This window comes from Notolepis coatsorum, assembly GCF_963971535.1.
Source record: "Notolepis coatsorum genome assembly, chromosome: 11".
Lineage (NCBI taxonomy): Eukaryota > Metazoa > Chordata > Actinopteri > Aulopiformes > Paralepididae > Notolepis > Notolepis coatsorum.
This window is the reverse complement of record NC_140175.1, coordinates 110,765,190-110,889,336: the sequence shown is the minus strand read 5'-3', so window position 1 is coordinate 110,889,336 and position 124,147 is coordinate 110,765,190. Positions and strand designations below refer to the sequence as shown.

The following is a 124,147-nucleotide window of genomic DNA, read 5'->3' as shown; positions in this document are numbered from 1 at the left end:
CTCAGTCCTGTATACCAGCCCCCTCTCAGTCATGTACCAGCCCCCTCTCAGTCATGTACCACAGCCCCCTCTCAGTCGTGTACCACAGCCGGGCAAATGCCTGGTATGCCAGATGGCCAGTCCAGGCCTGGGTACCCATGTACATGTCAAAATACTTCCCAAAGGTCAGTGAATACCACGACCACAACACCAGAGGGAGTTCCACAAATCATGTTAAACCCAGATTCGGCTCAAACAAGGGACTAAACACGTTTCGCAATTATGCCACATCAATGTGGAACGCCCTACCTAAAGCTGTAAAGGAATGTGAATCACTACCCACCTTCAAAACAGCTAGAGCACCTACGGGAGGCTGCAATTCGAAACTGGCCCCTGTAACTGTCCAAACCCAACCCCCTCCAATGTACAGTTTTCCCCACCCCACCTACCCAACCCCCTCCAATGTACAGTTTCCCCACCTACCCAACCGCCTCCAATGTACAGTTTCTTCCCCCTCAAATGTATATACTCTCTTCTTAGAAACTCTGTCTATTAATCAGAGTTTCCAACGCCAGGGTCTATATGACAGGCGTTGTACTCTTAAACAGTACTGTATATTTGTAGATCTGGTATGTCATAAATGTCTGGATGTAACAGTACTGTCTATCTGTATGTCATGTATGTTATGATGAATTGAAAATGGGGGACCCTGATGTAAACAAGACGAAAGTCTTTCTCTGGTCTGCATCCCCTTAACAATTGTGTTTATTGAGCCGTACTGTATTGTACCCATTCTGCAATCTGTTAATAAAATCTTCAATCAATCATGTATGCACAAGCGAACACTCTGCACGCAGGTTTAGTATGTGTACAGATGGAGTGAAAGTGTCTCTGTTCAGAGCATATTGTACACCACTTTATACTGCACACTTGTGGTCAAGCTACAAAAAAGCAAGTTTGCGGAGACTTCAGGTAGCTTATAATGATGTCATGAGAATATTACTCAAAAGACCTAGATGGTGTAGTGCAAGTGAAATGTCCGTGGCTGCACGTGTCAATACCTTTCAAGCTGTCTTAAGAAATCTTATGTAAGAATTCATCTGTCGGCTAAATGACTCTGGAAATGAGATCATTCTGGTTTTAACGGACATTAGGTGTGGAGACATTGGCACAGCGGTCTATTTGTGGGACGTTGATGTGTATAAGTGATGTTATTTTTGCCTGTTTTATATAATATATATATATAATTTTATATAGGTTGTGTATGTTTTATTTGTTTTATCTGGACCATGAGTCTGTTATAATAGTTGTATAATGCTGTATTGTATGTATCTGTGTGTATGAGAGAGGGATATGCGCATGTGTTTGTGCATAATGTGTTTTTTTTTTTTTTTTTTTTTAACTTTGGCCATTCCGCTGGCTCTTTTTTGCATTTATCGCATTTTCTCTGGTCAAGAATGACCGACAGAAACAGGTTTGAATGGGTACAGATGGGGGGAAGACACTCTGAGAAAGATACGGCTGCAGTCCGGGAATCGAACTCGCTAACCCCAGATCCGTGACGAGCACGGTTGTCCCCGGCGCCGAAATAGCGCTCGAGGTACGCGGTGAGCTACTGGAGCTCACCGGGGGGGATTTTCTTTTGTGTGGTTATCCTATATAGGTTTGAGAGGGGAGGTCGCTTATATAAGCCCTGCACATTTTAACTGTTCTTCTTTTGCTTATTTTACTCCAGAATGTATGTTTGTAAGTGCGAATAACAATAAACAAACAAATGAGTCTGTATTAAAGTTTGATTGATTGAATGTCCACATTATAAGAACACAGAGTAGCCTACATTTTGAATCCATTAAGCTAAAGGATGTGATTAAGCCTATATTTATCTCATAATTGATTAAAAATAAAGTTGTTAAAAATGGAAAATCTAGTCTACAAGAAAGTAAAATGTGTTTTTATAGATTGTTTTTGGTAGATTTGTATTTTTTATTTTTTTTACTACCGGGCAATCCGGTAGAGAGAGAGAGAGAGAGAGAGAGAGGAAGAGTGGGAGATAGACGGGGGGAAGACATTCGGCAAAGGTTGCGGGTCCGGGAGTCGGATGGCCGTGTTGCGACGCAGCGCATTACGTGGTTCGCCACTCGGGCGCCCCAAATGTGTTTAAAATTATCTGAAAATGGAAAAACTTGACAATGATTTATAATAAAGTACAGCAGTTTGAGAGTATACGTGGGCTATTTAAAACACTGACTGCTGAATAACTGTTCATGTAGAAAGCTCCTTTAGTATGTCCTTTTTTCACTTTACTAATGAAAAATGTTCCATCCTATTTAGATAGTATCCAGTAGGCCTGTCCCCGACTAAGGATTTGTATAGTCGACTTTGATTGGCAGACATTTTCCGATAGTCGACTACCCCCCAGAATGCAAAAAGATAAATAGAAATAAATTTTTTTATCTTTATTTTTGGGGGGGGGGGGGGGGGGGTCATTCCATTTTGGGCTGTGGGGGGTGCTTAATGTCTGAAGAAGTCGACATGAGTCTTACTGCCACGATGGAAAGCAAGGAAGATATTTGACAAATTTCTCTGACAAACTTATTTATTCAAATAATGCATACGTAGACACATGGAGTAGCAGTCGAATCTGGAACTGAGATGAGTTGATGGAAATGACTGAATCTCATGTGACCAAATTTATAACCAATAAAATATATTTATCTGATGACAGTACAGAGCAGCCATATTGTGTTGACTATCACTGAAACAAAAACATCCCCCCCCCCGCCACTTCAGCCGTTCTGTACTCAGAACATTTGTATTTCTACTGTATTAACACTGGAAATAACATATAAAAAAATGACCCGACTACGTTCACGTTTTCTAACTCATCTATGAGGCACTTTCATCAACACTTAACCCTTTCACTACCACACTACCAAAGGGTTAACCCTTTCACTGCGACAATACAGAAGGTTAACCCTTTCACTGCCACACGACAAAGGGTTAACCCTTTCGCAACCACACTACATAAGGTTAACCCTTTCACTGCCACACTACATACGGTTAACCGTCTGTAGTGTGGTAGTGAAAGGGTTAACAGCAATGTGAGAGTTTGCAGACTGAATGGGTGACAGTAAACTGTGGTACTTCTTTTTTTTATCCACTTTTTCTCCTCCTGTTTTTCTGTATTTTCCTCCCATCCCAATTTAGTCGTTATGCCAATTCCCCCCTCCCCTTCCTGGCCGTTGCTCGCATGTGCCCCCCACTGGTTGGTCTAGGGAGCCCTGAAGTATATCACATGCTTCCTCCGAGACATAGGAGACAGCCAGCAGCCTCTTTTCACCTGCCAGCGTGGACTCTCATTGGTGAGGTGTAACGTGTGGGAGGCTCACACTACCCTCACCATCTCCCTCCCTCGCTGTGCAGGCGCCCTGACCGACCTGTAGGAGTCGCTGTTTACAACGACCAGAATACCACCCCACCGGCTTCCCTCCCGCTGACTCTGCCAATTGAGCCAGTATGACGGCCGGCCAAGCCGGAGGCGCTTAGTCCGCTGCGCCACCCAGCCACCAAACTGTGGTACTTCTATATTTATTTAACTTTAAAAAAAAAAAGATTTAACAAAGGCATTTTTGCACCTATAATCCCAATTATGAGGGCATTTAATGAAACCTTTTAGCCCCAACCCGCTTATTACCCTATTTCACCATTGTCACAGTGACAGTGACGTAACAGTGAAATTTAACAATTCCGTACCCTGGTCGGTACCGACTTGACCCAGACCAAACGCACGGCTCGAACTCAAAACAATATGCAGTGGTAGAGCTGGTTGTTATTGAGGTCAGATTAGAGAGTAGGGAAGAGTCACGAGACAAACCCTCCTCCCCACCGACAGGAAGAGGAGGAGTCTACTTCTTCTTCTTCTTGTTTTTCTTTCCGCCTTCGCTCTGCTGAGCGCCGCCCTCTGCGCCGCTGCCCTTCTGGGTGCGAGTCTTCAGCTTGGGAATCATCTCGGCCGCGTAGAGCATCAGGTCTTTTCCTGACGGGGTGATGAGAGAAGAGGAGTGGGTTTAATCACTTGAATGTTTTTACTTTAACCTTTTCACTACCACACTACAGACGGTTAACCCTTTCACTACCACACTACAGACGGTTAACCTTTCACTACCACACTACAGACGGTTAACCTTTCACTACCACACTACAGAAGGTTAACCTTTCACTACAGAAGGTTAACCTTTCACTACCACACTACAGACGGTTAACCTTTCACTACCACACTACAGACGGTTAACCTTTAACTACCACACTACAGAAGGTTAACCTTTCACTACAGACGGTTAACCCTTTCACTACCACTACAGAAGGTTAACTTTTCACTACCACACTACAGACGGTTAACCCTTTCACTACCACACTACAGAAGGTTAACCTTTCACTACAGACGGTTAACCTTTCACTACCACACTACAGAAGGTTAACCTTTCACTACAGAAGGTTAACGCTTTCACTACAGATGGTTAACCAATACACAGTACTAGAACCTGAATACACAGTACTAGAACCTGAATACACAGTGCTAGGGCCCCATCAATACTGGATTTATAGAATTCCGATATCGTTACATCGGCTGATGTATTGAGACGCGTGGTCAAGAGGTGGCCTTGACCCCCCATCAAAGTTTAGCTTGACTTTGGATCAATATCTAACCCCCTTTTACCGGTGAGCCATCATGACATGACTGGCCTCTATGGATTCTTCAAGGTCTCCGTTTTTAGAGATTCGGTGTAAACGTAACAGAATTAGTAGCAGTTTCGACTCCCGGAGTCAGCATTGCCTTGGCTTGGGCTGATCGTCATACTAACTCGTTTGGCTGGGTTAGGGGGAGGGAAGCCGTGGGTGGGGATCTGGCGTTGTGGACAGCGACGCCTACAGGTCAGGTCTGGGCGCTTGCTCAGCGGAGGCAGGACTTGATGAAGGCAGCGTGACCTCCCATGCGTTACACTTCACCAATGAGAGTCCTCGCAGCCAGTGAAAAAATAGTCACTGGCTGTCGCCGCACGTGTCGGAGGAAGCGTGCGGATACTTTAGGGTTCCCTTGTACCGACCAGTAGGAGAACATGCGCACAACAAAGGGGAGGGGGGAATTGGCACAACGACTAAATTGGGACGGGGAGAAAACAGAGAAAAATCGGAGAAAAGGAGAATAAGAAAAATTTGGAAAAAAGATTTGTAGCAGTACATAGTAACGAAATGGTGGAATGGGGCACCACTGCCAACGAGCTCCGTCTGGACAGTAATATCACAACAACAACCGAGTGTGGGTTCTTACTGGAGGTGAACTTGTCCGAGCAGAGCGTCCCGTCCTCCTGTTTCAGTTGGATTCGCACCCTGCCTCTGAACGCCACGTCTCTGTTCCATTCCCTGGGGTGCTGCTTGTTCTGAAGAAAACACACACGTTAAGTTACCACATCTCAACTGCAGGGTTCCCAGACATTGCAAAATGAAATTCGAAGACTTTCAAGTACTTTTCCAAGCACTATTTTTCATTTAAAACAGGGATACAATTCACTTTTAAATGCCGTTTTTTTTTTATATAAAAAGAATTATCTGATCCAATATTTATGGCTTAAAACCAATTTCTGACAATTAGTTACTTAAAAAAAATAAAAATAAAATAGATTTCTTGATTCAGAAAAATTTGATTTGAATTTCAAGGACTTTTTAACACTTTGAATGCCCATCACGAGATATTTTTTTTATTAGCGATCTGAATTCATATTTCATCAACAGAGTCTACCGTTGGTAAACCAGCCCCACCAGGCGCTCAGATGTGAAAAAAGCGCCCCCTATCGTCTCCCAGATGGTAATGCACCCTTTTGGATTGGACTCAATGAAAATGTATGAGAAAAAAAAACTCCGGAATCCACATTTTACTTCTCACGCATGTAACCGGAGCCGATCAGATTCATTGTGGACCCTCAGCACAGCGTGTAATATGTTGTGACAGAGTGGGTCTGTCACTGACGCCGGGGCAGCACGCACGCACACAACATTCACTCATCATATACATTCATACATAATCAAACATGCATACATATCCATTAATCTAAGCATACATGCATTTATACATACATTCATATATCCATTCATACATATATTTATTTATTGTGTTGTGTTGTGTACATATATTTAATTATTGGGTTGTGTGTATTTATTTATTGGGTTGTGAGGTTATTGGTGTTGGAGGTTGTTTTTATATAATGTGTGTAGGAAACGGCAATTCATTTGATGTGTAGCACCTGTTTAGTCTTGTTAATTAATTATGTGTGGCACCTGTGGAGGGGGAGGAGTCCAGGTGTCATGAGGGCTGCGTGCCCAAGGTTTTGGGTTCTTGCCCTGCTCTGTTACAATGAAGGTAACTTAGGGAAGTGCCGTAAGAGTTTTGTTTGTCTGTTTATCAAATGAAGTTATTGTGGAACTCATTTGATATTCCAGGTAGTATAGTGTAATTTTTGTTATTTCGATTGTCAATTTTTGTAAACTAATGTCACCTCTGCACCGTGGATGGCCGGCAAATAAAACAACACCAAGATCATTTTTCCGACTACGCCATAATTTGTGTGAGTTTGGAGGGGAGAGGAGAAGGACCCCGTCACATATGTGTTTTACAGTATACGCGTTGGATCAATAAAAGGATAGATTTTTGGAATGGCGATCAGGAATTGGAATAATCCATTTGGATACCATCTGATCTCAGGTAAGGAATCTATTTTACCAGTCTTAGGATAATCAGACCTGTTTTCACGGAGATATAAGCTTTTCCCCTATATGTGATATGGCTGTTTGACTGTGCGAGCGATCAGGAAATAAGAGAATCGATTTTCAGCTCGCGGCACCAGCGTGCATACATACATATATACTATCGATAATCTAGCGTTTATTTGAAAACTATTAATAAATAGGCCGAAAAATGACAACGTTCTAGAATATTACAGTACAGGGCGTTTATCACGGATTCTTTTTCCCCCCCTTGAAAACGAGGGCTTTTCAAAATGCTATAAAACGGAAATGAACCGATAAAAAAACAATCCGCTTCGACAATGTTGACTGGAAAATGAGTCATTGATAAGCGACGGGCAGATTAGACACATAGCCATAATTTAAAACATAGATTAGGCGATATTAATGCTAACATTGAAGTAGATGGTGGGCATTCAAGCACTAAATGTGCGCCCCCTGCTGGGCACTGAAAGTGTTAAGCACCTTGTTAAAAAATTGGCTGTTTAAGGAATTCCAGGCCTTGACCTTTTTTGGTAAAATCAAGCACTTTAAGCACTTCAATGACCTTTTGCGAACCGTTTAATGTAAAAAAAGAAAAAGTCAGAGATGTTCGCTAACTCCCTGGTTACTCATAACAACTATCTCATTTTAATTTCAATACATTTTTTTTTATCCACTTTTTCTCTTATTTTCTATTTTTCTCCCATCCCAATTTCGTATTTCCAATTCTTCCCTCCCCTGTCTTGAACGTTGCTAGACTATGCCTCCCACAGGTCTGCTGTAGTGAGGACAGAAGCCTTGAATCACGTGTCCCCTCCGGTACACAAGGAGGCAGCCGTCGCATCTTTTCACCAATCCCCACCCACCGGCTTTCCCACCCTCTAACAGCCAATTGTGTTAATATGACGGCCGGCCAAGCCGGTAGCAATGCAGAGAGCTGGGCTCGATAGCAGTATCCTCCTGCGTTAGTGGCGAGCGCCTTGCCCACTGCGCCACTCAGACGCCCATTTCAAACCTTTATTTAAACTCAAAAGGCAACTGAGGTTTCCCTAATTTACAATCACGTCAAGTGTACATACAGAAATAAGCACACAAAAAAGGCTTATAAAATCATAACAACAAGGCGAGGCAAACGTAAGCATAACAAATCAATTAAAACATGTGCAACTTGATTGACAATGGTTGGAGATCAAGGTTTTAAAGAGGGGAGGACCTCAGACTTGAACACATTGACGACCGGCCCTAGCCATCTAATATGTGGCTGGAGGACCACGCTTTGTAAACAAACCGATGTACTTTTGGATAGCTATATATATACTTTATAGTATTGCTATCTGTCCATTCTCATTGTCACTTGAGTGCATAAACCGTGCCTTCATAATGGCTTAAAGAAAATAAAGATCCATCGGTTGGTTGTCATTTTATAGCGTCGTGAATATAAGCTTTATCGCAGTTTGTCTCGTATTTTTTCTGGAAAGCTATTTATAGGGCTAAAGGCTAGTCACGTTATATCGAACGGCATTTCTGTTGTATATATACGAATGAAATAAAACAAACTGCTTAGCATCCGGACTATTACAGAGCATCTATGGATGAAATGGGGGCGGCGGGGGCCGCCGATTAGTATTATTGATTAGCAATACAGTGTGCGTTCAAGTAGCCACATTCACTGATCGATCGCTTGCGTTTTACAACTGTCTGATCCGGCTGTAATTTGGGTTAATAATGTCTTACCGTCAGCCCATGTGATAGCCGGCAGCATTTCCCCATTATTCATCGGCATCTGGTAGATCGATATGTCCATTGGCTGATCATAAATCCCATTATTCCAGGCTGAAATCTGCGCTTCGAAACGTGATCAACGGTGGAGGATGTTCGCTTGGGATCCAGGCTCATATGAAACGCCCATAGACAGTAAAAAAAATGATCCACTCGCCCACAATGATACTGCAGTGGAGCGATGGCGCCCCTAAGAGGATCTGGCCGGTATTGCATGTCGCCGATTTAAAGGAGGCGGGTAAATCTGCAGAGTCGATCGGGGATCTTGATCCGTTTATTAATATGGAATAAAACAATAATAACTTGCCACGAGTTAACTCGTGGCTCTGGTCCTCAACGCATGGCACCGAAACCCGAGTTAACTCGTGGCTCTGGTCCTCAACGCATGGCACCGAAACCAGAGTTAACTCGTGGCTCTGGTCCTCAACGCATGGCACTGAAACCCGAGTTAACTCGTGGTTGGGCGGCAAAGTGTTAAGGACTGTTGGGAGTTAATTCCATGAGCTAGAGGGGCATCATAGCAAAATGCAGATTTACCCTGTTACAAGAAAACTCGGGGGACCTTAACCATTTGGTTGCCGAAAACGTAGAACTAATTTTCTGTCGCCCGATCGTTGAGTGCCGGAAACGTAGATCTACGTTTTTCTCATGGTATTTATTTTATTCGCTATTGCCATTCATAATTCAGCGGGGCACCTTGTGCATACTGTTCCGAGTGTGTCTGAGCTGGCAGACGGTCTTATACTGCCCTCTTAACACATTCGGCCATTATTGCACCCCGTTAGTTTCTTTTCTCTAACGAGCTGCGGCGTGGGGGCGGGTCCTAAACACTCCGGCAAAAGACACGCTTGTAGAGATGGTTTGGACTACTGACTCCGCCCGCCCGTTGAAAAGCAATGCCCAACAACGTCGGAGACAGGATCGCTGTGGATAACTGGAATGGCGATGAGATAATTGGATTATTTTTGCATTACTTCAGAGACCAAGTAAGGACACTATATATGAAAGCTTGCGTTGATCTAATATTTATTTCTACCGCGATAGAAATTTCTCATCGAGCCACACACCAAGATATTTATATTCAGTGACTTCACTTCACTTATGGTTAGATATATGTAAACCATCATATTCAATGTTTCTGGCTCTAGAAAACAGCATCAATTTATATGCTATCAAAGAAGGTTTTAAAGTAAAAAAGACTTGACTTAAAAGTACAATCTGTAAAGCCTGTAATGCAATATGTAATGTAAAACAAAAGAGCCCCTCTTGGTATTGGGACCCCGCCAAACACGGTCATTGTGTGATGACAGTCGTGGTAGGCTAGTCCACTACATTCATTACTATTAGTTACAGTCACCATCATTACCTCCACTAACACGTTGGCTCCAGCTGCTGTCAACACATCCTTGATCTCAACACAGGTTGGGTTCTCTACAGCCTGGAGAGAGAAGAGGGAGGGAGAGAACAAAGAAGAGAGGAAGGGATAGAGAGAGGGAAAGATGAGAAATACAAATTAGAGAGAGAGAGAGAGAGAGATTGATTGATTGATTGATTGATTGATTGATTGAAAAGTTTATTAACAGATTGCAGAATGGGTACAGTACAGTACATCTCAATACATACAATTGTTAAGGGGATGCAGACCAGAGAAAGACTTTCGTCTTGTTTCCACCAGGGTCCCCCATTTTCAATTCATCATAACATATATGACATACATGACATACAGATAGACAGTACTGCTACATCTATACATTTATGACATATCAGATTTGCAAATACAGTACTGTTTGTGATACAAAAGTGTTCAGAGAGAGAGAGAGAGAGAGAGAGAGAGGAGGCACACACAATGTTGGACTGGGCGATGTGGGAAAAAATAAAACAAACAGCACAGTAATATTCATAAAGGACTGTTGAAGGAATTGTGTGTCATGACTCACAACCTTTCCATCCAACCGATGCGTGCACTCACTCATACACACACACACACTTGTGTAGTTTGGCATGTACCTTTTCAGAAGGTATCCTTCTACCCTCTGCCAGAGTCCTCTTGCTGTTGACATAAACTGGGTAGATACAGATGAATCTGCAACAGAGAATGGTAAAGACAACATTGTTCTTAGTACAGTACCTGATGTTGAACAGGGCTAGAGCAGCAGCAGGCCATCTGTGGGATGAGAAGCCCTTCTTCTAATCCCAAAAACCATTCTTGTATATATACTGTATATTTTAGAATGTATATCCATGACTGTGTATTCTTATTTTTGACTACCTAAATGTTTATCGTGAGCGATCTCTGTGGTGCTGAATTAATAAAGTACTTATTCTATTCTCATTTGAGCTAACGTTATTACATCAAGTTAGCCACTTGAGCTAACTCGGAGAATGGACCAGAACTTGTTCCATTATAATACTTAAGACAAATGTTTCACGGGACATCACTTTTAACTCAATGTTACCTTTCCTTATCAGCCGGGTTGTCACTTAGTTTTGCCATCGCAGTGTTGTTTTATAAATGTTTAGAGAATGTGGCTAGTTAGCAGCTAGTTAGCAGGTTAGCAGCTAGCAACACACGTCACACAGCGAGGAGCACTGCTGAGATGGACTCTGCTGATTGGTCAGCCATAGCGGAAGTTCACAAATCCTTGTATCAAATTGGACCAGAATAAACCAATAACACTACTCGCACTTTTTTCTATTTGCCTTCAAAATAAAAGAACAAAACACACTCCCCAGTTACATAATAATAATAATAATAATAATAATATAATAATAATAATAATAATAATAATAATAATAATAATAATAATAATAATAATAATAATAATAATAATAATAATAATAATAATAATAATAATAATAATAATAATAGTTTCAAGTTTCAAGTTTCTTTATTAGTTGATTGATTGATTGATTGATTGAAAAGTTTATTAACAGATTGCAGAATGGGTACAGTACAGTACATCTCAATACATACAATTGTTAAGGGGATGCAGACCAGAGAAAGACTTTCGTCTTGTTTACACCAGGGTCCCCCATTTTCAATTCATCATAACATATATGACATACATGACATACAGATAGACAGTACTGCTACATCTATACATTTATGACATATCAGATTTGCAAATACAGTACTGTTTGTGATACAAAAGTGTCCAGAAAAGGAGTGTATATACATTTGGCGTAGAAACTGTACATTGGAGGAGGTTGGTGGGGTGGGGTTGGGTGGGTTGGGTGAGGGCTGTACATTGGAGGTGGGGGGGGGGGGGGGGGGGGGGGGGGGTTGGGGACACACACACATTTTACACTGTACATTGGAATGTTGACAAAGCCTTACTTGGTCATTTACTGTACAACTAGGTTAGGACATTTGTAGGGGCCAGTTTCGAATTGCAGTCTCACGTAGGTGTTTTTTGAGAGTGTTTTTGAAGGTGGGTAGTGATTCACATTCCTTTACAGCTTTAGGCAGGGCGTTCCACATTGATGTGGCATAATTGCGAAACGTGTTTAGTCCCTTGTTTGAGCCGAATCTGGGTTTTACATGATTTGTGGAGCTCCCTCTGGTGTTGTGATCGTGGTATTCACTGACCTTTGGGAAGTATTTTGACATGTACATGGGTACCTTGGTCGCGTAGTGTATCTTGTAGACCAGGCCCATTGCAAGTTGCTGTACTCTGTCGTCTACTCTAAGCCATCCTAGGTTGTCAAAGTGGGCAGGGGTGAGGTGGGTTCTAGGAGTCAGGTCAAGTAGTAGTCTGACTAGCTTGTTTTGAGATGTTTGTAATTTGTTTTTTAGTGCCTTTGAGGTGCTTTGGTACCATGAGGTGCAAGCATAGTCGTAGTACCCTTGAATGAGTGCTCCTGCTAGAGTCTTCAGGGTATTCTTGTTTACCAGAGAGGAGATCCGGTACAAGAATCGCGTTCGTTGGTTGACTTTTTTTATTACATTGGATGCCATTTTGTCACAGGAAAGATTAGCCTCTAGGATGGAACCCAGGTAGGTAATTTCATCTTTCCTTGTGATAATATTGTCACCCACTGTAACCGAGAAGCCGTCGGTCTTGCTGAGTTTGTTATTTGAACCGAAGAGAATGGACTCTGTTTTGCCCATGTGTAATGATAGTTTGTTGTCGGCGAGCCATATGCAGATTTTGCCTAGTTCCGAGCTGAGGGCTTTTTCAACCTGTAACTTGTTCTTGTCAGAGACCAGCAGGGCTGAGTCGTCCGCAAACAGGAACAAGTTGCAGTCACAAGCTGACGACATGTCATTTGCATAAATTAGGAATAGTAGCGGTCCTAGTATGCTTCCTTGTGGAACACCACAGCTCACTGTGAGGGGGGGGGATAGGGTACCGTTTACTTCCACCATCTGTTCCCTCCCCTCCAGGTAGGATTGTATCCAGCTCACTGATAAACTATCAAAACCAATTGCTTTTAGCTTGTCAATCAGAATGGTGTGATTGACAGTGTCGAAGGCCTTTTGTAGGTCCAGCATGACCATGCCGCAGTATTTGCCCGCGTCCACCTCTTGTTTGATGTGGTCGTTCAAGTAGAGAAGGCATGTGTCAGTGGAGTGGGATGTTCTGAAGCCAGATTGGAATTCGTAGATTAGATTTTTTTCCGCGAGGTACTTTTCGATCTGTTCGTATACTATTTTTTTCCATGACTTTTGAGATGGATGTAAGGATAGAAACAGGGCGGTAGTTACCCGGGTCTAATTTGCTGCCCTTTTTGTGCAGGGGTGTTACTCTCGCAATTTTGAAGTCCTTGGGGACGTGTCCCTGTTTTATGGAGAGGTTTATTATGTGTGTGATGACTGGGGTGATGGCTGCTGCTGAGTCTCTGAGGAATTTGGAGGGGATGTTGTCATGGCCAGTGGCCTTGTTTGGTTGGAGGGCGCTCAGTTTTTTGAGTACCTCATCTGTAGTTACTATTTCCAGTTTGAAGTCGTCTTTGTGGACGCCTAGGTTCATGTAGTATGCTACTATGTGTTCTACCCCATACTGCCCTGAGTGGGAGGGTAGTTTGTTTACCAGTGTTGTGGCTATGTTTGTGAAGAAAGTGTTTAAGTAATTGGCTACATCCAGCTTGTCTGTGATGAGCGTGTTGTCCGTCTTTATGTTTATGTTTGAGAACCTGGTTTTGAGTTTTTTACTGCAGCCTAGTTGATTGTTGAGTAATTTCCAAAGTTCACGTGGTTTATTTTTGTTTTCCTCGGTTTTGTCATTGATGAAATCTTTTTTTGCAGTTTTGATCATGGAGTTTACGTCATTTCTTAGTCTGTTTCTTTCTAGTTTGAGTTCAGTCACGTGGTCTTGGAGTTCACTGCTCGTGCTTTTGGTAAGCTTTGACTGACTTTTACGAAACTCAGAGCATTTTTTGTCTCTGGCTTTCATAGCGGTCAGTATTTCAGTGTGCATCCATGGCTCAGCGCGATTTTTTACCCTGGTGGTTCTTAGGGGGGCCATTTTGTTTAGTATTGATGAAAATTTGGTTTTGAAGCCAAGCCAAGTTTCTTCAACCAGTGTACCATTGAGTTCATCTGACCAGTCCAGACTCTCCAGTTCAAGGTTAAAGGCCTCACTAGAGTAGGTTTTGAGGTCTCTAGATGTGACTGTTTTGTGACAGCCAGCCTTTAGTTTTAGCTTTTTGCGGGTACAGAATATCATGTAATGATCACTTAACCCGCATGCTATAACCCCTTTACTGGAGATCTTGGACTTGTCAGAGGTCAGTATGAGGTCAATGGTAGTCTGAGTTGATTCACATATCCTTGTGGGTTGGGTGATTAGTTGGCTGAGGCCGTGCAGATCACAAAACCTATTGAAGGATTTGAAGACGGGTGCATTTTTTTGTTGCATATCCGTGTTCCAATCCCCAATAAGAATTTTTTCCGCATCCTCAGCTCCAGCTAAGCACACATCCAGAGTATCATAAAAGCCAGTTTGATCTGGCGGTCTGTATATTGTGCCGACTAGAACAGATTTTGCCCTTTCAAATAAAATTTCCACCCATACGGTTTCAATTGTCTCATGATGAAGGTCAGTACGGGTAATGAATTTGGTGTCCTTATGTATGTACATACAAACACCACCTCCATACTGGTTTCTGTCATTACGGACTATAGTATAGTTCTCTATTTCTATTTCAGGGTCTGTTACAGATGGATCAAGTTTAGTTTCAGTAAAGCATATTATGTCTACCTTACCGCTCATAAACAGGTTTCTTAATTCGTCCAGCTTATGCTTAATGCTGTTTACATTAAGGTGAAAGATGTGTAGTCCGTTTTTATTAGCTGTGTTATTGATGTCTTCGAGTTCCAGGTAATGGTCTTCTGGTGCTGCTGTGGGGGAGGGAGGGGGGGGGGGCTTTGTTGTTGTCTCCGTGAGGTCTGTGTGTTGGTGTGTGGGGAGGGGGAGTCCTTTGTCCTGTCTTTTCTGGCGGCAACCTTTTGTTCTCCTGGGCTGGTAAACATAGCCAGCCTGGCTAGGTTGGCTAGTTTATCAGGCGATTTGTCCGTGGGGTTGCCGGTTGAGGGGGCTTTGTTGACGTGGGTGGGAAGGGGGGAGGGGGGGGTCGGGACCCACGCCGTGCTGGTACAACAAAGGACTTTGTTCCTGGATGTTTTCGCCGTTAGCTCCGCTGGCTAGCCGGCTATCGGGCGTCGAGATGTTTAAATCCCGCGTCGGGATGGTCGTCATGGTTTCGACCCTCAGTTGTCATACAGAAGTACAGAATACTTTTATACAAAATGCTTCTTTCTGTTACGCTCCAGAGACTGTGCTAGACAAATAGATGGCTATAAAATAAAATAAGTATAGCAAGTAAAAAATAGAAGTCACGTACGTAGACACAAGTGTTCAGTATGTACATATTACAATGTTCAATGCAGAGTAGAGGTAACTGGGTTACCATACAATATACTATACAATATAGTGCAAAGCAGAAATGGGATGAGGTACATTTTAGGTACAATTTACAGTAAGGTGTAATGAGGTATGGGTTGTAGTGCAAATTCTTTACCAATAAATATAAAGTGTGTTTAGGTGTTCTAAAGTGTGTAAAGTGGGTGCTGCAGTGAGTTGTTTGTTTAAAGTGAGTGTGCGTGTGGATGTGTGTGCTGTGAGTGCATTTGATGGTTGTTACATAGTGTTATTGTTCGTTGAGCATCCTGATGGCCTGGGGATAGAAGCTTCTTCTGAGTCTTTCTGTGCTTGCCATGAGACTCCGGTATCGCTTGCCTGACCGCAGCAGTTCAAAGAGGCAGTTGTTTGGGTGGCTGGAGTCTTTGATAATTATCTTAGCCTTACCCATGCACCGCTTGTTGTAAATGTTCTGGAGAGTGGGAAGCCCCCCTCCAATTGTGCGTTCGGCTGGTAATAATAATAATAATAATAATAAACTTTATTTGTATAGCACCTTTCATACAGAAACTGCAGCTCAAACAGAAAAAAGACATAAGGCATAAAATGAGCACATAAAGTGCAGACATAAAATCACAGTGTTTCACATTCATCATCATTAGGTGGCTTCTTCGTTCCGAAGGTGGCCTATCACTCTCCAACCCATTCTGTCCCCACTTCTTCTCTCCAACTCCGTGACTCCGCCTCTCACTCCACTCCAATCACAGACATCGTCTACCCAGCCTCTTCTTGGTCTTCCACTTCCTCTCTTTCCATCCACCTTCCCCATCACCACCTTCTTGAACATCTCCCCGCTGGATCCTCTCAGAACATGCCCGCACAACTCCATCTTTCTCTTTTTCAACCTCTCCAGCAGCTGTCCTCCTTGCATATCCGCTCTTCTCAGTACCTCCTCATTCTTGATCTTATCCTTCCATGTTATCTTCAGCATCTTCCTCAGTGTCCACATTTCAAAAGAGTCTATCATCCTCTTTGCCTCTTCATTCAGCGTCCATGCTTCTGCTCCGTATGAAAAAACTGACATAACATACGTTTCCAAAATCCTGGTCTTCGTTTTCCAACTTATGTTTCTTCTCAATAATTCTTTATGGTTCCAGAATGCGCCCTTTGCAATTCCGGTTATTCTCTTAATGTCCATGTTAGCTCTTCCACCTTCACTGATCCAGCTTCCAAGGTACATGTACTCCTTCACTTGTTCAAGTTTTTACATTAGGATCTAACATCCCAACAGGCCACCTTGTTTATGGTTTGATTCAGTTTTAAATAGACAATAATAAAAGGAGCAAGATAAAATAGACAGAGTAAAATAGTGCAATAGTGCAGTGCAATAAAATTGTAGAATAGATTAAAAAATATATATATTTTACAGCGCAATAAAATTGTTCTGGATTACTGTTCAACAGTAGTAGTAGTAGTTTATTCAGTCATCATCTCACACAATATACAATATATAATACACCATCATTTAACAATATTTGATTTTACAGTGACTGAAAAGGTACAGACTGAAGCATAATGCTTATATATGCCTGTCCTATAAAAATTAAGACTCCAAAACAGTATTCTTAAAAAAAAGGTGCTTTTATTTTGACAACAATAACCGGGACTTCTTATTTGGGCTCGTCACGACACACGGGGCTCTCGTTTGTTTTGATTCTGCGCTTTACGGCATTGTTGGCGTTATTATCGACAGGCAGGAGAAATGCAACGGGGCTCGAACCGTCGCTGTTTGTTTCTACGCGGTGTTTCCGTTCTTCTACACGGTGAGTTGACCGCCACCTGACAGCCGTGTCTTCTGCTGCTGCTGACCAGTGAAGACAAACGAGCCCGATGCAAACGGACGGATGCCTCGCCTCAATAAAACAGCGGTGCTGGCCCTCCTCATCCTGACGAGCTCCGTGTTCCTGCTGTTCCAACTCTACTACTACAGGCAGTATGTGTCGAAGGTGAGTGTCACCATCTCCACCGCATCTCTACCTCATCTCTACCTCATCTCCACCGCATCTCTACCGCATCTCTACCTCATCTCTACTGCATCTCTACCTCATCTCTACTGTCTGCATCTCTACTGCATCTCTACTGTCTGCATCTCTACTGCATCTCTACCTCATCTCTACTGCATCTCTACTGTCTGCATCTCTACCGCATCTCTACCTCATCTCTACTGCATCTCTACCTCATCGCTACTGCATCTCTACTGTCTGCATCTCTACCGCATCTCTACCTCATCACTACCGCATCTCTACCTCATCTCTACTGCATCTCTACCTCATCTCTACTGCATCTCTACTGTCTGCATCTCTACTGCATCTCTACTGTCTGCATCTCTACTGCATCTCTCTCTACCTCATCTCTACTGCATCTCTACCTCATCTCTACTGCATCTCTACTGTCTGCATCTCTACCTCATCTCTACTGCATCTCTACCTCATCTCTACCTCATCTCTACTGTCTGCATCTCTACTGTCTGCATCTCTACTGCATCTCTACTGTCACCATCTCTACTGCATCTCTACTGTCACCATCTCTACTGTCTGCATCTCTACTGTCTGCATCTCTACTGCATCTCTACTGTCACCATCTCTACTGCATCTCTACTGTCACCATCTCTACCTCATCTCTACCTCATCTCTACTGCATCTCTACCTCATCTCTACTCTACCTCATCTCTACCTCATCTCTACTGCATCTCTACCTCATCTCTACTCTACCTCATCTCTACCTCATCTCCACTGCATCTCTACTGTATCTACTGCATCTCTGTATCTCCACTGCATCATGGCAGGTGCTGTTGGGTTTTCCCCCACACGGGTAGATTAGATGCTCTTTGTGAGTAAAGGAGATTCTGCTTTGGTTTCTCTCACTTATCTGTCTTGTTTCCTTCTAGGCTGGGCCACATATTCTGGGTCGAACCGGCCACCTGACTGCCAGCGATGTCCAATGGGTAAGTTAACCAGTTCCACCTGCTCTTAGCAGGTCAAAGAATGCGCTGAATATTGAGGCTTTCATTTGAATGGCAATGTCCTCTCTATACCTTAGGGGTGTAACGTTCTCAATACGGAATGAAGAATTTTAGGGAAACATGTACATACACATGTACAGTGTATAGAAATGTAATATTATTCTCGTTCTTTTCCCCGTGTTGAATCTTTCGCGATTGTCGTCTACACGAGGTATCCGTTTTAGATATCCGTTTAGATCTAATAAATGATTAGTCAATTCTGGAGTATGAATTACATTTCAATGCGCAACGATTTAAAAAATCTAATTGAATCTTGACATCAAATTCCCAATTCATATCAAATCTGAAAATGTGTGTGTCGTTCCTGATCCATCGATGCTCCCTGGCGTTCCTGATCCGGCAGCAGACGGTGAAGAAGTTCCTGAGTGTGGTCCAGCACTACAACATGCCGGTGTTCCTGGCCGACACCGCCAGCCTGGCCCTGCTGTCCCAGGATGCCTTGCTGCAGAAGGACAGCCAGGTGCGCGAGCCCCACTGCACCTTCCTGTGTACCGGACGACCCGTCACCTCCTTCGCCCTGCTGGCCAACCTCTGGAAGTACGACGTAAGGACGATTGTCATGCCCCTGTTAGAGAACTAGTATTAGTTTGTTTGTTTATATATATTTATTTTTCTTAATTATGTTTTTGGTAGATTTTTATTTGTTTGTTCTACCGGGCAGTCCGGTAGAGAGAGAGAGAGAGAGGGAGGGAGGGAGGGAGGAAGGGAGGAAGAACGGGAGACAGAGCGGGGGGGAAGACATTCGGCAAAGGACGCCGGGTCCGGGAATCGAACCCGGGTTGGCTGCTTCGCGACGCATCGCGTTACATGGGTCGCCACTTGGGCGCCCAGTTTGTTTATATTTAAAGGTTCTATAGATAACATTTTTATGTAGAGTAATCTTTATTTTATTTTTTTACATACAGAGCTTTTGGAAAGGTGCAAAATAAAAGTATTTCTTCTCCCTCCCCCAAAACAATATTGATTCATTAATTTATCAGAAAAAAAAAAGAAATTGCAGACCGTCAAAATAAATATTGGGATGTCCCGATCACATTTTTTGCTCCCGATCCGATCCCGATCATGTGATTTTGAGTATCTGCCGATACCGATATATATATATTTTTTTGTATCCCAATTTCTCACATTACATTCACCCTGAATGTTGACGTTATCCAGGTGAAAAGTTAACTTCATTCAAGCGAGGCATTGCAATCCTTGACATAAATCATTTGATGTATAATTAAATCAAAGGAAATGCGTTTGTTTTGGCAAAATTCTTCTGCTCTGTGTGACAATAAATAAATGAATGATGATATGCAATTTAAAACCAAAGCTAAGGCCTCAGTATGAGTTTAAGACGTGAACATGGTCATGTTTGTTAAATAAAAAAACTTATAATAAAAAAAATAATCCAGATATTTTCGGCCCCGATCGGGCCCTGATATTTTCGTCCCCGATCACGTGATCGGATCGGGACATCCCTATTGTTTACATGTTGCAAGCATGTATCCCCTCCCTACTTCCCATTTCTCCACGTGGAATGCACCAGATTGGATAAATGACATGCTGGTGCTCTAGTGTGACATCTAGTGGCTGAATGTTATCTATTCTATAGCACCTTTTTTAATGATTTTGATCAGAATCAGAAAGGTCTTTATTGCCAAGTAGTTTACACATATGAGGAATTTGATTAGCTCGTTTGGTGCGACATTAATGGACAGACAATTACGGTAGAATGAAATAAAATGTAGAATAAAATGGAATATAAACTAAATTAAAATAGAAGTACTTGGTATGTGAGGGACTGGGGGAGGGGCATTATGTGACTGGGGGAGGGGCATTCTGTGTGTGGGGACTGGGGACTGGGGGAGGGGCATTCTATGTGTGTGCGTTTGAAAAGACCAGATGATGTCAGGAGTATATTATATTGATAGTATTTACTGAGGATGGACAGATAATGTTGATATTTAAACATGAATACATAGAGAGGGAGAGGGAGGGGTTTACTTAAAAGTTTAAAGCTCAATATATAAACATTTATTGTTTTTCATTTAAATGTCTGGAAGAGCTCAAAAATAAAAACGTCAATTGATATTTCCGTAGCCTTTTTTTAGTTGATCTAAATGTGACTGATTGTGTTAAATGGGCACATAATATCGTCTCATATCGATCGCAGGCACCTGAATCGTATCGTATCGTGGCAGACTTTGTGATATCGGCAAATAATATCGTATCGTTGTCCAAAGAATCGATATTGTATCGTATCGTGATGGAACTGGTGATTCCCACCCCTAGCGTTCAGCGAGTGTGTGTGTGAGAGAGGAGAGAAGCGCTGCCGTTCAGCGAGTGTGTGTGTGAGAGGAGAGAAGCGCTGCCGTTCAGCGAGTGTGTGTGTGAGAGGAGAGAAGCGCTGCCGTTCAGCGAGTGTGTGTGAGAGGAGAGAAGCGCTGCCGTTCAGCGAGTGTGTGTGTGAGAGGAGAGAAGCGCTGCCGTTCAGCGAGTGTGTGTGTGAGAGGAGAGAAGCGCTGCCGTTCAGCGAGTGTGTGTGTGAGAGGAGAGAAGCGCTGCCGTTCAGCGAGTGTGTGTGTGAGAGGAGAGAAGCGCTGCCGTTCAGCGAGTGTGTGTGTGTGTGAGGAGAGAAGCGCTGCCGCTCAGCGAGTGCAGGGAGCGAAATTAACTTTTTGACTCACCGGCCAGTGGCGGGTAGATGGGAAGAGTCTACCCGCCAAGCATATTTCTTACCTGCCAAAAAATTTTTGATTAAAAAAAATATATATATATATTTTATATAAATTTTTTTAAAAAAATAAAATATATATTATATAATCATACTTGTAGTTGTATTATCTGCGAGACATCGCCACCACGCAATAAGTCAAAATGCTTGCTATCTGCAAACAGCTCCACTGTCTGTGTGTATACTTGAGTAGCCTCCAGCTCCAGCAAGGATTCTCCGGCCCTGCAGCTAGACCCTATATTCAGCTAGACCCTACATTCAGCATGCAAGGATTCTCCGGCGATGCAGCTGGACCCTATTTATAACGTTACCGTTCCTTTGTCAAATCACATTCAACATGCCCTCAGCTAGAATACGCATTCAATCAATGTTATAAGACATTGATATCAGGAGCTATCTGTAGCTACTGCTAGCCCGGTAGATAACGTTAAGAAAATTTAGTTTACTGGGACAGATGGATCAACGTGAGCTAGCTAAGCTAGCTAACGAGGGACCGGAGGTATTATGCACTCGAGTAGACTATTGCTGGAGCATTTGTTGATATCAGCAGCTATCAGTAGCTAGCCAGCTAGATACCGTTAGACAATGCCTCGTCATGTATTAAACTAAAAGTGAATAGTTGACTGGGTCATTGTTTAAACAGTAACGTTAGACTCTTGGAGGTCCGATATAGACTAGAGCAGATGGAAGTAAACAAGCCAAATAGCTTCCGATTGGTCATTTGCTTTTTTTCTCGTGAAACCAGTCACGTCACTCTACTGTGATTGGACCTAGTGCGATGTGGGACTTGTAGTTTTTTAACGATCTCGTGGCGGAGAAAAAAAAGACGAGCGGCTATAATCGGTACTCGCACAAGAGTATCGTTATGAAGTTATGAACTACACGTCTACACGCCACACGGCGGGCAGCCCTCTAAGTGTCATGCGCCAAAGGTAAAAACAGCCCGCCCCTGGCGGGCGGCAGGCTTTAGTTTCGGTCCCTGAGCGAGTGTGTGTGTGAGAGGAGAGAAGCGCTGCCGTTCAGCGAGTGTGTGTGTGAGAGGAGAGAAGCGCTGCCGTTCAGCGAGTGTGTGTGTGAGAGGAGAGAAGCGCTGCCGCTCAGCGAGTGTGTGTGAGAGGAGAGAAGCGCTGCCGCTCAGCGAGTGTGTGTGAGAGGAGAGAAGCGCTGCCGCTCAGCGAGTGTGTGTGTGTGTGTGTGAGAGGAGAGAAGCGCTGCCGTTCAGCGAGTGTGTGTGTGTGAGAGGAGAGAAGCGCTGCCGCTCAGCGAGTGTGTGTGTGAGAGGAGAGAAGCGCTGCCGCTCAGCGAGTGTGTGTGAGAGGAGAGAAGCGCTGCCGCTCAGCGAGTGTGTGTGTGAGAGGAGAGAAGCGCTGCCGCTCAGCGAGTGTGTGTGTGAGAGGAGAGAAGCGCTGCCGCTCAGCGAGTGTGTGTGAGAGGAGAGAAGCGCTGCCGTTCAGCGAGTGTGTGTGAGAGGAGAGAAGCGCTGCCGTTCAGCGAGTGTGTGTGAGAGGAGAGAAGCGCTGCCGTTCAGCGAGTGTGTGTGAGAGGAGAGAAGCGCTGCCGTTCAGCGAGTGTGTGTGTGTGTGAGAGGAGAGAAGCGCTGCCGCTCAGCGTGTGTGTGTGTGTTTGTGTGTGTGTGTGAGAGGAGAGAAGCGCTGCCGTTCAGCGAGTGTGTGTGTGTGTGTGAGAGGAGAGAAGCGCTGCCGTTCAGCGAGTGTGTGTGTGTGAGAGGAGAGAAGCGCTGCCGTTCAGCGAGTGTGTGTGTGTGTGTGTGTGTGTGAGAGGAGAGAAGCGCTGCCGTTCAGCGAGTGTGTGTGTGAGAGGAGAGAAGCGCTGCCGTTCAGCGAGTGTGTGTGTGAGAGGAGAGAAGCGCTGCCGTTCAGCGAGTGTGTGTGTGTGTGTGTTGAGGAGAGAAGCGCTGCCGTTCAGCGAGTGTGTGAGAGGAGAGAAGCGCTGCCGCTCAGCGAGTGTGTGAGAGGAGAGAAGCGCTGCCGCTCAGCGAGCGTGTGTGTGTGAGAGAGGAGAGAAGCGCTGCCGTTCAGCGAGTGTGTGTGAGAGAGGAGAGAAGCGCTGCCGTTCAGCGAGTGTGTGTGAGAGGAGAGAAGCGCTGCCGTTCAGCGAGTGTGTGTGTGTGAGAGGAGAGAAGCGCTGCCGTTCAGCGAGTGTGTGTGAGAGGAGAGAAGCGCTGCCGTTCAGCGTGTGTGTGTGTGTGTGTGTGTGTGAGGAGAGAAGCGCTGCCGTTCAGCGAGTGTGTGTGTGTGTGAGAGGAGAGAAGCGCTGCCGTTCAGCGAGTGTGTGTGAGAGGAGAGAAGCGCTGCCATTCAGCGAGTGTGTGAGAGGAGAGAAGCGCTGCCGTTCAGCGAGTGTGTGTGTGTGAGAGGAGAGAAGCGCTGCCGTTCAGCGAGTGTGTGTGTGTGTGAGAGGAGAGAAGCGCTGCCGCTCAGCGAGTGTGTGTGTGTGTGTGTGTGTGTGAGAGGAGAGAAGCGCTGCCGCTCAGCGAGTGTGTGTGTGTGTGTGTGTGAGAGGAGAGAAGCGCTGCCGTTCAGCGAGTGTGTGTGTGAGAGGAGAGAAGCGCTGCCGTTCAGCGAGTGTGTGAGAGAGGAGAGAAGCGCTGCCGTTCAGCGAGTGTGTGTGTGAGAGGAGAGAGGAGAGAAGTGCTGCCGTTCAGCGAGTGTGTGTGTGTGAGAGGAGAGAAGCGCTGCCGTTCAGCGAGTGTGTGTGTGAGAGGAGAGAAGCGCTGCCGCTCAGCGAGTGTGTGTGTGTGTGAGGAGAGAAGCGCTGCCGCTCAGCGAGTGTGTGTGTGTGTGAGAGGAGAGAGGAGAGGAGAGAAGCGCTGCGGTAAAGCAAGTCTCATCTCATCTCATCTCAGCTTAGAAACTGACGTGAGGAAAGTGAAACATCACGATGTCCACGATACGTTTAAAAAGTGATGAACTGTACCCGATCGTTAATGAACTTATTATTATGAATTTATTTAATATCGTCATATCGCCCACCCCTAGTGTATATACAAATATATAGTCCAGTAAGGGTGTGTTAACACATCCTGCGCCAAAAACGAGTTTACTCGTTATTGCCTGCCAATCTAACAACGAGTTTACTCGTTTTTATGATCGCTATTTCCTTTATTCGCTATTGACATTCATAATTCATCCAGGAAGGCTCCGGGAGCCAGCTGGACTCTGTCTGATATTTCAACGCCTCAATACAGCCGCCTGGTGGATTTCCGTCGAGTTGCACTCTACTCTAAACCGGATGTGGCGCTCTGTGCATCGGGGAAAATCCTCCGGCAGAGCTATCTTGTTATGTTGATCAAGACAAACACTCGAGTGCATTTGATCGCTTTCGAGACGCAAGAATCAATATGCTTTCGGCGTTTATTGCGTCATACAAACTGAAAATGGATCTAGCAGATCGAAATCAAATAATTGGAATTTATTTCCTCCAGACTCATCGGCCACAGGTAAGAGGAATCTAACGTTAATTCCAGCTCGAGTGTCCATTTATTTCATTGCAATCCATCCGATCAACGTATGATGTCGTACTAAAGTAAGCCGTTCCTGACAATCAAGGAATCATAAACGACCCCCCCCCTCCCTTTCCTTCACGCATGATGGAGCATAATGTATACCGAGCATATGCATTTGAATTTTTTAATATAGCGTGTATAGGAACGAAACGGCAATCGATTATGTATAATATGCGTCTGGGCCTATAACTCGCGTTCTAGGAATTACTGCTCTACAGTCTAAAATCATACTTATATTCATGACGGTACTAACACCACAATGTATGAATGGAAAAATATTACGTTCCCACATTCGGAACGATAGATACCCGATGTTGAATGGGCCATAGTAATGTCGATATAGCTATAATATTTACAAAGTTATAGCCCTGTAAAGAAGGTGAGCGACTCCATAGGTTTACAGCGCTGGCAGAGAGTGGTATAAGATGGTAGTGTTGTCACGATACTGGAATTTCGACTTCGATACGATACCTTGAAAAGTATCGATATTCGATACTTTTTCGATACAAAAAAAAATATATATATATATATATATATATATATTTTTTTTTAAACATTTTGCTTTTGTTGCTGGTTGATTCTCCTCAGCTTCTCTCTGTTTATCTTTAGATCACACATTTAAAAATAACTGTTCATCTCACTTCAATCATTTTTATTGCAGAACATGGTATTTTCTCAAGCAGACAGATGTAAACACTGTAATCTGTGTTGCATGTACCTGACAAACTGAACTGTTTGTATTACAGTCATATTCCGACTTAACTGAATGCACATGTGTGTGTGTGTGGACTACTGTACTATTACAGGTATTGAAATGAACAATGCAACTTCCTTATAATTTTTTTTAATGAATAATTAAATATCGATATTTCGGGAAATGAGTATCGAAACCGGTTTAAATATTCAGAATCGACATGTATCGATTTTTCGATATTTCTGACAACACTATAAGATGGGCAAACTGCGTGGCACAGAATGTGTTAAGGGTGGTGTGATAAGTATGGCTTTGTCTTAGTTTTGTTAAAAGGCATCATCAGTTTATTGTGTGTGTGTCTCCGGCAGGCTGGTTTGGTGTCGGCAGCGGAGGAGAAGGGGTTTGAGCTGCTGGAGGTAAAGGGAAAAGACCCGCGATTGGCTAGCATGGATGATCTATCGGGGAACGAGATCCCCCACCACCTCCTGTTCCGCCTGCATGGTCACGTAGTCCAGGTTCTGTACAAACACTTTTTCTTAATTTTTTTAAGATATTTCCTATGTAACTTTTACTGTTGACGGCATTTCCTTGCAAATAAACATCACCATACAAATGTAAGTAAATATTGTTGCATTGCATCCTGGCATTGGGGAGTTCTGTGGCCCAATATATGAAGGTATATGCCATGTCCCGCCAATGTAATGTCCTCTTGCTGTTATTGCTTTTTTAAGGTGAAGCCTTTTTTTTTTAATTTTTTATTGTATCTTTTTTTGTGGAATATATTTTCTTATAAATTTAAAATACCACAAAATTACTGTTTACTATTGTAACTTAATATAATTATGGCTGTTCTTTTTAATGATCAAATGTTCAAACTTTACAGTGTGGCATTCCACAGGGAAGCTTCCTCGGACCTCTACTGTACTCCATATTTGTGAATGATGTGCCGCATGTATTAAAGAAGGCACATGCAACAATGTATGTGGACGACACAACAGTCTATACATTTGAAGAGAACATAGATAAACTGAATGAAATATTACAAGATGAGTTGAAGCTAATCTCTGAATGGGTATTAGGAAATAAGCTAAAATGTAATAACTCTAAAACAAAAAGTCTGATAATAGGTACAAAAAACACTCTAAGGATGGATCAGAAGCATGGAGTAGCTATTGAACAGGTCAAAGAGGCCAAGTTGCTGGGTGTGACAATAGATCAAACTAATATGGTCAACTCGTATTAATAAAATTATTGCCAAAATGAGTAGCAGTATTTTTAGCATAAGAAGAGCAGCTCCCTTTCTAACAAAAACAACAATTAAACAAGCTATACAATCTATTATATAGGAAGGCTAGCTCCGTGGTGGGAGTCGATCTGGTCAGACTAGAGGTGGTGGCAGAGAGGGGATGAGAAAGGAAGCTGGCTGCTATCCTGGAGAACCCCTCTCACCCCCTCGATGACGAGCTAGTCGTCAAGATGAGAAGCACGTTCAGCCACAGAGGGCAGTGGGCAGGGACTGCTGCCAGACATCCAACTACAACTACTAGGAACCCAAGGAGGACAATAACACTACCTTATGCATACTGCACCTTATGTGATACTGTGAATACTGTATATTTCAGTCAGTTAGTTAGTTAGTTAGTTAATTATATTGACTTGTTATATTGTTTACACTGCTTGTTTTTACTACCTGTACCTCCCCTCCCCATGCTGCTATGATGCCTGAATATCCCCAAGGGGATCAATAAAGGAATATCTTATCTTATCTTATTGGGCTATCCCGGATGGGGGGCTGCACGCTGCTCTGCACGGCTCGCTGAGGCGCTGTGAGGAGGGCTGCACGCTGCTCTGCACGGCTCACTGAGGCGCTGTGAGGAGGGCTGCACGCTGCTCGGTCCTGGATGATGATGATAATAATAATACACTTTATTTGTATAGCACCTTTCATACAAACTGTAGCTCAAAGTGCTTCACAACAGAAACAAGACGGGCATAAAATAAGCACATAAAGTGCAGACATATAAAATCACAGTTTAGATGATGGTGAAGGAGAGATTGGCCTGCAGCCTGCTTTTATTCTTTAGAAATATATATATATTTTTAAAGAAACCATCATGTTTATATGCACCTTATTAACTGTACACAAATGATAGGCACAGTCATTATACCAGATTTACACTACCTCTGCCAAAAATGAATGCATTAAAAAGAACGGTCATGTATAGAGCTATGACATAGTGGAACAGGCTTCCACAAAATCTCACAACTACAGATTTAGGAAGTACATGAAGGAAAATAATAAACCGATTCTATACTGATTTTAATACAGATTTTCTGTATACTGATTAGAATTTTGGGATATGTAATTTAGCACTTTGTAATGGTGTATTTTGCAATATGTAATATTGTATCTTATAATACTGTGGATAAAAAATTGGTATGGCTGAAAAGACACCCTGGGTCCATAGCCTGAAGTCTTGTGTAGTACATGTCCAAATATCATAAAAATCCGTTCAGAAATGACTGGGGTGTAACGGTACACAGAAGCCACGGTTCGGTACGTACCTCGCTATTGGGGTCACGGTTCGGTACAACAGAAGAAAACATATTTATAATAATTATTATTAATATAATTATATAATTTTTTTTAAATTTATATATTATATTTATGATAATTATTATTATTTAATAGAATAATTTTCTATAGGCTTGCCGTGGTAGTCAGTGATACTGGTGTCATTCTGTGTTAGTCAGTGATACTGGTGTCATTCTGTGTTCAGGCATCCACTGAGTAAAATAATTGCCTACTGCCCCTTTAACAACTTATCCTTGTGAAGTTTCAGTTTCACTTCTAGAGAGAATTTAACTTCACGAGACTGAATACTAGAGAACAGATGACATGTTACAACAATGGCAGAGGATTATTTGGATTTAAACACAGTAGCAGTTCAACTGGAGAGGAGCTCAGATGATCAGTCCGGAAAAGTATGTTTTTTTTTATCAGCTGTGCCTGTGAGTCCGGCGGGGGAGAATGTTTTTTTGTGTTTGTTGGTGTGTTTCTTTCCATTGGTTTCATTTGGTTAACATTTTTGGGCGAACAAGAAAACAAAAAAAAACTAAAATTGTAATGACCCTGCAGCTGTTCCAATGTAAATGTGCCTTCCTCCGTGCACTTACGCCCGCTCTGAAGTCGGACTCTGTGTGCCCGGCCACGTGCGTTGTTTTCGCACGGAACCCGCGAGTGCCTGTATGTGCGACTGGTGTGTTTGCGCTGTGAGGCGTATTCTTCGTGTGACGGCTGTACCGCGGGACGAATACACGTACCGTCACACCCCTAGAAATTAGTGATTAGAAGCGGTTTTGGTAAAAGGTGAGAGCTCAGAAAACGATTTTCTCATAGACTTCAATGCATTCGACGGAGAATTCTCTTCCTGTTTTGGCTTGTGACTTTTTACCTAGATCCCTGATTCTCTCATTCCCACGTGGAGTACCATTGGAAAGCCCTACTCATTGGTTACAACCCTGTCCAATAATTTTCGAGATTGCAAAATCCAAATAATTGACTGAGGTAGAGTGTCGGGAGTGGTATTTGAAAAAGTAAAAGGTCTGCCGTGTACTTCGGTGCACGCCTCGCATATCGGCATGTAACCCGAGAACCACTGAACATATTTTGTCATCTCAAACGGCTATATAATAAGGCTTTAATTCTATATATATTGTATTAATCTGCACACCCGAGACGCTAGAGGTCGCCAAAGTGCCGGTGGGCAAATCGTCCTCAAGAGGGCCCACATGTGGGCTGTTGCATGCTAAGAGGTAAAAATAAAAAAACGTATATAATACAATTATAACTAGTGGCAATACATCTAGTCACTCACCTTTCTTGATACGACACAATATGAAATCAAATACAGGAGAAATAACATAAATTCTTCTAATTCTTCTTTTATTTTTTTTTGTATTATCTTTTTCCCCCTTCTTTTTCCGTTTTTCTCCCATCCCAATGTTAGTCGTTATGCCAATTCCCAATCCCCTTCCTGGTCGTTGCGCACTCTACCCCCTACCGTCGGTCCGGGAGGGCGGAGACTATCACATGCTTCCTCCGACACATGTGTACCCAGCCCACCGCTTCTTTTCACCTGGCAGCGCGGACTCTCACTGGGAGAGTGTAACGTGTGGAAGGTCACACTACTATCCTTCCCTCGCTGTGCAGGCGCACCGACCGAACTGTAGGAGTCGCTGTTTACAACGACCAGGACCCACCCTCACCAGCCTCCCACCCGCTGACACTGCCAATTGTGTCAGTATGGACGGTCGACCAAGCCGGAGGCACCACAGCTGGATTCGATCTCACTGTCTCTGTGGTGGTAGTCCGCTGCGCTACCCGGTCGCCCCTAATTATTATTCTTCTTCTTATTTATCATCAGGTGGTGGTTCTGTATGAGCGGAGCGGCAACTATCTGTGGCACGGCCCCCTGAGAATGAAACCCAATATGGACCGAAGCTTTGCTCCCTTTAAGAAGATGGACTATGGTCGGCATGCTGGAGCCTACGACAGGTACACCTGTAAACAGAGGACTAGAGGGCAGAATGTGTGCCACGCTATAGGCTGGGTATTGTTTGAAATTGATATTGTTGAACTTGAAATGTATGATGATTATGAAGAGTAAACAAAGGGTAGGAGTATTCCTTTTCTTCTCTGGGTTTTCTGTTTCATGGGTGATATTGGTATCGGGAATTGTATTTTTGACATAGGATAACATAGGGAGGTTTGGCGTTTTGAATATCATGAACAAGTGGGAGGAACAAAACATTTACCATGGTGGTTCTGGGACGCTGGAACTAACCGCTGAGCCTTCCTGCGGTGTCTTCCTGGGCCTAACTTGATAAAACACAAACTCCTGTTTTTATACATAAACAGATTGTTTATAGTAATACTGTGCTGTGCATGAGCATTACACTAGAGGTTCCAGTAATGGGCAGCTTGAATTACCAGGTCCAAAAATGCTTTAACAGGAGATCTTTTATTTTTTAGATCATTAACTCTTTGGAATAACCTTCCTCAAAACCTCTGCTGCATTTACAGTAGATTCACTTTTTAAAATAATCTCAAATTGTATTTAACACTGTCAAGTATTTTGTTTTGTTTTTTTGTTTTCTGTTTCTTTGCTTGCATGTGATTTTAGCCATCTTAATTGTTAGTTTCATTATGCATTGTGTGTTGAGTACTGACTTTTAATAATTTTGTTTTGCAATAATAATTGTTTTTGTATGTTCTTTTTTTGTGTGGACCCCAGGAAGACTAGCTGGTTGCTATGGCACCAGCTAATGGGGATCTGTAATAAAATAACCCTTGATAACTTGATAACCCTGGTGATATGCTGGCTCTCGCTGCCTATCTATCTACATGCTGGGCTGTGGTGGCCATTGGGGTTCTTCATTGAGTGTTTATCCTCATCATTAGGGCACAAGTATCTTGTGTTTTATTATAAATATAAATGTCAATACCTTCAGTACACTGTGGTACTAAAAATGCTCGCTGGTGATTGCATGGGCAGAAACTAAATTAATACGTTCTATCTCTCTCGGTTGTGCGCTCTCTAGCTTGTGGCTCCCTCTCCCCTCCCCCAACCCTCCAAAATGGAGGGTTGCCTTGCCCTTCCTCTCTCTGTGTGTCTGTCTGTTCCAGTAGCGAGAAACAACTGAACCTAATGAGCGATCTACAACTCCCTTTTCTGTGACTTGTTATCTTTTTAAGGAATGTAGCTCTATGTTGCTAATGCTATGTGACCGGCCCCACTATCTGAAGTCGCCTAGCAACCTCACCCATCCCCTAGAAGAGAGACCCCTTTTTAAGATTTTAAGATTTATTTTAGCATTTGTACAGCTTTATTCTGGTCAGACATGACCGATAGAGAGCAGAGGAGAGGAAGGACGGGAGAAGATATGGAAGGACATGCGGCAAATGTACGTCCGGGATCGGGAGACTAACTCGGGTCGACCGCGTAGGTCTGCAGTGCAGTAATGTGGTGCGCCACTCGGGCGCCCCAAGAGAGACTCCTTTCTTATCGATTGTTGTGATGTCGCTTTTGGTCGCTTGGCAACTTTAACCTCAGTCCTATGAGCAGTGGTGGACTCAGGCTGTTTGAAGGGCAGGGGCGAAAATAAAAAAAAGGGTTACCTACTGCACAACATGGGACCCCATCAGTAAGCAAAAAGCTATGATGCGTCATGTATGATGAAATAGTCTTCATCCTTGATTAAGATTAACATTAGAATAACATAGACAATCCAGATTAATAGTATAACCACACCTCTATGATAAAAACACAGGGAACAACACCTTTAACATTTTTATTTCATAAAACAGTTTAACAGTTAAAGTTCATTCGAGTGCCGTTGAGCTTCTTCCTTTCTCTCTCCTCCCCTTCTCTCCTCATGTCCTCTCCTCCTGTACTCCCCCTCTCCTCTCATTCTCTCCTCCTGTCCTCTCCTCCCCTGCTTTCCTCCTATACTCCCCTTCTCTCCTCCTATACTCCCCTTCTCTCCTCCTATACTCCCCTTCTCTCCTCCTGTACTCCCCTTCTCTCCTCCTATACTCCCCTTCTCTCCTCCTATACTCCCCTTCTCTCCTCCTATACTCCCCTTCTCTCCTCCTATACTCCCCCTCTCTCCTCCTATACTCCCCTTCTCTCCTCCTATACTCCCCTTCTCTCCTCCTATACTCCCCTTCTCTCCTCCTATACTCCCCTTCTCTCCTCCTGTCCACTCCTTCTCTCCTCCTGTCCTCTCCTCCTTCTCTCCTCCTGTCCTTTACTCTCCTTCTCTCCTCCTGTCCTCTCCTTCTCTCCCTCTCTTTCTCTCCCTCCCCCTCCCTATCTTCCCCATTCTCTCTATTCAACTTACTATATTGTACCACCTGACTCCTCCCTCCTGCCATCCTCTGTCCTCTCCTCTATCACCTCTAATGAAAATATGTTGGTTATTTTCATGGACAGATTTGTATGTGCTGGCTCTCCATTACTGCAATGGAAGGGAGATGGTGGGTGGGGGAGTCATAGCAGAATTAGTCTTTTGGTCCTCTGTTTATATATGTCAATGACCTCATTATGATCAATTGGGATATCCCTCTCAATTGAAAGCAGCATAAGATCAGAGAGCCTTTTTTTCCCCAAATCGGTTTCTGAGCTGGGTTTTGATCAGCTTCAGTTTAGAGAATGATCGCTCTACTGAAGCAGTTGTCACTGGTATTGTAGCATATGTTTTGAGGAGCATGGTTATATTTGGGAAAACAGATTCCACATCATTGTCTTTAAGGCACTTAAGCGCAGCTTTGACATTGTTGGAGGGGAGAGCATATGAAGAGTGGAATACCTTGAGTTCGGTGACAACATTCTCTTCCAGTCTACATCATAAAACTGGCACACATCTCTGACAGATACAGCAGCTGTGTCGTTTGTCATGCCCTTCCAGTGACTTGAGATGGTAAGGCAGTGAAGACCTGATGGGATTGACCCAGTAGGCGTGTCATCCTTCCCTTTGAATCTTCGGTGTAGCTCATGGGAGAGTATGTCAAGAAAGGTAAAGAACACCTTTCCCCGGTAGTGCTCCTCCAAGTCTTGGACTTGGTAGTCCTCCGTAGCAGATTGAGAGCTATACCTGTACCTTTGAGGTACCTTCCTGCGTCTTGTTTGTCCAGGTATTTCTTCTGGCACCTCAATGCCTGCTGCCTCTGCTTGCCCTTTTGCTTTTGAGAAAAGGACCTTGAACTCTTCATCCTTCCTCATTGCTTTCACTCTTTGTATGACTCCCTCCACAATGGTGTATGATGCTGACAAGTCAAGGTCTTTTCTCTGAAGTGAAGCAGATGCGATGGCAGTCTCATTGAAGACAGGTGTGGCAATCTCCATGGATAGCATAAATTCAAAATCTATGTTACGCAAGAGCATCCGGGCATCACCTGCTGCAGAGTCTGGTGGATCACTATCAGCCATGTTCTGAAGCAGCTTCACCACAGCAGAAAGGACCTTCTTCAGGGATCTCAGAGCATCTTCTCTACACGCCCGCCGTGTGTCAGACAGCTTTTTCAGTTCACAGAGTCTTTGGCCAGGGTACATGGTCTGTTGCATTTTCACAAATGCAGTGCGGCGTTTTGGAGATCTGGATATGAAAGTGTACAGATTTTCAACTAAATTGAAAAACCGAACAAAATGCTGGCTTGATTTGGCACTCTCCACCAAGACCAGGTTGAGACAGTGGGCATGGCAGTGCACGTATAAAGCGGTCTCATTGTGGCTCTGAATTTGCGACTGCAGACCGTTGTAGCTTCCGCTCATATTTGCGGCTCCATCGTAGCCTTGGCCCCTGATGTCTTCCACTTTTAATCCATTCTCTTCAAGGAATGTCATCACAACATTCTCCAATTCTTTTGCTGTTGTTCCACTCGCATCACAAACTTGTAAAAATCTCTCCTTGATTTCCATCTGATGGACAAAGCGAACAACAAAGGACACTTGTTCGACATGAGAAACATCAGTTGTCTCATCCAAGAGAATGGAGAATATTTTGGAATCTTCCATTTCTTTGAGAATTACTCTTCTGACATAGGTGGCAAGGGCACTGATTATGTCATTCTGTGTCTTGTAGGACAACAGTGATGTATGTGGTTTTTTTCTGTTGAGACTGGATGTGATTGATTTTATCAAGGTGCATTTTGATGGTGGAGTCATATTTTGCAAGTAGTTGTACAAGTTCAAGGAAATTCCATTTGTTCAAAGATGTACCACTTTCATCATGACCCCTGAACGCCCCATCTTGCCGTGCAAGATACAATGTGATGTCTACCAGTCTTGTCATTAGCTCCCTGTTTCGTTGTCATTCCTGTTGTCTTTTGGCTTGGCCTTCTACGTCTGCCCTCCTGAAAGCCTCTTCCAGTGGTCTCTGTTTGAAGTTACTCCATCTTACCATGCCATGCCGTCCTCTCATTTTCAACACTCAAAAAGGGCATTTTAGCGCGATGTTTTCAACTGTGGGGGCACATGGTCACGTTTAACCATTAGAGGGGCACCAATAGGGCACGTCGTCTAATTTCTTTCACTCAAAAGGGCACTTTTGAGTGATATTATTTAACCGTGGGGCACATGGTCAAGTTTAGACCATTGGAAGAGCACCAATAGGGCACACCTTCTATTTTTCGCCACTCAAAAGGGCACTTTAGCACGTGTTTTTCAACCGTGGGGGCACCAATAGGGCACGTCCTCTAATTTCTTTCACTCAAAAGGGCACTTTTGCGTCACATTATTTAACCGTGGGGCACATGGTCAAGTTTAGACCATTGGAAGAGCACCAATAGGGCACACCTTCTAATTTTTCCCCACTCAAAAGGGCACTTTAATGCGCGTTTTTCAACCGTGGGGGCACCAATAGGGCACATCCTCTAATTTCTTTCACTCAAAAGGGCACTTAAGCGCGCGTTTTTCGACCGTGGGGGCACCAGGGGCGGCGGTCGCCCCCCCTGCCCCCCCCCTGAGTCCGCCAGTGCCTATGAGGAAATCCTATAACCTTGTGTGGGAGATGCGTCTTAACTGGAATGGCCTCCTGCCCCCCCCCCCCTGAGTCAGAGGCTGTTACCTGCCCCCCCCCCCCCCCGAGTCAGAGGCTGTTACCTGCCCCCCCCCCCTGAGTCAGAGGCTGTTACCTGCCCCCCCCAGAGTCAGAGGCTATTACCTGCCCCCCCCCTGAGTCAGAGGCTGTTACCTGCCCCCCCCCTGAGTCAGAGGCTGTTACCTGCCCCCCCCAGAGTCAGAGGCTATTACCTGCCCCCCCCCCCTGAGTCAGAGGCTGTTACCTGCCCCCCCCCCTGAGTCAGAGGCTGTTACCTGCCCCCCCCAGAGTCAGAGGCTATTACCTGCCCCCCCCCCTGAGTCAGAGGCTGTTACCTGCCCCCCCCCTGAGTCAGAGGCTGTTACCTGCCCCCCCCAGAGTCAGAGGCTATTACCTGCCCCCCCCCTGAGTCAGAGGCTATTACCTGCCCCCCCCCAGAGTCAGAGGCTATTACCTGCCCCCCCCCCCCTGATTCAGAGGCTGTTACCTGCCCCCCCCCCCCTGAGTCAGAGGCTGTTACCTGCCCCCCCCCCCCCCCCGAGTAAGAGGCTGTTACCTGCCCCTCACCCCCCCCTGAGTCAGAGGCTGTTACCTGCCCCCCCCCCCCCCAGTCAGAGGCTGTTACCTGCCCCCCACCCCCCCCTGAGTCAGTGGCTGTTACCTGCCCCCCACCCCCCTGAGTCAGTGGCTGTTACCTGCCCCCCCCCCCTGAGTCAGTGGCTGTTACCTGCCCCCCCGAGTCAGAGGCTGTTACCTGCCCCCCCCCAGTCAGAGGCTGTCACCTGCCCCCCCCCTGAGTCAGAGGCTATTACCTGCCCCCCCCCCCAGTCAGAGGCTGTTACCTGCCCCCCCCCCAGAGTCAGAGGCTATTACCTGCCCCCCCCCTGAGTCAGAGGCTATTACCTGCCCCCCCCCAGAGTCAGAGGCTGTTACCTGCCCCCCCCCCCAGAGTCAGAGGCTATTACCTGCCCCCCCCCTGAGTCAGAGGCTGTTACCTGCCCCCCCCCTGAGTCAGAGGCTATTACCTGCCCCCCCCCCAGAGTCAGAGGCTATTACCTGCCCCCCCCTGAGTCAGAGGCTGTTACCTGCCCCCCCCCCCCCCCCTGAGTCAGAGGCTGTTACCTGCCCCCCCCCCCCGAGTCAGAGGCTGTTACCTGCCCCCCACCCCCCCCCTGAGTCAGAGGCTGTTACCTGCCCCCCCCCCCCCCAGTCAGAGGCTGTTACCTGCCCCCCACCCCCCCCTGAGTCAGTGGCTGTTACCTGCCCCCCCCCCCTGAGTCAGTGGCTGTTACCTGCCCCCCCCCTGAGTCAGAGGCTATTACCTGCCCCCCCCCCCAGTCAGAGGCTGTCACCTGCCCCCCCCCTGAGTCAGAGGCTGTCACCTGCCCCCCCCCCCCCAGTCAGAGGCTGTTACCTGCCCCCCCCCCCAGTCAGAGGCTGTCACCTGCCCCCCCCCCTGAGTCAGAGTCTGTCACCTGCCCCCCCGAGTCAGAGGCTGTTACCTGCCCCCCCCCAGTCAGAGGCTGTTACCTGCCCCCCCCCCCCCCCCCTGAGTCAGAGGCTGTCACCTGCCCCCACCACCACCACCCCCCAGTCAGAGGCAGACCGTTATCGTGGTTCCACTTTAACAACAAACCAGGTTTAGGAGAAAACATGAATATAGGTATTTACCTACCTACGTACTTTACATATTTATCCTATAATCATAACGAAAACCAGTCATATCTTTCACCTATTTTAACTTTGTTTGTCCCGAGGGAAGCAACAGTTGTGATTGGAGGACCAAGAAAAGAGGGCAGTGTTTGAGATGGGTCCATTGTTATACAGGGGGGACAAAGACTTTCATTAAATGTAGAAAAGTGACGGGAAAACCTTGTTTTCGAATTCCGTATTTGAATGTAGCGGAATCGGCATTTAACTGGTACTTAAAGTTTCCCCATGAGGTCTTACAGCCTCTTCTAAGTGTGTCTGTCTCCAGGCCGGAGCTGGTTCTGACCACGCTGGATGGGCTGGATGTTCGGATCCCGCGGAACATCTCCAGGTTCCTGATGGAACACGCCCAGTCGCACTTCCTAGAGTGCCGGTACAGAGAGGCCCGAAACTTCTTCCAGGTCGGTTACATACTGTGTGTCTGTGTGTGTGTGTGTGACTGAGGTTCGTGGGCGGAATACAAACTGGTTCTTCAGAACAGGACAAATAAAAACTGTTGGCCTCTTATTTCTGTCCGGGTCAGTATGATATATAGAATAGAATCTTTATTGTCATCAACGAAATTGAGTTTAGAGCATCACCACTGGAGGCTGGCTGAAAGAGATGGATAAAAAGAAAATGGTTGGCGCTGTCTTGCTTGATTTTACTGCAGCATTCGACATCATAGATCACAAATTCTTACTTAAAAAACTTGAATGTCACGGTTTCTCCTCATCTGCACTATCTTGGATTCAAACTTATTTAGCAAACCGGAAACAAATAGTTTTTTTTAATGGGAGTTACTCAGAAGTTAAAACGGTAAGGTGTGGAGTACCCCAAGGAAGTTGCCTTGGGCCTTTGCTCTACACCATATTTACAAATGACATGCCTCTTGTCTTAAATAAGTCCTATATTTCTATGTATGTGGATGATTCAACGATTTACACATCAGCCTCAACAGCCAATGAATTAAATACGGTCCTAAAGGCAGAGTTGCAATCAGTGATGGAATGGATAAAGAATAACAAACTAGTTCTAAACATATCAAAGATAAGTAGCATCATTTTCGGTTCAAACCATAAGAATTAACCCAGTCTTGAAACTTTTGATAAGTGATGTGGTAATTAATCAAGTCCAGGAGACTAAACTCCTAGGGGTAACATTAGACAGTAAATTGTCATGGTCACACCATATAAACAATATAGTAGTGAAAATGGGAAGAGGGATTTCTGTTGTTAAAAGATGTGCTCATTTGTTACCACTAAATTCTATCAAACAGGTAATTCAAGCTCTGGTTTTGTCAAATCTTGACTATTGTCCTGCAGTATGGTCGAATGTAACGACGAATAAACTGAAAAAATTGCAAATGGTACAAAACAAAGCAGCACATATAGCGCTTCGCTGTGAGTACAGAACTAATGTTGCAGCGATGCACAGTTGTTTAACTTGGTTACTTGTCAAACATAAATTACTCTGCTCACTCCTTGTATTCACCAGGAATATTCTTGTTACAAAGATCCCCTCAATTTTATATAACAATTTATCTATAAGTCTTGACAAACATCAGTCTGTGTACATAGACACTGATGTGTCCATCAGTGGACCAATTGCATGCTTTCGCAGAGGACAAGAAGCCTTTAGTCGACTCCTAAATTTTAATTCATGGTTAGGGTCTGCTTGTCTTATACACAGCCTGAAATTCATTGACAATTTCAATGTTTTCTGGAATAACCCAGAACGCTTTCAAAGAAATGGTTTCTTCCCAAATTGCTTTGGTTCGAGGCTTCTAGCAGCAAACATGCGTCATGCCTTAATGGCCTTCAAGGATATCAAACTCATACCAGCACGAGAGATAATCACGAAGGACACAATCTCGCCACGAGGTGCAGCAGCAGCACAAGGCGTCCCCCCCCCCCGTCCCCCCCCCATATCACACAAGGCCATCTCGTCTGATCAAATGTCCCCGAAAGAGTACAGTACAGTTTAGTACAACTGCCATGCCATCTCTCAAAACATACCGGTAATCATAACCAGCCAATGGCATGGTGAAAAATATACGCCATCAATGCGTTTACCTGCTATTAACCTCAGGGCCATCAAGGTCAAGCCAAAGCAGACCACCTCTAAAGAAGTCCAACAAATAAAATTAGCCCTCCTAAATGTCAGATCACTGAATAATAATTTTTTTTTAGTAAATTATCTGATTAAAGAAAATAACTTAGATTGCATCAGCCTAGTAGAGACATGGCTAAATAGTGACACAGCTACATCAATAATGATAGAAGCTTGTCCACCAGACTATAATTTTCTTCAAATACCCAGAAAAAATAGAAGGGGGGGAGGAATTGCAGCAATTTCTCCTCAAAACTCTTGTTTAGAATCACAGAACTAGGCGAGTTCATGTCGATGGAATATCTTGCCATTGAGCTCAAAACAGAATCAACGATTATCGTCACAATATACCGCCCGCTTAGACACTCACCAATATTTATACAGGAGCTCTCTGAACTGATCTCACTATGTGTTACCGGATATGATAAGGTGATCCTAAATGGAGACTTGAACATCCATTTTAATAAGAAAACAGACTCAAACTATAGAACTAAAAAATCTACTGGATAGCTTTGACCTAACACAGCATGTAACAAATGCAACTCACAGGCTTGGGAATACATTAGACTTAGTTATAACAACAACTGGGCTAAGCATAACAAATATCTCAATAACTGAATTACCTCTCTCCGACCATCACTGTATATTTTTTGATACTCAAATAACCCTTACTAAAACAAAAAAATAAATCATAGTTCAAAAGAGGCTCATAAACGACAAGGCTGAATCAAAGTTCATTGATCTTATCAGACTACATGAACCACACACTCATGACAGCTCTCTAAATGAAATGGTAGAAAATCTCAATGATGCACTGTCATCTATATTAAATTCTGTCGCCCCACTAAAAACGAAAAAAAAATAACCAGAGTCTCGCCCTGGTTGAACTATAATACGGTCAACAAGGAAAAAAGGAAATGTCGTGTGCGGAGCGAAAATGGAGAAAAACAAAAACCACCATATGCTGTGATATATACAAAGATGCTTTAACTGCTTATAATAAAACCATCCGCTTAGCAAGGAAAGACTACTTCTCTAAAATCATTACAGAAAATGCTGGAAACTCCAGAATCCTTTTTTCCACTATTAATGTACTAAACACTGCCCCTACACCTCCTCAGTCATCAACGGTTAAGTGTGAAGAACTTGCACTATTCTTTAACAACAAAATAACCTTGATCAGGGCCAGCATTACTCATGATGGAAATAAAGCTGATTGCAGCAAACCGCGCAATGTAACCATGAGAAGATTCACATGCATCACATTAGATGTACTCTGCAAAACCGTCTCAGAATGTAACTCCTCCACCTCAGACATTGACCCTATACCTACAGCTTTCTTCAAACGGGTGTTTAATAGTGTTTCAAGCCCTGTGCTAGATATCGTAAACACTTCCCTTAGAACTGGTATTTTCCCAGATGCCTTTAAAACAGCAGTTGTAAAGCCATTACTAAAAAAAACTAACTTGGATAGTAATGAAATGGCAAATTATCGTCCAATATCCAACCTACCATTCATTAGTAAAGTACTTGAAAAGATAGTTTCAGTTCAAATAAATTCCTTTCTTGAAGAAAACAACATCTTAGAATAATTTCAGTCAGGATTCAGAAAATATCATAGCACTGAAACTGCCCTCACTAAAATAATCAGTGACCTCAGGCTAAACTCTGACGAGAATAAGATCTCCATCCTTATCCTACTAGATCTCAGTGCAGCATTTGATACAATCGATCACGATATTCTAATCGATCGTCTTGAAAACCATGTCGGTTTCTCAGAACATGTGCTAGGCTGGTTTAAAACATACATCAGAGGGAGGAAATTCTATGTTAAACTAGGAGATCACATGTCTGATATATACGACAACAACTATGGAGTTGCACAAGGGAGTTGCTTAGATCCTTTACTCTTCTCCCTTTACATGTTACCGCTAGGTGATATCATATCTGCTGAACCAAATGATACAGCGATTAGCTCCATTACAGACTGCTTACTGGCAATAAATAAATGGATGAGTAAGAACTTACTGAAACTAAACGAGAACAAAACTGAAATTCTAATTATCGGCCCCAAAACTAAAAAAGAAACATTAATAAAGAACCTGGGAGGACTAACCCCATGGATCAAATCTGAGGTCACTAGTCTCGGGGGTTATCATAGATTCAGAACTGAACTTCAATTCTCATATTAGCAAAGTGACAAACATCGTTCTTCCATCTCAGAAATATAGCAAAAGTACGACCATTTATTAATCAGAACGATGCTGAGAAGCTAATTCATGCATTCATATCTAGCCGGTTAGACTACTGTAATGCACTTTTCACAGGTCTCCCTAAGAAAACCACAGAGAAGCTTCAGCTAATCCAAAACTCTGCAGCCCGACTGCCTATTCTCAGTCCTTGCCCCACAATGGTGGAATGAACTACCCACCCCAGTTAGGACAGCCGAATCACGTCCAATCTTTCGCCGTCGACTAAAGACGCACTTCTTCAACCATTATCTGAATAAAAAAAAAAAAAAAAAAAAAAAAAAAAAAAAAATCTAACCCTAACTAACCGTACTGTCATGCACTTGTCCTAATAAACTAACCTACACTGTAGCACTCAACACTTTGATGAACATTGTTGCTCAGCTGATAGAGTTGTGCCCTTCCTGATGGCTTGTCGTACAGAACTTGTAAGTCGCTTTGGATAAAAGCGTCAGCTAAATGACTAAATGTAAATGTAAATGTAAATGTAACTAGAACCAAAAGGAGAGAGCACATTAGTCCAGTCTTAGCTGCTTTACACTGGCTTCCTGTAACATTTAGAATTGACTTTAAGGTCCTTCTCCTTACATACAAAGCTCTAAATGGACAGGGACCTAGCTACATCGCCAACACTCTAATAAATTACACACCAGCAAGAACACTGCGATCATCAGCTGCTGGACTACTAGAGGCTCCCAGAAACGGTCAAAAGAGGATCGGTAATGCAGCCTTTATCAACTATGCCCCAAAACTGTGGAACAAACTACCCCAAAACATCAAGAGAAGCCAACTCGCTAGACATCTTTAAAAGACATATCTTTGCTCAGGCATTTCACTGTGGGGTAATGCAGGCAAATATCTGAAGATAGATATCTGCTACCACCTAGTGGCAAGGGGAAATATTATTATAGAAACATCAGGGATATCCTGACACACATTTTACTTACCTGCACTATTCTTACCCTGCCTACTTTTATACACTGCCTATCAAATTCATGTGTCGGTTATCACACTTTTTACTTCTTACTGATGACTATTTTTATTATTTGTATTACTGAATCAAACTGTAAACAGAGAGCCTATTGGGATGCTAGATCCTAATGTGAAACACTGATGTACCATACCTTGCTATATTCTTACCCTACCTACTTTCATACACTTCCAATGAAATTCATATGTCGGTTCTATGATGTTGGAGTGATGCTCTGTTGTGAGGAGAAGATGACTTTTGACCTAAATCTAGCAAAGTTGTTTACCATTCCAGTTAGGTACATCGTGAACCTCACCGCCTAGCCAAGGTTGATTCTCCTAACTGGGCCATTTTCATCTGATTGAACAATCTTATCACACTTTTTACTGTAACCTTGCTATTTACATTTTTAATTTTTATGCTCGCTTATGCCTGTATTTTTTACTGTTGTATGTCCGTTCTATTTTATAATTTTTAGACTATTTTTAAACTTAATCATTTTAAACTATTTTATTAATTGTATTACTGAATAGAGAGCCTATTAGGATGCTAGATCCTAATGTGAAACACTGTGATTTACCATACCTTACTATGCTCGCTCATGCCTGTATTTTTTTTACTGTTGTGAAGCACTTTGAACTGCAACCTCTGTATGAAAAGTGCTATACAAATAAAGTTATTATTATTATTATTGACAGACACAACCATTCCACCAGACATGCTTCTGCACGAGGTTTTACACTTCCAAAAGTGAGGTTGAATGCAATGAAGCGAACTGTCATGTTCCGTGGTATGCAGGAATGGAACTCTCTTCCCAGACATGTTAAGCAGGAGAATAGTAAATGTTGTTTAAAAATCGTGGTAAAACAAAATTTTCAACCAAAAAAATTGACATTCCCTAATAGTGTCATGTACCAAGGTCTAATGACCACATAGAATAGAAACTTTCAAAGCAAGGTCCCGGCAGATAGTAAAACAACACAAACGCGCTTTCAAAAGGTAAATTATATTTATTATCTGTGGCAGGAATTCAAACCTCCACCTGTAATATGAATATATAACAAAGGGAAAAAACAACCCACAAACAATTAACAAACGGGGAGAAGGGTAAGGGGAGAACACACAAGATAATTATAATTAAGTTGAGCACCAAAGCACTCAGTGTCGCAGGACACCAGCCAACTAGGTTGGCACTGGGAACCACCCAGCCATCAAACAATACAGATATATATACTTCCACTTAAGAAGTGGCAAATGGCTCTGAGGCCCACAACAACAGTATATATTCTTACTTAGGTGTGGCAAAAATAGGCAGAAGGCCCAATACATATATATATATATTAACACATTCCACACAGGTGGCAAGTGGCACTGAGGCCACAATATACATATATATATACACTTACCTGGTATACAACACAAATACAATGCCTACCAGGTAAATGGTGTGAACAACATGAACACACAATAAATCAGTCCCACACAACAGTGGACAGTGTTATAATAACGGTTCCACACAAACAACAGTGGACAGTGTTAAAATAACCATTCCACACAAACAGTGGTAAACAATGGCAACCTCCAACTCTATGGTCACTGGCAAATGACTCCATGAGGCGCCCGGACGTGTGTGTGCTGTCAGATATTTGTCCACCCGTCCCTCTTGAGGTGATTGCCATCAGCTGTCACCCATTAGGCAATCAGCACTCTTCAGTGTAGGGACGGGCGGGCGGCACCTGACAGAGAAAAAGAGACAGCATTAGCTATCATGCACACACACACACACGTCACATCCAAAACATAACATATTTACATATACTAACCTGATGTTCAGATGGTGTCATAAATACAGTAATAATGGTAATGACCAACCCACGTACGTCACAGATAGTGTGTACGTAAATTAAAATGTATCTGTCTGATAAAGAGATGGGTATATATAGATGAAAAGGTATGTGTCTGATAGGGATATATTATTAAAAGATTGTATAATTGGCTGATATGAACATAGATAATGTATGTAAAAGCTAAATAGTATATTATGCTGTATTGTATTATGAATTAATTATGAGTAGGTATTATTGTATTGTATTAGGAATTCATAAGGTGTATAATATATTGTTTTGTATTATGAATTTGATTAGGGTTTTTATTTATTGTTTTAATTGTCTGTATGACATGTGAATGTTGTGAGTGTATAAGTCTGTAACTGTATTTTACGTGTTATGGACCCCAGGAAGAATAGCCCCAGCACTGCTGTGGCTAATGGGGATCCAAATAAACGGCATACAAACATACTGAATATAGCATATACATAATAATAATATCAATGTCCCAAGTGCAGTAGTGCTAGTGCAATAAATAGTACAGTGACAGACAGTCCAGTTGAGTTAATGGATGGAGGGGGGTGTTTGCTTGCAATGGATGGAATAGTGTATAGTGCAGCAAATGCAAGTCCGGTTCACAGTTATTGTTGTAATGTGGGAGCAGTGTTGGGAAAGTTCACTTTCTACATGAACTAGTTCAGTTCACAGTTCAAAATTTTTAAAATGAACTAGTTCAGTTCATAGTTCATAATTCAAGATGTTGAACTAAAGTTCATGGTTTCAAAAATGAACTAATTTAGTTCTTTTTAGTTCTTTTAAAAAAGAAATTTATTATAGATTTTTCACGTACAGTTACTTACATTACAAAAACACACATTGGGACAAGGGGGGGGGGGTCCTCCAGTTCATCTCTATGCCATCATCCACACCATAAGCAAGCACTCACATGTAGACATACATATATTTATTTTTTCCTATCCTAGGTCTGTCCATACAATGGGGCACTGGGCCTTTAGAAGGATCCGATACATTTCAGCAGGAAAATAGTCTAATAGTGGGGCCCACACCTCCTGAAAGGAAGCGTTATTGCCTCTATGCATTGCACAGTGTCTTTCATGGGGTAGCACACCGAAGATCTCTCTATACCACATTTGTAAAAATGGAGGCTTATCCTTAATCCAGTTTATCAGAATGCATTTCCGGGCTGAAAGTAGAAGTTTATCAAATAGTTTGAATTGTAAACTCTTTTAAATGCATACGCCGACGTGACGTCTAGAGGTAGAGTCTGACTCCGACTGAGCGAGTGCTGCTGCTGCTGCAGCTCTCGGCTTCTGCGGCTCTGCGCGCAGATTCCTGTTCCACTGCTTGTTGTGAGGAGGAGTCTGATGACGTGGCAGGGGGTGACAGGCTGGTTGCCAGATCGGGTGGTTTTACGCATAATTTTTAAGCCTGTTTACAGTGTTTTAACAGAGTTTTCGGCTGAAATTCATTATGAAATATGGCACATCTTTGAACGCCGTTATAATAGAGTGCTGAGAATGAACGCACTTTTGAACTCCGTTACACAGGGCTGAGAATGAACGCGTTCTCAATTACGTTCATTTAGCGGATATACAGTACGTTCAGTTCAAGTTCGCCCAAAATACGAACGCGTTCATGAACGATCGTTCATTGAACGCGTTCAGGTACATCACTGTGTGGGAGTTATGTCTCCGGGGGTTGGGGATGGGTGCGAGGGGGGAAAGTTGATTGTTGAGGTGTTGGATATTTGTGGTGTTGGCCTCTTATTTCTGTCCGGGTCAGTATGGTATTTTTGGTGTCCTCCTCTAAACCCACGGAGAGGACATTTTCCCACAGATTCAGATTATTTTATTATCACAGTAAACGACAATACACAATGGGTTTTGTTACAAAGGATCAGATTAAACCGAATATATATATTTATTTATTGATATATATTGCATAGTATTTGTATATCGTTTGATATCCCTTGTATATTCCTTGTACATATACACGGAATATCCCTTTAGTCCAGCCCATAATATTCCATTCTCCTATTGGACAGTGGTCCACCGGCGCCAGGGACCGGCCCCCGGAGCCAAGTTCAAAGTCACCGACACGACATGTCTGTACTTGCCCCGGCCCCTGCCCAGGGATACGGCGACAGAAATGAGAGTGGCACTATTTGTGCACCGTGCGTATAAATACGGCGCAGGTGAATGTAGAAGACCCTTAGCCCCTTACCTCCGTACCCTTCGTCCTTTTAGTATGTTACCCACTAAGTGAAGCCTCACCCACGATACAACGTGCGGTGAAGTATGGCCTGTTTGGCCTCAGAATAGAGCATCGAGACCGCGTGCGAATTAGTAACTGAATTGTCAGAGTTTGGCGCTATACCGTCGAGTGCGACATATTTCTATTGAGTCTTTAATAGTCTATTTGTGTATAGTGTATCGTGCGGTTAGAATTCTATAGTGACCAGCATCTCCAACGCTTTCTCGTATTAGCTAGAGTTCTTATCCAGGCTGGGCCGACCGCATGGCGCTTTCACCCGAGGAGACCTAGGCGAGAACCGTATGGACATGTACACTGGATTAATCTACCCGACGACTACATAGCCCTTTGCGGCTGGAATATATTTGCTTTGGTCCTATGATTTATGGAGCGGATAATCGCCGACGCCTGCACGTGTTGGATTTACCCCGAGAGGAGTCAAGTCGAGTCGGCGCTCAGAGAGCCTGAGGCCGCCTAGCTTTCTTCACTGTAGAGCTACAGTCTACAAGAGAACCAAGCTGTATTCGTCTGTGGATCAAGAGACTACTGCACCGGCTTCTGTACCTGAAGTCTCCCTAGTCATCGTTGACCAGACGTCCTACTACCGACAGATCTTCTACCCCCCTGCTGGCTTACAACCAGTGGGAACCCTTTCCAGTATCTCCCGCTATTACTAGTGTACCATAGATATAATTCCCTAAGATTCAGTTTGTATAATTACCTCCTGCGTAACCAGAGAATGGACATTCGTTATTGATTTGCCTACGCATACTCCTTTGCCTTACAAGTGCATTCAAAGAATAATGTAAAGTATCCTATGTACCTTTTGCTCCATTAAATACTTGATTAATACCTTTTGACTGGAACCGATTTCATTGTGGGAAGTGTTCATCATATTCATATATCGTGTACTGTATGGCCAGTAATTAAAGTACATAAAGCGGTAGTGGTTTAATGATACCATACTTATCAATACAGTCAGGGAATTGTACCCCTCAGTTACAGGTTTAATAAACTTGTGACAACACTGGTGACACTGGACATTTTACAAGATGACACTCGATACTGCATCTGTGGAGCTTTAACGTTATGCGGCTACATTGATCTGTCAGTCTACGTCTGTAAGGTATCCATAGTATCCATTTGTTGGACAGACAAAGTTGACGTTGGGTTCTAATTTAAAAATAAACCAACGACCGTAATACCTTCCGTAAATGTTCTATCCGTTCATTGAAGGATCAATGTATCTTCAGCCTTGGATCTTCAGATCTTCCTTTTACTTTGAACAACAGGAATGCTCACACATATCTAGCGATGAGCCCGCCGAATCCCAATATGAATTTGCGAAAGCATGGATAATAAGATGGACACAGATATTGTTATTACACGGATATTAATATTGGCAGACACTTTCAGTTTATAATGTTGTCTGATTTAAGTATTGAAAACACGCTTAGTCATTTAACAAATGTAGAGTTTTATTTTTTGTTTTTTGGTGAATGTGGGCACTGATGTGCGAAGATTAACTAAATGGGTTTTATTTCTATAAAGAAAAGACAAGCGTACAACTAATGTACTCTGTAGATTCCTGAACACAGAGTTTAATTTTAAACCTTTTATTTAAACTCGCACACCTACGCGGCCGCACCGGGCTCGCCTCCCGCTCCCGGTGACATTGGTCGCATGTCTTCCCCGCCTCTTCTCCCGTTCATCCTCTCCTCCTCTGTCGGTAATTTCTGACCATGAAAAAGCAATAAATGCTAAAAAATAAACCTTAAACTGAGGTTCCCCTCATGTACAGTCACATCAAGTGTTCATACAGAAATAAGCAAAGAAAAAACATAAAATCACACAGCATATAAAATCATAACCAGACAACAAGGAGAGGCAAAAGTAAGGATGGGTCCACTGACTCATTGTTATACAGGGGGGGGAAAGACTTGTTCAATCAATTATCTAAAACATGTACAACTTGATCAACAAAGGTTGGAGATCAAGGTTTTAAACTCTGCAACAGAGGAGAGAATCTCAAGCTTTAAGGACCGTTGGAGTTCATTCCATGAGCTTGAGGGGCATCGTAGCAAAATGCAGATTTACACCCATACCTCCCATGGCAAGCTCCTGACTTGTTCTCTCTCTTCTGCCCTTGCTTGCTTTCGTGTGTGTGTGTCTGCTGTGTGTGTGTGCTGTGTGTGTCTGTGCTGTGTGTGTCTGTGCTGTGTGTGTGTTTAAATATATATATTTTTTTAATCCCAATAACCATCTCAGACCAACCCATAACCCTAACTGAATCATTGCTCGGCACCCACATAGCAATAAACTCAAATGGGACATTAACACCACTGCCATCATCAAAAAGGCCCAGCAGCGCCTGTACTTCCTCAGGCAACTGAGGAAGTACAGAGTCCAACAACGCCTGCTGGTCCAATTCTACACCGCCATAATCCAAAGCATCCTCACCTCATCCATCACAGTCTGGTACGGTTCCACTGACAAACACACCAAACACAAACGCATCACCAAGACAGCCTCCAAAATTATTGGCTGCCCCCTCCCCTCTCTGGACTCTATCTACACCTCACACACAGTCACCCGCTCTGGTAAAATAGTCAGCGACCCCTCTCACCCAGCACACCACTTATTCCAGCGCATGCCCTCAGGTCGCTACAGGTCCATTTGAACCAGACACACACGCTTCACAAACAGTTTTTCCCCCACAGCTGTCCGAACACTGAACACCCTGCCCCCCCCCCCCCTGCACAGACGGGCAAGCCGTCACTGACTGACACTGTTACATGTGACTGTCCTGTATAGGGCTGAACGATTAATCGATTTTAAATCAAAATCGCGATTTAAAATGATGCAATTAGCAAATCGCAAAAAAAATTATTGCAATTTTTTTATTTATTATTATTATTATCATTTTTATTTAACCAGGAAGTCTCATTGAGATACAAGATATCCTTTGCAAGTTGTTGTTATTGTTGTGTTGTGAAGTTTAGACTTCAGAGAGGGAGAGTAAAGTACAGAAAAAAAGGTACCGTTGGGTACCGGTATCGATTCCCAGGTAAAAAGAAAAATGTTCAGGCTCTGTGTCCCGAACGCGTCTAGTTTTTTACCAACCAGTTCCGCGTTCTGCGATCTGATTGGCCACTGACGTTTCTGGTGCGATCTGATTGGCCACTGACGTTTCTGGTCATGTGACATGTGCGCCCAATCGCGTGACTCCTGTGTCTTTGCCCATTTCCGCCTCAAACAGCCTGCAAACTACCTAACGCCTAGTTTATCACTGGTTAAGCTTAGGCGACTCTTTCGAAGTTGGTTAAGGTTAGAGTTTGGAATCAGGGCAGGTGTTCTATCGCCCTGCTCTAAGACAAACTCTAACCTCAACCAACTTCGAAAGAGTGCCTAAGCTTAACCGGTGATAGAAACAGGCGTCACACGATTGGGCGCACATGTCACACGACCAGAAACGTCAGTGGCCAATCAGATCGCAGAACGCGAATGCGGAACTGGGTTGGTAAAAAACTAGACGCGTCCTGCGTCCCGAACAGACCCACCGCGTAGGCCAGATGCAAGCCGCATTTTACAATAAACATCTGTGGGGCTGCTTAAAAAATAATAATTATAATCGCAAATTTTATCGCAATCGCAATATCTGTCAGAAAAATCGCAATTCGATTATTTCCCAAAATCGTGCAGCCCGACTCCTGTATGTATTTATTGTGGGAAGTGGGAGGGGGGCGTTTGATGTCTGATGTCCCAGTGCTTTTAACAAACTGTACCGCAAACAATTACCACCAACCATCGTTGTGTGGCATTAAAGTATCGTGTGTGTGTGTGTGTAGCTGTACCCAGACGACTCCTCTCCAGAGAGCATGGAATTCAGGCTGAAGGCCAAGTCTCTTCTTCACTTGGCGGCTCGAACGCTCACCGCGCTCGGGGTCCCCTTCTGGCTCAGCAGCGGAACATGCCTGGGTCTGTGCACACACACACACACACACATGTGCATTTATACACACACACACACACACACACACACACACACGTGCATTTATACACACACACACACGTGCATTTATACACACACACACACACGCACACACACACACGTGCATTTATACACACACGCAGTCGCACACACACACACACGCACACGTGCATTTATACACACGCACACATGTGCATTTATACATGCACACACACACACGCATGCATTTATACACACACGCACACACGTGCATTTATACACACACGCACACACACACACACGCACACGTGCATTCATACACACACACACATTTATACACACACACATGCATTTATACACACACACACACACACACACACACACACATGCATTTATACACACACACACATGTGCATTTATACACACACACACATGTGCATTTATACACACACACACATGTGCATTTATACACACACACGCACATGTGCATTTATACACACACACACATGTGCATTTATACACACACACACACACGCACACGTGCATTTATACACACACTCGCATTTATACACACACACACACATGCATTTATACACACATGCACACACACACACGCACATGTGTATTTATACACACACACGCACGCACACACACTTAACGGTCAATATGTAATTGTTACAACCTTTTTCATTAATTACTTACTCTACTTTATTAGATATAGCAAATAATTTACTTTCTCTCTGAACTTTCTTTCTCTCTCTGCTTCTCTCTTACTCTGCCTCTGTCTCTCTTTCTCTCCCCCCTCTCTCCCTCTTCTCTCTGCATCTCTCTTACTCTGCCTCTGTCTCTCTTTCTCTCCCTCCTCTCTCTCTCCCTCTTCTCTCTGCATCTCTCTTACTCTGCCTCTGTCTCTCTTTCTCTCCCCCCCTCTCTCTGCATCTCTCTTACTCTGCCTCTGTCTCTCTTTCTCTCCCCCCTCACTCTTTCTCTCTCTCTCTCACTCTGCATCTCCTTTCATGTTTCTCTCTTACTCTGCCTCTATGTATCTCTTTCTCTCTCTGTCTCTGTCTCTGTCTCTCTCTCTCTCTGTCTCCCTCTACAGGTTGGTTCAGACAGTGTGGTATTATTCCCTACAGTAAAGACGTGGATCTTGGTATCTTCATCAAAGACTACAGACCGGATATAATCACTGCCTTCCACAACGCTGGACTCCCACTCAAGCACAAGTTTGGAAAGGTGTGAAACATGACTGCAAACTGTGTGAATAACTTATAGTAAGGTGTGAAACATGACTGTAAACCAGGGGTCTCAAACTCGCGGGCCAATTGCGGCCCGCTGGATGATATTTTGCGGCCCCCTACTTGACATCAAAGTTTAGTGTTAGTGCGGCCCGCGCGCAACTTTTTGCAGAGTCGTTGCGTGGGTTGGACGTTTTATTTATTTGATCACTTGTAGGCTATCATAGCGCAGGCTCATGACAGCAACGTTACGTTAGTGACTTGGTTGAAACGTGATTCCGGAGTGATGCCAAGTAAAGTGGAAGGAAAATATATCCTGTCACCCAGTGCGTATATGGCAGGCATCCTCAAAATTCTCTGCTATCTCCTCTGCAAGCACTGCTCCACTGTCTGTGTCTGTCTACTCTGGTCCAATCACATTCAGCGTCAAGTCAGCGTTTCCCCCCCCCCACCCACAGTCTGCGAATCAGAGGCAGAGTAGGGCGGGTCTTCACGGAATGCGTGTCGTCTCTTTCAACGGTTCGAGTCAGAGCGAGAGTTGACAGCGCATCTACAGGTAGTCTAATCTGCAGGTACTGTAGCTAATCACCTCGTTCCAAGTTTTATCTCCGTGAGATAAATGTAGCTAGTAGCCTAGTTTCGCCAGCAGGCAGCTAGTCGAAAAATGTGACATGTTCAAAGATGGCCAGTAAAAGAAAAGTCGACCGTGAAAATCGCTGCAATTCAAAGGTGAATGGACTGGAAATTTGCGTGCATCCTCCCAGCACCAAACCAATGTGCCTAATATGCCAAGAAACGGTAGCTCTTGTGAAGAGTGGCAATTTGAAACGCCACTACGAAACAAAACAGTTATTTTGATGCAACCTTTCCTCAAAATTCAGTGCTAAGAACCACAAAAATAAATGGAATGAAATCATCATATCAAGCTGCAAGCAGAATTATTGTTAAATCTATGTCACAACGAGAAAAAGCAACCAAGTCCTCACTCAGTGGCATCACATGGGTGTTGGCTAAACACAAGAAGCCATTCTCTGATGCATAAATAATAAAATAATGTATGACTGAAGTGATGGAGACCATGTTTGAAGGCAAACAAAAGCAAATCCCCCTCAGATAGCACAGCAACCAGAATAACTGAAATACTGGCTGGTGATTTGATTAAACAGCTTTGTGATAGAATAAAAAAAAATGCACAGTGTATTTCCATAGCTGTGGATGAGTCCACTGACACCACTGAGAAGCCTATGTTCTGAAGAACCGTTAATGTTCTGAAGAACTGTTCATGTTCTGAAATGTTATTGCTAAAGATTGAGAAGATTGGATCAGTTGTACTTTTTTTTGGAATACTTGAAACCCCTTTTTTGTGGAATATTTGATGCGGCCCAGCCTCACCCAGACTCTACCTCCAGCGGCCCCCAGGTAAATTACAGTTTGAGACCCCTGCTGTAAACTGTGAATAACCTATATTGTAAGGTGTGAATAACCCATCATACTGACAAAGGCATAGCTGATTTTGTTCTGTATATATTTTTTTTAACCAGGACCCAATTTTTCCGTTGTGTGGGTCTAAATTAATAATAGAGCCATGTTTGTAACTGGTCCGGTATGGAGGGACTTCACTTCAGCCGGCAGGCACAAAACGGGCCGGCAAAGTAATCACAATGTAATCACAAAGTAATCCCAAAGTAATACCAAAGTAATCACAATGTAATCACAATGTAATCACAAAGTAATCACAATGTAATCACAAAGTAATCCCAATGTAATCACAAAGTAATCTCAAAGTAATCACAAAGTAATCCCAATGTAATCACAAAGTAATCCCAATCCCAATGTAATCACAAAGTAATCCCAATGTAATCACAAAGTAATCCCAATGTAATCACATGGAGCAAACATGCACGTCAAGTAGGCCTGTCCCCGACTAAGGATTTGTATAGTCGACTTTGATTGGCCACATTCTTTTTTGTGGTGGGAGGGTCATTCCACTTGGGCTGTGGGGGTGCTTAATGTCTGAAGGAGTCGACTGAAGGCTTCTTGTCCTCTGCGAAAGCATGCAATTGGTCCACCAGATGGATACATCTTGATATGTCTAGTGTGTGAAATCCTCTTTCAGTGCCTCTGTGCCCGTTTTCTTAGGCAGTTAACCTCGCTGGTATGTGCGCCATTAGCGTTAGCCGCACTTCTAGGCCTCTTTGCTTTTGGAAAGAATGAAAAAATATATATAATATCTAATCTTTGTTTTTTTTTGCATTCGACTAAGAGGTTGGCAGTCGACTATGGCTCCTTTCGATCCATTAGTCGATTATTCTACTAGTCGGGGTCAGCCCTAACGTCAAGTATGTCCACTGAAAGAGCTTTTTTTTAAGTTATAAGTGTCTTGACAACATTCTGTAAAGAACCGCTACAGAGATGGACCTTTGTGTTCACGCTTCTTCCAGTCTCTGTTTATCCATTTCATTATTTGCAGGAATTTTTTCTGTTTTACAAAAAGAAGTCACAATTGGGAAATACATCGATATGGATATTTTATAATCAATCAGTCATGACTCTGTTTATATTTTGTACATATTACTGGCTTGTTGAGTGATTGTTTTTGCCGTTATACTTCCCAGCTTTTGTGTATACTGATGCCAGATCAACACACTAAGTGTAGCTAATAACATTACCTCCACTCTGTCTGCAGCAGGTGAATGAATGAATGAAAACTTTATTTAACAGATTGCAGAATGAGTACAGTACAGTACAGCTCAATACACACAATTGTTAAGGGGATGCAGACCAGAGAGAGACTTTCATCTTGTTTACATCAGGTTCCCCCATTTTCAATTCATAGTGACATTTATGGCATGCACAACATACATGACATTTATGGCATAGGGACATACATGACATACATGACCTACAGGTATATAGTACTGTATAGTACTGTTACATAATTAGGTCTCTCCACTCTGTCCGCAGCAGGTCTCTTTCTTTAGGAAAGGGTCTTTGGTGTAGGGTTTCTTCTCTTGGACTGACAGAGTGTTTTCATCTCATGTGTCATAACTAGCCACACTTGCAGCGTGTCCCTGTCCGACAAAGCTAGTGTGTGAAAACTGGGTCAACATTTTCTTCGTACAATTTGGATATGTACAAACACACAAACCATTGTTTTACATCTTTTTAGATAACGCAACACTTTCTGTATTCCATCAAGACAAACGAATATTCCTCATCAACTCCATTGCTGCTGTACAACTCGCTCCTCATTGTCCCGAGTGCATGTCAGAGATGACACTAACGCTATGTAACAAACCGTTAGGTTATGGCTATAACCAAGTTCTGTTAGTTAGGGGTGACGCTTGGCATCACACTGCACTTCCTCGCGTACGTGCACGCGCACTGAATAAATTCCACAAATGTACCTTTAATACCAGTATTAGTCTGACCACACCCCTCATCAGCTTACCTTCATAAGCAGGTGTGTGGTCACTAGAGCTGCCGCGATAACCGCATTACCGCGGTATCGCTGTTGCATCACGCTCACCGCAGAGTTAGGCTGAATACCGCGTCACCGCTGTTTTTTATCATAATAATAAAGTTGGCTTGCGGCTTGCGGCTCTGCAGATATACCCTACTCTGTTCCAAGCGACCCTATTGGTCCAGCCTGGCTCTGCGGCTCTGCAGATACCCCCTACTCGACGCGTCACACTTTGTAGCCTCTGAACGAAAACAGAACGCCGCGCCGCCATCTTTACTGCCTCGCTAAGGATGCATTTCATTCAGGATTTGTTTGCGACAGAACCAAGTGCAATAAACAAAAAAGAATGGATTCACTGTGTATTCTGCCTTATTTATTGATGAAACAAAACCGACATCAACCCAATTTACCACCGAGCGGAGAGTTTAGTGTCGCAACAAGATCGCTGATGTGTTAAGTTTGTTGTTGTTATTAGCCTAATACTACAGTCAGCCGATATACACGAGAGGTAACAACGTTAAACCCGGGTTTGCTTGGTAGAATACACAATGAGAGGTAACGTTAGCTTTGGCAGAATAGACGCAACGAGAGTCTGGTTAATGTTGTTATTGATTGATTGATTGAAACTGTGTTAAACTCTGGCTTGCTGCAAGCCCTCCGACATCTATGCCCACGGAGCTTTCAGTGTACACAAGCGAGCGGCGGCGGCCCCGCCTGCATCCCCATTCCCCAAACGGAGTAGTACCTGGCTGCAGTGGAAAAGGAACGAAGTACCAGGTGCCTAAAGCGGGTCGAGTCGAGTAGGTACTATGCAGTGGAAAAGCGCCATTAGACTAGAGGCAGGCTATAAGAGTAGACTACTAAAAAAAAAAAAAATGCATTCAAACTTTTTTTTTTTTTGTGCGCACTGTGCGGTAATTACCGCGGCGGTAGGAAATATTTCGCAAATTCGTGCGGTAAGGAAAATATCAATACCGCGGCAGCTCTAGTGGTCACCTGCTCTCCTCCTTCCCAAGCTTTCACCACAAGGTGAGGTCAAGGGCTGCAGCGGCCGTCTGATGCCAAGCGTCACCCCTAACTAACAGAACGTTCTGTTTCGTTAAGGGGCTCTGCTTGGCATCACACTGCACAAGGGAAGGCCAAGCGGAGCCGCTGGCTGACAAATACACCCCGCTGACAGCCCCCCAAAACCATCAGAACAGGGAGGGCCGAGCCCCCCCGACCCCCCCTAATGGAGGGTATCCCCCCTATTAGGGGCTTCACGGGAAGGCGACGGACCCGACCGTGCGAAGAGGCACTCAAGCAACTCAACGCACAGGGTGAGCAGACCGTGGCTTGACCCCACGACTACACACACGCACAACCCGCATGCCACCCGGGAACGAACGGAGGAACAACCTCGTTACTGCCCCCAGAATCACGGGGTCAAGGGCAAACCCAACCCCGTGGCAAGGCCGTAGCAGCGGAGCGCGAAGGAAGACCCAGACCCACCAAAAGGACTGGACTCCCTGGAACGGGGGCCCGGAGAAGTCCATGATGCCAGCATCAAGACCCCACCAGGTGGGCACGTAGTGCCCCGCCCCCCACATCGCCAGCGTATTCGGACAAAGGCCCCTCAGTTACTGCACCTGGTATTCCCAGGCGGTATCCCAACCAAGTACTAACCAGGCCAGAACCTGCTTAGCTTCCGAGATCGGACGAGATCGGGCGTGTTCAGGTCGGTATGGCCGTAAGCCGAGCGGGCCCTGTCCCCCCAATAGTACACCGCCTGGCACACTGACCCTGCAGAACAGGCAGTCAGCATGGCCGTAAGCACACAAAAAAGGTTAACCAACGGAAGCAGGCAGCGCATCGGGGAAAAACCAGGCAACGGGCTGTTAACCCTAGCCTGGAGACTGCGGACGAGACAGGCGCCAGAGGGGACAGCTGAACACAGCTGCCCCGGCGGAAGGGGCGTATGCTGGCGTTGTTGCATGACCAAGCCTCCATTTAAAACCCCCACCCAGAGGGGTTGAGGCAGAGAAGGCTGACACAATTGGCAGACGTCATGAACGTGCAGGGGCACCCTCAACCGGTGAATCCGGGAGTTGACACTGCTCCAACACACCAGGGAATCAACCACCTCGGTGTTACCCAATGCGGTGGTTGTTCCTATAACCCCTCAAGAAAAAACTCAAACACACCTGCGGGTATACACCGGCTATACCGCAGTACAAGTGTCTCAGTTTCCAAAAAAGGGTTAACCCAGGCCTACGGGTCGACGAACATTACCTCGGACCGGGCCTGGCGATACGGGAAGCACAGGGTCACCAGAGGAGGTCAAAGACCACCCCCAACAGGCCCCTCTTCGCCATGCGTGAGAGAGGAGCGAAAAATAATGGAGAACCAGCCCCTAAGCACACCGTACTTGGTATTCCCAGGCGGTCTCCCAACCAAGTACTAACCAGGACCAACCTGTGTAGCGGCCGAGATCCGACGAGATCGAGCGTGTACAGGTTGGCATGGCCGTAAGCCATTACGACAGTGCTGAGTAAAAACGTACCCAACCAGGGTCTCCATAGCGCTTAACCCTGTGACACCCGGACCGACCTGGCATTTTCCCCCCTGAAAAAAGCCCAAGTCCCTCAGGGTACCAGAACAGCAGATCTGCATCCCCGGCGGACAACGGGTTCAACTGATCCGGTCCAGCGTGACCAGAACCAGTGCCGTGCCCTAACCACGCCGACATGCCAACTCCAGGAGAAAGGGCAGATATGCGTGTCGATCTTAACATGAAAAAGAAGGCGCCACCCAGACGTTCGGCCGAAACCGCGCCTGGTGGCCCACCCCAAGGGCGTGAGACCCCTCTACATATGTTCAGATCCATTCCGTCATCATCCCCCAGACATGAACGAGAATCCGTCGAAAAACCAACCCAGGTCGTGGGACTTGGTCGTCGGAAGAGGAAAAACCCCCATCTCAGTTGCTTTATAAAAACGCTGTTTCAACCACAAGCAACCAAGGCGTGCCAGTCAGTCGCCTGTTTACAGCGAGCTAGCACTATACGTGCGTCGGGACACACCCCCATCAATGAACAGGCTATTCAGACCGGTCATTGAATCCCCAAGGCGCCCAGGGGAACGACAAGAGGGGTGTGACACTCCCTAACTCCAACACTTCTGGAATAGAAAAGAAGGAAGCATCAACAGTATGTATCCCAGTCTACACAGCCAGGGGTAAAAATTGTTCACATTTTTACATCCCACCACCCTCCCATAGGAAGGAGACGGGGATCCCCAGAGAGACTTCCCACGCGAGCTGTACAGATTGAAAAGAATATATTGCACCTTGAGCCATGCAAAAAATTGGTTTTAGGGCTCTCCGGGGAAGAGGCACTGAACCCATACACACTCAATAATCGAATTGAATCGAATACATATACAATAGAATAGGACCCTTCTAGAGGGTCCACTCACTTTGACAATCTGAGGAGGAAGGCTCTGTACTCCGATGGAGGCTCCCTCACATGGAAGAAGGAGTCCGAACTCACAGAAGGCCCGAATAGGCGCTTGGTGAGGAGGAGCCCTGACCACCCCCCTGAAACAGATCCATCACATGGACCTGAACAGCACACGGAAGTCCTACCAACAGAGACACGCACGGTGACGTACTCTATGGCGGGGGAATTCCTGCGGTGCACACGCCCAATATACCAGGCCGTGGGACCAGGAAGCGTGTAGCTTTATGCCAAGCAAGCAGTGCAAAAATTTACCGTAGTGGCGTGCAGTAATGCGCCTTTCATTTTCCGCCGCCCAGCGCCCAGGTCGCGTGGAAATAGGCTGTCTATTGCCATTCTCTTTGACAAACTCTAACCTTAACCAGCTCCTTAACAACGCCTAAACTTAACCGTTCTAACCTTAACCAACTCCGAAACAATGCCTAACCTTAACCTTAACCTTAACCATGCCTAACCTTAACCATAGAAATTATATTGCCATTCTCTTTGACAAACTCTAACCTTAACCAGCTCCTTAACAGCGCCTAAACTTAACCGTTCTAACCTTAACCAACTCCGAAACAATGCCTAACCTTAACCTTAACCTTAACCATGCCTAACCTTAACCGGCGAAAGAATACACGTTAAAAAAAAATCACGTTAAAAAATATTTTTGATGGGGGGGCGGAGCTGAGCGATCATGGAGTAGACGTGTTTCACATGAGCTCCCTTCTACCGTGCTGAATATACGTTTCTCCCCATTAGTCTTTATTTTATTTTTATTTGTTTTTTATCTGTTTGCTAGGTCGTCATGTTTAGTATACATTCATCAACTTTTTTCGACTTTCTACGATGGCGGGGGTGGAAACCAGAGCCATGAAAGAATTAGGCACGACACCGGCGCCGCCGAGCATGGCCGCACCGTCTCCCGCTGTCGGGGAGTTAAGCGAAGCTGTGCTCTTGGTCATGACCAAGCTACACGCAGACTCTGAGACACGCATCGATGAAGCACAGAAGAAAGTACACGCAGACTCTGAGGCACGCATCGCTGAAGCACAGAAGAAAGTGTTGGCGGATTTCTGTATCAGCCTCCGTCGTGAGATATCAGAAGAAATACGGCTGGCGGTAGTCCCGCTGACAGACAAGATGGAGACGATTCACGCTGCCTCATCGGCTAATGCTAACGAACTAGCCATGCTAACGACGGAGGTATCATCACAGTGTGAGAAGATGGCGGGTCTTGAATCCGCCCTGCTGGCTAGGCAGGCTGAAGTCAACAAACTACAGTCGGCGATGGAGGAGATGCAGTCCCGGGATAGACGCCACAACGTCAGGATTGTTGGAGTACCGGAGACCAGCGGTGAAGGCCGTCTCTCTGAGACCATGCCCGAACTGCTGCAGAAGATACTAGGGACGGACGTCCTCCCCTCGCCTCCTATCTGTGAGTCGGCCTACAGAGCGGGCAGGTTTTCTCCCGGCGTGAACAAAGAACCGAGGCCCATCATAGTCAAGCTGAACAGACTCCAACAGAGAGAAATCATCATGCGGTCGGCTCGTACCAGAAGGGGTACTCTGAGGCTTGGCGATCACAAAGTGGCCATTTTCGAGGACTTTACACCGGAGGTTCAAGCTCAGAGAGCCGAGTACAAGGTGGTCCTGACTAAGCTATGGAAACTAGGCCTGAGGCCCACGTTATTCGCTCCCGCGAAACTATCTGTGTTGGAGAAGGTCGGTGGTCAGCGTTTGTTTTGGTCGTTGGCTAAAGCGAAGGAATATCTCGCGGAGACACCCGAGTCTGTTGCTTGATATCTATGGAGGGTGAGTGACTTGGCGGTTTGGGCCTATATACATTGATTAGGTCGACTATTCACAAACACTTGCTGTCATGCCCAGACATGCTAACTGTCCTCTGCCCATCCAACTAGCGGGGCTTCCCAATGACTTCTGTTACTTGCTAAAGCTGACCTCATGGTCGTACTTGTGTATCGCCTCTTTGGAAGCTAACGAGCTAGCTGAACAATGTACATAGTAGGCTAACGTGCTATCCGGATTCGTCACTAGCTTACGCGCTAGCCTCGGGCTAGCCAGCGGGCTTCGACTATGGTCTGCGCCGAGACATTCGAGACCCGTTAATGGTTACGTATTTTGGTCGCTGTTGCTGTTCAAAGGGACATTGGTTTGCACAGTTCAAGAGTGACCGAGTCCCTAACTAACTTCTGGTATGCTTTTTATTTTTATATCCAGGTTGTTTTGAGCTTTGGTGATCCAAAGTAGATGCCAAGGTCGGTTGAATATGCATATACAATATTTGATAACAGGTTGGGTCGGGTATGGCTTGCACTTCATGGCTATATGGTTATATGGCTTGCACTCTAGCCATTACCCTCTTTTCCTTTCTTTTTTCTTTCCTATTGTCGCAGTTTTTATGTCATCTATATGCGCGATTTAAATGTGATCCGGTTCTACCTTGGACTAACTGCTGACTCGCCTTAATTTTGTTTTGAATTTTCCGTGAGGCACTTATGCTATAACGTTGATACATTAATATGCAGACTCCAAGGTAGATGGTTACAGGTTGATGCTGAGTAATTATATAATAATTATTGTCGCTGTTTTAATGGCATTTGAATGAGCAATTTAACTGTGATCCGATCCTACCTTGGACTAACTGCTCCGACCGATATCTTTATTGAAACAATGTATGATGACAGGTGGTGTCAGGTGTTGCCTATTACCATCCCCGGATTGATTAATGAATGATTGTGTTTAATTCTATTCTTACATAGGTTAGGTCCATTCAGCCGTTGTGCCTGATCAGAGGGACGGCTAAAGGGGTGCACTTTGACCATAACCTTTTTTTTTCCCCTTCCTCCTTTTTTTTGTCATTGTTTAATTGACACTGTTCACACAATTTTGCACAATTAACCTGTGACCCGAACCTGCCTTAGACTATCGGCTGGGATGCTTTAATTTAATTTTGTTTTGAATTTTCCTATACCTTTTTGGGCTATAACAATGTGATGTTGAAGCGCAGATTCGGAAATAGAGGGCTGCAGGTTGATGCGGAGTTAGTTATTATTTAATAATGGCTATTTTTACCATTATGGTTGTCTCATGTTGGGGCCAGGGCTCAGGTGGGTTTCGACCGATATCTTTATTGAATTTTATTTTATTATTATTTGTGTTTATTGGACTAGTGGGGGTTTACTCAGGGGTTTATCTAGAGGGGGGTGGGAGTGGGAAGCGTCTTATTGATCCATGTCTCTAGTGGGAAGTGATAGGAAGATGACCATCCTCAGTGGATGGGGCATAGGGTGGGGATTGGAGAGTGGGTATAGAGGAACTTATAGTAGGACGGGTGGGTTAGGGTGTAGAGTAGAAGGAGGGGGGGCTGTAGCTGGGGTGGTATTTTTATGTGTTCTATGTACTGTTGTCTTATATATGTGTAAGTGTTCCTCCTCTGAACTCCTGGGATTGACCGTCCGGGCCCGCCGGGATCGGCACCTCTGTACTCAGCCTGGCTGCACGGGTATGTTCTCTACGCACTTATACAAGCTCGACCATGGCTAAATTGAATATTTTAATTTGGAACGCAGGAGGGCTTAACGCCCCACACAAGCGTGCCAGTGTCCTTTGGCTATTGAAGAGGAGAAATATTGACCTTGCTCTCCTTAGTGAGACGCATTTAATGGTAGGTGACGTGTCAAGACTGGCAAATCGGCAATATCACGTTATCTCCTCATCCTCAGCCGATGATAAGACGAAAGGAGTAGTCATAGTTACAAGACGTAACCTTGATATCAAAATCTTGGATGTATGGTCGGACACGGAGGGAAGGATTACTATAGCAAAAGTTGAATTCTTGCATAGGAAGATGGCTATAATAGCATTGTATGCTCCTAACACATTTGATTCAGCGTTCTATAATACAATCACGAAGAATATGTTGGAACTTAATGGATACGCTCTCATTGTGGGTGGCGATTTTAATGCGTGCTGGGATGCGGAGATGGATAGGTCCGGGCCCTCTGAAACGAGCGACCAGAAACGGGCCTCTAAGGCCCTCAGGATGTGGGCCAAAGACACGGGGCTCACAGACCTCTGGCGCTTATGCAACCCCACCCTCAGAGATTACTCTCACCTGTCAGCCAGACACAAAAGCTTCTCTCGAATTGACTATGCATTCGCGTCCCCTAATATGTTTGATAGTTTCGATGTCTCATTGGTTCCCTTGGCTCTCTCAGACCACAAGGGGATTTTCCTTACGGCAACCTTTGGCAGGCTCTCCGCAAGAGCTCCCAGATGGCGTTTTAATTCGACCTTGCTAAAGAACGATGACTTCTGTTCTGAGTTCAGGAGTAAACTAGCTGAATTTTTGCAGATCAACGTTGGCACGGTAGAAGACCCTAGGGTCCTGTGGAACGCATTGAAAGGATTCATCAGGGGTCATGTCACACTATTTGCCTCCAATTTGCGAAAATCCCGGTCAAAAAAGCTAGAAGGACTGGAATCATTATATGCAGACCTATACGCATCCCTGCAAAATGACTATAATGAACGACTAAACACACAACGTAAGATAGTCAAAAAAGAAATAAACTCCATACTTAAACAACAGTCTGAGTTCTTAATACATAGGACAAGACAAAATTACTATTTTCACGGCTCCAGACCTAGCCATCTATTGGCAATGAAAATACGCTCAAATGATCATTTCTCAGATATCCCCTCGATTAGGACGAGCCAGGGTGCAGTCACTACTGATTCGAAAAAGATCAATGACACTTTTAAAGAGTTTTACTCACAGTTATATAGCTCAGAGGGTAATCTGGATGACTCTAGATTTGAATCGTTCATTGGCGGGCTTGAGATACCCCACATTTCTGAGGAAGAGGCCAAGGAACTAGGGAGACCGATTACTCTCGTAGAATTGAGGGAGACTATTGTTGAAATGCAGAGGGGTAAGGCGCCAGGCTGGGATGGTATTCCACCCGAAGTGTATTTAGCTTTCTGGGACCAACTGGGTCCATTGATGCTCGATATGATCAATTACGCTATCGAACAAGGGGAGTTCTCAAGAGATGTCAATATGGCGTTGATTTCTTTACTTCTCAAGAAGGACAAAGATCCCAATGATTGTGGTAGCTATAGACCCTTGAGTCTTCTCGGGGCCGATTTAAAGGTGTTTGCCAAGGTGCTGGCCCGTCGCCTGCAGAGATTTATGTCTGTATTGGTACACTGCGATCAAACTGGTTTTATCCCGGGGCGTCTGGCTGCAGATAATCTTAGGAGGCTGTTGCATGTAATCGATAACAGTAAAGACAATACAACTCCATCCACAGTTCTGTCTTTGGATGCCATGAAGGCGTTTGACAGACTTGAGTGGTCATACCTGTGGAAGGTACTTGAGGTCATGGGTCTTGGAAAGAGTTTTATTCATATGATTAAAGTCCTGTATGCCTCGCCGTCTGCGATGATACTGACTGGCAAAAACTGTTCCACACTCTTTCCAGTCTCCAGATCTTCTAGACAGGGTTGCCCTCTGAGCCCGGGACTGTTCGCGCTTTCCCTCGAACCTTTGGCTCAATTTATTAGGCAATCGGAGGACATCGTCCCCATAATGGTCAACAATACTCCACACAAAATTGCTCTCTATGCGGATGACCTGCTGATTTTCATGGACGACCCCTCCCGGTCGGCCACAAAATTATTGAGGATAATCGACGACTTTGGTAAATTGTCAGGTTTTAAGATTAACTGGAACAAATCAGCCTGCCTACCTCTTAATGAACTGGCCAAGGCGGTACGACTACCAGCTGATATCCCCATAGTAGAACATTTTAAATACCTGGGCATAGAGATATTCCCCACGCTGAACCAAACTACTAAGTACAACTTCACGGGTACTTATGATAAAATACGCCAGGATCTAGACAGGTGGTCGTCCCTTCCTAACTCCTTACAAGCCCGGGCTTCCATAATCAAAATGAACATCCTGCCTAGGATAAATTTTATTAGCTCAATGCTCCCCCTGCCCCCTCCAATAGACCACTGGCGCAAGGTACAATCGATGGTATCTAAGTTTGTCTGGAATAACAAACGCCCGAGAATCAAAAGGGCTACTACTCAACGTAGGAAACAAGATGGGGGCCTCGCAATCCCTGATTTTAAACTTTATTTCTGGTCCTTTTCACTGAGACCTCTGATGTGCTGGCTAGATCCTGTAGAGGCTGTATCGTGGCGCTCCTTAGAAGCGGCGGCGGTGTCTCCGCTAAGATTGCAGGATGTAGTGTACTCCACTGTCTCTATTTCGAAATGCCGGCTGAGGTATGGACCGATCATAACTCACGTGATCCAAACGTGGCGTAATGTACAGAGGTCGTGTGGGGTTAAATGCCCTTGGCACCTGGACTCTCCAATTTTTAATAACCAGCAATTACTTGTTGGGCACAAGCCGGTTAATATTCCTCAATGGCAAAGGAGGGGAGTGCATACTCTCGAGGATATTTATGATAAGAACGGCCTCCGTGCGTTTCAGGACTTAAGAGAATTTTATGATCTTCCCGGCGAGTCCTTCTTTCTTTACCTTCAACTAAGGTCAGCGCTGAGGGCGCATGGCGTGCCGTGGGCTCAAGCTTTGCAACCACACCCCTTCCTCAGGCTAATAGTGGACAGGACGACCTCCAGAGGGTTTGTCTCAGACTTTTATACGCTCTTAATTCAATCCACGTATAAAAATTTATCATTGGATACAATCTGGCGTGTGGATATCCCGGAGTTGGACCCCGAGTTTGACTGGGATGATGTTTGGGCAAATGTGGCATTATCTTCCCGCAACCCCAATCACCAGCAAATTAATTTTAATTATATTCATAGGACCTATCTTACACCTAGGAAGCTATTTGCTATGGGACTGATAACCGACTCTCGGTGCACTTTGTGCTCTCAAAAGGCCACTGGCACTTATATGCATATGTATTGGGATTGCCCACCAGTGGCCCGTTTCTGGAGGTCAATAACGGACAAACTTTCAGATCTGTGTGGCTTAACTATCCCATTCACAGCTGTTACGCTACTCCTGAACGATATAACGACACTACCCGCGTCCGTACAACTGAAAAGGGTTGTCCTAGCGGGCGTCACAGCAGCGAAGAAGCTTATAGCAATGAGATGGAAGGAGCCTGAGAAGCTGACAATGATCAACTGGTCCCTAACTCTATTGGATGTGATTTATCTTGAGATATCCACGGCTCGGGTGATTGGGGTAGGGCAGGCTGGTATTGACCTGTGGTTCGCAGCAGCTGAGAAGGTAAAGACCGCCGTGTGCGGCTGAGCGGGGTTGGGGCGCTTGATCGGGGGGGTCCGGCGGTCTCTGGGGAGGGGGAGGAGGAAATGTCTTGTCTGTCTTGGTTTTTGTCTTGTCCTTCTTAACTTTGGCTGGGGGGATTTTAGGGGGGGTTGGTATTTAGCTATTCTGCGCTATATGTCAATTCACATGCCATCTCCCCAAGGGACTAATATTGGCAGACTGATTGACCTGTCAACCAACTTGGAAGAGGAATTTCTTTCTTCTTACACTTTACCGTCTGCGAGTTTGGCAGTCTTGAACATGTGTAAGGGACCTAGGCTATCTACAGTAAATCTGCGACAACACTCTCATAAACAATCTTTTAAGTCACTCCACTTTGTAAAGGTGGGGAAAGGTTGCCATGTCTTGAAGACCCCTTTTTGTTATTGAAGTAGCCACCTATATTTGATAGGTTGGACGCTGTTTCTTTTTCTTTTCGTCTTATAATTTATTATTCTGTATTATTATTGTTTGTTATTCTCCTGTGAAGTTATGTTTTTTGTTACTGTGGTTATTGTGTTGTCCTGTTTCATGTAATTAATAATAAAAAAATTTGATCAAAAAAAAAAAAAAATATTTTTGATGGGATTCGAACTCGCCAGCAAACGAGCCATAGGATCCACAGCCATGTGGCCTTGCCAATTGAGCTATTGCTAGATACTGAATAAGGGGCGGTGACTTATATATATTGAGCTCCGCTCGTGTCGAACCAAGGCGGGATCTCATGCGCATGCGCGGGCACCTCGCGCGAGCACGCCGGCGCACGCACGCACCTGAGCGAGCACGCCGCCGCCGGTGCACGCACGGTAGCATTTGTCTGAAAAGAAGGGCGCTTTACCGCAGCGGCGTGCGGTGACGAATGCGGAAGCATTTTTGCACTGCTTGCTTGGCATTAAGGAAAACGCGACCAGGAACTCCCTCCCCCCCCCCCCCCCCGTAACGTGCCGAACCGCCACGTGACGGGAACCTTGAAGGACAGGGGGTGTACCCCTGACCGACAGAAACAAGGGGGAGAGGAAAGGTTACCAGTTCACCCCTTTACGACCCCACACCCATGATACGATGTAATGACAAAAAGAGAATATGACAGTCATAGTCAGCTCTATGAAGCGTTTGACAGCTCCACACAGCGCATGAGCTAACCTGCTATCTGATTTTTACTAAGGAAAAACACAGAATAGAGAGGGCTCTAAGAGCCCCGGTCCAACATACACATGTGCTTCTGTGGCCAGTCCAACCCAGTTGTAGGTCACATGACACACACAACCCATCATCACCTACAAAAAATGGCAAAAACACTCAACAGAGGAACGCCGTTTTTCACAATGAGAGAATACATCATTCTCGATTAGTATCGGCCGCAGGCCTTGCTAAGCACACACGACAGCGACCAAACCATTTTTTCTTTTAGGAAAATAAAGTTTCTCCAGCAGATTTAGCACAACCTCAGCAATCAAGCTAAGAGTTACATCGCATCCCTACCACACAAAAGACACAAATAGTGCACAAACATGTCTGATAGGAGGATGAAAAAGTCCCCAGGGAACCGGGGGGAAACACAATCCTCTTATTTTACCCTCAATACGGCCAGTTAAAAACAGGAAAACCTGTTAATATGTGAACACACTGTTCATTGTCATCACAGGCTGAGAAAAGAACATTCTTTCACTCACTTGTCACCAAGCATAGCTTCATAGGTTAGTTACCTTAGTTGTGAGTACACGGTACATATAAACACCATGATGTTTCTCACACAACAACCAGATCATTACATCCCGATTTGCACGGAGAAGCTAACTGCCAGTGACAAAAACAGCTCACACATAACCCGCGCCGTATCCCAAATGCATTGCAGCAACACACGTTTTGGGAAAAACATCGTTATTCACAATACATTTAGAAAAGTAAAACCAGAAAACGTGTTATAAGGTCTGGTCAAACCTGTTCCTACCCGGAACGTAGATCAGCGAAGTGCAGTCACAGACAGCGTAGGAACACAGCCGCTCCTGTGTTGTTCGAACTGGGCAGCGTCGCCGCTCCAACCCGCACTACAGTCCTTTGTTGATGCAACCTTGCCGTCCTGGCTCAGGGCAGGGTCGACGAAACATCCCCTGTCAAGGATGACGTCGTAGGATGACTGCTTCTGCTCGCGAGACGCCGAGCTAACGACGCACGCGATCAGAAGCGAGCTCACGGCGGCGCGCGAGAAGCTAAGCTACCCCGCGCCAGGCCATGGCCTATAGCAGCAAGCTAACGTTACCTAGCGATCACGACATGCCAGCACCGCAGCTAACAGCTGACTGGCTAACAGTAGGCCCAACCTGAGCAGGCCATGCAGCGATCCCAGCAGGCTAACGCAGCAGTTAACAGCTGACTGGCTAACCGTAAGCTAAGCAGCTATCAACTGAACCTGTAAACAATGACATAACACTCACCCAGACAGGCCGCCGTTCTGAACCTCTCCTCACTTTTTAAGAGAAAAGAGAAAACAAGATGTCAACACCGCTTCACAACGGTGATATTACCAACACCCGACGGAATCAGCACAATACCAACTGGCCTGTGTAGCTGACTTTGAACATGGATCTGCCGCTATCGCACATCCATGCACATATCCCCTCGTGAAGGAATACTCTCATTTGGATATGAAAGATGGGGCCTTAACACGGTGACAGAGAGAATCCACTCGTCCAAAACACACAGGGATCACCAGTGTTAATGGTCGCGGCCCACTAGTTAAAACTATAATGGTCCTCAGACCAAGGCCTTCTGTCGCCTAGGTGGCTGAACAAAGGACCCTAGCCTGGGGCCGGTTTCCATAAACATTGTCAAGTAGCCCCCATAGCACTAACAGACAAGTGGAGCCTGCCAGCAAAACTCACCCAACCTGGAACGCACCGCTTCTCACAACAGCGGCATGTCCGACAGTTCAGCTGTGGCCTGACAGGTTTCACCCCAACAAACACAGCAAGGAACTGCAGTTGAGAAGCATGCAGCGGCGTGCTCCCAATACGAAAACCGGTGGAGGGTTTTTAGAATGATCATCATCTTCCAGACACTCCAGTACGAAGACAATATCGCCGTATTTTCTCGAAAATAGTGAGAGAGAAAATAAAGATATGATGTCAACGTATCTCCTTCCTTGTAAACAACATTTTTCTCCACTAACAACACGTCAAGTGGGGTACTACCGAGGCACTTTCTTGTGGTGAAAGCGAGAAGGAGGAGAGCAGGTGACCACACACCTGCTTATGAAGGTAAGCTGATGAGGGGTGTGGTCAGACTAATACTGGTATTAAAGGTACATTTGTGGAATTTATTCAGTGCGCGTGCACGTACGCGAGGAAGTGCAGTGTGATGCCAAGCAGAGCCCCTTAACGAAACAGAACATCAAATACACTCACAGCACACACATCCACACGCACACACTCACTTTAAACAAACAACTCACTGTAGCACCCACTTTACCCACTTTAGACACTTTAACACACTTTATATTTATTGGTAAAGAGATTTGCACTACAACTCATACCTCATTGCAGCACCTTACCCTAAATTGTACCTCATCCCATTTCTGCATTGTACTGTATATTGTATTGTAACTCAGTTACAAATTTTTTCTACTCTGTAGTATATTGAACACTTTTGTTTACACTTGTTTACGTACTTTTGACTTTCTATTTTATACTTTATCTATTTTTTATCTAGCACACTCTCAGGAGCAAAACAGAAACAAGCATTTCATATAAAAGTATTCTGTATTTTTGTATGACAAAAAATAAAGAAACTTGGAACTTGAACTTGAAAGGGGCTTTAGAATGGTGGACATTCTATTATTAATCTCTCTCTCTCTCTCTCTATCTCTCTCTCTCTCTCTCTCTCTCTCTCTCTCTCTCTCTCTCTCTCTCTCTAGGTAGAGGACAGTCTTGAGCTGTCTTTTCAGGGTCAGGATGTTAAACTGGATATCTTCTTTTTCTACGAGGAAGGAGACCTCTTCTGGAACGGAGGAACTCAGGCCAAGAGTGGCAAAAAGTTCAAGTAAACTCACTTTAATTGTTTCACTTTGTTTTCTATTTAACATTTGCTATATCTTACTTTATATACTTGCTGCATTTTTTGTCCATTTTATTCATTGTTGGGGGTGGGTTATTAATTAGCCAGTGGTGTGTGTGTGTGTGTGGGAAAAACTAAGACTGTGACCGGCATCAGTTACCACAGAGGGCCACTAGATGGAGCCACACACTAGGTATACTCATCTACACATTACCCGTTACACAGGATAATGATGTTAACCATAGGCGGCACGTGAGCCATAACATAAGGGGAGGCAAAGAAAATCTTTTTTCTTTTTTGTCAATACACACACCCACTAGGCTATGCGAGGCGAGCCCCACTCATTTAATATATAGTGCAAATTAAGTGTTCAAATGAAGGCATCCAATAATAGATTAACCATTGTCTTAACTTAATGCAGCAAAATGCGACGTTTCGTCTTGGCATCAATGATCTTTTCTGCTTTAACTTTGACTGTCTCTCCTGGCGCATTGTTGTTCTTAGCCAGTTTCGGATGTGATGTGCCTCATTGCTGAGAAAGACCGTTCACAACTTGAATCACAAGTTGCGGTGCTGACAGCAATGAAGGGAACATTTTTCGTCATTTGGATCTCATCATGCTTTGAAAACAATGTACATACAGTAGCTCTAAAAAGTGTCCATGATTTGATGAACTCTGACTCTCATCATGTCCTCTTAGAGCAAGCCCTTGTATGCCAAGATAGAGCAACATACAGCCTCAGGTGATCCGTAGTTATGCCCAGGGGCAGCATAACACTTGATTTGGGTAGGCCTAGCCTAGCCTAGCCTTCATTACCCACCGCCTATGATGTTATCCCTTGTGCCATAGACAAGGGTGAGTAATGAGTATAGTATACATACATACATACATACATACATACATACATACATACATACATACATAGAAACCAGTTTAGATGTTAACCGGTTGAGATCAATTCAGTGAATTCAGGAAGGGGATTGTCATTCAAATTAAAATAAGGAAAAACGTTTGGTGCGAAAAGGTTGTACTATCCACCCTATTGTCAAGTCTTATCAGCAAGTAAACTGCAATTAATTTCTGTTTAGATCAAGTATATTATATATATATATATATCAAGTATATTCAAATAGAATAATGTATCGTATCGTCCAAAATCGCAATAGAAATTGAAACTGGATGAATCGCCCGGCCTCCAGTCGGATGTTTACATCTCTCCGCTCTCTGTTCTCTCCTCTCTGTTCTTGTGGTCTTTATACCGTCGCCCCCTTTCAGGGTCAGTCATCACCTGAGAGCTATGGGGGCCCCGAATACTATATACCAATATGGTGTAGTATAAATAGTATGATTTAGTTATATTATAATAAAATACAAATTATAAAATTATGTAGTATATAGAAGTATAATATAGAATAATACATTATATAAATTAGGGCTGGGCGATAAAACGATAACGATAATTATCGCGATAAATTATTTCCTCGAAATAAACATGAAACGTGGTCGCAAAGTTTCGATATATCGATTTTCCAAGCTTGGATATCGGCACACGCACTAACAACCAATCAGGAATAGAGCTACGTTACGTGATGACGCGCTTACGCACCACAGCTCCAGATGTGCTACCGTTTTGGTTTCGATTTCCGAGGAGATTAGTTTAGCAAATTTAGTTAGGAAAATGCATGAAAATTCCAGTGAAGGAGATGGCCACAGCGAAGGAGATGACAACCCTACGCCTACGCCTGGGCCTTGGCGCCTCAAATGTAGAGAAAATTGTTAATAAGAAAGGTGTTTCGACGTCGGCAGTATGGACACATTTTGACTTTTTAAAGTCGGACAAAAATCAGAGCAGCGTTCGCTGCAAACTGTGTCGACGACCGGTGCTAACAAACACGGGGAACACAACAAACATGTTCTATCACCTAAAAGTGTATCACTCATTAGAATACACTGAATACACTGAATGCAAACGCATTCAGTCGGAAAGGAGTGGTGGCGTTAGCCGACAGCCACGAACAAGAACCATTGAAGTTCGTGCTGCGCCTGGAACTGATGCAGTACTGAATTCTGCCATCCGGACACATGCTATTTGAAATATTATTATAGAATATAGAATACCATAGGCCTATAAATGGCCTTATAGCCAACTAAATTTGGATGCAGCAAGAACCGTCCATGAATGAAATCTACACAGTTCCATTCTTATAATGCATATGATCCAGTGGCGGTAGGTTGCCCCCTGGTGGAATATAATAATCTATGCACTGGGCCCGGGGCGGTTACTGCGTTACACCCCTTCCTGACAGGGAGCGACGCGAGCGAGCGTGATTGCGAAAATGATTAAAATGTATTCGTTTCAATCAGACTATCCTGACCTGCCGCGAGCGACAGCGAACTGAGCAGCGATGTCGTCCACCCCTCAGATATTCGCTCGCTGTGTCTCTAGTTGAGCGATTACGCGGCTGAGTCCCGCCCCTAAACACTTTTTATTGGTCAAGAATCGCAGGCCCCCCCCACGTGTGCTTCCAGGTAACACACACACACACAGACACACTCGGACACGCGCCGCCTCATATCAGGACAGTGTCGCGCGCGATTTCGTCTCTAGTTCGCTCGCTCGCTCCCTGTCAGGAACCGGTGTTAGAAGAAGGTTCAGATTCAGATGACTTTATTCGCCATTTCATACAGGTACAAAATGGAACGTGTTTTGACATTACAGTGCATACTTTTTTCACAATTAAGAACAATACAACAGTAAATAAATAATTTTAAGTAAAGTGCAAGACAGGACAGAACAGTGAGACAACAATAAGACTGTGAAAGTGCGGTGGTTGGGGACATGGAAACAGTGCAACACAAGGTTCAAGTCCAGAAGTCCAGCCCTAGCAGCTCGCCATAGAGGGGGGGGGGGGGGGGGGGGAGCAGGGGGACACCTGACTCGTTTACCAGGCGAGCTGCTGAGGGGAAGAAACTCAGTCTATGGTGGGACTTTAGTGTCTTGGGCAGCCGTAGCCGCCTGCCGTGGGGGAGCATGTTGAAGAGGTTGTGACCCGGGTGGGCGGGTCTGCCATGATCTTCCTCGCCCTCCTCAAGGCCCTGGTGGAATGTAGGGACTCGAGGGAGGGAAGGGGGCAGCCGATCACCCTCTCCGCCGAGCGAATCACCTGCTGCAGCTTGGCCTTGTCTCTGACCGTGGCTGCAGGGAACCAGGTGATGATGGAGAGGGTGAGGATGGACTGGATGATGGCAGTGTAAAACTGGACCATCGGAGTCCTCGGCAGCCTGAACTTCCTCAGCTGACGTAGGAAGAACATCCTCTTCCGGGCCTTTTTATTGAGAGCGATGGTGTTCAGCTCCCATTTTAGGTCCCGGGAGAGTGTCATGCCGAGGTGCGCGGACTGATGACGACATCAACTCGAGACGAGACATTCAGTTGTTTTGGCGGTCGGAAATCACCCATAATCACAAGAAACATTCATTCAGACAGTACAGTTGGATCTAACAAAATGGATTTATATGGACACATTCATGGAGAATTCAAGCCGGGACCACAAAGCTTCTCAAAGGGTTGGCTCGACACGCGACGGCTCTCCAACTCGTCTCGTAGTGACGTCTTCGTTCTACCACAGCAAAAAAAGTTAGTCTATCTATTAATAGCCCGCCGGTGCCGGGCATAAGAAGTTAATTAACACTTTAATCGCCGATGACGTGTTTAGACGTCATTCCTAGCCATGCTCATTCTGCCGAAGACGCCGTAACTCGTCTTTGATATCAATAATTCTAAAATCTGTGATCGAAATCATATTTCTCCTCCGGAGCCATGAGATGTACTGGTGAGCTCCACTCAACTGTCTAACGGTTCGAGAGCGCCATCTGGTGGCCGATCGGCAGAGAGGGAGGGGCGCGCCAAACAGGAAGTGCTCATCCATATGTCGTCCGGGCACTCGCGATCGGTAGCCGGACTCCATCATTCTCAACACACTGGATGATCAATCGCTCGCCCTAACTCAATAAACAACGTTATTTGGACGTATATAGTATTATACAACCTGGAAATGGTTCATCAGGATCAACATCCCATAATCGAAAACGGTCTACTCCACGCTGATCGTCCAACGGCGCGAGGAACATACGGTAAGATCCAGCGTTATTTTCTAACGTATTCCATATAAACTGCTCTGATGACCATATGACCCACACTAGACGAATGGTATAATGTTGCCCACGGAATTATAAACGCCCCCTCGCCCATCCGGTCAATATCAGATGATACGTAGTAACTTCTAGAACCACGTCCATTTGAAATTTTTTATCTCGCGCCGATTGCTATCAAACTGTATTTCATCATCAATATAATGCATTTGGAGCTATAAATCAAGTTCTGGAGAAAGCTGCAGAAAACGATAAAAACATACTTATACTTTAGACCATATTTTAGTATGAATATGTGAATGAAAAAGTATATCGTTGCTACACCCTGAACAATGGATATAGGACATTGAATGGGCCATAATAATGGCAATCTAGCAATAGAATTTAAAAAGTTATAGCTCTGCAAAGAAGGGGAACTTCTCCATAGACAAATAGAGCTGGCTAGGGATGGTAAATTATGAATTTAACCCATGGCGATCAAAGTGTTAAACTTGACAGAAATAATTATTTCATGTATATCGATGATAATTATCGATATCGAGTGATATGAAAATTATTTTATTTTATCGCGATAACGTTTTTGGCCATATCGCCAAGCCCTAATATAAATGTATAGATACGTGTGTGTGTGTATGTGTAAATAAATGAATGAACCTAAATATGTAGTTTGACTGATAGATACACAAAATGGGTTTATTTATGTTGATTTAATTTGGTTGTGTTGATGTTTCCATTTTTCCAAAATGGGTATATTCTGTTTGGTTTTACGCAATAAGTCTATCGGTGTGTTGTATGTGTGTAGGGGCAGGTATATGTAGGGCTGACCTACAAATTCTTTTTTGGAATTCGAAGCTTCAGGGCAGAGATTCGAAATTCAGGGCAGAGATTCGAAATTCGAAGCTTCGAGATAGAAATAAAATAAAATTTATAATTTTATTATTATTATTTTTTTTATGTTGTGGGACTTGTACAGCACTTTGTTCAACTTGGTCAGTGCAGTAAAGTTTAAACCTTTTAAAATCTTAGACAAACAAAACACTTTGCTTTCATGAAATATTGTAAGCCGTCATTTGAGGCTTTATAAAAGCAGCACAATGAACACAAATCTGTCGGTGCCGAGTCCGACCTCATCTTAAATAACAAACAGCATTGCTTGTTGTAATTAACAAAGAGAGGCACAGTTGATTTTGCAGCAATTTTTATTATTTTTTTTTTTAAATAATCAACGTTTATTTTCATATTCGAATCCCATGCCCATCGAACGAAGCTTCGAAGTATTTAAGACAGCCCTAGGTATATGTAAGAATTTTTCTTCTTCCTGTTCCTTTCGGCCATGGAATTTGGTGAATTATATTAATATGTACTGTTGGACTGTGGTAATTCCATGTACGAATAAATAAATGATGATGATGATGAAACCACACGATGAAACTTTTTTTTCCTGAAATTGTGGCCATTTTCAAAGTAATATTTAGAGGAATATCTCATTAGGATAATGACATCACACAACAGTCTAATTAGACTATTGTGTGATGTCATTATTCAATCTCATTCTTAACACTTTCAGTGCCCAGCAGGGGGCGCACATTTAGTGCTTGAATGCCCACCATCCACTGCAATGTTAGCATTAATATCGCCTAATCTATGTTTTAAATTATGGTTATGTGTCTAATCTGCCCGTCGCATTATCAATGACCCATTTCCAGTCAACATTGTCGAAGCGGATTGTTTTTTTTATCGGTTCATTTCCGTTTTATAGCATTTTGAAAAGCCCTCGTTTTCACGGAAAAAATAAAAGATTCCATGATAATCGCCCTGTACTGTAATATTCTAGAACGTTGTCATTTTTTGGCCTATTTATGAATCGTTTTCAAATAAACGCTAGATTAACGATAGTATATGTGTATGTGTGCACGGCGCGCTGGTGCCGCGCGCTGAAAATAGATTCTTTCAGTTCCTGATCGCTCTTACAGTCAAACAGCCATATCACATATAGGGGAAAAGCTTATATCTCCGTGAAAACGGGTCTGATTATCCTAAGACTGGTAAAATAGATTCCTTACCTGATGGTATCCAAATGGATTATTCCAATTCCTGATAGCCATTCCAAAAATCGATAATTTTATTGATCCCACGCGTATACTGTAAAACACAGTAACCACGCTGTGCTGAGGGTCCAGCATGAAGCTGATCGGCTCCGGTTACATGCGTGAGAAGTAAAATGTGGAGTCCGGGTTTTTTTTTTCTCATGCATTTTCAATGCGAGTCCAATCCAAAAGGGTGAATTACCATCTGGGAGACCGATAGGGGGCGCTTTTTTCACATCTGAGCGCCTGGGGTGGCTGATTTACAAACGGTAGACTCGATTGATGAAATATGAATTCAGATCACTAATAAAAAAAAGAGAGAAAAAACGAATATTCTCGTTGTGGGCATTCAACCCGCGGGGGGGGTAAATCCGAAATATCTCGGTTTGGGCATTCAAAGTGTTAACCATCAATATTTGTTCATTTTCTTTACTTATTTGCATTTTGCATCTGATAAAATACAACAATTTAATTTGAAAAATTTGACAATGTATGAACTGAAAACAAAAATATTATCTATTAACAATTTATTTAGGTAACATAAATAATACTAATTCGTACATTGAAAAAAATATATATATACATTTGTATCTTTTTTTTGAGAGACCCCCCCACAGGTGGCCCCCCCATAACTGGAGCCCTGCCCCCTCTTTCAGGTACCTCTTCCCTCGGTTCTCCCTGTGCTGGACGGAGCTGACGGAGCTGAAGGTGCGAGTCCCCTGCGAGACCCTGGACTACGTCGCGGCCAACTACGGGCCGAGCTGGATGACACCGGTGCGCGCCTGGGACTGGAAGACCTCGCCCAGCAACGTCCAGGAGAACGGACTGTGGCCGCTCAGGGAGTGGGACGAGGTCATCCAGGTGTACTGACCCGTGAGGAGGAGGTCACTGGAGGTCATCCAGGTGTACTGACCCAGGAGGAGGAGGTCATCCAGGTGTACTGACCCGTGAGGAGGAGGAGGATGTCATCCAGGTGTACTGACCCGTGAGGAGGAGGTCACTGAAGGTCACTGGAGGGTCTCTTCAACATTTGCAACTGTAGGAGTGCAGAGTAAATCTCTCGTTGTTCATTGATTACAGATTACAGAATTTACAGATTACTACAGAACAAGGGAGCGTGTATAATACTGAATGCCAGTAGGCTACTGGAGACACTACAGGGGTGACATGTATAATACTGAATGCCAGTAGGCTACTGGAGACACTACAGGGGTGACATGTATAATACTGAATGCCAGTAGGCCTACTGGAGACACTACAGGGGTGACATGTATAATACTGAATGCCAGTAGGATACTGGAGACACTACAGGGGTGACATGTATAATACTGAATGCCAGTAGGCTACTGGAGACACTACAGGGGTGACATGTATAATACTGAATGCCAGTAGGCTACTGGAGACACTACAGGGGGGACATGTATAATACTGAATGCCAGTAGGCCTACTGGAGACACTACAGGGGGGACATGTATAATACTGAATGCCAGTAGGCCTACTGGAGACACTACAGTGGTGACAGTGGCTCAGGAGGTAAAGCGGTCGTCTGGTAGTCGGAAGGTTCCCGGTTCGATTCCCCGCTCCTCCCGGGCAGCATGTCTAAGTGTCCTTGAGCAAGACACTTAACCCCTAACTGCTCCCGATGAACAGGTCGGCACCTTGCACGGTCGCCTCCGCCGTCGGTGTGTGAATGTGTGAGTGAACGGGTGAATGTGAGGAACAAAAGTGTAAAGCGCTTTGGATAAAAGCTGCTATATATAAATGCAGCCATTTTCCATTGACTACAGGTGCAGGGAAATGGACTTTGGGGGGGAAATGGCACCGAGGTACAGTATCAAAGTGGAATCGTCCTCTCGCCTCATAGAGACATTGCACTCCGAGGTCTCCCGTCGTTGAAGTGTAATGATCCCGCCTCCTCCTCCTCACACACTGATGAAGACACTGCAGAATAAATGTAGCAGGTCAAGGGAGGCCATGTCTGGGAACTGGTAAACCTCTCCTGTGTACCGGGGGCACGATTCCTTTTTTGGCTGAAAGGTACATCGTTTGCGGGGGGGGTTTGCGTGAAAGGCCCTGGATTTTGAATCCAGTCTGTCACAGGTGTACTACTGAAACGCTAAAACGAATTGGCTCCACTTCCAGATTCTAGAGTGTACAATACACTCCCTGGGCCTCTGATGATCAATAGGTACTTGTCCATGGTGGGAACTCTTCCTAAATATATTTTTACGGCATTTCTGCTTATTTCTTTTTTTTTTTATTATCTTTTTCCTCCTTTTTCCGTTTTTCTCCCATCCCAATGTTAGTCGTTATGCCAATTCCCAATCCCCTTCCTGGTCGTTGCGCACTCTACCCCCTACCGTCGGTCCGGGAGGGCGGAGACTATCACATGCTTCCTCCGACACATGTGTACCCAGCCCACCGCTTCTTTTCACCTGGCAGCGCGGACTCTCACTGGGAGAGTGTAACGTGTGGAAGGTCACACTACCTCTCTTAGATCCTTCCCTTGCTGTGCAGGCGCCCCGACCGAACTGTAGGAGTCGCTGTTAACAGCGACCAGGACCCACCCGAGCCGGGTTTCCCCCCCCTCTAACACTGCCAATTGTGTCAGTATGGACGGTCGGCCAACCCGGAAGCACCACAGCTGGATTCGATCCCACTGTCTCTGTGGTGCTAGACAGATGCTTAGTCCGCTGCGCTACCCGGCCGCCCTATTTCTGCTTAATTATATAGGACCGGACATGACAGGAAATCGGCGGTGGAGAGAGAAGGGGGATGACGTGCAACAAAGGTCCCAGGCCAGATTCCAGCTCAGGACGTTGCCATTACACAGAGCCCAACGACACCACCTCTTGCCAGAAAATCACCTTCAAAGTAACTTTGCTTAGATCAAGGAGACGGGGCAGAGAGAAAACGATAATACCTATAGTCACCTGTAGTAACTGCTGTGTTTTACTGTGCTTGTCTCATGTACCGTAAGCATGTTTTGGGTGTTGACGTTCTTCACTCAAACCTTAAGTAATAGGGAGGTGTAGTCTGACGTCACTTTGGACCGCCCGTGAGGTCCACCGTATAGGGATTTATCATTGGGAAAATGGATTATTGGCTATTGTAATAATTCTGCCTCATGAACATTGGAAAACTTTCCATTTTTGCACAAAATAAGTTCCCTTCTATCACTAACATTATTGTTTAAGCATTTTTGGTTGAAATAAAATTCTGCGATTTTTTTTTTATTAATTGCGGATATTTTCATGTTGAGCTATAGATTGTGGATGAATACGCACAGAAAGCTACACCATGCAAATGTTCATGCTTTATTTGTTTTAAACGAGACCATTTAGAAATGGGCAATGGGGAAATACGTTGCAATTTTGCGAGGTGGACCGGCCGGAAACCGCAATGACGTAACCACTACACCTCCCTATAACATAACTTTTAGAAACGAGTCTGCAGCATTTCAACGTCACTGAAACGGAGCCGCTGTGTTCCAGTGTCTTGGGAGGAGAACGCCGCTGCTGAGTGCATTACGGTCAGGGTTAGTTAGCCTGTCTGGACTGATGGATCCTGCAGAGAGCAACCTCTTAGTCGAATGCAAAAGAAATTACTATTATTTTTCTTTTGTATCAATCTTTCCAAAAGCAAAGACGTCTAGAAGCGAGCCCCCCCCCCCCCCCCCCCCCCCACAGCCCAAGTGGAATGATCTAAAAAATTATAATAATAATAATTATCTGCTAATTTTGGCCAGATCAAAGTCGAATATACAAATCCTTAGTCAGGGACAGGCCTAGTTCCCACCCACCCAAAGGCTACAAAATTCAAGAATTTAGAAGCTATTTAAAAAAAGATAATAATAAGAAATCTGATTGATTGAAAATGTTATTAACAGATTGCAGAATGGGTACAGTACAGCTCAATACACTACCAATGGATCATAGATTAATGTATATTTGAGATGATGTCCAGAGTGGTAATCCTGGATGGTAATGGGAGAAACCGCTAGCTGGCTAAATAAACCAGTGCTTCCTCTACCGCTGGGATGTCTGGTTGGTCCCCTGCCCACTGTGCCCAGTGGGCTAATTACGTTAACCCTTTCACTGCGACACTACAGACGGTTAACCCTTTCACTACCACACTACAGAAGGTTAACCCTTTCACTACCACACTACAGACGGTTAACCTTTCACTACCACACTACAGAAGGTTAACCTGTAGTGTGGTAGTGAAAGGGTTAACCTTCTGTAGTGTGGTAGTGAAAGGTAGTGTGGTAGTGAAAGGCTAACCTTCTGTAGTGTGGTAGTGAAAGGCTAACCTTCTGTAGTGTGGTAGTGAAAGGTTAACCTTCTGTAGTGTGGTTGTGAAAGGGTTAACCGTCTAGTGTGGTAGTGAAAGGTTAACCTTCTGTAGTGTGGTTGTGAAAGGGTTAACCGTCTAGTGTGGTAGTGAAAGGGTTAACCGTCTGTAGTGTGGTAGTGAAAGGGTTAACCGTCTGTAGTGTGGTAGTGAAAGGTTAACTGTCTAGTGTGGTAATGAATGGTTAACCTTTAGTGAAATGGTTAATACATGTTGATTTTAACGGGACATTTGTGCCATTTACTCTAAATACTGCATCAGGAGGCATCTGCTTCCCACTGAGAAAAGTGCTATACAAATAAAAGAGGGTAACACTAAATAAAACTCGGGTTTCACTGTGGAAATCTTAACTACAACCTCCCAAAATACGATGTCTAAAATAAAGGTTAGTGGGTTTTACTTTAACATACTTTACCGGTTATGTTTTACCAGTCTCCCCTGCGCCTATTGCTTAATAACAGCGGAGCAGTGCTGCCGTTGCTTCCGCGTTTTCCCTGATTGGCTGCGACACGCCCCGCGGCAGGCGCGGCAACTGCAGAGCGGAGCGGCAGAGCTTGCGGAATTATGTAACCGCCCTAATCCGCCATGATTTTCATTCGGCGCTCAGCTCACCTGGCAGCGCAGCGGTCCTGCGATCCTGCGGTCCGTTGTTGACTAGTTCGAATCCCATCAAATTTTTTTTTTAACGTGTTTTTTTTTTAACGTGTATTCTTTCGCCGGTTAAGGTTAGGCATGGTTATGGTTAAGGTTAAGGTTAGGCATTGTTTCGGAGTTGGTTAAGGTTAGAACGGTTAAGTTTAGGCGCTGTTAAGGAGCTGGTTAAGGTTAGAGTTTGTCTTAGAGACAGCCTATTTCCGCACTGCCGCTCTCCCGCGTTGCCGCGGTCACATGGTCAAATTGTCACATTCTTGCACTGCTCCGCTGTTAAAAAGCAACACGCCTCCCCTGCGGAGTGTTGCACCCTTGTTGAAGAAATGTGGTCGTTTTAACTTTTCAAAAGTGTCAAATCTGTCAGCCTGTTGTGTATATATGACCTATCTTAACCCTTTCACTGCCACACGAGTCCGTGACAGAAGGTTAACCCTTTACTATCACCGGCTGTCGTGTGGCAGTGAAAGGGTTAACCTGTGTATTGTCACGGTGAAACGGTTAACCGTTTTGGTAGTGCGGCAGTGAAAGGCTTAATCTGTCAGCCTGTTGTGTATATATGACATATTTTAAACTGCCGGTGTTAACTTCATTACACTTTTTCAAATTAAATACCAGAATTCTAGCACAAGGAGGAAATTAATTTCTGCTCTGTTTTTATAAGAATTCGAATTTTCAAATAACTATTTGAATGTACAGGAAGGACTTTTTCATTCCAATGCATTTTATTTTGAAGGCGCCTTTCAAATGCACCCAAGGTCGGCGTACAGGGTTAAAAATGAATACAATTACACACAGTAAAAACACAATATTACAGAGTTACACATAGGGGAGCAGTTATAATAAACGTACATTTTAAGTGAATATGCCAGAATGAACAAATGTGTTTTGAGACGAGAAACAAAGGTGGGGAGGTAGTCTATTGGGCGGATGTCTTGTGGTAGGGAATTCCAGAGGCTGGGGGGCACAGCACAGCGGGAGAAGGCTCTGGATCCCATGGTAGTCAGACGGGAAGGGGGAGTGACGAGTTGGAAGGAAGAGGAGGATCTGAGTGACCGAGAGGGAGTGTAGGACTGGAGAAGTTCATTACAGGGGCTGCCGCCAAATCAAATGGCTCCAACTGCTTCTTGGTGATGTTACAGACGTCGTCCACCTGGACGATCCTGCCTTCGTGGTTGATTGTCGACATGGCTATGGAGTTCCCATCGATCTCTGAGGCAATGTACTGCTCCACCTTGAAACCCAGGTCCTTCAGGACCAAGTAGCCTGTTGCTATACCATCAAACAGCGAAAGGACCCTGATTGGTCGGTGGTGGTTGGCAGGGATGGCAGGGTAGACGCGATGGGGCTCAAACTCCATGGCGCTGTTGTTGGCAAAGAGGTCCTGGATCTTTCGTGTAACGTCAGAGGTCCAACTCCGTATCTTGTAGCCATGCCCTTAACTCTGGTCCCACATCAAAGAGGCTGGCTTCCAAGGGTGGTCTCTATAAGGGGAAGATGGTCAGGATGTGGTCAACAGTGCTCAGGGTCTCCACACTCACATGCAGCGCTGTCTGCCAGGCCCCACTTCTTTAATGCAGCTTTAAAGCGACCAACCCCAGATCTTAAACGGTTCAGCAGAACCCATTGCCGGCGTGGAAGATCGTCTCCTGTGGCACCATCTCCTGAATCCCAGATGTAGTGGTGGATACGGGTTGGCCCAGCACTCTCCCACTCTCTCTTCTCTTGCACATAGGTGCTGTTGTGGTGTTATGTAGGGTGTGCCAGTCATGCTTCACTGCTTTCCTTGCTAGGGCGAGAGTGGCAGCCTCTCGTCGTAGGCCAGCTTTTCCCCGTCACCCTTCAATCGGTCACATACAATATAATATCGGCCGGAGCTATACAATAGGGGCATATCAAATAATAGCTGATATGCCGTTTACACGATATACAGTATAAGTATACTGTATATATAAGTATACGAGACACGATATACAGTATAAGATACACAATATACAATAATGGAATACACAATACAATATAAAATTTGCAATAAAATATAGTATTGCAATAAAAACGTGTTATATCATTAGCAGGAGAAACTGCTATGTAGCAGGGAAAACTGCTGTTATATTTTGTATATAGCTTTCGCTCTGCTCTATTGGAAGTATCCCTTTAATCATATTCTATCATGAGAACTTTTCACCGCGTGTACGCACCTGCCCACCTGCCTGACCACTCCCACAGTCGCTCCTATATAAGCGGGGTCATGGCCATACTATCAGCTACTTCCCTACTTTCACCGCCGTGAAGTCTGTGTATAGCACTGCTTCAAGTTAGCGCTTAAAGTAGTTAGTTAGTTATAGGAGCTGTGTTGTCATTGTCTTTTGTTTCTCGGGAGAAAGAAAGGATAATGTCGTCACCACCGCAGAGTCTAGAGGATTATTCTGACCTCCACCGGCGCTTCACATTTGGGGCGCGCATCGCTGAGCAGTTCCCCCGCCGGCGTTGTGCTCCGGCTGTGCAGCTGGATACTATACCTCGAGAGGCGGTCGGCTGAGAGAGCTGACGGTCTCTCTAGGGCGGGTGGTGTTTTGCTGTGCAGCTTGCGTACCCGCACAACAGCCAGCTCCAAGTGAGAATCCCTTCGTTGCCTCTCCATAGTGGTATGGAGGGGATTCTTGTTTGATGCCCCACGACAACACAGTGCTCCTCCTCAGAGAGTTCATAGCTTTGTTTTCCTGGGAGCCCCGATTCCGAGTCTAGGGTTCGAGTCCCGGGTCTCTGAAAAGGGATGCTCTCTGCCACCTCGCTGGACGACGCCCCGCCTTTCAAGACTAAAGCTCCCGGCACGTAGGATGCAAGCTTGGTGTTTCGTTAGGAGAATATCCCCGAGCTCAAGACGGCAGCAGCCCTCATAAAACGGAGCTTTGCTGCCGATACCACTCTGGTAACACCGTTCTGTGAGAGGGACAGGTGTTGTCTGCCCTTTTTTCTATGGGCTGAAGAAGAGGCAGTCGGCTGTCTGAAGTGATTAGGCCTGCATCGCTATTCCTCACGTTACACAGCTTCAGTAGTAGCCGTTAAGCTAACAGTGGGCCCGTGAGAGCTAACCGTTAGCTTGCTGCGCATTAGCCGGTTGCTATCGGTAGGCCGGTAAGAGCTAGCTGTTAGCCGGTAGCTGGCCGTTGGTCAGTGCCGACGGTGGGCTATGAAGGCTAGCTGTTAGCTTGGTGCTAACCGTCAGCCTGGAGTTAGCTGTTAGCTTGTGCTAAACCGTTGGCGTCAGCCGTGGGGAAGTAGCGGGCCCTGAACACTCTGACTCGGCGTCATCTCTGGCAGAAGATGTCGTCGGCCTGCACCATGGCCGGCCGCAGGATTTGGGCGAAACGCCGGAGCGAGGCTCCAGTCGTCGCCACTTCTGGCCCCGTCTCGTCAACATGGTGGACCAGCCATTTGTTGCGGCCATTCATCCTGCGTTCCGGGGGTCAGGTAGGACATTACACTATGCCTCATTCTTCCTTCCTCCCCCCCCGAATGTTTTTGGTTAATAACAATGTTGTTGTTTAACACTTTGGCTGCCATGGGTTAAATTCATTATCAACCGTAGGTTTCCGGCTCTATTTGTCTATAGAGAAGGTCCCCTTCTTTGCAGGGCTATAACTTTTTAAATTCTATTGCTACATTGCCATTATTAGGGCCCATTCAAAGTCCTATATGTATTGTTCATTGTGTAGCAACGTTAAACTTTTTCATTCACATATTCATAGTAAAGTATGGTCTAATGTATAAGTATGTTTTCATCTCTTTCTGCAGCTTTCTCCAGAACGTGATCTATAGCCCCAAATACATTATATTGATGATGCAATACAGTTTTATGGCAATCAGCGCGATATAAAAAATTCCAACTAGACGTACTTCTAGAAGTTACTACACGTCATCTGATGTTGACCGGATGGGCTAGGGGGCGTTTATAATTCCGTGGGCAGCGTTATACCAATCATCTAATGTGGGTCAAATGTTGATAATAGCAGTTAGTATCGAAGACGGTAATTTTACACGCTAAAACTCACCCCAGTCTCCGCGCGCCGTTGGGCGATCATCGTAGAGTAGAAATTTTACCATTATGGGATGTCGATTTACCCGGTCCATCTCCAGCTTGTATAATGGTATATACGTCCAAATCATGTTGTTTATCGAGTTATTGGCAATCGATCGCTATGTAGTGTGTCGAGATCGAGCCTCGGGACCTATAGCGAGTGCCCGGAAGTAATACGGCCGACCAGCACAACCTCTACGGCACTTCCTGTTAAGCGATTGCGCCGATCGGCCACCAGATGGCGCTCCTGAACCGCCAGAGAGCTCAGTGGGTCCTCCTGGTGGATCTCAGGCCAGCGGAGGGGAAATATGAATCCGATCCCAGATTTTTGAAATATTGATATTAAAGACGCTGTAAGGCGTCTTCGGCAACTTGAGCATGGCCGGGAATGACGTGTTTAGGCGTTTTCCGGCAGCCAAAGTGTTAACAAAACGTGTGTTTACTTCACTGCATTTTGGGGGATACGACGTGTGCTATGTGAACTCACAGCTACAAATGCTGGGGGCGCTTTCTTGCTTGGAGTTTGTGCAGTTTTTTCAAAAAAATTGCGTTAATTGTGTATAATTTAGCACGGCCTGTACTTCTAGCACTCGGCCAAGGGCTTATGTCCTTCTCTCTACTTAAGACAGCATTCTTTCTTACGTGAGTAAAGGTGAACTTGGGTTTTTTATTGTATGATGAGAGTTGTGTGTGTTCATGTAATACGTTTAGGTAAACGTGGGCTTGAGTCCACAACTGGTATGGGTGTTAGCTTACAGAGTTGTACATAAATATGGCATATGAACCAAGGACCTTTTGAGTCCCTCTCTTTAATCTGATATTTTTTCTTGCATAAGGGTAATGATAAAAATAACGGGTGGCAAGTTTTCCACACATAAGCCAGAGCCGTGGATAAAGCCAGTTTTTTACACAAACGAGGTTATCGGCTGTGCATGATGCAAAGCTTTTACTCTACAGGTAAGTATGTGCTTTCATCTGGCGCGCCATTCAACTGGTGTCACGGCTCTGCTTTCTTATGGCGTCGTATCGGGTGAGGTGGTGAGGGGGTGGATAAAATAAACCTCCCCCCCCGGATATAGTTACCGGTATATCCTTTACAAAACTGATTGGCCGAGAGGTTGTGCCTTTCTACCTATCAGTCTCCCTGTTGAGGGTGTTCTCTCTCTCGTCACGGGGGGGGGTTTCCTGTCTCCCACATTAAATCAGGATAGGTGGGACACGGGATTCCCCCGGCCATTTGAAAACGTCACAGGCGCCTTTTCTTGCTGGCCAAGAGACATGTCCGTGAGTTACAGGGCCTGTACTACAGACCGCTGTAAGTGATGCAATGCAGTAGAAACAATTTGTCTTCTACTCTGCTCAGATTCAGATTCCTTTATTGAGCCATTTGTGTAAAACACATTGGTAATTGTTGCAGCAATACAGTGTATGCATTTTCTTTTCTTTTTTTCACAGTAAACGACAACACAGACACAGGACAAGAAACAGTGCAGTGGAGGATTAATCAATAAAATACATATATATATATATAAAGTGAAGAGTGCAGAGTTCCAGTAGGGAGCAGTGCAGTCAGTGTCATTGTGCCAGTGTCACATGGGGGCAGAGGGGGGGGGGGGACCTGAGGCATTGATCAGCCTGGCGGCTGAGGGGAATAAGCTCAGTCTGTGACGAGCTTTCACAGCCTTTGGGATCCTCAGCCTTCTCCCAGAGGGGAGCAGGGTGAAGAGGCTGTGACCGGGGTGGGATGGGTCAGCCATGATCTTCCTCGCCCTCTTTAGCGCCCTGGAGTCGTGCAGGGACCTGAGGGAGGGCAGGGGACAGCCGATCACCCTCTCTGCGGAGCGAATCACCCGCTGCAGCTTGGCGAGATATTTTGCCGCTGCAGCAGGGAACCAGGAGATGATGGAGTGGGTGAGGATGGACTCAATGATGGCCGTGTAGAATTGGGCCATCATGGTCCTCGGCAGTTTATATTTGTTTAACTGCCGGAGGAAGAACATCCTCCCCTGGGCCTTCTTGAGCAGGCCCATGATGTTGAGCTCCCATTTCAAATCCCGGGAGATGGTCATGCCGAGGAATCGGCATGACTCCACGGAGGCCACCTGAGTGCCTCCCAGTATGATGGGAGGGGGCAGGGCTGTTTTCTTCCTGAAGTCCACTACCATCTCCACTGTCTTTTGAGCATTGAGCTCCAGGTTGTTGCAGCTGCACCAGCTCTGCAGCCTCTCGATCTCCCTCCTATAGGCCGACTCGTCCCCCCTGGAGATGAGACCCACCAGGGTGGTGTCGTCAGCGAATTTCAGGAGTTTGACCGAGGGGTGTAGAGAGGCACAGCTGTTGGTGTACAGGGAGAACAGTAGTGAAGACAGGACGCAGCCCTGCGGGGAACCGGTGCTGGTGGACCTAGAGCTGGAAATGCTCTTTCCCAGCCTCACCCGCTGAGACCTGTTGGACAGGAAGTCCGTAATCCACCTGCGAGTGGAGGCCGGCACCTGCAGCAGGGATAGCTGGTGCTCCAGGATGGGTGGAAGGACGGTGTTGAAGGCCGAGCTGAAGTCCACATACAAGATCCTGACATAGTTGCCCGCGCAGTCCAGATGTTCCAGCGTGTAGTGCAGAGCCATGTTCACAGCATCCTCTGTGGATCTGTTGGCTCTGTACGCGAACTGCAGCGGGTCCAGCACAGGATCAGTAATGAGCTTCAGGTGGGCCAGGACAAAGCGCTCCAGGACCTTCATGAACACAGAGGTCAGGGCGACAGGTCTGTAGTCATTAAGGCCTGTGACCTTGGCCTTCTTGGGGACGGGGATGGTCGAGGCGTTGAAGCATGCTGGGACGTGACACAGCTCCAGCGATGCATTAAAAATGGTGGTAAACACCGGTGCGAGCTGGTCAGCACAGTGCTTCAGGGCAGAGGGGGAGACAGAGTCCGGGCCGGCCGCCTTCCGGGGATTCTGACTAGAAAACAGCCGTTTCACCTCTCTCACACTGACAGAGAGAGGGGAGGCCCACTGGGGTGGGGGGATGGAGGTTGTGGCTGAGTGGGTGAAGGAAGAGGGCGGGGGGGAATAGTACAGTAGCAGTGATCCAGAGTGTTCACTCCCCGAGTTGGGCAAGTGACTTGCTGCCTGTATTTGGGGAGAGACCGGCTCAGATGAGCCTGGTTAAAATCCCCCAATACAACAACAAAACTGTCCGGATGGTTACGTTCAACATTCGTCAGCTGTTCGGCTAGTGTGTCTACCGCTGCGGTGACGTCAGCGTCAGGAGGAATGTAAACACAGACGAGGATGTAAGAGTTGAACTCACGGGGGGAATAGAATGGACGACAGCGGATGAAGAGGGATTCGTTAGCAGAGGAACAGTGTTGGTGAATCACTGTCACATCGGAACACCAGCGATTGTTTACAAAAAACATAAGACCCCCTCCACGCGACTTACCCACCGCCTCGAAGTCCCTGTCGGCACGAAGCGCGGAAAAGCCCTCCAGCTGTACAGCCCCGTCTGGGACTGATGGCTTCAGATGGGTCTCCACGAACGCAAAGACAGCTGTGGAGTGGAAGTCCTTGTTTTCCGCAACCAGCCACCGGAGTTGGTCCATTTTATTTGGAATAGAGTTCACGTTTCCGAGGAATGTACCGGGAGGTGGTGGCCGCGAGCCCCACCGCCGGAGGCGAACCAGACAGCCACCTCTCCTTCCCCGTTGCCGTCTGATCCAGCGCACAGCACTGGCGAAGAACGCAGTCCCCCTGACCAGTATATCCAATAAATCCGTGGAACGGGTGAGTAGTGTTGGGAAAGTGTCCGATGGGTTTGAACACCCGATGTGCAGAAGTTCTTCTTTGGTTTAGGACGTTAGACAGGACACAGATACAACACTGAACAAACAAAACGCAGCACACTGTAGCGCCAAGGCAGCCGTGGGCGGCGCCATCTTGTTTCCGGTCACCATGACGACAGTGACATCATCTGTCAGTAACTGTAGTTACCAGTAGTGTATATTGGGTCAGAGCCTCCTCCTCAGAGTCTTAGTCCAATTGTTACAAAAGGGTAAGCTGGAACCTATGGGCAGCTGGCTGTATATCTTCATCGCCGGCGGTCCTAACTGACCGCGATCGATCCCTCCCATCCGGACCTAACAGAGTCTGGTTACCGCTTGTAGTGAGGTGCTCCGACCCCAATATCTGAGTCCCACTGGCTTTTCAATAGTCTTAGCGTCTCATCCCCACCCGCAATCAGTAACACCTGAGTTCAATAATGACAGCTGATTGAGTCCCTGCTCCTGACGTCATTACCCGGGCTCATTCACGTCACACTATATTAATAAACTCCTAATTACACATTTATATTACAGTCGAGGGTAAGGCCACAGACTTAAGAATTCTCTTGACTGATTAGAATTCTCCTTTTCCCTTCATCATACAGGCGATAACCCTTGGCATTGTTTGCATAATTATCCCACGAAACAAAGCTTCACAGCCTTTTTGTCCAGTTCCCTTCTCTCTCTTTCTGGGATATGTGCATACGCAACACAGCCAAACACCTTCATGTCAGGTTTTTCCCACACCATCTCTCGTAGGGAGTCTCTTGCTTCAGGACAGATGTGGGCAGCCTGTTCTGTATGTAAGCTGCGGTGGCTACAGCCTCTGCCCAGTACATCTTCGGCAACTTAGCATGTGACGGCGTGCTTCTAGCTGCTTCAACTAATGTCCTATTTTTCCTTTCTGCAACACCATTTTGCTGTGGTGAGTGAGGTACACTCATTTCATGGTGGATGCCTCGAGCTTTCAAATATTCTTGAAACTCTGTTGATGTGTACTCGCCGCCATTGTCTGTTCTCAGCCTCATATATACCTTGCAGCATCTAGACTGAGAGTAATCATCAATGAAAGTCACAAAATATTTTGCTCCACTTACAGATGCAGTCTGCATTGGACCACAGACGTCACTGTGAATCAGCTGCATCTTCATGCGTTTGGACCGGATTCCTCCAATCGGCTTTTTAGCCAGCTTGCCTTCCACACATCCTTCACAGAAGGGAACCTCTTTTTCTGCAGAGAAGTCCACTCCGTTCACCAGATCTTTTAGTTCCTTCAGCTTGGTGGTGTGACCAAGGCGCTGGTGCCACAGGCTGGCTGCTACTGATGCACTATGACAGACAGATGAACTTCCTTCAACATCCAGCTGATAGAGCCCGTCAGCTCTTTGTGTTCCCATTCCATGAAGAGTTCTATCTTTTCCACGTATGTAGCAGCGAGACTTCCTGAACTGCACTGTATTTCCTTTTTTGGTAGCAGCTTCCACTGAGAATAGATTCCCAGATAGCTTTGGAACATACAGCACATCATACATTGTGAATTTTTTTTACATCACTTAATTTAAGTCATTTTCATGTTGACATGTCCAATTCCTATAGGGCTTCAACCACCCTGCCGTCAGAGTCTCACAGACTGTGCTTTTGAGAATTTCTGGTATCCTTAAAGAACTTCTTTATCACATGTCATGTGCTTTGATGCTCCAGAATCAATTAACCACTCAGCCTGTTGTGGTCTGTCGGGTTTGCCTCTCTGGCGACAAAGGCACTTTCAGATGAATCTTCATCATCGTAACGCATCATGCTTTTGGCCTTGTGGGTTTTCTTTTTAGTTTTGTATTTTAAGCTTGGACAGTCACGCTTACCACTTTAATCGCCGGAAACGCCGTAACTCGTCATTCCCCGCCATGCTCATTCTGCCGAAGACGCCGTAACACGTCTTTGATATCAATCAGGGTTCGAAATTAACGGGGGCTTGGGGCATTAATGCCCTTGAAAATGGACAAAATGCCCTCGAAAATCAGTTAAGGGGGGCACAAAATGCCCCAGACAGTTTACTAATTATATATATATATATTTATCCGGTAATGGAGCGTCTGTGTGTCGTACGGTTCAGATGACGCGCAAATAAAAAAATTCATTTGGCGGAGCCGGGAGAGGTGAGCACTGGCTGCAGGCAGCAGCACTGCAGCCAGGTGCTAGTCAGTTTGTGTAAATGGCAAGCACAATATAAATCAATCTTCATTACGACTTTAAAAACATAGCCATTAACATTACATAGGCCTACACACATCTTGCCATAGCGTTAGCAGTTTGTACAACACAACGCACGTTTTAACTATGGTAGCACTAGCCCCAGCTAATACAGTCAACGAAATGTTACCGTAGCTACTAGCTAGCAGAGGAGGGAATGAGAGTCTGAGAGGCGGGGTGTTTAAAGACAATGATAGGCGTTTATTCAACATCCAAGAAGGCTAACATACAACTGTGTTTTACTAACTCCAACCGGGATTATGCCGCTTTGGTGCTGCTTGTCGATGTTATGATCTCCTCCTAACATTACCGGAGCTGAAGGTCCGTGACACTAAAATGTCCGTGGGGACCCGCCGCCAACCCATAGATAGTTCCAACTCAACAAATTACGTAATCCACCACAGTTGCACTCAATATTTAAATAATGTTAGTCTAAATAAATGTAGACAGATGCATAATAATTTCAAGCAGAAAACGAATCTTTCCATTAAGAACTGACAATCAGGGAATTTAAACATGGTTGACATTGTTTTTTTGTGTTTATATTAAAGAAAGGAAAGTCTAGTGCTGGCTGAGCATATTGTTTGTTTGCACTAAGTTAATACTTTGACAAATGTAGCCTATATTTTTCAGTCAGTTCGGTCTTTGTGTGCCAAACATTATTTAAGGCTGTAAACACTGTAACACTGTAAACCTTTTTTTGTTTAGATTTGAGTGTTTATTTTTTTTATAAAAATTAACGTATATCGAACCGAACCGAAAACCGTGACCCCAAAACCGTGATACGAACCGAACCGTCCATTTTGTGAACCGTCCCACACCTACCGTTTATCATAAAAATTCAGTGCCCCTGAAATACAAAAAAAGCCCCCGAAAATCAATTAAGGGGGGCAAAAAAAGCCCTTTAAATTTTTTTTAAATTTCTAATCCTGATATCAATATTTCAAAAATCTGTGATCGAAATCATATTTCTCCCCCGTGGACCTGAGATATACTGCTGAGCTCCACTCAACTCTCTAACGGTTCAAGAGCGCCATCTGGTGGCCGATCGGCAGATCGCCCAACAGGAAGTCATGTGGATGAAGTGGTGCTCACCCATATTTCGTCCGGGCACTCGCTATCATTAGCAGGACTCCACCTTGACACAATGGATGTCGATCGGTTGCAAATAACTCGACAAACAACATGATTTGGACGTATATACTATTATACAACCTGGAAATGGATCGGGTATTTCTACATCCCATAATATGAATATCTCTGCTCCACGCTCATCGCCCAACGGCGTGAGGAAGATACGGTAAGATCCAGCGTTATTTTCCAACGTGTTCTTTACTAACTGCTCTGATGATCATATCACCCACACTAGATGAATGATATAACGTTGCCCACGGAATTATAAACGACCCCCCCCCCCCCATCCGGTCAACATCAGATCATACGTAGTAACTCCTAGAAGCACATCCAGTTGACATTTTTTTTTATCTCGCACAGATTCCTACCAAACTGTATTTGATCATCAATATAATGCATTTAGGGCTATAAATCAAGTTCTGGAGAAAGCTGCAGAAAACGATAAAAACATACTTATACTTTAGACCGTATTTTAGTATGAAGGGATTCACATTCCTTTACGGCTTTGGGTAGGGCGTTCCACATTATTGTAGCATGTTTAGTACCTTGTTTGAGCCCAATCTGGGTTGAACGTGATTTGTGCAACTCCCTCTGGTGTTGTGGTCATGGACTTCACTGACCTTTTTAGGAAGTATTTTGACAGGTACATGGGTATCTTAGTGGTGTAGTGTATCTTGTAGACCAGGCCCATTGCAAGTTGTTGTACTCTGTCGTCTACTCTAAGCCATCCTAGATTGTCAAAATGGGCAGGGGTAAGGTGGGTTTGTAGGAGTAAGGCCAAGCAGTAGTCTGACCAGTTTCTTTGGTGATGTTTGTAGCCTTGTTTTCAGGGCCTTTGAGGTGCTTTGGTACCATGATGTGCAAGCATAGTCGTAGAACCCTTGAATGAGTGCTCTTGTTAGTCTTCAAGGTATTATTATTTACCAGAGAGGAGATCCTGTACAAAAATCTTGTTCATTGGTTGACTTTTTTTTATTACATTGGTTGCCATTTTGTCACAGGAAAGATTTGCCTCTAGGATGGAACCCAGGTAGGTAATTTCATCTTTCCTTGTGACAATATTGTCACCCACTGTAACTGAGAAGTCGTTGGCCTTACTGAGTTTGCTATTTGATCCAAAGATAATGGAGGGGGGGACAGTGTACCATTCACCTCCACCATCTGTTCTCCCCTCCAGGTAGTATTGCATCCAGCTCACTGATGAACTATCAAAACCAATTGCTTTTAGCTTATCAATCAGAATGGAGTGATTTGACAGTGTTGAAAGCCTTTTGGAGGTCCAGCATGACCATTCCGCAGTATTTGCCCGCGTCTACCTCGTGTTTGATGTGGACGTTCAAATAGAGAATAGAGAATAGAGAATGGGATGTTCTGAAGCCAGATTGGAATTCGTAGATTCGCTTTTTTCTGCAAGGTACTTTTCGACCTGTTCTTAGAAAATGTTTCCATAACTTTCGAGATAGAGGTAAGAATAGAAACAGGATGGTAGTTGCCTGGGTCTAATTTTCTGCCTTTTTTGTGCAATTTTGAATTCTTTGGGGACATGTCCCTGTTTTATGGAGAGGTTTATTATGTGGGTGATGATTGGGGTGAGGAATTTGGAGGGGATATTGTCGTGGCCTTGTTAGGTTGGAGGTCACTCAGTTTTTTTAACACCATCAGTTGTTGCCATTTCGAGTTTGAAATCGTCTTCGCGAACCCCTAGGTTTTTGTAGAAGGCTAGGATGTGTTCTACACCAAAATACCCAGAGTGGGAGGGTAGTTTATTAACCAGTGTTGTGGCTATGTTTGTAAAGAATATGTTTAAGTGATTGGCCACATCCAGCTTGTCTGTGATGAGTGTCGTCTGTCTTAACTCATTGGACGCCACTCACGAATAAAGTCGGGTTAACTCGCCGATAGGGATGGGAATTGATAAGATTTTATCGATACTATTACATTATCGATTCTGCTTATCGATCCGATTCTTTATCGGTTCCCTTATCGATCCCTGATAAGTTTATAATTTAAATAAATAAATTAGAAATGCAACAGAACTAAGCTGGTTAGAATAACAACATGCAACTTGACAGTTCTGATCGTCATTTATTGTTGAGCCCCCATGTCAGAAAAATACAAAAACTGTAAAAAAACATTAACTATAGCCTACACTTATTGTAATGTATATTATATATAATGTATTTGAGATTCTCTTAAACTAATTTATAAATTTTTTGAAATTTTTTATTCTTAAACTAATCTAATCTATTGACCTGTTGAATGTAACTACAGTTCAATATCTTAAACTAATTTAATCTATTGAACCGTTGTTGCATTCAACACGTCGTTATTCCTCTGACTTCTCTGGCTCTGGTCTTTCAGAAGACCAGTGCACACACACACAGAGCTCCCTCCCCGGTCCCCGCTCGCCCCCACCCCTTTTCTACATGCTGTCAGCTGGTTATCTCTCTCTGTGTGTCTGTATGAGCTTGGTTAGCTAGCGTTGGCTAGCGTTAGCTCCGCGGCTGTTAGGTTGCCCCGAATTAAATGAATGACTCGGTTCTAAAGCATTCGAGTAGTTTTCAATCACTGCACTTAGGCTATGGTTAGACTAGTGTATTCCTGGCGTTTTTTTATACGTTTTTGACGACGTTTGATGTCCTATCTACACAGAAATGCGTTTTTTGGCGTTTTTTTGTGGATACGGCTGAAACGCAAAATTGTGTTTGCGTTTGGAGATACGCAAAAAAAACGAATCGACAACAGCGTGTAGTCAGCACGCTAGCCGTTGTTGCGAAAACGCCCATGCGCAGTAGATACCATTGCGTGCCCTTCCGGTGACAACAGTGTGTGTGTTTGGGACATAGCTGCTCTGTGTCCCAAATAGCTTCAGCTACCATGTGTTGTCAAGTTATTGTTATAAGGACCCCAGTCCAAGCTACAACAGTCTGCATTCCCTTAACAATTGTTTGTATTGAGCCGTATTGTATTGTACCCATATGCAATATGTTAAATAAAGTTTACATCCATTCATTCTGCTAGCATTACCGATTGCATGAGCAGCTGGCTAACGTGAGCTATCAGGATTCAGACCCTGTTAGCTCAGAGCTCCTCTTTCAACTTAAAAAGCATTAAACAAAATGGCCCAGTCATCTATTCACCTTTGTTTAATACACACAGCGTTGTCTCTAATGTCATCTAACTACTGATAGCTCGCGATATCATCAGTTTTGGTGCTGGCTAAGTAGCGTGAGCTAACGTTAGCTTCTAGCCACAATGCTATATTGTTATAATGGCATACTCCATTGACGTTAGCATGCAGCTAACAATGCTACCGATCGTTTTTTAGACTAAACTATCCGCTCTTGGTGGTCACTTGTGTTGATGTTAGTTTTGTTTCATCAACAAATGACAGGCAGAACACACAGTGAATGTATCCGTTTTGTTTATTGCACTTTTATTAGGCTTTGCTGAATAAGAATTGCTGCATTGAGTAAATAGGCAAGATGGTGGCGCGGCATAGGCGCCTGCCTTATTGACATTTTCTTTGCTGGAGCTTCCAGGAAGTGTATTGGCACATTCGTTCTGATTGGTTGAAATTGCCTTCATGTTTGCCACCTACTGCCACCTACTGCTTTGGCAGTGTACTACATCAGTGTGCTCGGGTGACAAAACGAAAAAAAAACGAAAGTGTGACTCGAGGCGCACGACGTCGCGGCGATACGCATATGAAAACAATACGAAGATGATACGAAAGGTGTAACCGCAGCCTGAGAAACAGTCAAAGCATTTCGGGAGCATATGACCAAAACCCAGGCAATTTCGAGCCCTTAAGGAATCAAATAATAATAATAATAATAATACATCAAATTACTATAGCGCCTTTCATAGAACCCAAGGTCTCTTTACAATCGGGACAAAAAAATAGGGCTAGGGAAGTAGGGGGAAAAAAGGGGATGAGGGCAGGTAAGGGATAATGGATAATGTGGGAGTGAAATTAAAAGTGTGGAGTCAAGGGTGAAGCCCAGGTTACTCATTTGAGAGACGGGGAGATGGAACAGCTGTCAACGTGGAGGAGCAGATCTCTAACCTTCCCGAGCAGTGAAATGAAAGTGTGGAGTCAAGGCTGAAGCCCAGGTTACGGACTTTGAGAGACGGGGAGATGGAACAGCTGTCAACGTGGAGGAGGAGAGCTCTAACCTTCCCGAGCAGTGCCTTGGGGGCCACAACCATGAGCTCTGTCTTTTTGCTGTTCAGTTTCAGTAATTTGGTTGACATCCATGTTTTTATGGCGTGGAGGCAGTTGACTACGGACTGTGGGCGGAGCTGGGAGGATGGTGAGGTGCTGATGAGCTGAGTATCATCAGCATAGCAGTGAAAGTTAAGTCTGTAGTGACGTATAATCTGACCGAGGGGGAGCATGTAAATGGTGAATAGTAGGGGACCCAGCACGGAGCCTTGGGGGACACCGTGGTTGACTGGGGCCGAGGGGGAGGATGAGCCGCTGATGCTGACAAACTGAGATCTATTTGTGAGATATGAATGAAACCAAGACAGAGCTGTACCGGTGATGCCAAGGTTGTCGGAGAGGCATTTGAGGAGGACTGAGTGGGATATTGTATCGAACGCCGCGGAGAGGTCGAGAAGGATGAGGAGGCTGATGTGTCCGGAGTCTGCAGCAAGGAGGAGGTAATTTGTGATCTTGATGAGGGCGGTCTCTGTGTTGTGATGTGCTCGGTAGGCTGACTGAAGGGGTTCGTAGAGCTCATGGTTGGACAGATGTTGATGAAGCTGGGCGGCGACTGCCCTTTCCAAGGTTTTACTTAGGAAAGGAAGGTTGGAGATCGGCCGGTAGTTATCCAGCACCTCAGGGTCCAGACCAGGCTTCTTTAGGATGGGAGTAATGGAGGCTGTTTTGAAACGGGAGGGAACTATTCCAGATGACAGAGAGGAGTTGATGATGTCCGTTATGATGGGGCAGAGGGTAGGAAGGCAGGCCTTGACCAGCACCGTAGGCATGGGGTCGAGGGAGCAGGTGGAAGCTTTGGCTCTGGTAACCAGCTTCATGACCAGTGGAACATCCACTGGGGAGAAGGAGGAGAGAGAGCACTGGGGATGGAGGGTTGTTGGTGGATGGAAGTCACTTTAGCCTGGAAAAAGTCAAGGAACTTAGAGCAGAGGTCAGGAGCATCAGCAGTGTGAGAGGCAGTGAGAGGGCGGAGGAGACGATTTATAGTCGAGAAAAGCGATCTGGGGTGATTTTGCTGTGAGGTGATGAGGCTGGAGTAGTACGCCGTCCTGGTCTTGGAGAGAGCCTCTTTGTAGGACCTCACGTGGTCGACGAAGGCCAAACGGTGGACGGTGAGGCCAGATCGCTTGGAGAGTCGCTCCAGTCGACGACCAGCTCGTTTAATTGAGCGGAGGTCAGAGGTAAACCATGGGGCAGGTCGAGGAAAGGACACATTCCGGCTTCTCTGCTCTATGGCTACATGCGTGGCGCTAACGTTATTGTTTTGAAATGCGCAACTGTCAGAAAAACATGGCAGCGATAAGAGGAATCGATAGTCACGGAGGCATGCGATTCCAGGAATCGGACAATTAGGAACCGCCTCCCAACGGGAACCGGTTTTCGATTCCCATCTTTACTCGCCGACGCCAAACCCGAGAAAAGTCGGGTTTTCTATCGTTATTTATTTTATTCGATATTCCCATTCATAATCCATCGAGGGAGCCTGTGTTATCATTGGGAATGAGTGAGATCGCACACGTCCAATACCACCGCCTGCCGCCTTGCGGCCGGTATTGCACATCCTTTGAAACTCTCTGGCTTGGTCTGTGCGTCGATCTAAAAAGTCCGGGCTTGTTTTTCCTTGTCGGGCAGGACAAGCGTTTATAATGCATGAATTGAGGAGAATCAAGCACTCCCGGTTCATGTTCTTTGGTGGATTATGTTGACAACACGATCGACATCAATACTTGGAATGGCGATCAGATAATTGGAATATTCTTTTCGGAGTACATCCTAGTCAAGGTAAGGGATATATGGTAGGTACTGAGGTGCCAGAGCACGGAGGGATTTGTAAGTGAGCAGGAGGGTTTTGTAGGTGATGCAGGATTTGATGGGGAGCCAGTGGAGGTGGATGAGGGTGGGGGTGATGTGCTGCCACGGTTTGGTGCAGTGAGAAACCTGGCAGCTGAGTTTTGTTTGAACATACTGGAGCCTGTCCAGGGTTTTGCTTGGAACCCCGGACAGGACCCCGTTGCACTAGTCCAGGCCGGAGGTGATGATGATGCCATGGATGAGGGTCTCGGTTGTGGAGTCAGAAAGTGATGGTCGAAGTCTGGAGATGTTTCTGAGGTAATAGAAGGCAGCTTTGGTGACAGAACTGACATGGGCTTGATAGGAACGGGTGGAGTCCAAGATGACGCCCAGGTTGCGGACCTTTGGGGAAGGGCAGATGGAGCAGCCGTCTATGTCCAGCGTGAGATCTCCAACCTTCCAGAGCAGGGCCTTGGGTGCCACAACCATGAGCTCAGTTTTATTGTTGTTCAGTTTGAGGTGGTTAGAGGACATCCAGGTTTTTATTTCGTGGAGGCAGGTGACAAGGGAGGGTGGGGGGAGCTGGGTGGATGATTTGGTGGAGAGGTATAATTGTGTGTCGGCGTAGGAGTGGAGGCCATGGCGGCGGATGATCTGACCGAGGGGGAGCATGTAGATGGTGAACAGAATTGGGCCAAGTACAGAACCTTGGGATGCCTTGGTTGACTGGGGACGGGGTGGAACTGGAATCGCCGATGGTGATGAACTGTGTCCGGGTGGTGAGGTAGGATTGAAACCAGGAGTGTGCTGAGCCAGTGATGCCAAGGTGGTTGGATATGCGGTTGAGGAGGATGGATTGGGAAACTGTATCGAAGGCTACAGAAAGGGCCATGAGGATGCTGATGTGGCCAGAGTCAGTTGCAAGGAGGAGGTCATTGGTGATTTTGATCAGGGCGGTCTCTGTGCTGTGGTGAGCTCTGAAGCCGAATTGAAAAGGCTCATAGAGCTCATGGTTGGACATATATTGATGGAGTTGGGCGGCCACTGCTCTTTCCTGGGGAGATGTGGTCCCTCATGCTGGTGCCTGAGACCAGCCTGGCAGCAGCATTTTGAACGCTCTGGAGGGGGAGGATGGTTTTGTCCGGGAGACCAGAGTAGAGGGAATTGCAGTAGTCTAATCGTGAGAAAATGAGCATGATGATGACTTTATGAAGGTCGCTGGGGGAGAGGAAGGACTTGATTTTTTAAATGATGCACAGTTGGAAGAAACAGGACTGTATTACTGATCTTACTTGCTTATGGAAATTAAGATCCGAGACAAATAAGACCCCAAGGTTTCTCACAGTGGGTTTTACCAAGGAGAGGCTTCCCATGTTTCTGGAGCTCTGAGTGACTGAGGTGGGGGTGCCAAACAGAATTATCTCTCCCTTGCTCTCATTTAACTGCAGGTGGTTTTGTGACATCCACTCCTTTATATTGCCTAGGCAGGTCTTCAGGCGGTCTAGGCCAGTGGAGTCAGCTGTTGTGAGTAGGAGGTATATCCGAGTATCATCGGCATAGCAGTGGAAGGAGATGTTGTGCAGAGTGATGATTTGACTGATGGGAGGATGGGTGCCAGGATTGAACCCTGTGGGCCCCGCAGGTGAGGTTGGCTTGCTGGGAGGAGAAGTTGGCTAGACTCACCGAGTAGGTTCCATTGTTTAGGTATAGGATCTGAACCAGGAGAGGGCGGTGTTGGTGATGCCAATCCCCTGTTGGAGGCGCTCAGTGAGGAATGAGTGGTCCACTGTGTCAAATGCTGCACTCAGGTCGAGAAGGACCAGTGCAGCACATTTACCAGTGTCCACGGTGAGGAGGAGGTCATTGAGGACCTTCAAGAGGGCGGACTCGGTGCTGTGTCCTGCCCTAAACCCCGACTGGAATTTCTCCAGGATGTTGTTCCTCTTGAGGTAGGGCATCAGCTGACTGAGGACAGCCTTTTCCAGGACTTTTGAAAGGAATGGCAGTTTGGAGATGGGCCGGTAATTATTGAGGAGAGTGGGGTCTAAGCTGGGTTTTTTGAGGAGAGGATGAACCACTGCTTGTTTGAAACGGGATGGAACGGAGCCAGTAGCTAGAGAGTTATTGATAATGGCGGGGATGTGTGGACCCACGGTGTCAAAAACCTCCTTGAGGAGGGTGGATCAAGCTGGCATCAGTGAGGAGACCTCAGAGAGGGACGAGAGGGTAATGGGCTCAAAACTGGCGAGGGTGGATGAGCATCCCTGAGTGATGGCTAAGTCCTGTGTGGAATGTGGGATGTTTCTTTGGATGTTTTTCACTTTTTCTAAGAAAAAGGAAAGAAATTCCTCACACTTAGCGGGGGATGGATCCTGGACAGCGGTGGGAGGGGGGTGAATAACAGAATTTATCGTCTGGAATAGAACTCTGGGATTTTGTGTGTTGTTGGCAATTAAAGTAGCAAAGTACTTGTCTCTCATTTTTCACCACTCTCTGGTAGGTCTTCTGACTCTCCCGGAGTATCTCTAGTGAGACCTGCTTGATTGATTGATTGATTGAAAATGTTATTAACAGATTGCAGAATGGGTACAATACAGTACGGCTCAATACACACAATTGTTAAGGGGATGCAGACCAGAGAAAGACTTTCGTCTTGTTTACATCAGGGTCCCCCATTTTCAATTCATCAGAACATATATGACATACATGACATACAGATAGACAGTACTACTACATCTATACATTTATGACATACCAGATTTACAAATACAGTACTGTTTTTGTAGGGTGATTATGGTTTATTTACATTGATGGTAACATTCCCGGTTATAGTGCAGTTTGAGATCGTCGTTATTTTGCCTCTTAGCTGGAACAGAATTCTCAGAACCTTCTGCAATGCGCTTTTGCGCAGATGAGCCTGCAAGAACATGGCTATAATTTCGTCTGTCTTCAAAATTTGGGGTCCAATATGATTGCAGGGAAGACTCACATTTATGGCCAGTAACAGACATAATCTCCCTCGATTGGAAGCCTGCATTCGTAAATTTTTTAACAACAGTGCTTCTTAAACAATGATTGGTGTAAATCGTGTTGGTGCCCGTGGCTTTACATATTCGGGGTAACATCATACATGTACATAGATCAAAATGTACAATGATAAGTTCGAATGATAAGTTCGTTTTCGTCAATGTCAGCATGTCTTTTTTCCTTCTCCGGCTTCTCCTGCTGTATAAGTTTACAGACTTATATTAGGGATGCCCCGATCACGTTTTTTGCCACCGATACCGATCACCAATCGTCTTGAGCCATATCGGCCGATACCGATCCGATACAGATCATTTTTGATAAAAAAATAATAATAATAATATTATATAAATTTATTTTTTATTTTTTATAAAATATATATATTATATAATTATACTTGTAGTTGTATTATCTGCGAGACATCGCCACCACGCAACTAGTCAAAATGCTTGCTATCTGCAAACACCTCCACTGTCTGTGTGTATACTGCTTTGGTCAATTCAGCTGCCCTCAGCGTCCCCAGTCAGAGCGAGTTCAACTTACTAACAGGGTGAAGCATTAGGCTATATCAGTTTCTTTTTTTCCCTCCCTCAATGATATTATGTTATTTATGTCGTTATCATTATGTAAACAAATGCACATATGGATTGTTTTCTGCAATGTTTCTGAATGAATTGAAGCATTAATAAATACGCAGAGAATTTAATTAGATGTCCATAACATTTGTTTTTAATTAGCATAGCCTAAATAATATTTATTAACAGGCTGAAAGTTATGTTAACATAATAACAGGCTGAAAAAACTATTCGCCTATAGGCTAAACAGTGCGTAAAATATAGGCAACATTGGCTATATAGCCCTTCTAAAACAATTGAATCTAGGCTAAGCTTAGTTTTAACTTCAGTTCTTCTTGAATTCACATTTCTTTAGTTTGCAATAATGCAATTGCAACAATTACATATATATAAAATATAACTGGCTGCAAAAACAATTTGCCTATTTAATAGGCTAAACAGTGCAAAAGGCAATATGCCTGGGCTATAGGCTTCTAAAACAATGTCCGTAAGACCTTAGCCTAAAAGTAAAGACGCTGCAACAATTACAAATAAATATATAACTGGCTGCAAAAACAATTAGCCTATTTAGGCAAAACAGTGCAAACGGCACTATGCCTGGGGGCTATATGCTTCTAAAACAAGGTCCGAAAGACCTTAGCCTATAGACTAAATGCCTATGGCGTGTTATTAAGCATCATTGGCAGATTCTTTTTAATAAAGAGGAGCATCTCTGCCTTTTCGGATGTAATCCTGTTCCTGTGTTCATCCACGATGTTGGATGCAGCGCTGAACAAGCGCTCACTATCCACACTTGTGCAGGGCGCAGAGAGGTAAGCTCTTGCCACAGTGGCGAGGGCAGGGAAGCGATCCCTGTTTGCTATCCAGTACGCCAGTGGCTGTGCACTCCGAGAGATGGGTGGCTCTGCCAGGTAGAGATTCATCTGTGACGCCGCCGCGCTATCGTCGTTGGCCTGCTGCTGCGGGGTTTCTTCAGCCATCATTTCGCCAAACATTGACGACAAGGAACCTGGTCGTGGCACCTTCTCAGCTGGCTCGCCTGTGTCGCTGGCTCCGGGTGCTGGGTCGGGGCCTGTCTGTAAGGCCAGCAGACGCAAAAGCAGTCCCCGTGTCTGTGCCTTGAGCTCGTCAGAATAAAATCGGTCCTTGTATCTTTTATTTAAAACAAAGAAAACATCACATTAATTTAGCATGGCGTTCGTTCTTTTATACGATGCAGCATAAGACTGTGTCATAGTTAATAATATGATAATAATAATAAATAATAGAAATAATATGTTTGTTAGGCTAATCTAAAATAGATTAATAATTACATTTTGTTAATTATATTTTTGCTAAATGTATTCTGGCTAAATCACCTTGGGTCTATGATGGTTGCCAAACTGTAGAGGGGCTCTGTTTCGCTGTCTGCGACTCTGCGGGTTCCAGCTTCCAGCAGTGTGGCTTTTGTCGTCTTCACGCCATGATCTGATGCCACATCTCTGCCCAGGAGACGTCTTAAAGCCTCACAGAAGGTATGACATCATCTCTGCCCAGGAGACGTCTTAAAGCCTCACAGAAGGTATGACATCATCTCTGCCCAGGAGACGTTGTAAAGCATCACAGAAGGTATGACATCATCTCTGCCCAGGAGACGTTGTAAAGCATCACAGAAGGTATGACATCATCTCTGCCCAGGACACGTTGTAAAGCATCACAGAAGGTATGACATCATCTCTGCCCAGGAAACGTTGTAAAGCATCACAGAAGGTATGACATCATCTCTGCCCAGGAGACGTTGTAAAGCATCACAGAAGGTATGACATCATCTCTGCCCAGGAGACGTTGTAAAGCATCACAGAAGGTATGACATCATCTCTGCCCAGGAAACGTTGTAAAGCATCACAGAAGGTATGACATCATCTCTGCCCAGGAGACGTCTTAAAGCCTCACAGAAGGTATGACATCATCTCTGCCCAGGAAACGTTGTAAAGCCTCACAGAAGGTATGACATCATCTCTGCCCAGGAGACGTTGTAAAGCATCACAGAAGGTATGACATCGGCGGCAGATGCGGAGGATGAACTGATTTCCTCGGTGAGCTCTTCAAACGGTGCCAGAATGGATAGCATGTTTTCTATCAGTCCCCACTGGTTGGCAGTGAATGTAGCGGGTAGGTCGAAGTCCGCTGCATAAGCACCCAGTGCCCGTTTTTGCCCAAGAAGACGTAACATATAATATGTGCTGTTCCATCTGGTGCTGACATCCTGCTGCAACCTTTTGATAGGCTGGCCGAGTTGCGTCTGCACACTCTGCAGTCTAGAATAAGCCAGGCGAGAGTGCTTGAAGTGGCCCACGATGCGTCTCCCTGTAGCTGTGATGTCAATTATGCGCCGCTGTGACAGCACTCCATCGTGGACAGCCAGCTGAAGCGTGTGGGCCATACACCCCAAACTTGGTAGTCCTGCGTCTGTCATGCATTTCATCATGTTGCGGGCGTTATCTCGCAGTATGACGTGGATCTTTTCTCTTGGAATATGCCACGTTTCGAACATATTCTCAAAGGCTGTTGCCAGCGCTGCAGCGGTGTGGGAGCCTGAAAACTCCTGTGAATGCAGGACAGCTTTACGCAGTTGGAACTCTGCGTCAACCCACTGAGCTGTCAAACTCAGCATTGACATGGGGCTGACATCAGAGCTCCAAATGTCACTCGTAAAGCTTATTGAAGACACGTCTTCTTTCATAAGGCTGTCCACGTGCGCAAACACTGCCTGGTAGAGCTCAGGTAGCGCAACATCTGTAAAATACGTGCGCCCCGGGACAGTGTAGCGCGGCTCAATGTGAGAGAGTAGCCGTCGGAATCCTATGTTTTCGACTACACTTAATGGCTGGTCGTCGAGCCCTATGAATTCCATGACTTTGCGTGTGATTGCCTTAGCCTTCTGAGTCCCACTGCTATACGCACATGTGCTTACCATGGTGGTCTGCATAAGCGGGCGCTTTGGTGGCGGCTCAGCTGCCTTTTTTTTTTTTTTTACTCGCCTCGATGAACTCTCCATGCTCCGCTAAGTGCTGAGACTTCAAATGTCGTATTAAATTCGTTGTGTTGAAACTCTTGACAATGTTTCCCCCACGAGGTATTTTATTCTGGCATACGTTGCAGATGGCAATTGTTACATCAGTCTCAGAAACCGTGAAATAGTTCCACACCACCGACATGTTTACAGGTGATAAAATGCGACAATGGGCACTGCCTCGTGTTTTTCGAGCGTTCGGCGGAGAATTGGCTCATGCTTTCCACGTCATCGATCGGTTTCCGTGATCGGCGAATATGAATAATTATCGGAATTCACTGATCGCATATTTATACTGATTATCGGCCGATAACGATCGGTGGCCGATCGATCGGGGCATCCCTAGTTACTTCATTCATTTTTATTTAGAAATAAAGTGCTGGGGCTCAGGCGGTTTCTTTTTTTTGACAGGATTTCCCCAGCTTTTGAAAAGACCCTTTCACAGGGCACAGATGATGCTGGCATACATAGGTACCTTACAGCAAGTTTATACAAGTTAGGATACACGTTTCGTTGTCTCTCCCAGTACTCCAGGGGGTTCTCCATTCTGTCAGTGTTTATTTGTTTATTAGCAAAGGATCCCCATTAGCTGACGCCAAGACGTCAACTAGTCTTCCTGGGGTCCAAGACAACATTAAAACATTACAACATATACATTGCAATTAAAACATAATACAATTAAAACATAGCAAGACATACCAAATAAGGAAACACAACATAGCAAGACGTACCAACCGAGGAACCACAACAACATTAACACACAAACATATTATATCTAAATATGTACATCAACGGTAACATATTGCATATCTCAGCATTGTCAATATTGGCTACATGTAAGATTTTAATTTATTTTTTAAGCTTGCTACACCTCTTATGTCACGTATGTCACTTGGAAGATAATTCCATGCCCTGATAGCCCTATATAAAACTGTTCTTTGCATACTGTTAGTATTTGTATGGGGTAGAATAATCTGCCCTCTACTTGCCCCTCTGGTAAAATGCATGTGCACATTTGAGGCGTAAATTATTTTATCTGTGATATATTTAGGACTGTGGCTTGTGATCACTTTATGAAAACAAATTAAAAGGTTGGCAGAAAGTCTTTTCTCAACACTCCACCAACTAAGACGTTCATGCATTTGAACAACACTAGTCCTATATGAACAACCAAGAACGAGTCTTGCTGCCTTATTTTGTACCACTTGTAACCTATTTAGCGACTGCTTTGAAGCAGAAGCCCACACTACAGAACAGTAATCCAAGTGGCACAAAACCAAAGCACAAACAATCTGATTAAACAGTGCAAATGGAAGGAATGGTGCACATTTCCTGGCAGTAGCAATAGCTCTACCCATTTTAAAAACAGTTTTGTTTATGTGATCAGACCATGATAAAGTACTATCAAGCCAAAGGCCTAGAAGCTTAGTTTTTTCAACCTGATGTATAGGTTGACCTGCAATTTGTAGAACCAATGTAGGTTTACGTGCCAATCTTTGATTGGTCCCAAAAAGCATACAAACAGTTTTTGATATGTTAAGCACCAGCTTATTTGTTTTTATCTAGTCATATAAAATGTCCAATTCACCAGCCAAAACCTGATTTGAGCTCAGAGTTTGTAGCTGCAGCATAATAAAGGGTTGAATCATCAGCATATAAAGTCAGACTAGCCTGATGAATAGAAAAAGGCATATCATTAGTAAAAATAGAAAATAAGAGGGGCCCCAGGCAACTCCCCTGTGGGACACCGCATTCTAACCCTCTACTGCCTGACAAAGCACCATTAAAATAGACCCTCTGAGACCTCGAGGACAAATAACTCCTAAAAAATAAAATTGCTGAGTTATTAAAACCATAGCAGATGAGTTTTTGTATTAAAAGATTGTGATCAATCACATCAAATGCGGCACTGAAGTCTAACATAATAGCACCCACCAGCATTGAACTATCGATAGCTGAAAGCCAACTATCAGACATTTGTGTCAAAGCAGTACTGGTCGAATGACCTGCCCTGTATGCATGTTGGTGTACAGTTGTTATGTCATTAGCTGAAAAGTAGGCCTGGACTTGCTCAGACACAATTTTTTCCAGTAATTTACTGAGAACGGGTAAAATGCTAATAGGCCTACTGTTGGGACCTCCAAAAGGTAATTTAGCATCTTTAGGAAGTGGAATGATCTTTCCCTCCTTCCATAACAAAGGACACATGCCACTGATTAAACACCTATTAAAAATGTGACAGATTGGTGCAGAGATATGAGACACAGCTATTCTCAACAATTTGCTATCCAGGTGGTCGTTACCAGTGGATTTAGAGACTGGTAGAGAGCGCAATAGCCTATCCACAGTCACAATATCCACCTGTTGGAATTCAAAGACACAGTTTTTATCCTTCATAATGTGTTCTTTTATCAACACATCAGAGTTGTTATTGACAGTATTATCCATTCCCTGCCTAAGCTTGGACACCTTGTTTACAAAATAGTCATTAAAATAATCAGCAATGTGAAGAGGCTTAGTCAGATAAATACCACCTTCTGATTCCACAAACGAAGCCAGGGCAGATTTTTTACCCATGATTTCATTCAGTACATTCCAGAGTTTTTTACTGTCCCTACTGCTTTCTGAGATTTTCTGCTTATAATAGGTTCTCTTACTTAATCTGTTAATTTTAGTAACCTGGTTTCTTAATTTACAGTAATGATTTCTATCTTCAATTAGACCTGATAAAAACGAAATCTTCTTGGCCTCATCTCTTTGCAACATTAAGTCCTTTAAAGAGTTATCAATCCAAGGAGCACATTTCGCTTTGACAGTGAACTTTTTTAAAGGGGCATGTTTGTTCACAATTGTCATTAAATAATCCATAAATATATTTAGAGCTACCTCAGCATCATCTACAGACCTCACATCCTTCCACTGAACTGAACCAAGATCATCAAGAAAAGCCTCCTCACTAAATTTCTTATAGGATCTTGTAAGTACAATTTTAGCCCTGCCCTTTGGTAGTTTGGTTCTCCTGGAAACAGCAATAAGCTGCAACCAGATGGCCTCAATATCACTGATGTCAATGTCATTTCGTAGTTTTACCGGAAATAGATCACATATATATAATCCCACTCCTCCCCCAAATCGGTTCCTGTCCTTTCTATATAAAGTAAAACCAGCTATAGCCATACTAGAGTTACAGATAGAGTCATCCAAATGCGTTTCTGACACAGCAAGAATATGTATCCTATTAGCCTGTAAGAAGAGAGCCAGCTCATGTGTCTTATTCCTAAGACTACATATATTATTGTGGGCAAAGATTAAGCCCTTAGGTAAATTGCCGATAGACATGATGTAGAAAATACCACACATGTTATAAAAATACTTAAGAAACACCACAACAACCCAGGACACACATACATGGTCATCAGACATCACTTGGAACGGGATGTTACTTTCAATGAGGATAGTTACCATAGCAACCATCGTTGCGTGTGTACCGTCACAAGCCTGCGCCATTGTTTACTGCAGTAAGAAACACGTTAGCGTCCAGCCTGTGCTTTTTCATCACCACCCGTCAGCCAATATGTGATGTCGGAGTTGCAATACATCTGTCCATCGATGAAGAGTTTATCGATGAACAGACGGGTCTTTTTATTGCTGTTTCTGGCGTCCGTCATGATTGGATGTAGTAAACGTCGTCTCCTCATGATCTCCGATGGATATTGATCCGTGATCGAGAAGGTAGAGCCTTTCAACTCTCTGCCTCTCTCCATGATGGCGTGCTTCATTCTGGACTCAGTTACCATCGCCACTATGGGACGAGACTTCTGGACCCCAGGCTTGGATTGTCCAAGACGGTGCACTCTGCAGAAGCGTATTGCGTCTGCGTCTGGCTTCATCATCTTGAGACTGTCCACCAAGAAAGACCGAACGATCTGCTCCGACTTTATGTAAGCTCCCTTACCTCCTCTTTCTTCACCACTTTGTTCAGGAAGCCCATGTATGATTATATTGTCTCTCATGCTTCGGTTCTGAAGATCCAGGACATCATTCGCTGTTTTATAGTTGTCTTCTTGGAGCTCGATTGTGACTTTCTGTAGTCTAATAACATCAGCCCTGAGAGAAGCGTTGTCCTTCTTTAGGACTTCAATTAGGGAGTTATTGAATTCCACCGATTCCTTTAACTCCTTCACGTCGTCACTTAGCTTTTTTAAAAGATCCAACTTCTCCAGCTGTTTTTGCATAGTTGACATAGACTCACGCATTACTTTTAATTCTGCAAGAAGAAGTGGATACTCTGTATCGCTAGAGCCCATCTGATTCCTGCTGCGTTTTCTTTCCCGTCCAGCGGCCTTTTTAGCCGACATATTATCATAAAACACGTCAATAAACGCTTCTAAATCGTCAATGGTTTCATCCACTGACAAATCCAGTCTGATAGTAAGACGTTAGATTTCTCTCAATGTTTTTTTGCGATAGAAACAAGCAAATGTTTGCAAAAGTGCTGGGAACTTGTTGCTGCTGCGAAATGGCGACCTCTCTGGTTGCTGTCCAAAAAACAGTGATGTGACCCCAGGAAGCGTGTTGCTTTCTGACTATAGCACTTCTATTTGTATACAACCAGTCAGCTTGTGACTAACTTACACATCTACTAGCTGCTAACGTTGGTAACAATAGTACTTCCAGTGAAACGTGAACATGTGATCACACTCTTCAATGAGTGCAGATGAAACATAACTAATAACTAGCTGCTCCCCTCGTCTTTGTTCCAAACCTCAGAGACAAACACCACCTCAGGACGAGAAGCTAGCAGCCGTTAGCCGCACAGCGTTAGCTCGTTAGCTAAGAGAACGTTATCTAGAAGGAATATTGCTACAGTCTGACCTCGAATGCCTTGGTTGAATCCGCAAACAACGTTTAATAATCCCCACAGAAATGTCCAAATGTTGAGTTGGAGAAGGTTGTGGTTCATCCAGATGTTTATTTCAGGAGGCAGGAGGAGAGGGCAGTAGTAGCAGCAGTGGTGTCAGGAGGGGATCTTATGTTGAAGTTTGTCATCAGCTCCAGACTGCTGTTGGGTTCGGATAGGAACTTATGGACCTCCACTGTTGCGTCCGCAGTGACACTCAGGCCCTGTGTCCTGGCCTCCTTGACTGCGGTGTCCAAACGACGCCACATATTTTTACCTAGGATAGACAAACAGGCTGTAAGTGATTGAATACAATAACACAAGTACAATGTGTCTGTCCATTACATACCTTGAGTCACAGGCTGCGGAGCTTCCGATGATGATGAGGAGGCGGAAGAAGAAGCGCTGCTTCGAATACATTTACTGCATTCCACTATGAGCTTCTGCTCCGCAGTTGCTGCCTTATTAGGGCTAAAGAATTAAAAAAAATTGTATCTGGGATCCAGCAGTGTCGCCAGGGTAGTGATACTCGCCGTTTGTCAAGCATGTCCCTCAGTCGTCTCCTCACATTCTGAGCCATGGCTGTGCTCTCTTGAGTTAGGACAGTTTGCATTTCGTCCTCCACTAAGCCGTGTAGCATCGACAGCAGGGGAATGACCTTTGAGCCGGACACTCTCTTCTTCTCAGACAGCTCAACTGTGGCATCGTCAAATGGAGCCAGCACTCTGAGGGATTCTGCTATGATGTCATATTGTTCCTGTGAGAGTGGGGCGATGTCGGTGCGTAGGCCGGCCAGAGCTGCTCCTCCAGGTTCCCTGAGGTCATAGAGCCGCTGGAGCCTGTGGTAGGTGCTGTTCCAGAGCTGCTCCTCCAGGTTCCCTGAGGTCATAGAGCCGCTGGAGCCTGTGGTAGGTGCTGTTCCAGAGCTGCTCCTCCAGGTTCCCTGAGGTCATAGAGCCGCTGGAGCCTGTGGTAGGTGCTGTTCCAGAGCTGCTCCTCCAGGTTCCCTGAGGTCATAGAGCCGCTGGAGCCTGTGGTAGGTTCTGTTCCAGAGCTGCTCCTCCAGGTTCCCTGAGGTCATAGAGCCGCTGGAGCCTGTGGTAGGTGCTGTTCCAGAGCTGCTCCTCCAGGTTCCCTGAGGTCATAGAGCCGCTGGAGCCTGTGGTAGGTGCTGTTCCAGAGCTGCTCCTCCAGGTTCCCTGACGTCATAGAGCCGCTGGAGCCTGTGGTAGGTGCTGTTCCAGCGGGTCTCCACCTCTTGGATGAGCTTCAGTGTCGGCCGGCCCATTTGGTTCTGCACCTGCGTCAGTCTCTCCTATAAAATTAGCCAACAACAATTGATTAATTCAAGTGTCACTGCAGCAGCAACTTAAAAAAAACAGCATAATTTAGAATATTGCAATGAAATAAAGGAGCTCACTTTTGCAGTGGTGCTGCTCTTGAAATAGCCCACTATCTTCCTTCCTTTGGCCCGGATCTCAGCCAGCACAGGGTTCTGGTCAAGAGACTTTTTAATTATAATTTTTTTTTGATCCACTTTTTCTCCCATTTTCTATATTTTTTTTCTCCCATCCCAATTTCGTATCATCCAATTCAACCCTCCCCTGTCACGAACGCTGTTTCTTGCCTCCCACAAGCCGGCTGCAATGTGGACTAAGTCATACATAGCACAAGTCCCCTCCGGTACTTGAGGTAACAGCAGTCGCATCTTTTCACCTGCGCAGCTCGATCTCTCAGTGGCGAGGAGTAACGTGTGGGAGGCTCATGCTGCCCCCGACACTTCCTGATTCTACTGCGCAGGCGCACCAACCGACCTGTAGGAGTCGCTGTCCACAACGCCCGATCCCCACCCATCAGTTTCCCACCCCCTAATACGGCCAATGTGTATTAGTATGAACAACCAGCTAAACTGAAAGCAATGTGGAGCGCTGGGCTCGAACAGGCGAGCCCAGCGTCTCCGCATTCGTGGCGAGCGCCTTGGCCACTACGCCACGTAGCCGCCCCTTAATTATTAAATTTAAAGAATGCGCCACACATTTTCCGTGATGCAAATTAAGCTCTTTCACACAGGCACCCATATTTGCTGCACCATCAGTCACAATGCAATGCACTCTCAGTAATGCCCCACTCCGACATCATTTCTGTTTTCACTCTAGCCATATTGACAGCAGTATGTGCCTCAGGGAAATGCAGAACCCCCAAAACAACCGAATGCAAAGTGGTGCTTGCATCTATGAAATGCCCCGTCACCGCTAGATATGCACCCGTGTTGATGGAGGTCCACATATCTGATGTTAAGGTAACCGCAGTTGCCTCAGACACCATGGCTTTAGCTTTCTCCTTGGACTCCTTGTAACGGTCGTCCACCATAGCTTTCAAAGCCTAAAGGAAAGAAGAGAACAGTCTTGGAATGGCAAAGGGAAATGGGGTAGAATGCTACAGTATATGTGCTCACATACATACGCACCTGTCTTGTGGGGAGAACATAGGTAGGATTCAAAGCTCCAACCAGCTTTCTGAATCCTTTGTCCTCCACAACACTAAAGGGCTGGGAATCCTCAATGACCATATTGACCAAGGCCTCATCCACATCCTTCTCTCCTGATGACAAAAGCAGTATTAAATTACAGATGTCATTAATTACTCGCATTTAAAATATGAATGACTGTTGTCTAATACAAACGTACTGTAGCAGGGTGTATGCTGTCTTATCATTGCATTCTAAAATGGTTTACCTGAGCTTGGTCCACCTTGGTTGGTGTCCTTGCGCTCATGCACAGCTCTATAATGCCTCAGCATAGATGAGGTGTTGTTGTTGTATCCAAAGTCCTTGGAACACAACTTACACTTCACCTTTTAAAATACAAAAACATTGAAGAAATAAATTAGAACAAGGCATACACTGTGTTATAATAATAATAATAATACAATGTTATATTAGCAGTGCACCTGTCATACAGAAACTGCAGCTCAAAGTGCTTCACAACAGAAAAAAGACAGGCATAAAATGAGCTGTGCCGACAGTTTCACATTAGGGTCTAACATCCCAAAAGGCCACCTTGTTTATGGTTTGGTTCAGTTTAAAAAATAGACAATAATAAAAAGAGTAAGATGGAATAGACACTGACAGAGTAAAATAGTGCAATACTATGTGCATACAGCATACCTTATTAAGAGAGATCAGATCGAAATGGTCCCATGCAGGGGACATGAATCGCCTCTTTGGTGCTGGCTCCATCACAAAAAAATAAGTCGGCAAAGAAAGAAGTAAAGTCGTCCGCAAAAAAAGAAGTTGCAAAAAAAGCAGTTAGCAAAACAAGCAGCAAACAAACGCGTAACGATGTCCTATGTGCACACAAGTGTGAAGGGATAGGCAAAGGACATTGCGATTCCTTTCCATCTTATACACTTGACTTCACATTTCGCGCAAATCCATTTCCTGAATCAGTGAGGCTTCGGACGTCATCAGTACGTCACCTGATACGCGCCTCGATACACGCTCCACATAAAAAAAACTGGATTGCTCGACACAAGCTCCGTCACATCACTAGGTGGAGCTGCTGCTGTGGCCTGGGTTAGGCCTGGTGGTAGATCTGCTGCTGTGGCCTGGGTTAGGCCTGGTGGTAGATCTGCTGCTGTGGCCTGGGTTAGGCCTGGTGGTAGATCTGCTGCTGTGGCCTGGGTTAGGCCTGGTGGTAGATCTGCTGCTGTGGCCTGGGTTAGGCCTGGTGGTGGAGCTGCTGCTGTAGCCTGGGTTAGGCCTGGTGGTGGAGCTGCTGCTGTAGCCTGGGTTAGGCCTGGTGGTAGATCTGCTGCTGTGGCTTGGGTTAGGCCTGGTGGTAGATCTGCTGATGTGGCCTGGATTAGGCCTGGTGGCTGGTGGTAGATCTGCTGTTGTGGCCTGGGTTAGGCCTGGTGGTGGAGCTGTTGCTATGGCCTGGGTTGGATGAGCAGTGATCAGCAGGACCCACAGTGGGATGCTCAACATAATGACCAGATAAGGATTCTAGTGCAGGGTCATGCTGAGGTAAGTATCAATCAGAGTTAAAAGCAATGTGTTGGATACAATTACCTGTGAGCTGTTTAATGCCCCTTGGACTGGGATGCAGCCCATCTGGTCAAATATTGTCCAAAAATAATCAAAATTACTAATAAAACCATGTGCAGTTGCAATACAAAATGATTTTAGCCATTCATGGAGGCTAAAAAGACGGCTAAAATGTTCAGGACTTTTTGAGGGAGCTGGGATAAGACCAGATAACACACAGGTTCTACCCAGGCTCTGTATTGTCATTGCCAGAGAATCCAGCTGGTCACAGAGATCCACAGATTGGCCACGGATGACGTTGTTGGTACCCACGTGGATGATCAAAGTGTGAGCTGATGGGTGGAGATCAATGAGCACTGGGATCAGTTCTGAGATGTCTGAAACCTTACTGCCTGGGAGGCAGAAAGTGACAGCACCTGGGAGTTCCACATGTCTTACAATGGAGTCGTCAATGATCAGCACTTCAGGTTGACCATTCCTGCAGCCCCCCCCCCCCCCCCGTAAACAGAGTTTGGGGTGAAGAAGAGTCTGACTGTTAGCCACACCAGCCACCAGGGCGTGTCTGGAGCAGTAGTTGAATGCGAAAGAAGACGGCCGCGAATCATCACAGGTGATGTCATCATCGCTGGCCACAGCAGTGTCCAGAGGTGCGCTGTGCTGAAGAGAGGAACGTTGGAGGCCGGCAGGAGAGATCCCGGAGTTGGAGACAGCAGGAGGAGAGCAGTGTCGACGGCGTTTCCTGCTGGATACCGGGGACGTCGGAGAAAATTGTCTCTTTCTCACAGAGTTGGAGAAGTTCGCTCCAGAGTAACTGGCTACGGGCTGCTCCAAAATAGCCGGACAGACAGTCGACGCGCCTGTGGAAGCTAACTCTGTTAGCCCTTCAAGTGGAGCAAACTGGTTGTACAGCAGAAACGGGTCATCATCCACGTCTGGGGAGAACAGACGTACCCTGTTTTACTACACACGACCAAGGAAGAGGAAGCGCAGTGGAAGTGGGGTTTTCCAGGAGATCCAGCCGGGAGATGAGCAGAGCTTTTTGCTGAATGATGTCGTCCAGGAGGCACTCGATAGTACGGAGACCACACCCGAGACTGGATAACTCGGTTTCCACTGTGGTGAGTGTTGACATCTTGTAAGATAGCTTTTCATTCTCACCGTATAAAACAGTGTACACGATGATCCAATCGCTATCCTAGCCACCAGGCTAAAGGCAAGCCTAGCCAGGTTAGCATTAGCCGGTAGCGTTTAGCTGTAGCTATGACAACAACAAGCCCCGCTAGTTTAGATCACGACAAGTCGGAGTCACATAAAACCAACAGCATAAACGATAAAAGCAATAAAGTCACAATGATCAGTTAAGATCAATGGCTAAAAATGTTTTTTTTTTAAATAACGTAAAAGAAAACAGCCAAGAAAGTTTGGAAGACACAGATCCTCACAAAACACGTCCGTTCACGTCGAGAGCCAATATATCATATTTTCTGCAAGGTACTTTTCGACCTGTTGGTAGAAAATGTTTCCATAACTTTCGCGATAGAGGTAAGAATAGAAACGGGATGGTAGTTGCCTGGGTCTAATTTTCTGCCTTTTTTGTGCAATTTTGAAATCTTTGGGGACATGTCCCTGTTTTATGGAGAGGTTTATTATGTGGGTGATGATTGGGGTGAAGAATTTGGAGGGCATATTGTCATGGCCAGTGGCCTTGTTAGGTTGGCGGTCGCTCAGTTTTTTTAACACCATCAGTTGTTGCCATTTCGAGTTTGAAATCGTCTTCGCGAACCCCTAGGTTTTTGTAGAAGGCTAGGATGTGTTCTACACCAAAATACCCAGAGTGGGAGGGTAGTTTATTAACCAGTGTTGTGGCTATGTTTGTAAAGAATATGTTTAAGTGATTGGCCACATCCAGCTTGTCTGTGATGAGTGTCGTCTGTCTTAACTCATTGGACGCCACTCACAAATAAAGTCGGGTTAACTCGCCGATAGGGATGGGAATTGATAAGATTTTATCGATACGATTCCATTATCGATTCTGCTTATCGGTCCGATTCTTTATCGGTTCCCTTAACGATCCCCGATAAATTTATAATTTAAATAAATAAATTGGAAATGCAACAGAACTAAGCTGGTTAGAATAACATGTCAGAAAAATACAAAAACTGTAAAAAAAAATAAAACATTAACTATAGCCTACACTTAAATAAAATAATGTATTTGAGATTCTCTTAAACAAATTTATTTATTTTTTGACTTTTTTATTCTTAAACTAATCTAATCTATTGAATAACGACCTGTTGAATACAGTTCAATATCTTAAACTAATTTAATCTATTGAACCGTAGTTGCATTCAACACGTCGTTATTCCTCTGACTTCTCTGTCTCTGGTCTTTCAGAAGACCAGTGCACACACACACACAGCTCCCTCCCCGGTCCCTGCTCGCCCCCACCCCTTTTCTACATGCTGTCAGCTGGTTATCTCTCTCTGTGTCTGTATGAGCTTGGTTAGCTAGCGGTAGCTCCGTGGCTGTTAGGTTGCCCCAAATTAAATGAATGACTCTGTTCTAAAGCATTCGAGTAGTTTTCAATCACTGCACTTAGAAACAGTCAAACAGCGGGAGCATTTCGGGAGCATATGACCAAAACCCAGGCAATTTCGAGCCCTTAAGGAATCTAATAATAATAATAATAATAATAATAGATCAAATTTCTATAGCGCCTTTCATAGAACCCAAAGTCGCTTCACAATCGGGACAAAAAATAGGGCTAGGGAAGTAGGGGGAAAAAAGGGGATGAGGGCAGGAAAGGGATAATGGATAATGGACCTAATCTAATCTAAACTAACTGATGGGGAAAAGCCTTGGTGAAGAGATGTGTGTTTTAAGAGCAGTTTTGAAGGTGTCCAGGGTTGGGGCGTTGCGGATTTCGGGGGGGAGAGAGTTCCAGAGGGTAGGGGACGCCACGCTGAAGGCTCTGTCCCCGAAAGTCCATAACCTGGTGCAAGGGAGGGAGAGGAGACCTAGATCAGAGGATCGTAGGTTCCGGGATGGAGTGTGCTGGTGGAGGAGATCAGACTGGTATCGGGGGGCGAGGGCATGGAGGGACTTGTAGGTGAGGAGCAGGAGTTTGAAAGTGATGCGGAACTTGACTGGGAGCCAGTGGAGGTGGATGAGGGTGGGGGAGATGTGCTGCCAGGGCTTGGTGTGAGTGAGAACCCTGGCAGCCGAGTTCTGAACATATTGGAGCCTGTCCAGGGCTTTGCTGGGTACCCCGAACAGGACTCCATTACAGTAGTCTAACCGGGAGGTGATGAATGAGTGGATCATGGTCTCAGCCACAGAATCTGAGAGTGAGGGTCGAAGACAGGAGATGTTTTTGAGGTGGTAGAAGGCAGACTTGGTGACGGATTTGATGTGGGAGTGAAATGAAAGTGTGGAGTCAAGGGTGACGCCCAGGTTACGGACTTTGAGAGAGGGGAGATGGAACAGCTGTCAACGTGGAGGAGGAGATCTCTAACCTTCCTGAGCAGTGCCTTGGGGGCCACAACCATGAGCTCTGTCTTTTTGCTGTTCAGTTTCAGTAATTTGGTTGACATCCAGGTTTTTATGGCGTGGAGGCAGTTGACTACAGACTGTGGGGGGAGCTGGGAGGATGGTGAGGTGCTGATATAGAGCGGAGTATCATCAGCATAGCAGTGAAAGTTGAGTCCGTAGTGACGTATAATCTGACCGAGGGGGAGCATGTAAAATGGTGAATAGTAGGGGACTCAGCACGGAGCCTTGGGGGACACCGTGGTTGACTGGGGCTGAGGGGGAGGATGAGCCGCTGACGCTGACAAACTGAGATCTATTTGTGAGATATGAATGAAACCAAGACAGAGCTGTACCGGTGATGCCAAGGTTGTCGGAGAGGCATTTGAGGAGGACTGAGTGGGATATTGTATCGAACACCGCAGATAGGTCGAGAAGGATGAGGAGGCTGATGTGTCCGGAGTCTGCAGCAAGGAGGAGGTCATTTGTGATCTTGATGAGGGCGGTCTCTGTGCTGTGATGTGCTCGGTAGGCTGACTGAAGGGGTTCGTAGAGCTCATGGTTGGACAGATGTTGATGAAGCTGGGCGGCGACTGCCCTTTCCAAGGTTTTACTTAGGAAAGGAAGGTTGGAGATCGGCCAGTAGTTATCCAGCACCTCAGGGTCCATGTAAGGGACCAAGCAGCCAGACAAGGAGGACACAGTGGTTTTGGCAAAAAATAAGGGTTTTATTTTACCCATTTCAAAAACATAATTTAAATATAACATAAATGGTCCAAATAATATAGCGGGACAAAAACAGACCTAAACAGAACGGAAGACAACACACAAAAGAGAACTCAAACTATATATAGGTCCTGGCCAGACACATAAACATAGGCAGGCTAATTGATTAATTAATATTTTACTCTACTATCTTAGTATATCAAAAAGCAGGGTAGCCGGACCAGCACTCACGGGTTCAATGTTTTTTAATGGCAGCCTGAATAAAAAGCAGACATGTTTCGGACAATGTCCTTCTTCAGTGATATGGCCATATCACTGAAGAAGGACATTGTCCGAAACATGTCTGCTTTTTATTCAGGCTGCCATTAAAAAACATTGAACCTGTGAGTGCTGGTCCGGCTACCCTGCTTTTTGATATACTGAACTTTATGGGATTACAGCACATTAATCAAATAAACAATAAACATACAACATGTAACATATCTACTGAACTAAACAACCAATAATCTTAAGTAATAAGGAAAATACATATAATAAACTAAATCACAATACAAGGAACCCCCCCTCGACATCTCCTGTGACATGGTTTGGTCCACCACCCCCATCCGGCTATTTAGGGTGGACCAGTTGCAGCTGCTCTGTTTGCCCAGAGTGAGGACGGTTGGCTGCAGAGTTGAAGCAACCAAACAAATGATAAGGGTGAGGGGAGGGAACAAGTTTTTATGTGTGGGTGCGGCGCACAGACGCATCAGTCACAGTCCAGACCAGGCTTCTTTAGGATGGGAGTGATGGAGGCGGTTTTGAAACAGGAGGGAACTATTCCAGATGACAGAGAGGAGTTGATGATGTCCGTTATGATGGGGCAGAGGGTAGGAAGGCAGGCCTTGACCAGCACCGTAGGCATGGGGTCGAGGGAGCAGGTGGAAGCTTTGGCTCTGGTAACCAGCTTCATGACCAGCGGAACATCCACTGGGGAGAAGGAGGAGAGAGAGCACTGGGGATGGAGGGGTGCAGCTGGGAGCATGTAGTCTGGCGTCAGGGGTATGTGAGGAGGGGGGAGGGCACCGTAAGTTGTTGGTGGATGGAAGTCACTTTAGCCTGGAAAAAGGCAAGGAACTTAGAGCAGAGGTCAGGAGCATCAGCAGTGTGAGAGGCAGTGAGAGGGCGGAGGAGACTATTTATAGTCGAGAAAAGCGATCTGGGGTGATTTTGCTGTGATGAGGGAGGAGTAGTACGCGGTCCTGGTCTTGGAGAGAGCCTCTTTGTAGGACCTCGCATGGTCGACGAAGGCCAAACGGTGGGGGGCAGGGGCGAGGAAAGGACACATTCCGGCTTCTCTGCTCTATGGCTACATGCGTGGCGCTAACGTTATTGTTTTGAAATGCGCAACTGTCAGAAAAACATGGCGGCGATAAGAGGAATCGATAGACACGGAGGCATGCGATTCCAGGAATCCGACAATTAGGAACCGCCTCTCAACGGGAACCGGTTTTCGATTCCCATCCCTACTCGCCGACGCTTGAGTGCCAAACCCGAGAAAAGTCGGGTTTTCTATCGTTATTTATTTTATTCGATATTCCCATTCATAATCCATCGAGGGAGCCTGTGTTATCATTGGGAATGAGTCTGAGATCGCAAACGTCCAATACCGCCGCCTTGCGGCCGGTATTGCACATCCTTTGAAACTCTCTGGCTTGGTCTGTGCGTCGATCTAAAAAGTCCGGGCTGGGTTTTCCTTGTCGGGCAGGACAAGCGTTTATAACACATGGATTGAGGACTCTCCACATTGCTTTCAGTTTAGCTGGTCGTCCACAGTAATACACATTGGCCGTATTACGGGGAGGGAAACTGAAGGGTGGGGATCGGGCGTTGTGGACAGCGACTCCTACAGGTCGGTTGGTGCACCTGCGCAGTAGAATCAAGAAGCGACGGGGGGCGGGGCCCCTCCAAAGCCCAGACCCCCGACGCTGAAAGATCGAGCCGCGCAGGTGAAAAGATGCGACGGCTGTTACCTCGAGTATCGGAGGGGACTCGTGCTATGTATGACTTAGTCCACATTGCAGCCGGCTTGTGGGAGGCAAGAAACAACGTTCGAAGACAGGGGAGGGTTGAATTGGACGATATGAAAATTGGGATGGGAGAAAAATAGAAAAATGGGAGAAAAAGTGGATAAAAAAGAAAACGCATGGATTGAGGAGAATCAAGCACTCCCGGTTCATGTTCTTTGGTGGATTATGTTGACATCACGATCGACATCAATACTTGTAATGGCGATCAGATAATTGGAATATTCTTTTCGGAGTACATCCTAGTCAAGGTAAGGGATATATGGTAAGTACTGAGGTGCCAGAGCATGGAGGGATTTGTAAGTGAGCAGGAGGGTTTTGTAGGTGATGCAGGATTTGATGGAGAGCCAGTGCAGGTGGATGAGGGTGGGGGTGATGTGCTGCCACGGTTTGGTGCGGTGAGAACCCTGGCAGCTGAGTTTTGTTTGAACATACTGGAGCCTGTCCAGGGTTTTGCTTGGAACCCCGGACAGGACCCTGTTGCAGTAGTCCAGGCCGGAGGTGATGATGATGCAAGTCACTATAAACAATATTTTTGGCTTTGGAAAACAACATGAATTTAGTTTGACTGGCATTAAGCACCAATTTTAGACGAATAAGTGCATCTTGCAGGGCGTCAAAGGAGAGTTGTAAATATTTAGTGGCCAGTTGCACAGAATCAGCAGTACAATAGAGAACTGTGTCATCCGCGTAAAGGTGGCTTTGACAGCTGCTCAGAGATGAGACAATATTATTAATATAAATGGTAAATAAGACCGGGCCGAGGATTGATCCCTGTGGAACACCTTTTGTGATGGGTAGAAGCTCTGATTGGGCATTTCCCATTTTCACACACTGAAATCTTTCTGTTAAATAGTTTTGAAACCAACTGCAAGCACCTGTATCAAAGCCAACACTCTGCAATCTTTGTAAGAGGAGAAGGTGGTCAACAGTATCAAACGCCTTAGACAAATCTACAAACAGGGCAGCACAATGCTTTCCTTTGTCAAGGGCTGATACAATGTCATTTATAACTACAGTAGCCGCCGAGATTGTTTTTCTCTAAAACCAGATTGGTGTGGGTTTAATATAGAGTGTTTTGTGATGAATGTTTTAAGTTGGTTGTTTACCAATGACTCCAGGATTTTTGCTAGACAGGATAACTTGGAGATTGGTCTGTAATTATTTAGGTCACTTTTATCCCCCCCTTTATGCAAGGGGGTCACATGGGCTGTTTTCCAGGCAACAGGAACCACACCCGTTAGTAGTGAAAGATTAAATATGTGTGTTATTGGCTTTGAAACCAATGGTGCAGCTAGTTTGAGGAAAAAAGGATCCAACCCATCCTCTCCAGTTGATTTCCTGGTATCAATGGCTTGAAGTGCCTCAAGAACAGAGTTTACAGACAAGGGTTGTAAATGAAACTGAAAATCATTTCCTATCTGCACAGGGAATGTACAGGGCTCCTGATCCTGTCCACCTGGTGGCCCTACATGGCTATTCTCAAATAGATGACCAGCTTCGATAAAATGTTGGTTTATGGCTAAACAGACCTCTTTTTGTTCCGAGATCAAGGATTCACCCTTTCTAATCTCTGTAGGGAGGGAAATTGTGGTTCTGGTCTTATTTAAATTCACCGCCTTCCAAAATTTAGCAGGATCTGAGTAGGAGCTGGTTACTAGTTCTAAGTGATACTCAACTTTAGCCGTTCTCACAGATGCTGTACATTCATTTCTAAGCCGTCTAAATGCTGCCCAGTGTGACTGATCACCAGAGCGTCTGGCAAGTGACCAGGCTCTATCTCTCTCCTTAAGCAAGGCAGATAATTCAGGTGTGAACCAAGGGATTAATCTATTTTTTATTCTAAGCCTTTTATAAGGTGCATGTTTATTAGCAATTGAGAGAAAGGTTTTTGAAAAAAAGTTGAGTGCTACTTCGACATCGGGAATCTCCAATGTGTAGTGGATGTCGCTATGGAATAGGTCAATTAGAAAAGCCTGATCACTAAAGTTTTTCATATTCCTTTTGTTAATAATGCGAGACTGTGATTTCTCTAATCGAGAGTTTCTAACACAAGCTATAGGACAGTGATCACTAACACCTAATTCAAAAACACCACAAGCACTAATTTTATCAGTCTTATTAGAAAACATTAAGTCAATTATACTTGACCTAGAATAATCTTTTAGATTTGGCCTGGTGGGTTCAGTAACCAACTGAGATAAGCCAATGCTACTACTAATGTCTCTAAGATGGTTTGAATCATTACTAAGCCAATCAATATTAAAATCCCCTAGAACTATCAGTTCAACATTTGAGTACTGAGATAGTAACTCTGCTATCCTATCAATAGAGTTAACATCGGATGATGGGGGTCTATAGACTCCAGTCACATTAACACAATTATTGGGTCCCAAATAAATGTTTAAAACAAGGATTTCAAAATATTTTGGAATTGTTACAGTGTTTAAAATAGTCACAGAAAAAATAGACTTTACATAAATAGCCACCCCTCCCCCCTCCCAGTCCTATCCGCTCTAAACAGGTTGTAATTGTCTAGAGTTACATCCAAGTCAGAATCACCTTTCTTAAGCCAAGTTTCACTTAAAATCAGGATATTGGGGTTAGACTGCATGACAAGTATCTTGACATGATCAAGATTTTTATGTAAACTCCTAATATTCCAATGAATGATCCCTAATCCGTTTCTCTTTTTAAAAGTAAGTGGGCTGAATAGAGACTCTGAATTGGTGCATTAATCAATAACATGATTAATAACAGGGGGCTGAATTTGTATTAAAACCAAGTTTGGAGTAACAGCAGTACGACCTAAATGATCAACCGGGGACCTGGTAGTGATTTGAACAGGAATAATAGCAACAGAAGGATTGGGACTATGAGTAGACACAATATTAGTTACACAAAGAGGATTAAAAACAAAACATAGATTATTTAAACTACTTACTGATGTGGGTAGCTGTCAGGTCAGAGAGGCATTAATACATGATTTCATACAATTTAATCTTAGTTTCTCAGCCCCCAGATAATTTGGGTGAACCCCATCCACTTTGTATAGGTTCACTCTATTCCAAAACGTGTCGAAGTTGTTAATGAAGGTATGGCCAGTGGCAGTACATAAAGTCTGCAACCAGCAATGCAGGCTAAAAAGGCGACTAAAATGCTCAGAGCTATGTCTTAAAGATGGAATAGAACCGGAGAGGACACAGTGTTTTCCTAGGCTCTCTATGGTTAATGCCAGAGACATAAGGTCAGATTGAAGCTTGGTCGATTGCCTGGATAACACATCATTGGTCCCAACATGTAAAATCACAGTGTGAACAGAGGGATGATTCTCAATGATAGAGGGCACCCGTTCCATAAGATCAGTCACCTTAGCACCAGAAAAACAGTATGATATGGCACAGGGAAGTTTAATAGACCTGATGATGGAGTCACCAATCAAGAGGACTTTGGGTTTGCCCTCATGGAAACCTCCATCATAGATGGAAAGCCTTGGGTGATTTTCAGCTGCCACTGGGACAGGGTAGACAACGGGTCCCCCAGGGTCCATGGAGGAGGAGGAGGGGGGCGACGGTGCGAGTGCAGACCATGAGGGTTGATGTACAGGAGAGCGCTGCCGAGGTGAACTGGGGGAGGAGTGGTCCCTACGAGCTCTCTTGTTCCCGGGCTGGGGGTCAGATGGAGAGGATGAAGAGTGGTCCCTACGAGCTCTCTTGTTCCCGGGCTGGGGGCCAGATGGAGAGGATGAAGACTGGTCCCTACGAGCTCTCTTGTTCCCGGGCTGGGGGTCAGATGGAGAGGATGAAGACTGGTCCCTACGAGCTCTCTTGTTCCCGGGCTGGGGGTCAGATGGAGAGGATGAAGACTGGTCCCTACGAGCTCTCTTGTTCCCGGGCTGGGGGTCAGATGGAGAGGATGAAGAGTGGTCCCTACGAGCTCTCTTGTTCCCGGGCTGGGGGTCAGATGGAGAGGATGAAGACTGGTCCCTACGAGCTCT

The 124,147-nt window shown here is 45.0% G+C and overlaps 2 protein-coding genes across 3 annotated transcripts; one reads left to right on the top strand and one right to left on the bottom strand.

Moving 5' to 3' along the window:
- Positions 1 to 2,533: 2,533 nt before the first annotated feature.
- Positions 2,534 to 11,136, bottom strand: srp19 (signal recognition particle 19). Its single transcript, XM_084324210.1, has 5 exons — positions 10,995 to 11,136; positions 10,546 to 10,621; positions 9,905 to 9,976; positions 5,309 to 5,417; positions 2,534 to 4,015 (listed from the first exon to the last, which is right to left on the bottom strand). Exons 1-5 carry the CDS (start codon positions 11,030 to 11,032, stop codon positions 3,885 to 3,887), a joined length of 426 nt encoding a protein of 141 aa, XP_084180336.1. The 5' UTR covers positions 11,033 to 11,136; the 3' UTR covers positions 2,534 to 3,884.
- Positions 11,137 to 17,160: 6,024 nt separating this feature from the next.
- Positions 17,161 to 80,060, top strand: fktn (fukutin). 2 transcript variants are annotated; one of them, XM_084324317.1, is made up of 10 exons: positions 17,161 to 17,407; positions 18,349 to 18,405; positions 18,830 to 19,027; positions 25,791 to 25,937; positions 29,850 to 29,980; positions 37,004 to 37,136; positions 49,994 to 50,123; positions 51,218 to 51,351; positions 69,553 to 69,677; positions 76,589 to 80,060. In XM_084324317.1, the coding sequence occupies exons 1-10, from the start codon at positions 17,306 to 17,308 to the stop codon at positions 76,800 to 76,802; spliced, it is 1,371 nt and encodes a 456-aa protein (XP_084180443.1). In that variant the 5' UTR covers positions 17,161 to 17,305; the 3' UTR covers positions 76,803 to 80,060. The 2 variants fall into 2 exon arrangements, with proteins under 2 accessions (XP_084180443.1, XP_084180442.1); XM_084324316.1 differs by having other exon boundaries at positions 18,827 to 19,027.
- Positions 80,061 to 124,147: the final 44,087 nt, after the last annotated feature.

Bases quoted from the DNA above. Each gene is read 5' to 3' on its own strand.
- srp19 (XM_084324210.1), bottom strand. From the start codon at position 11,032: ATGGCAAAACTAAGTGACAACCCGGCTGATAAGGAAAG. The intron at 5,418-9,904 runs GTAATGATGGTG...TGTTTTCTTCAG, and splicing joins GAGCCAACGTGTTAGTGGAG to AACAAGCAGCACCCCAGGGA. The intron at 4,016-5,308 runs GTAAGAACCCAC...TCACCCCGTCAG, and splicing joins CTCGGACAAGTTCACCTCCA to GAAAAGACCTGATGCTCTAC.
- fktn (XM_084324316.1), top strand. From the start codon at position 17,306: ATGCCTCGCCTCAATAAAACAGCGGTGCTGGCCCTCCTCATCCTGACG. The intron at 17,408-18,348 runs GTGAGTGTCACC...GTTTCCTTCTAG, and splicing joins ACAGGCAGTATGTGTCGAAG to GCTGGGCCACATATTCTGGG. The intron at 51,352-69,552 runs GTGTGAAACATG...CTCTCTCTCTAG, and splicing joins TCAAGCACAAGTTTGGAAAG to GTAGAGGACAGTCTTGAGCT.